The 144,179-nt window shown below is 42.7% G+C and overlaps 4 protein-coding genes and 1 long non-coding RNA gene across 8 annotated transcripts; 3 read left to right on the top strand and 2 right to left on the bottom strand.

Annotated features, from left to right (window-relative positions):
- Nucleotides 1–77,745: 77,745 nt before the first annotated feature.
- On the bottom strand, nt 77,746–88,413 carry LOC106567765 (nuclear FMR1 interacting protein 2-like). 2 transcript variants are annotated; one of them, XM_014137473.3, is made up of 4 exons: nt 88,085–88,413; nt 84,955–86,625; nt 83,504–83,536; nt 77,746–83,337 (listed from the first exon to the last, which is right to left on the bottom strand). In XM_014137473.3, the coding sequence occupies exons 2-4, from the start codon at nt 86,459–86,461 to the stop codon at nt 83,285–83,287; spliced, it is 1,593 nt and encodes a 530-aa protein (XP_013992948.3). In that variant the 5' UTR covers nt 86,462–86,625; nt 88,085–88,413; the 3' UTR covers nt 77,746–83,284. The 2 variants fall into 2 exon arrangements, with proteins under 2 accessions (XP_013992948.3, XP_045548287.2); XM_045692331.2 differs by having other exon boundaries at nt 88,212–88,413.
- Nucleotides 88,414–94,423: 6,010 nt separating this feature from the next.
- Nucleotides 94,424–106,730, top strand: LOC145860080 (uncharacterized). The gene is made up of 3 exons (XR_014380181.1): nt 94,424–94,862; nt 95,068–95,203; nt 106,449–106,730. It is a non-coding gene; the product is annotated as an uncharacterized LOC145860080 (long non-coding RNA).
- Nucleotides 106,731–108,058: 1,328 nt separating this feature from the next.
- On the top strand, nt 108,059–127,158 carry LOC106567764 (dystrophin-related protein 2). The gene is made up of 21 exons (XM_045692330.2): nt 108,059–108,489; nt 110,724–110,832; nt 111,009–111,271; nt 111,585–111,731; nt 111,944–112,022; nt 112,164–112,224; nt 112,611–112,672; nt 112,767–112,841; nt 112,950–113,169; nt 114,398–114,483; nt 114,620–114,777; nt 115,968–116,134; nt 116,224–116,335; nt 116,432–116,568; nt 116,683–116,748; nt 119,160–119,207; nt 119,344–119,475; nt 119,682–119,916; nt 120,036–120,159; nt 120,271–120,369; nt 126,803–127,158. Exons 1-21 carry the CDS (start codon nt 108,235–108,237, stop codon nt 126,820–126,822), a joined length of 2,655 nt encoding a protein of 884 aa, XP_045548286.2. The 5' UTR covers nt 108,059–108,234; the 3' UTR covers nt 126,823–127,158.
- A 338-nt stretch (nt 127,159–127,496) lies between these two features.
- On the top strand, nt 127,497–128,861 carry rpl36a (ribosomal protein L36A). The gene is made up of 5 exons (XM_014138035.3): nt 127,497–127,631; nt 127,938–128,043; nt 128,283–128,350; nt 128,534–128,656; nt 128,786–128,861. The coding sequence occupies exons 1-5, from the start codon at nt 127,629–127,631 to the stop codon at nt 128,804–128,806; spliced, it is 321 nt and encodes a 106-aa protein (XP_013993510.3). The 5' UTR covers nt 127,497–127,628; the 3' UTR covers nt 128,807–128,861.
- A 2,743-nt stretch (nt 128,862–131,604) lies between these two features.
- On the bottom strand, nt 131,605–142,528 carry glra4b (glycine receptor, alpha 4b). Of its 3 annotated transcripts, none has more exons than XM_082959710.1 (8): nt 142,365–142,528; nt 135,027–135,094; nt 134,710–134,933; nt 134,431–134,513; nt 134,086–134,223; nt 133,782–133,996; nt 133,381–133,543; nt 131,605–132,407 (listed from the first exon to the last, which is right to left on the bottom strand). In XM_082959710.1, the coding sequence occupies exons 1-8, from the start codon at nt 142,471–142,473 to the stop codon at nt 132,154–132,156; spliced, it is 1,254 nt and encodes a 417-aa protein (XP_082815836.1). In that variant the 5' UTR covers nt 142,474–142,528; the 3' UTR covers nt 131,605–132,153. The 3 variants fall into 3 exon arrangements, with proteins under 3 accessions (XP_082815836.1, XP_082815835.1, XP_082815837.1); XM_082959709.1 differs by having other exon boundaries at nt 131,605–132,423; nt 133,385–133,543; XM_082959711.1 differs by having other exon boundaries at nt 131,605–132,402; nt 133,385–133,543.
- Nucleotides 142,529–144,179: the final 1,651 nt, after the last annotated feature.

Below are 144,179 nucleotides of genomic sequence, written 5' to 3'. Positions count from 1 at the left end.
GGGCTCTGGCTGGGCCACTCAAGGACATTCAGAGACTTGTCACGAAGCCACTCCTGCGTTGTCTTGACTGTGTGCTTAGGGTTGTTGTCCTGTTGGAAGGTGAAACTTCACCCCAGTTTGAGGTCCTGAGTGCTCTGGAGCAGGTTTCCATCAAGGACCTCTGTATTTTGCTCCCTTCAACTTTCCCTCGATCTTGACTAGCCTCCCAGTCCCTGCCACTGAAAAACATCCACACAGCATGATGCTGCCACCACCAGGCTTCACCGTAGAGATGGTGCCAGGTTTCCTCAACAAATGATGCTTGGCATTCAGGCCAAAGAGTTCAATCTTGGTTTCATCAGACCAGAGAATCTTGTATCTCATGGTCTGAGATTCCTTTAGGTGCCTTTTGGCAAACTCCAAGTGGGCTGTCAAGTGTCTTTTACTGAGGAGTGGCTTCTGTCTGGCCACTCTACCATAAAGGCCTGATTGGTGGAGTGCTGCAGAAATGGTTGTCCTTCTGGTAGGTTCTCCCATCTCCACAGAGGAACTCTAGACCATTGTCAGAGTGACCATCGGGTTCTTGGTGACCTCCCTGACCAAGGCCCTTCTTCCCCGATTGCTCAGTTTCTCTGGGCGGTCAGCTCTAGGAAGAGTCTTGGTGGTTCCAAACTTCTTCCATTTAAGAATGATGGAGGCCACTGTGTTCTTGGGGACCTTCAATGCTGCAGAAATGTTTTGGCACCCGTCCCCAGATCTGTGCCTCGACACAATCTCGTCTCAGAGCTCTATGGACAGTTCCTTCGACCCCATGGCTTGGTTTTTGCTCTGATATGCACTGTCAACTGGGGGACCTTACATAGACAGGTGTGTGCCTTTCCAAATAATTTCTAATCAATTGAATTTACCACAGGTGAACTTCAATGAAGTTGTAGAAACATCTCAAGGATGATCAATGGAAACAGGATGCATCTGAGCTCAATTTCGAGTCTCATAGCAAAGGGTCTGAATACTTACGTAAATAAGGTATTACTGTTTTTATGTTTCATACATTTGCAAAAATATCTAAAAATCTGTTTTCACTTTGTCATTATGGGTGAGGAAAAATGTGTATTTAATCCATTTTAGAATAAGGCTGTTAAAACATGTGGAAAAAGTCAAGGGGTCTGAATAATTTCTGAATGCTGTTTTCACTGCATAACATATAGAAGTTGTCCCTTTCAGGTTTAGAAGAAGTGACTGCTAAATGATATCTTCCATGTATATAAGCTGGTTAGTATAGCTAGCATACAGAAATCGGTGGTGGTAGTCAAAGTAATTTACACCTGTAATGCAGATGATTGGTAACGATGAAATGAACATGTGTTGGGGTTGACATCCATACAAACAGTATTTTACCTCAAAGTAGTGTAAAATACACATATAAACAATATCCTAAATGTAGGATAATTTTGCTGATGGGCAATGAGGACTCTCGGGATCTTTCCCCCATGGCCCTTTCCTCCACGTGTTTCTATGGCAATTCCATTGTTTTAGTCGAGTTTGATTGACCTCTTTACCACATCTATCCCACCAAAACAGGCTGAAATGTGAAGCGGTCTTTTCAAACAGCTCTTACACTACAAGGGCATTTTCAGCCTTTTCACAATTGCACAGTATTATTCCAACCCCATAGTGTGGAAATATATCTAAAACAAAGGGAAATCATGTTTTTGACTGCACTGTGCCTTTAACCAATGAGTGAGCCATCTGCTGGTTTCTTTTGGATGGTCTTAACGTCTGTGGATCAGATTACACGGTTGGTTCTTATTCTTATAGTAACATGAATAAAACTAGTGGACAGTCTTCTATGACTACACGCATAGTGAGACTATTGTCCTTCCACGTAACACCCACTGTTTTCAGAGTGGTCTCTTGAAAACACATATACACTGAACTCTAACCCCTTAAACGCACAGTCCCTCTAGTTGTGATCTGCAGGTCAGACAGACTGGACACCTACCCATGTACGGTGGCTTATCTAACTCTGTAGGTCTGGGTCTGAGGTAGCTTCTCTCTCTGTGTGATGGTGTCTAGTTTTATTAATCACACTAACCACATTTTATTAGAGGTGCTGCCAGGTTCACTGCCTGCTTATTAAAATATTCAAAGGTGTTTAATTCCATTTTTGCACTCTGCCATTCAGGCCAAGGGAAAGCATTATTGTCTTAGCCAGTAATTATATCACCCCACCACACCCAACACAGAGATCTCTTCTGAAGATCAAGCCAGGGCTCTGAACAGAAGCCTTACTTGAGACAAGGTGAAAACAGCCCATTTGGTGAAAGCACAATATTGATGGATAGTGTGTAGTGGAGCTTACTCAGCATATATTTCATATCTTGTATATTGCAGCTTTATGGTTCTCAAAGGCAACTCGCTCATAAGGTCAGAGCGCTTAATGACTCCAAACACTAAACACATCTTGGATAATTTGGTGCTTAGTTAATTTTATGCAATGCAACATCACTTCTATTAGTCTCACTGACACTCAATATGTTTATGGGCCATATTCTACTTTGAGTTTACCCAGAGATGCAGTAAAATGGGAAGCCTGTTTAGAGTACGGTACCGATGTAGGATCTTAATTTGAGCCAGTTTGCTACAGCAGGAAAATTATCCTGTAGCAACAGGAAATGTGGATTATAATTAATGGACATTTTTGTAGGGGTTGATACATTTTTCATAAGGGAAAATCAAGTCTCAAATATGTGGGAAAAAAAGTGGAAATTACAAACATCAGAATCCTTTTTAAACCTCAAAGGCTATCAAACTGTGAAACAGCCATCACTAGCACAGAGAGGCTGCTTCCTACATACAGACTTGAAATCATTGGCCACTTTAATAAATGAAACACTAGTCACTTTAATAATGCCACTTTAATAATGTTTACATATCTTGCATTACTCATCTCATATATGTATACTGTATTCTATACTATCTATTGCATCTTAGCCTATGCCACTCTGTCATTGCTCATCCATATATTTATATTTATATATTCTTATTCCATTCCTTTACTTAGATTTGTGTGTATTGGGTATTTGTTGTGGAATTGTTAGATATTACTTGTTAGATATTGCTGCACTCTCGGAACTAGAAGCACAAGTATTTCGCTACACTCACAGTAACATCTGCTAACCATGTGTATGTGACCAATACAATTTGATTTGATTTGAAATACACTACAAGTTTTAAATGTCTTACATTGCAGAACAGTTCTCCTGCAACAGGGTGATCAAATTAAGATCTTACATCTGTACAATAAAATGATGAGCAAAGAAAATGTATTCAGTGCATTTCCTGATGCTTACAGAGACTGACAGTTGTTTTGCAGCCTCGCAGCGGAGACGAGTCACTCAGTAGCCATCCCACACACACACTGTAATGAAGGTAAACTTTTTAATACGATTGTCAAAACATAATCACTTTTGTTTTACCTGAGATGGAGAATTGCAAATGCGTGCCATCAGCAGAACTGCTTCCTTTTGTTCTCCTTCCATTTGAGACTGTGTCTCATCTTCATGTTTCAAATTGCTCCAGAGGATTAGAGAAATGAGGGTTAGGCCTATTATGAATGTGATGAAGTCAGTACTGCCTTCTCTCTCTCCCTCCCTCCTTCCCTTAGTGTTGCAGCTGTCTAAACAGACTCTTTGTAGTGGTCCTAAATTGTAGAAATACTCTGGAAAGGACATTGCCTTCACTGGACAGTGGTAAGCCCCCTCTGGCCAGTCCATAGAGAAATGTCCATAACACTGACCTGGGGAAAGGTAATGACCTGCTATAGTTTACCTACACACAGGTACTCTGGCCTTATCTGCTGCATTTAGTCTGACAATTCATTTCACTGTGAAGGATAGAAATGTTGGAAAGGGGGTTGTATTGACAAAAGCTATTGTGAAAAAAGTTAATCAATCTTGAGCACCAGTGAAGAATTCTGCTTTATATGAAATACCACAATCAATTTGCTGTGTTTATGTCGTTTAGTAAAGTCTTGTGATACCAGCCGTTGTACACTGAACAAAAATATAAATGCAACATGTAAAGTGTTGGTCCCATGTTTCATGAACTGAAATAAAAGATCCCAGAAATGTTCCATATGCACAAAAAGCTTATTTCTCTCAAATGTTGTGCACAAATTTGTTTACATCCCTGTTAGTGAACATTTCTTCATTACCAAGATAACCCATCCACCTGACAGGTGTGGCATACCAAGAAGATGATTAAACAGCATGATCATTACACAGGTGCTGGGGACAATAAAAGTGTGCAGTGTGTTGTAACGGCATCCTCACACAACACAATGCCAAAGATGTCTCAAGTTTTGAGGGAGTGTGCAATTGGCCTGCTGACTGCAGGAATGACCACCAGAGCTTCTTCACCTGCGGGATCGGGGTATTTCTGTCTGTAATAAAGACCTTTTGTAGGGAAAAACTCATTCTGATTAGCTGGACCTGACCAGTGGGTCGGCCTGGATCCCAAGTGGGTGGGCCTATGCCATCCCAGGCACACCCATGGCTGCGCCCCTGCCCAGTCAAGTGAAATGCATAGATTAGGGCATAATTAATGTATTTAAATTGACTGATTTCCTTATATGAACTGTAAATCTTTGAAATTGTTCCATCTTGCGTTTATATTTTTGTTCAGTATAGTTCCTGATGATATAATATTTATTTGAACTCTATCCCTCATTCCAGAGCTTCCTTTATCCATGACTCGCCCTTTTTATTATGAGGCAGAACATTGGTATCTTATTTTGGAGAACTTTTCATAGAGTTCAGTTCTGTTCTCACTGTGTTCACTCTTTACTGCATCCACTCGGTACTAATGTGTTGTAACAGCATCCTTACAGTACCTTTAGAGTAGTAGACAATATCTCAGGGATATGTCACACTGACAATTTATTTTTCCAGAATTATACTCACTTTTCATATACATGGAGAAAAAAATACATTGCAATCATATATTGATAGAATTGCTTGTATGCTGTCATGTCTTTTTTATTACAGTGTTATCTTTCAGGGTCTGCCCTGCCAAAAATAGCTTACCATTATCAACTATAGATGTCAGTCAGGTACACTTGTGGTGTTGCAGACAACTTAATCATTCATTTGGACAAGATGATGGGCTCAATGTATGACTCTGTCTAAGATCAAGGTTATTCACTACCCTTTGGAGTCTGCCTTAGAACTTTTGCCTTTCTGTCTAAATCATGCACTGGTCTTTCTAACTTAACTTCTGATAACTTTACGTTGCATTTACAATTTTCATTCCAAATAAAACAGCTGGAACTTCCAAAAGAAGTATACCTATTATTTGTGGAGGCCAATTATGAAGAGGAAAAAAAACAATCCATCCCATACTGTTTTTCTAAACAGACAGTAGTGGACTCATCTGCATACAGCAGTTTGACAGTGCCTCATAGGAAGAGGCTCCCTGTGACTTCTCCATGCATTGAGCCACCACTACTAGGCCTAATGTGACAGCTCTTTACAACACATACTGCGTTGCACAGACACACACTGGGTTGCAGAGACTATTACTACTACATTGCTGCTTGGATAATAAGCGGAGCAAGGAATGCTCACGTTCTGGCCAGAATGGGTGCGGAATGAAGTAGCGACAACTCAAGAGGAGGGTAGCCTGGTGGCTGGACATTCATCTGAATCTGTCGGAGAATCAGGAGATAGCTAGCTCCCGATCTGCATGGCTATCATGCATATTCATGATTTGCAGTGCTGCCTGGCTCTCTAAGCAACTCTGCTACTCTTAGTTAGTTTGCCTGGGCCCTCAGCCACAGTGAGGAGTGGAGGACACTGCACAGACCTTGGGGCTCCTCAGCCCTCATTAACAGCAATTAAGAGCCAGTCTGAGACACCGGCTATGCTTAATTGCCAATTACAGATATGTTAGATATGGGTGAAAGTGACAGAGCTATGTTTAGAACACATCAGGGTAAATTGGCAAACCGTGTTTATGCCTTTTAAATGAGACAGAAATGAAAGGTTGGAAAGCATTGAGGTGGTGCTCATATTACGCCTGAGTATCATTCTGCTTTGTATTCACAGCAATTCTTCTGACCATAGAAAGAGAAATGCTTACTGTATGTGCACGTACTAACGGTTACCTTTTCCAAATCATTGCAAAAGATAAGGAAAGCTATTCTCATTTTCTTTTTTTACAATAAAACTTAATGGAGTCAATCAGTCCCTGTGATGTGTGCAGTGGAGAAATGTGTGTCTGTATGGATTTTAGTTGAGGCACTCAGGTGGCTGTCCCCTTCCCCCTCTTGCTCCCTCCTGATGTGCCAACCCTGTGGTGTGGTAATTGACGTGACATATTGATGGGCACTCTCCCGCGGCCAGGGAAACGCGCGCCTGCACACCCTTCCAGTTCGCTAATAATTGCTGATTAAAAACTAGTTAAGAGCCCATGAAGACTCAAATGTGCGTTAACCAAATGACCTTCCGGGACCGGAACTGAAAAACAGTGTGCTTTCCTCCACCAAAGTAAACTGACTGCTTCATCTGTGAATATGGCTGCGAAGCTGTTATTGAAGAAGTGCAGATAAGGAGGAAACAGTAGGGTGGGCTGTGATTGCATATTACTTTTTTTATTTGTCTCCAGAATGTGTTTTGCCAATATCCTTTTTGTCATTCACAGATTCAAATGTGCTTTATCTTTATTGAGTTCTTATCAAGCTGTTTATGAGCTTATATATTAAGGGAAGGTTGTGCACTGCCATACTTACACATTAAAGTGCCTGGCAATGTCTACACCAAGCCTCCATTTGTGGCTGATCTGCTATACGGATCATGCTTGACCTCAATTTAATGAAACAAGTAGGTCATAAAACTATTTAATTCTAAAAACAAGTGTCTTTGCATTAGGTAAAGTCAGTGAAATTGCAATGACCTTAACCAATCAAATGTCTGGTTACATATGAATTATGTATCAAATATTGTTTTGGAAGCATAGAATCAAATCAAATCAAATGTTATTTGTCACATGCACAAAATACAACACCTTACAGTGAAATGCTTACTTTACCAACAATGCTTACAGACACCATTCAAACTGTTTTAGAAAATTCAGAGTGTTTTCTATCCGAATGTGTTAATAATATGCATATCCTAGCTTCTGAGTTGGTGTAGGAGGCAGTTAAAAATGGGCACATATTTTTTTCAAAATGTCTCAATACTGCCCCCGAGCCCCAACAGGTTAAGAAGTTAAGAAGAAAAACGTGTTAAGTAAAAAATAAAAGAAAAAAAAGTAACAAATAATTAAACAGCAGCAATAAAATAACAATAGCAATAGTGAGGCTATATACAGGGGGTACCAGTACAGAGTCAATGTGCAGGGGAACCGGTGTGTCGAGGTAATTGAGGTAATATGCACATGTAGGTAGAGTTAAAGTGACTATGTATAGATAATAAACAGAGAGTAGCAGCAGTGTAAAAGAGCGGTCTGGGTAGCCCTTTGATTAGCTGTTCAGGAGTCTTATGGCTTGGGGGTAGAAGCTGTTAAGAAGCCTTTTGGACCTAGACTTGGCGCTCCAGGTACCGCTTGCGTTGCGTTAGCAGAGAAAACAGTCTATGACTAGGGTGGCTGGAGTCTCTGACAATTTTTAGGGCCTTCCTCTGACACCGCCTGGTATAGAGGTCCTGGATGGTGGGAAGCTTAGCCCCAGTGATGTACTGGGCAGTACTCATTACCCTCTCTAGTTCCTTGCAGTCAAAGGCCGAGCAGTTGCCATACCAGACAGTGATGCAACCAGTCAGGATGCTCTCGATGGTGCAGCTGTAGAACTTTTTGAGGATCTGAGGACCCATGCCAAATCTTTTCAGTTTCCTGAGGGGGAATAGGCTTTGTCGTGCCCTCTTCGTGATTGTCTTAGTGTGTTTGGACCATGATAGTTTGTTGGTAATGTGGACACCAAAAAACAGCCCTGTCAATGAGAATGGGGGCGTGCTCGGTCCTCCTTTTCCTGTAGTCCACAATCATCTCCTTTGTCTTGATCACGTTGAGGGAGAGGTTGTTGTCCTGGCACCACACGGCCAGGTGTCTGACCTGCCTATAGACCTTCCTGTACTCCCTGTCCACTCATGTAGTCATGAGTGGACAGGGAGTACAGGAGGGGACTGAGCACGCACCCCTGAGGGGCCCCCATGTTGAGGATCAGCGTGGCGGATGTGTTACCTACCCTTACCACCTGGGGGCGGCCCGTCAGGAAGTCCAGGATCCAGTTGCAGATGGAGGTGTTTAGTCCCAGGGTCCTTAGCATGGTGATGAGCTTTGAGGGCACTATGGTGAACACTGAGCTGTAGTCATTGAATAGCATTCTCACATAGGTGTTCCTTTTGTCCAGGTGGGAAAGGGCAGTGTTGAGTGCAATACAGATTGCATCATCTGTGGATCTGTGGAAGCTTAGAATCATGAATGCATTTATCAATGAAAAAATATATATAATTGCAGCATTTTCCTGAACTGTCAACTAACTCTAAATGATACCAGTACTAGTCATCCAATTTCCACATGTCCCCAAATTATGTATGACATCTCTTAAAGGCCCAGTGCAGTCAAAAACGTGATTTTGCTGTGTTTTATACACTGCTCAAAAAAAATAAAGGGAACACTTAAAAGACACAATGTAACTCCAAGTCAATCACACTTCTGTGAAATCAAACTGTCCACTTAGGAAGCAACACTGATTGACAATAAATTTCACATGCTGTTGTGCAAATGGAATAGACAACAGGTGGAAATTATAGGCAATTAGCAAGACACCCCCAATAAAGGAGTGGTTCTGCAGGTGGGGACCACAGACCACTTGTCAGTTCCTATGCTTCCTGGCTGATGTTTTGGTCACTTTTGAATGCTGGCGGTGCTTTCACTCTAGTGGTAGCATGAGACGGAGTCTACAACCCACACAAGTGGCTCAGGTAGTGCAGCTCATCCAGGATGGCACATCAATGCGAGCTGTGGCAAGAAGGTTTGCTGTGTCTGTCAGCGTAGTGTCCAGAGCATGGAGGCGCTACCAGGAGACAGGCCAGTACATCGGGAGACGTGGAGGAGGTCGTAGGAGGGCAACAACCCAGCAGCAGGACCGCTACCTCCACCTTTGTGCAAGGAGGAGCAGGAGGAGCACTCCCAGAGCCGTGCAAAATGACCTCCAGCAGGCCACAAATGTGCATGTGTCTGCTCAAACGGTCAGAAACAGACTCCATGGGGTGATATGAGGGCCCGACGTCCACAGGTGGGGGTTGTGCTTACAGCCCAACACTGTGCAGGACATTTGGCATTTGCCAGAGAACACCAAAATTGTCAAATTCGCCACTGGTGCCCTGTGCTCTTCACAGATGAAAGCAGGTTCACACTGAGCACGTGACAGACGTGACAGAGTCTGGAGACGCCGTGGAGAACGTTCTGCTGCCTGCAACATCCTCCAGCATGACCGGTTTGGCGGTGGGTCAGTCATGGTGTGGGGTGGCATTTCTTTGGGGGGCCGCACAGCCCTCCATGTGCTCGCCAGAGGTAGCCTGACTGCCATTAGGTACCGAGATGAGATCCTCAGACCCCTTGTGAGACCATATGCTGGTGCGGTTGGCCCTGGGTTCCTCCTAATGCAAGACAATGCTAGACCTCATGTGGCTGGAGTGTGTCAGCAGTTCCTGCAAGAGGAAGGCATTGATGCTATGGACTGGCCCGCCCGTTCCCCAGACCTGAATCCAATTGAGCACATCTGGGACATCATGTCTCGCTCCATCCACCAACGCCACGTTGCACCACAGACTGTCCAGGAGTTGGCGGATGCTTTAGTCCAGGTCTGGGAGGAGATCCCTCAGGAGACCATCCGCCACCTCATCAGGAGCATGCCCAGGCGTTGTAGGGAGGTCATACAGGCACGTGGAGGCCACACACACTACTGAGCCTCATTTTGACTTGTTTTAAGGACATTACATCAACGTTGGATCAGCCTGTAGTGTGGTTTTCCACTTTAATTTTGTGTGTGACTCCAAATCCAGACCTCCATGGGTTGATAAATTGGATTTCCATTGATTATTTTTGTGTGATTTTGTTGTCAACACATTCAACTATGTAAAGAAAAAAGTATTTAATAAGATTATTTCTTTCATTCAGATCTAGATTGTGTTGTTTAAGTGTTCCCTTTATTTTTTTGAGCAGTATATATACACTGAGTGTACAAAACAGTAGGAACACCTGCTCTTTTCATGACATAGAGACTGACCAGGTGAATCCAGGTGAAAGCTATGATCCCTTATTGATGTCACTTGTTAAATCCACTTCAATCAGTGTAGATGAAGGGGAGGAGACCGGTTAAAGAATGATTTTTAAGCCTTAAGACAATTGAGACATGAATTGTGTATGTGTGCCCTTCAGAGGGTGAATGGGCAAGACAAAATATTTATGTGCCTTTGAATGGGGTATGGTAGTAGGTGCCAGGCGCACCGGTTTGAGTGTGTTAAGAACTGCAACGCTGCTGGGGTTTTCACGCTCAACAGTTTTCTGTGTGTATCAAGAATGCCAAAGGACATCCAGCCAACTTGACACAACTGTGGGAAGCATTGGAGTCAACATGGGCCAGCATCCCTATGGAATGCTTTCGACACCTTCTGAAGTCCATGCCCAGACACATTTATGCTGTTCTGAGGGCAAAAAGGGGTGCAACTCAATATTAGGAAGGTGTTCCTAATGTTTTGTACACTCAGTGTATTTCCACACTATAAGGTTAGAATAATACTGTGAATTTGTTATGATAATGCTCTTTTAGTGTAAGAGCTGTTTGAAAAGACCGCCTGAAATTTCTGCCTGTGTGATGGAGTGGTGAACGAGTTAATAGACCAATAAGAAAGAGTTCCAAACCGTTCTGCCAATAACAGCTAGTTTTCAGTTTTCCCCACTCAGACCATTCCCAGACAGTCCCAGAAAAATTATTGCTTGAGAAATTGCTCTTTGCTAAGCTATTTTTATTTATTTTGGTCATTTTAATTGAAAACAATCACAGTAAGGTACTTCATTGCTACCCAGAAATCATTTGATATTGAGATGCCGGTACCTGGAGGCCCTCTAGACTTGAAGTGATTATAGTAGCAGTAATTAGAAATGGTCCCATGGGCTTTCTGTAGCCTACCACTCCAAAATATGTACAGTATATAGAATCCAGGTAAGGGCCACAGAGCAACTAACACAGAAAATACTGCCATTGTGTTTCTTCTTTCTTGTATTATCTACTACTAAGAAGGTTCATAAAGCTCACGGAACAACAGCTTTGCCCTAGATCAAAAAGCATGCAGCTGTCTGCTCATCATTCATTAATGTTATCACCCTGAAAGATTGGACTCCCTGAAATCAATAACTTCCTTAGAGCAAACTGTATTGAGTAACACGCTTAAGAAGCTGAGAAATACATCAGTTATTGTAGGATGACAGTACGGGAATACTGAAGACACAGCAGAGGTTTCACACTTACCCACAACAACTGGTGGTGCTGTCAATCAAGAGATACATGCAGAGTTTAAAAATACAGTGATAATGTAATTTCAAAGGTCACCTCCCTTATATCAATATTACTGTCAATATGTAGAAAATAGAACACTAGGGCTAGGGTTAGCTCTACTGTCGTAAGTACAATGTATTACCAGTGTAAGGTTGGGGTTAGGGTTAGCCTACTGGTAATACATTGTACTTACAGCAATAGAGCTACCCGTATTCCTAAACCTACACTGGTAATACATTGTACTTACAGCAGTAGAGCTAACCGTATTCCTAACCCTACACTGGTAATACATTGTACTTACAGCAGTAGAGCTAACAGTATCCCTAACCCTACACTGGTAATACATTGTACTTACAGCAGTAGAGCTAACCGTATTCCTAACCCTACACTGGTAATACATTGTACTTACAGCAGTAGAGCTAACCGTATTCCTAACCCTACACTGGTAATACATTGTACTTACAGCAGTAGAGCTAACCGTATTCCTAACCCTACACTGGTAATACATTGTACTTACAGCAGTAGAGCTAACCGTATTCCTAACCCTACACTGGTAATACATTGTACTTACAGCAGTAGAGCTAACAGTATCCCAAACCCTACACTGGTAATACATTGTACTTACAGCAGTAGAGCTAACCGTATTCCTAACCCTACACTGGTAATACATTGTACTTACAGCAGTAGAGCTAACAGTATCCCTAACCCTACACTGGTAATACATTGTACTTACAGCAGTAGAGCTAACCGTATTCCTAACCCTACACTGGTAATACATTGTACTTACAGCAGTAGAGCTACCCGTATTCCTAACCCTACACTGGTAGTACATTGTACTTACAGCAGTAGAGCTAACCGTATTCCTAACCCTACACTGGTAATACATTGTACTTACAGCAGTAGAGCTAACCGTATTCCTAACCCTAACCTTGTACTTGTAAGACATTGTACTTATGGCAGTAGAGCTAACTAACGGTAACCATAAACTTAGGGCTGGATTCAATCCATATCGCCAAAGTATCGCAGAAGATCCGTGTAAAAATGTTAAGATAATTTCTGATTGAACCGACATTTGCATAATTTACCGTGAAAGCAGTCTCCGCGACCGCGGGAACATTGCCTTTAATTGTCAATCGTGCTTTAAAGTGGATATTCAGGGTTACTGATTGAATAGAGCCCTTAACACTCACCCTATCCTTGGCCACAACCATATACATAGATGCACGCACAAACTTACACAAAGGGCTTTAGCTGTAGCAATATTTCCTCCATCCAACCTTCATGCACAGCTGTATAAAATGCATTGAAAAAAATATGCATAGGCAGTGGGATTTCAGAAGAAATAAGGGCCTACTGAAAATGACCATTCAATCATTCATAGCTCATTTCAACATTTCATCGAAGGAAGCAGAAATTGACCAGGGACTGCTTCACTTCAAAGACAGTGCTGACTTGAACCAGTACTTTCATTCAAAATACAAGCCCACATTCATGCCTGTAAAGGAACAACTCTCGATAACAACAATACTTGTCTTCCCTCATCTTTCAGTTACCGCAAAGAAAACACAATCACCCCTTTAGATATCTTAAGAAATATATTCCCTAGAGTAAGCATGTAGAGGACCACCAGGCAACTCATAAAAAAAATCTTAATTTTTTTCAATTTCAAAAACACAGAATCCATAAAACTCTGCACAATGGCAAAAAAAGCAATTTGCTAACAAATGTTTTGACAATGGCTTTCCTTTTTTTACCCGAGCATTCAGAGATGTACGCACAATTTAATACCCACAAACAATCACCATTGTGAATGGATCCACAGATATTCTGTATTTTTTCTCATTATTGTTCCTGTGCTATGGAAAAGTAGTCAATGGCCCATATCACACAAAATACATTATCTCATCCTGCCATCCTCTCCCTCAGTGCACAAAGCTTAATTCATTCCATCTAGGACCAAAACAATATTCACCAGCTTGGTCAGAGGTTATTATGAAAGTCTGTAGCTAATTGTTTTTAAGACAAACTCACCGGCATACTAAACACACTAAAGTGTGATTAGAGAGAGATGCAGAAGTCTGCATAAGCCATCTAAAGTGTGATTTATGGTCCAAGTGTGATTTTGGTCCACCGAACCATGATAACCATGATATTTACAACAAGGTGAATTTGCACATCACAGCGAAGACTTGCTTTGTACATTTTCCAGATGAGCGACATCTCTCTTTTAGGTGATACCATAATCATTATTTATTACTATAAATACAATCCTGAAAAGAACAGGAAGAGTGAATCCAGTAAATTGTGAATTGTCAACATCAGTGAATCTAGTAAATTGTGAATTGTCAACATGAGTGAATCTAGTAAATTGTGAATTGTCAACATGAGTGAATCCAGCTGTGAGTAGCTGTTGAGATAATCTATGTGTGACATAGGCGGGAGGCAGTTGAGTGTGCTGGGCACTTGGGGCTCTATGCTACAAGCAGCCAGAGGTGGGTCACCTGAGGCACAGCCCACAGGCACAGGAAGTTTACCCCACCATTCTCCCAGAGAGCAAGGACAATTTAGTATTCCACACATGGATCAGGGAGTGCAGTGTCACTGTTAATGAAATGCCTTTTGGACTAATCCAGCATTGCATCCTGAATATATTCCATCATATCTCTCCCTCATATCCACTCTCCTCTCCGTGCACTCTCCCCCTCAGGTTATTAATCATGATGGCATGTGATGCTGAAACAGTGGGATATTCAGAAATGTGACTTGCTCTCAGCATGACATGTCTGTTTTTCTCTGTCTGGTGTGTTCTAGGGCTCAAATCCTCTCTCTGGTGGATGGGCCATCACTGTATCCCCTGTGACGTGTTCCACAACACACTGTCGTCAATTTTGAGAACAGCCTCCTTTTTTTGTGTGTGGAATAAAGTTGGAATAGAATAGAAAAATAAATGTATGACAGCAATAATTGACATCGATTTTCGGATTATTTCAATCCAATTTTGTATTTGTCACACACCATGTGCATTTAGTGCCAACCTAATAACATTAATCAGCTAGTAAAAGGAATCCAATGAGTCACTGAGTTCAGACGAGCTGAAGGAAGTACTGGTTTACATTTGATAACACTAACATGATCCCACCCTGTGCACCAGGACCCAGCTGTGATCTGCAGGAGAAGGTTAAAAGTACTTTCTGTTGAATTTGATCCTCTTAAAGATGGCATTAAATATTGATCAGGCTCAGGAATGGTCAATAAGCTGCTATTCAGATATGTCGCTGTGAGCCTGGGAGCCAAAGTCTAGTACCTCCTGAGTCACGACTCACAGCCAAGGGGGAGGACGAGTACAGGCACAGACAGGAGCACCGCCTGCACCCCTTTAGCTACATACACATCCTATTCCAGGAGGGAGCATGGAATTCAAATAAATATAGATTGTGTAACTAAATCAGATCACAAGACACATGTTGAGCAAGTTATCACACACAAAGCTGTTGTACAAAAATAAACAAAATATAAGGGGTTCACCAACATCGTTCTCCGAGAAACATAGAGAGGTTAACAGCTTTGTATTTTACTGGGGGTGGAATCCTACCTTGAGATACAGTGTGTGGATGACATTTTACGAGCTAGGATTCAGACGTGCCTGTTGAATTCAGTTTTCATCTTTCTGCATTTAGGGCTTCTCTCCCTGGTTGAGAAGTTTCTGTTGTTTTCATATCTTGATGGCCAAGGGCAAAAGGTTGAGACACACATCATTCATCATTTCCACAGCAACTGTCCCTGTATTGGACAGCTATGCAATCAGTGGCCCATCAGACCTGCAGTCTGGCTGTAGCCCCTTTGTCTAACTCTGCTTGCCGTCATAGTCAGATAAGATTATCACTGACAACCTCAACTCTGACTGAGCAGCTCCAGTCTGTATGACAAGAAGGAAAAAGGGAGGGGCTTCCTACTTTTATTTCTTTCTCATTCTTTATTTTATTTATACCCCAATCTCCAGAAGGATCCTCTCCTGTCTTGTCAAACTGACGCTCCTATTGTCAAACCCTGCAGAAGGAATTGCCTTTCAGAATCCAATTTGTCAAGGTCAAAGCATGGCACTCCAAGGGAATGCCTTGGCATCTGCATTGAGGTCAGTGGCAACTTTATCAAACCACACATCAGGAGGATTTAAATCTGCACATCAATGCTATGAATGGAGGAGATACATAAAGATGATAAACACTTCAAGAGACATCATCGTCCAACGCCCTGAAATGCAAATGTTTCATGAGATTATTTGTCACGTCAGAAAATTTAAAATCACAAAATACATTTGATAATTTGTTAGTATGGACATTGATTAACTATAAGACTCACATACAATAAAGGAGACCGTGTCAACATTTCAATAAAAAGTCACAAAGAGCTACAGTGAATGAGTATTCCATGACAATGCATACCCATGCAATTTTTGTGCAACTGTGCTTTGGTGAGGGTTATCAGTTTCCATTGTTGAAATTTATTCTCACTATCATATTGCGTCTCTATTCGTTTTCGTTCCATTTTAGTGAGCGACACAGTCGGTAAGTGGGACTCTGGGCTGAGGCTTGGTCATCACCATTTCCTACCACCTACCACTGTCAGAAATGAATCCTGCATGATTTATTTAAAGCAGAAATTAATAAGGTCAGATTCATCATAGTCTTCTTTCTCTTATAGTTTTAATATTTAATGTTAGTCTGAGGACAAAAATAAGCTTTCTCTCCTCCATTCCTGCTTTCTGTGACATCTGTGATATCCCATTACTCATGAGCTTCTTACCATGGAACTCATATATCTACAGTACATACTGTAGGCCTAGAAGGTGCTGTGGATTCATGTACTTAAAGCAGAAAGGGCCTGGATCTGACTGTGAGGATTGACACTGCTTTCAAGGTTATTTTATCTTCAGAGAGAAAGAGCCCTTCAAGGACATAGGAAATGTAGAAAACATAACCATACCCTCTGTAGTTTATATCAAGGCTCTACCTTTCTGCAGACCTTTTGACAAATGTTGTAGAAACAAGTTAAAACATTTTAAATCCTGATATCTTAGACCTCAAGATGTTTTCATGAAGTCCCGACTAAAGACAATCATGTTTTAATGATATTCTTATGAACTAGTCGTTAAATGATAAATTGTGGGTAGCCTCGTTGAAGTCAATGGAGTGGACATTTGAATTGCTTCAGCCAATTACTGACAGATGCTCCTGCAGTGCTGTGTTTGGTGTAGGAGGCCCTGTCTCTCATACAGACACACAGCACACTTAGCTCTCCTCCACATTTGTAATAAGCTCTTAGCTGGCTTTAACGGGAGGTACACAGCAAATTTGAAATAAGAATTTTAACACACACTTTTTTTAGAATAACTTTTTTAGAAATTATATGTGACCCACTGTCACGTCCTGGCCAGTATAAAGGTTAATTAGTATTGTAGTTTGGTCAGGACGTGGCAGAGGGTATTCGTTTTATGTGGTTCGGGGTGGTGTGTTTGTTGAAGGGGCATTTGATTTAGTATTCCGGGGTTTTTGGGCACTGTTTGGCTTCCATGTATTCTATGTTCAGTCTAGTATGTCTGGTTCTATGTTGGGTTAATTGGGGTTGGGGCTCTCAGTTGAAGGCAGGTGTTGTCTATCTGCCTTTGATTGAGAGTCCCATATATTAGGGTGTGTTTGTGTTAGGTGTGGGTGATTGTTCCGTGTATAGTGTAAGTATGCCTAACAGGACTGTCAGGTTATCGTGAGTTTTGTTATCTTGTATACCCATTTTGCGTTTATTAAATGTTCAAAATGAACTACATCAACTCTGCTGCGTATTGGTCATCTTTTTCCGACGATGATTTCGTTATATCGTCCTCCGACGAAGAAATCCCTGACACCCACCTACTCATTCAAGGGTTTTTCTTTATTTTTACTATTTTCTACATTGTAGATATAATAGTGAAGACATCAAAACTATGAAATAACACATATGGAATCATGTAGTAACCAAAAAAGTTTTAAACAATCTAAATATATTTTATATTTGCGATTCTTCAAATAGCCACCCTTTACCTTGATGACAGCTTTGCACACTCTTTGTTTAACACTTTTTGGGTTACTACATGATTCCATATGTGTTATTTCATAGTTTGATGTCTTCACTATTATTCTACAATGTAGAAAATACTAAAAATAAAGAAAATCCCTTAAAAGAGTAGGTGTTCTAAATCTTTGGACCGGTAGTGTAGTTGTTGCAATCATCAATTTTCAGTCACACAAAGTGACTGCTTAAGTGATTGTGTTTGAATTAAAAGTAAACCCTTTATGACCTCACATCATACAATTCAAATCAGACCTGGAAGTCACAATATGCTGACTTGTAAAGTAATGTGTAATTCCTATAGGAAAACAGCCATAGGGAGGACAATCTGCATTCAGAATGATCACTATGGTGAAGACCTTGTCAAGCAAGTACTTAAACCATCTAAACTGGAACAACCATCTCAGTAACAGGTGCAATAAGTACAACCACTTACAGATTGGATTAGTTTAGAAAAATGTAAGTTATTTATCTTATATCAATTAATCAATCAATCTGCATGCAGAAACAGTAACCAGGTTTCCATCCAACCATTTAATGTGAATGAATTACCTGACTCAAAAAATTCACAACCAGACTGATGGAAACAAGAAATCTTGGTTCAATTTAATAAATGTCAACATACAATTTGTTAGTTCGACATGGTGGGGATCTTTTTGTGTCCGTAAAATGAATTATGTGTCAAATTAATTATGCGAGAAATGGCAGTGGAAGCGGCTTTATACACAAGTATTTATATAATAACTATCATATGGGTGGTGGGTGGCCTAGCGGTTAAGCGTGTTGGGCCAGTAACCGAAAGGTGGAAAAATCTGCTGTTCTGCCCTTGAGCAAGGCAGTTAACCCCCAACAACAACTGCTCCCCGGGTGCCGATGTCGAATACAGCAGCTCCCTGCACCGCTCTGATTCAGAGGGGTTGGGTTTAATGTGGAAGACATTTCGGTTGAATGCATTCAGTTGTGCAACCGACTAGGTATCCCCTTTTCCATAAACCTGGAGTCACATGATATGATATGTTGTACTACCACTACGACGTGGAAAAACATTAATAAATTATGATGAACTTGGTGTTGGTTAAGTGATGGATGGTTGTGGTGAGCTTGATGCAAATTTCCAATAAATATTGACAGTATTATTTGAACGCGGGTGACATGATGATTGATGCTTGGCTGCGAATTATCAAATAAAAATGATATTGCTCTTATCCAAATCTCATCACGTAACCTACCCTGTCTACTTTATCAGCAAACTGCTCCAAAACCAGATTGGTCAAGTTCGTGATTTATCGCAACAGTTTTTTGATAAAACCATCCGTAGTGGTGAAAATGCAATGGAAACCCATTTAACTTGTATTCCACTGGTGTTAACCCCACTAGAATCAACACTCAGATATAACACTCACAACACTTTTTACCTCAACACCGAGATTTTAACACCCGCAAATGTATGTTTGCCCTGTCTAACCCACAGCCACAGGTATCCGTCTACAAATAAAGTAATTACACATGATATCTCTTTGTCCAGAAACATTCCTTATTTTTGTCCAGTTACAACAGACATTAGAAACACTGTATTAGTGTAATATAGTATCATATCTCAAGATCCATGTTCATAGTGCTATGATATGGGGGAAGGTTAGTGTTAGGACATAGACAAACACACTATCCAGGTGACACTTCCACACTCAATTTGTCACGTCCTGACCAGTAAAGGGGGTTATTTGTTATTGTAGTTTGGTCAGGGCGTGGCAGGGGGTGTTTGTTTTATGTGTTTCGGGGGTTTTGGTTAATGTTCTATGTTAGTATATTTCTATGTTCTTTCTAGGTCTTCTATTTCTATTTCTATGTTTAGTTTATTGGGTTGACCTTCAATTGCAGGCAGCTGTTCCTCGTTGCCTCTAATTGAAGGTCCTATTTAGTAGGGGTGTTTTTTCCATGGGTTTTGTGGGTAGTTGTTCCATGTATAGCTGTGTAGCCTTACAGGACTGTTTTCGTCGTTGTTTGTTATTTTTGTTCTAAGTGTTCACGTTTATCCAAATAAAAAGGAAGATGAGCACGATACCCGCTGCGCCTTGGTCCACTTTTTACGATGCTCCCGACAGAACTACCCACCAAAAGAGGACCAAGCAGCGGAGGAAGGAGCAGCAGAGGAGCTATGTAGAGTCGTGGACATGGGAGGAAATATTGGCTGGAGAGGGACCATGGAAGAAGGCTGGAGAAAACTGGGAATGTTATGTGGGAACACGGCTGGCAAGGAAGCCTGAGAGGCAGCCGGCACACGGGGAGTTGGAGCAAGTCAGGCAATAGGCCTGAATCCTCGTGCTTATTACGGGGAGCGACAGATCGAGAAAGCACCGAGCTATGCGGAAATGCGCACTGTATTGCCCAGAAGCGTTCAAAGGCCGGTGCAATTGGTGAAAGCTCCTCAGTATGGCCAAGCTATTGTGAGCACTCAGCCAGGAAGGGTTGTGCAGGCCGTATGCTCCAGACCTCCAGTGCATCACCAGGGTCCAGTTTACCCTGTTCCTGCTCCTCGCACTATCCCTGTGGTGCGTGTCACTAGTCCGGCGCCTCCTAAGCCAGTTCCCCGGACCAGGCCTCCAGTGCGTCAGCCCAGTCCAGTACGTCCTGTTCCTGCTCCTCGCACTAGCCCTGTGGTGTGTCACTAGTCCAGTGCCTCCTAAGCCAGTTCCCCGGACCAGGCCTCCAGTGCGTCAGCCCAGTCCAGTACGTCCTGTTCCTGCTCCTCGCACTAGCCCTGTGGTGCGTGTCCCTAGTCTGGCGCCTCCAAAGCCAGCCCCACGCACCAGGCCTTTAGTGCGCCTGCCCAGTCCAGTACATCCTGTTCCTGCTCCTCGCACTAGCCCTGTGGTGCGTGTCCCTAGTCTGGCGCCTCCAAAGCCAGCCCCACGCACCAGGGCTTTAGTGCGCCTGCCCAGTCCGGCGCAGCCAGAGTCGCCCGCCAGTCCGGCGCAGCCAGAGTCGCCCGCCAGTCCGGCGCAGCCAGAGTCGCCCGCTGCGAGGGTTCCCAGTCCGGGGTCGGCGGCGAGGGACCTCGCTCTAGAGGTGCCACCAAAGTGGGGTGAGCCAGTGGTGGAGCGGGCTCTGCGTCCCGCTCCTGAGCCACCTCCGTAGGGGGGGGGATTGGGAAGGGGGGGGTGTTGCACAAGAACCGTCGGTGATGGTGGCCACCCTCCCTTCCCTCCCTTTATTTGGGGTTAATTATTTTTATTTTTTTAAGGTGCATACGGAGTCTGCACCTTTGGGGGGGGGGGGGGGTACTGTCACGTCCTGACCAGTAAAGGGGGTCACAACACTCAAAACACTATTTACCTCAACACCGAGATTTTAACACCCGCAAATGTATGTTTGCCCTGTCTAACCCACAGCCACAGGTATCCGTCTACAAATAAAGTAATTACACATGATATCTCTTTGTCCAGAAACATTCCTTATTTTTGTCCAGTTACAACAGACATTAGAAACACTGTATTAGTGTAATATAGTATCATATCTCAAGATCCATGTTCATAGTGCTATGATATGGGGGAAGGTTAGTGTTAGGACATAGACAAACACACTATCCAGGTGACACTTCCACACTCAATTTGTCACGTCCTGACCAGTAAAGGGGGTTATTTGTTATTGTAGTTTGGTCAGGGCGTGGCAGGGGGGTGTTTGTTTTATGTGTTTCGGGGGTTTTGGTTAATGTTCTATGTTAGTATATTTCTATGTTCTTTCTAGGTCTTCTGTTTCTATGTTTAGTTTATTGGGTTGACCTTCAATTGGAGTCAGCTGTTCCTCGTTGCCTCTAATTGAAGGTCCTATTTAGTAGGAGTGTTTTTTCCATGGGTTTTGTGGGTAGTTGTTCCGTGTATAGCTGTGTAGCCTTAAAGGACTGTTTTCGTCGTTGTTTGTTATTTTTGTTCTAAGTGTTCACGTTTATCCAAATAAAAAGGAAGATGAGCACGATACCCGCTGCGCCTTGGTCCACTTTTTACGATGCTCCTGACACAATTCCCCCAGGGGGCAGCAGCAGCAAACTTGTCCAGTTACTGATCCTGATTGAAAAGCACATCAGGTGCTGCCAATTAAGGTGATTGTCAGTCAGAGTCCCAGCTTGCAAGCAACGAGGCTGTGGGTTTTGTTTGATGGCCATGAGGCCTTTTGTTTTTTAGTCTTAGGTTTGGGCATGCCTTTTGAATTTTTCCTTTTTGTACATACTGTATTTATGTTTCATCACCATTTCAACCAACAACAATCTGCTTGGACTGGCTGACCAAGAAGTCAAGAGAGACAGAGCTGGCCCTGGACCTAAGGTAAGGTTGCTTTCTCCCTGGGCACATGTGCGTCCAACAAGGTTCTCACATAAATGTACACATGAATTCAGATTACAGACCAGTTAACTAGGCCTAAGACCACTAGACGTAGCGAGTGAAACAATATTAGCACCCTAGTTAGTCGGTTTTGTAACAATAGTGGCCCCATACTTGTGTTGAGGCAAGGCAAGCTAATTCTGACCAGCGCAGCTTGGACTCCTGTCGTGACAATCAGGACAGGAAGAGGTGCTGTTCGGGGATGATGAGAGTAGGTGCTACCCTGCCAGAGGTCATTATCATAGCAGGGGTGCCTGGAGGAGTTACATGTACGTTACATACAGACAGGAGCTGGGAAACAGAGTTCCTTCACCCTCTCCTGTACTACAGGGACGTAGGGGGACTGGGCCTATGTCCTTGTTTATTCTCAGCCAGGCTGGTGGCAGCAGGTGCGTCCCTAACTTGTGGTTATGGCATCAATTGAAATGACAGATAATTACTTTTGTGACAATGTGCCAATTAGATTAGGCCCAGGCAAACAACATAACGGCAATTTGCTATGCTCTGGTGAGCAATAACACACCGATCATAATTAAGAGCTATGACCAAAATAGCATGCTACTGTGAATTGCAAATACTATTACAAACCAAAACGGGGGAAAAAATGTGGATGAAAAAACAGGAGAATTATATTTCTGACCTGTTGAATAACATTAATCAACTTGAATTAACTTATTTAGCCTTGTTTCCAGCCACAATGATTGGTGAAGGTAGGCCTCAAGGCAGCAACTGTCTGCTAAGTTTCCAAAAAGATAAACAGGCAGCATGAAGTGGATGTTGTGTCTACGATGTCAATGCCTCTTTGAATCTATGTCTATCTGTGTTTTGCATAAATTGCATCAGTCCAACTTTTAATTGTTTCATACCACTACCAAGAACACAGCTGGACATGCAAATTCATCACAAATGAGACTATATAAACAGGGACATATGTTTCCAGTATTCAGTCTTCATTTACAACCCACTTATGACTGCCTACCAGGGGAGTCTTCAGCATAATTCATTGTTATTATTATGTAATTGGTTTGCAAAAGGCTTAATCGTCCTTCAGGAATTAACAGGGGGGCGGGGTGCTGGGGCTTCGGTGGTGGTAAAGGATTTGAATAACTAAAACTTGCGGAAAGGCACTCTTTTCCGTTCGCTTTGACTGAAACTTGGCAGCACCATGGCGCATCTCTTGGGGTGGCTCCCAGAGCGAAGCGCCTAGCTAACGAGAACTCAGTCATGGCAGCCAGCTCCATGTTGTTTATCTGAAACAGACGCCGCCTCTTCCCCTACGTCCTCACGCCTGAATGACCGGCATGAAGAACGCCAGGGGCCTACGTCAAAGCACGAGGGCACCTTTACTCATAAACGTCTCCTTTGAAATAGGCTTGGGGGGAGGGGGGGCCTACCTGTTTCAAACGGTGTGAGACGGCACAGTTACACAGAGGAATATGCACCAGGGAACTTTACCCGGCTTCCTGTCAATAGAACTTGGAGTGAGGCGCCATGAATAATATATCTTCTGGCATTTGCCGTCGGGGGCCTTAAGAGGGATGAAGGGACCGCGATGCCAGTCATCCGGCACGCAGCGTGACAATTGTTCTCTCTCAGTTGTCATGGGGATTCTTATTTATTTATTCGTTCTCCAGTTTTATCGGGATATGGTGATGGACCAGATGGGGGGGTTGTTTTGTGGCGGATGCATGCCTCTCTTTTAAATGTAGTCATTTGCTCTGCTGCGCTCCGAATGATTGTCATGCACTCCCAGATTTACCTCTTACAGGCCTGTTATTCCCAAATTCAGATTTACACCTGGCTTTTCCAGTTCTGAGTCTCTCCCAGATCCAGAGCTGTCACTCTAGTTACACACAAGCAGGGACGCACACATGCACACCCTCGCGTGCACAAACACACATGCACACACACTTATAGATATCTCAAATATAGAAATGGGGTGATTCCAAATGAAACTAGAACAAAACAATATGATCAATAGAAGGGTCCTTTGGAGGAAAGAGTGTTGACATATGTATGTTAAAGCATAATTGAGAAATAATGAATTGAAGTTGAAACATTATGGAGTCCTAAAGGAGGCCTGGGTACAGCTAAAATGTCAAATGTTCCATCTGTAGGTTCTACAAAGCTAAAAGTTGTCATACGAAGCTTTACCGCTTACTCTGTAATATAAGTAGGATTTTGATTTCAATAACAATTGTCTTATATTAATTTATGAATATTGATAAATACAGTGGGCTCAAAGTGTTGGGACTGTGACCATTTTGTTGTTATTTGGCTCTGTACTCCAGCACTTTGGATTTGAGATGATACAATGACTGAGGTTAAAGTGCAGACTGTCAGCTTTAAGTTGAGGGTATTTTCATCCATATCGGGTGAACCGTTTAGAAATTACAGCACTTTGTGTACATACTGTAGTCCCCCCATTTTAGGGGACAAAATTCACTTACAGTGCATTCAGAAAGTATTCAGATTCCTTGACTTTTCCACATTTTGTTACGTTACAGCCTTATTCTAAAAATGATTAAATATTATGTTTCCTCAATCTACACACAATACTCCATAATGACAAAGCAGAACCTTTTTTATAAATAAAAAAAATATCTTATTTAGATAAGTATTCAGATCCTTTGCTATGAGACTCAAAATTAAGCTCAGGTGCATCCTATTTCTATTGATCATCTTTAAGATGTTTCTACAACTTGGAGTCCATCTTTGGTAAAATCAATGATTTGGAAAGGCACACCTGTCTATAAAAGGTCCCACAGTTGACAGTGCATGTCAGAGCAAAAACCAAGCCATGAGGTCGAAGGAATTGTCCATAGAGCTCCGAGACAGGATTGTGTCGCGGCACAGATCTAGGGAAGGGTACCAAAAACATTCTGCTGCATTGAAGGTCCCCAAGAACACAGTGGCATCCACCATTGTTAAATGTAAGAAGTTTGGAACCACCAAGACTCTTCCTATCTCTGGCCGCCGAGCCAAACTGAGCAATCGGGGGAGAAGGGCCTTGGTCAGGGAGGTGACCAAGTACCCGATGGTCACTCTGACAGAGCTCCAGAGTTTCTTTGTGGAGATGAGAGAACCTTCCAGAAGGACAACCATCTCTGCAGCACTCCACCGGTCAGGCCTTTATGGTAGTGGCCAGACGGAAGCCATTCCTCAGTAAAAGGCATATGACAGCCTGCTTGGAGTTTGCCAAAAGGCACCTAAAGGACTCTCAGACCATGAGAAACAAAATTCTCTGGTCTGATGAAACCAAGATTGAACTCTTTGACCTGAATGCCAAACGTCATGTCTGGAGGAAACCTGGCACCATCCCTAAAGTGAAGCATAGTGATGGTAGCATCATGCTGTAGGGATGTTTTTCAGTGGCAGGGATTGGGATCTAGTCAGGATCGAAGGAAAGATGAATGGAACAAAGTACAGAGAGATCCTTGAAAACCTGTTCCAGTGTGCTCAGGAACTCAGACTGGGGCGAAGGTTCACCTTCCAACAGGACAACAAACTTAAGCACATAGCTAAGACAACACAGGAGTGGCTTCAGCTTGTAGCGACATACCCAAGAAGAGGCTGAGGCTGTAATCCGTACCAAAGGTGCTTCAACAAAGTACTGAGTAAAGGGTCTGAATACTTATGTAAATGTGATATTGGGGGAATAATGGGGGGTTTATTTATGAATTAGCAAACATTTCGAGGACCTGTTTTTGCTTTGCCATTATGGGGTATTGTGTGATTGATTGGGGGGGGGGGGGGTGTAACATGTGGAAAAATCAAGGGGCCTGAATACTTTCCGGATGCACTGTATATGTTTATTAATGTAGTAAAAAGTGAACTATTTTATTGTAAATGAGAACATGTTTCTAAACACTTCTACATGAATGTGGATGCTACTGAAGGGGTTAAACCAAGGCCTCATACGTTTTAAAGGGTTAATAAATTGTTATGATAAACTGTAAGGTCTCCTCTTCTTGGAGGCCTCTGTGTGTGTATTAACACCTGTTTTGAGTGTTGTGCCTTTCAGACATTATCAGAAGGTGGAAACCGCCTACGTTCATACACCAGGCTATCTGAGGTTCTGAGAATACGACTGGTTTTCTGAGAACACAAGGCTGCCGCAGGCCTGATGAAAACAGCCACCTGTCAGAAGATGCTTGGACTCATTCACCTTGTTATGACCCTATACTTGTGATGAAAGGTCAAGTTTCGGTCAAACCCACTCTGAGCTTTTAATTGCTGACAAGATGGTTGCTGCTGTCAGGGGGAGGTTAGATTTATTAGAATTTTGTTGCCAGGGAAACTCACAAGGAGGACTGGGGAGGCTATATGAGTTACAGGATGTCTTAGACATTTTGCAGAACATGGGGAGAGCTATCATATACTGTTATACTGTACTCTGTACCAACTTCTGCCTACAATTGTATTACTAAAGGATAATTTGAATACTTAAACAGAGTCTGTGTTTCCTTTCCATTACTAATGTATGTTTGATAATTATAATAGACCTGATCATCTGAAGAAATTGACCAACACTACCATGATACAGATAATCCTAAAATCCTGAGTGAGAAAGTTAGAGGCATAAATATCATACCCCCCCAAAAAATGCTAACCTCCCCTTTTTTGGTAATGGTGAGAGGTTAACATGTCTTGGGGGTATGATAATTTGTGCGTCTAACTTTCTCACTTATCATTATTCATGATTTATTCAGGACTATCCGTAATCGTGGTAGCATCCACATTAATGTAGAAATATTCTATTATTTTTTACAATAAAAGTGACTCCAAAATGACACATTACATTATGTACCATTCATTTCTGTTGGGCACAATTTATCTGAAAGACAACCAAAACAAACAGGAAAAGAATCCAACAAGTTTGTAGAGTTAAAAGCTTGATGCAATCATTGCGTTCGCTGAATATGGGACCAAATACTAAACATTTCACTACTTTAATACACGTGAATTTTTCCCAATACCTCTGGTCCACAAAAATGGGGGGATTATGTATAAAAAGTTCTGTTATTTCTAAACGGTTCACCTGTTATGGATGAAAATACCCTGAAATTAAAGTTGACTCTGTACTTGTATCACTTCAAAGTGCTGGAGAACAGAGCCCAAACAAACAAACGTGTCACACTCCCCAATACGTTTGGCGCTTACTGTATAAACATGAATATTGAAACCATACCATTTTTGATTTGGCAATTTTTTTTGGTATATGCCTTCAGAAAGTCTTCAAACCCCTTGACTTATTCCACATTTTGTTGTGTTACAGCCTGATTTCAAAATGGATGAAATAAATACAAAATCTGACCCATCTACACACGTTTTAGAAATGTTTGAAATTTTTTGTAAATGAAATAGAGATGTATATGTAATTTGTATAGGTATTCACACCCCAAGTCAATACATGTTAGAATCAGCGTTGACAGCAATTACAGCTGTAACTCTTTCTGGGGCTTTGAACACCTGGATTGTACAATATTTGCCCATTATTCTTTAAACAATTCAAGCTCTGTCAAGTTGGTTGTTGATCATTGTAGACAGCCATTTTCAAGATTTGCCATAGATTTTCAAGCCGATTTAAGTCAAAACATTAACTAGGCCACTCACACCACCTTACCTGCCACCCTAGTCCCACTTCAATTTGCTTACTGCCCCAATAGATCAACAGACGATGCAATCGCCACCACATTGCCCTGTCCCATCTAGACGAGGCATACCTACGTCAGAATGCTGTTCATTGACTATAACTCAGCATTCAACACCATAGAACCCTCCAAGCTCATCAAGCTCGAGGCCCTGGGTCTGAACCCCGCCCTATACAACTGGGTCCTGGAGTTCCTGAAGGGTCGCCCCCAGGTGGTGAAGGTAGGAAACAACACCTCTTCGCTGATCCTCAACACTGGGGCCCCATAAGGGTGCGTGCTCAGCCCCCTCCTGTACTCCCTGTTCACCCATGACTGCGTGGCCAAGCACACCTTCAACTCAATCATCAAGTTTTCAGACGACACAACAGTAGTGGACTTGATTACCAACAACGACGAGACAGCCTACAGGGAGGACGTGAGGGCACTCTGAGTGTGGTGTCAGGAAAACAACCTCTCACTCAACGTCAACAAAACAAAGGAGATGATTGTGGACTTCAGGAAACAGCAGAGGGAGCACCCCCCTATCAACATCGATGGGACCGCAGTGGAGAAGGTGGAAAGCTTCAAGTGCCTTGGCGTACACATCACTGACAAACTGAAATGGTCCACCCACACAGACAGTGTGGTGAAGGCCCAACAGCGCCTCTTCAACCTCAGGAGACGAAAGAAATTTGACGTAACACCTAAAACCCTCACAAACTTTTACAAATGCACAATTGAGAGCATCCTGTTGGGCTGTATCAACGCCTGGTACGGCAACTGCACCGCCCACAACCGCAAAGCTCTCCAGAGGGTGGCACTGTCTGCCCAACGCATTACCGGGGGCAAACTTCCCGCCTTCCTGGACACCTACAGCACCCGATGCCATAGGAAGGCCATAAAGATCATCAAGGACAGCAACCACCCGAGCCACTGACTGTTCACCCTGCTAACATCCAGAAGGTGAGGTCAGTACAGGTGCATCAAAGCTGGGACCGAGAGACAGAAACTGTTTTTCAATCTCAAGGCCATCAAACTGCTAAACAGCCATCACTAGCACATCAGAGGCAGCTGCCTATAGACATACAGTTGAAGTCGGACGTTTACATACATTTAGGTTGGAGTCATTAAAACTCGTTTTCAACCACTCCAGAAATTTCTTGTTAACAAACTATAGTTTTGGCAAGTCAGTTAGGACATGTACTTTGTGCATGACACAAGTCATTTTTTCAACAATTGTTTACAGGCAGATTATTTCACAATTCCAGTGGGTCAGAAGTTTACATACACTAAGTTGACTGTGCCTTTAAAAAGCTGTGCTCCTTGCCAGTGGACAATGTGTGTTGTATTCTGAAAGGTCAAGGTGAGTTTTGCTGGGTGGATGAAGCCACATCCCAAACGATTTGAGTGGATTTTTTCTTTTTAAGGCCAAAATGACACACATGATCCAACTTCCATTAAATATTTCTCAATTATGCTTTAAGACACAAATGTCAAATATACTGTATGTCAACAATCCCCCAATGTGCACATGTGGGAATGCTATTCTATATCTCATATATGAGAGAATTCTCTCAAAAGCAGACTATTACTCTATCATATACAGTAGTATGGACAGAAATTGTGAAGGCAATTTCAGAAAGCTTCTGTCTCATCGTTTACCTCACTCTGGACCCTTTACTGAGATGACTGACAGAGGTGTATCTCTATGTTTTCAACCTTCAGTCCGATTTCACGGCAGCCTAGTTTCTTTCTTACACTATACTTAACTACAGATTCAAAAATAAAGAGCAAAAAGGGAAGCCAAAATCAAAGACCTTCCAAACATCCGCATCGTTTCAGTAGGAAGTACACATGCACCAAGCATCTGCCCTTCTATTTGCTACAGATGACAACTACTCAGTGAACTGTGTTGCACGCACTATAGACAGAGGCCTTTCTGTCCAAGCGCAGATGGAACCGAGCGATAACAGCTTCACCCAGTGGCAGCAGAGGAACACTCCCCCCTCCTTTCAGAGAAACTCTCATGGCTTCAGGCTATTATTCAACAATGACATTTCCCGGCTAATCAATATCTCATCATTGGCAGTCAACACAGCCTGATCCCAGTCCCTGGAAATAGCTGGGGTTCTAAGCGTACAGATACCAGTTTTTGTGTGCGTGTGTGTGTGTGTGCATTTGTCAGTTGTCACATCTCACAGCCACTATTTCATTAAGAATACTTAAGCAACATCAATTAATTGATAAATGTGTGACAGACATTATTAGATTAGATTTCCTAGACATCTAATCTTCTCATACATGACAATGAGGTGAGAGAATGTTCTCATCCTTTTTTTCCTCTCTTTATGCAAATCATCAAAGAAACACATAAACACCACAAAACAAAACACACATCAGGCTCAATGGTGAAATGTCAGTCATAGTTCATAAGCTAATAAGCTTTGAGGCCCCATGAGATTCCATTTCTTTTCTTGTGGAAGACAAAGCAGTTGAGGAGGCGGATGATGGAGTGAGGTGCGATGATAGGGGGTTTTATGGTAAATATGAGCAGGATATAAGTCAACAGATAAAATAAGTCACTCAAAGCCATTTCCTCTCCATTTCACACACTGCGATATAGTTACATTTAGAGCTGTCCGTCAAAGTGACTGGCAGCCAGTTCCTCTTCAGCGATAACATTTAAAAACCTGACTGTGCTTTCAATATAGAATAATATCATTTTCTATTTCATTGTTGTTTTTGGGGACACCTTTTAATGACAAACTGAAATGTTATTACATTTAGGGCTCAATTCAATCAAACCTACATTGCAATATTTACACAGTAACTATTTTGCCAATGGACAAATTAACCCAGACTGGTCTTTAGTACGGTATAAAAACTACTACCAGGGAGACCCCTCTCACAGGTATGTTTCACTTCTCAGAATGAAAGTGTGTGGGCACGGGATGTACTGTATATTGTAAATAAAGACTGCGTCAACATTTTTATGGCGGGTTTGAAGGAATCCCAGCCTTAGGAGTTATAACCTGAATCTGAATGCTTTCATCACTGAACGTCAGAGAAGTCCATAATATAAGATCTATAGTAAACACTTCCCATAGATGTACAGACAGTGGGAAGTATTTGACTGGGCCTTATGAAGGAATGAGGAAAACCTTACTGCTGGTTGGCTAGTATGTCTCTCCAGGGCCTGGCTCATCAATACAGTCTGACTGTAGGCTTGCCTCCTGCCCCACGGAGGTGGAGTGATGTCTGGGTAATGGGCCTCCCATCACTGGGTTCGCCATCTTCCCATTGATCTTGGTTGGAGGGCGGCTGTGTGGGCTGGCAGTGGGGGCGGATGGATGGGCGGTAATCAAATGGGAGCCAGTGTTGCTGCATCACCTGCACAACGAATGGGCCCTCTTGACGTGACAGCTCTGTTGATGGGGCACGCTCAGCACTCAACGTGGCTTCTGATATTAATTGGTGTGTTTGGCACAACCCCAGCTGCTGCTTGGCACATCCTCCTCAGATGGCCTGCCAGACGCCATCCTAAACTTTTCTAGTTTTATGCATTTATTACGCTCAGTCCACTTGAGTGGAATAGTCGAAGGCATTCTGATCAATTCAATTCCAGTCCATGCTCCATTGGAATCATTTCTACCTACACTACAGATCCTTGCCAGGAATCTAACCAGAAAAAAATTAATTACATGCCTGGAAAGACTTTTAAAGGAAATATTAGGGAAAGCTTGGACTGGAGCCAGCAGGATGAAATGCAGCTGAGCTTTTGCGCTCTGTGCAGCATCAACCGCACACACACTGACAACACCCAGCACACTTTTAGAAGTCAATATTCATTCAAACACAGCATGCAGGTATTGTAATAACACAGTGTATGGATCTGGCATGCGGTCCACAAAGCTTACGCTTTTGCTCTGAAGAGCAAGGCATGATGAGAGCCTCTCACTTTCTTCATATTAGGTTGGCTTTCACCACTGCTACATCAATGGCAGGTAGACTATTGCATTGAGGACTTATTTGCAATACTGATCATGATGGATCACAATTGACGTTGAATACAACCCAGTCTGTATGTTTAAAGGTGTATTTATAGGAACGAGAACCAGGGCGCTTTTCACTTCATTTTGAGCTTAACTCTCAATGAGATCTTCTGTTGAACCAGGTTATCATTGTCCACATTCACTCTGGAATTCATGTCACACATATGGGACTGTTTTTTACTATCTATCATTTTCATTTGTGTGTTTATAACTCATCTCCACACCAAAGCCAGGCCTTTAACCATCAGGATTGCTTTCCAGATGATTGTGCGTGAACAGTCACAGGTTCTATTATCATTCAGGCATTTCTCCAGGTACAGCAGGGTGAGATTGGCGCGTCAAGCTCCACTGTCTTTTTTAACAGCAAAAATAAGGTTAATAATAAGAGACAGAGGCAAGGTCATTGCCTTCAAATGATGCTTAGCCTGATCTCAAATATCTCTTTTGTCAGCTACAGGGACTGGACAAATTGTGGCGGTGGGAAATCTCAAGCTTTCATGAGCTCCTTTCATTTAACCCCTTGGCTTTGTAAGCCCTGACTAGCTGGGTTTCTTTTGAATTGAGACCTGGGTGTAGAGACCACAAATGAATAGGATCTATCTACCATCTGGTGCTGGGACATGGAAAGTAACAGCAGGTAGAGAGGCCATGCATGCACTCTGCCAATCCTAATGACAACTACAGGTTTTATACAGGACTTCAGTTATAACAGACTGGTAGATTCTCATGATATTTGAACTGGAAATATTGTAAGGATATTTTTTGGGGTTATTTGAAAACGATTTTTGTTAGAAGGTAACGTGTCAGCTTTAATTGTATTACTTACAGTACAGCATGTTGTGAGGATCTCTTTCTCTCGTCTATTTTTAATGTGGCTATTCTAAAACAGTATCACACAACCCCCCCTTATGAATACTGAATACACACAGCCAGAATAGTATGCAAAACAATATAAAAAGCTCTCATTTTTCTCAGCCATATGTTGACACAATACTATCATTATTTTACTTACTGTGCTATTTTTCTTGCTGCACTTTTGGGACAAATGAAATAATGGCACAGGGGCAGTGTGTGAATGGCTGTATTTAACGGCTGTTATCAACCTCCTCCATTCACAGTAGCCCATCCATTACACTGAGACCTGGACTAGAGCTGACGCCCGCTGGGCCTCTCGTTATATGACACAGAGAGGGGGGGTAGAAAGAGACAGATCACAGCACTAAAAACACACTTTCTGTATTTGTATTGTCCAAATCCAGCAGGATCAGATCAATCAGTGGGCTGGAACAAGCCCTCACTGCCTCCAACATGCAATAAGAGAGAGCCGTGTCACAGACAAGGACACTCTCTGAGACAAAGCCTCAGTCCCATCCTTCCTGCCCCCATGTCAAGGGTAATCTTGTTCCCTGTTTGTCATATTGGCCACCACAATGAGAGGCGTCATGACTTTTGCCTGGGCTGACAAAAGCAGACAGTGACTGTGAACAGAGAGGACCCATGTGGGACCACAGATACTGTCAACATAAAGCTAAAGTGAGGGATTTGAGAGAATGGGGAGGACGAGAGGGACGGACGACAACAACAACACTATATCTTCAATTCAAAGCAGAGAGATCTGGAGGCCATCTTTTCAAACCCCCTGTACCTGTGAATTCTTTCAAAGATACAATGAATAACAAATACTTGCTCAACTCTGCAAAAGTCGCATTTTGCCAACATGCAGTCTTATTTCATAGAACATCTGTTTTCTCCTTTGATTTGAACAGTTCACTGACTGCCTGTGCAAACATGCACAGCGTATCTGTGGTGCTATCTTAGTTGATCTGTTTTTTTATTCTCATCACAAGCTTGTTTCTGAGGTGAAGGATTCAGCACCATGTACAGTACAAGTCAAAAGTTTGGACACACCTACTCATTCAAAGGTTCTTTATTCTTACTAATTTCTACATTGTAGAATAATAGTGAAGACATAAAAACTATGAAATAACACATATTTGATATGAGATTCTTCAAAGTAGCCACCCGTTGCCTTGATAACAGCTTTGCACACTCTTGGCATTCTCTCAACAAGCTTCATAAATTAGTCACCAGGAATGCATTTCAATTAACAGGTGTGCCTTGTTAAAAGTTAATTTATGGAAAGTCTTTCCTTAATGCGTTTGAGCCAATCAGTTGTGTTGTGACAAAGTAGGGGTGGTACAAAGAAGATGGCCCTATTTGGTAAAAGACCAAGTCCATATTATGGCAAGAACAGCTCAAAAAAGCAAAGAGAAACGATGGTCCATCATTACTTTAAGACATGAAGGTCAGTCAATCCAGAAAATGTCAACAGTTTTGAAAGTTTCTTCAAGTGCAGTCGCAAAAACCATCAAGCGCTATGACAAAACTGTCTCTCATGAGGACAGCCACAGGAAACGAGGTACCTCTGCTGCAGAGGATAAGTTCACCTCAGTTAATTGCACCTCAGATTGCAGCCCAAATAAATGCTTCACAGAGTTCAAGTAACAGACACATTTCAATTAATTTGTTCTCATGTACTTATTAGCATTTACAAGGAAAATTCACAGAGAATAACAACAAACACTGTGCAAGAAAACAGCATTGTCTGTTCATATGATTCATAAATCGAACAGGATGGGATGACACATGCTAAAATACTGCCAATGTTTAGCCAGGTGAATGGATGAGAACTAAACCACAGCACAGGGAAGTGACCCAAGAAACAAGACTCATTCGGAGTCCACTAGAGGTCATGTCTCAAGTGGAGAATATTCTCAAGGGCTGGTGGAGTATTAAGTTGTTTATAAAAATGTAACTAGGCAAGTCAGTTAAGAACAAATTCTTATTTACAATGACAACCCACTGATCCTAGGCTAACTGACTTGTTCAGGGGCAGAACAACAGATTTTTACCTTGTCAGCTCAGGGATTTGATCTAGCAACCTTTCGGTTATTGGCCCAACACTCTAACCACTAAGCTACCTGCCGCCCCCAGTAATCAAAATCAAATGAAACTTTTAAGACAAGTGTAGACCTTACCGTGAAACGCTTACTTACAAGCCCTTAACTAACAGTGCAGTTCAAGAAGAATTTAGAAAATATTTACCAAATGAACTAAAGTAAAAAATTATAAAAAGTAACACAATAAAATGTAAAAAATGAGGATATGTACAGGGGTTACCGGTTCCGAGTCAGTGTGCGGTGGTACAGGTTAGTTGAGGTAATTTGTACATGTAGGTAGGGGTGAAGTGACTATGCATAGTTAATAAACAATAAATAATAAAACACATAGCCATTTTCTAAGCAAGGAGAGGTGTCACAAAAACCAAAAATACAGCTAAAATTAATCACTAACCTTTGATGATCTTCATCAGATGGCACTCATAGGACTTCATGTTACACAATACATGTATGTTTTGCTCGATAAAGTTCATATTTATATAAAAAAAAAACATTTTACATTGGCGTGTAATGTTCAGAAATATTTTGCCTCCCAAAACTTCTGGTGAATGAGCACATCAATTTACAGAAATACTCATCATAAACGTTGATAAAATATTCAACAGTTATTCAAAGAATTATAGATACACTTCTCCTTAATGCAACCGCTGTATCAGATTTCAAAAAAGCTTTACGGCGAAAGAAAATATTATTTGCAATAATCTGAGTACAGCGCTCAGATATCAAAACAAGCCTTACAGATACCCGCCATTTTGGAGTCAACAGAAATGACAAAAATTACATTATAAATATTCACTTACCTTTGATGATCTTCATCAGAATGCACTCCCAGGAATCCCAGTTCCACAATAAATGTTTGTTTTGCTCGATAAAGTCCATCATTTATGTCCAAATACCTCCTTTTTGTTTGCGCGTTTAGTCCACTACTCCAAATGCAGGAAGCGCGCGCAAAATGTCACGACAAAAAGTCAACAAAAAGTTATATTTACGTTCGTAGAAACATGTCAAACGATGTATAGCATCAATCTTTAGGATGTTTTTATCATAAATCTTCAGTAATATTCCAACCGGACAATTCCAATGTCTTCAAAAATGAAAAGGAACACAGCTAAGTCTCACGTAAGCGCGCCACTGAACTCATGTCATTCTCTCAGTCATCTGACTCCAGGACCTCTTATTCTCTCCCCAGTCACAGTAGAAGCATGAAACATCGTTCTAAAGACTGTTGACATCTAGTGGAAGCCTTAGGAAGTGCAAAATGAACCCTAAGTCACTGTATACTGTATAGGCAATCACTTGAAAAACTACAAACCTCAGATTTCCACACTTCCTGGTTGGATTTTTCTCAGGTTTTTGCCTGCCATATGAGTTTTGTTATACTCACAGACATCATTCAAACAGTTCTAGAAACTTCAGAGTGTTTTCTATCCAAATCTACTAATAATATGCATATCCTACCTTCTGAGCCTGAGTAGCAGGCAGTTTACTACGGGCACGCCTTTCATCCGGACGTCAAAATACTGCCCCCTACCCTAGAGAAGTTAAGACATGAAGGTCAGTCAATCTGTAGCAGTATCATTGTAGCAGCAGTGTAGGTGTGAGCGGGAGCAGTAATGGTTAGCCATTTATGGCCAGGGGATAGAAGCTGTTTAGGAGACTTTTGGTCTGAGCCTTGATTCCCCGGTACTGTCTGCCTGACAGGAGCATGTACAACAGTCCATGTATTGGGTGGCTGGGGTCTTAGGCCTGAAAAATTGACATTCTCAGACACCGCCTGGCATGAGGTGGAAGAGGCACTGCCGCGCCTTCTTCACGACTGTGCTGGTGTGAAAGGACCATGATAAATCCTCAGTGATGTGGACATCAAAGAACTTGAAGCACTTGACAACCAGTCATATCAAAGTTGTATTAGAGAACATGTTTGAACTGAAAAGCTTCTAAGGTTAAATTTAGACAGGCAACCGAATTTAGATATTTTTGTTCACTTCTGACCAATCAGATCAGCTCTGAAAACGATCTGATGTGATTGGTAAAAAAATACCAATTAGTGGGGAAGAAAATACCAGAATTGGGCTGTCTGTGTAAACGCAGCCTCAGAAGCATGTTGAAGGGGCTCCTCCTTTCCCTTTACTTATGAATGGTCACGGGCCCACAGCACCATCTACAGGGGATCATTATGTTAGCCAGTGGTAGTACCACTGCACTGAAAGTCAAAGAAGATTAGGGGGCTCAATCTTTTTTTAACACCTATAATGTTACATAAACATTTTCCATTAATAATGTCACCTCCCAGTGCTTTGAATTTGTTCTCATGTACTTATTAGCATTTACAAGGAAAATTCACAGAGAATAACAACAAACACTGTGCAAGAAAACAGCATTGTCTGTTCATATGATTCATAAATCGAACAGGATGGGATGACACATGCTAAAATACTGACAATGTTTAGCCAGGTGAATAGATGACAACTAAACCACAGCACAGGGAAGTGACCCAAGAAGCAAGACTTATTCGGAGTCCACTAGAGGTCATGTCTCAAGTGGAGAATATTCTCAAGGGCTGGTGGAGTATTAAGTAGTTAAAAAAAATATTTAACCTTTATTTAACTAGGCAAGTCAGTTAAGAACAAATTATTATTTACAATGACAGCCTAGGAACAGTGGGTTAACTGCCTTGTTCAGGTGCAAAACAACAGATTTTTACCTTGTCAGCTCGGGGATTCGATCTAGCAGCTTTTCGGTTATTTGCCCAACGCTCTAACCACTAAGCTACCTGCCGCCCCCAGTAATCAAAATCAAATCAAACTTTACTTGTCACATGCGCCGAATAAAACAAGTGTAGACCTTACCGTGAAATGCTTACTTACAAGCCCTTAACCAACAGTGCAGTTCAAGAAGAGTTAAGAAAATATTTACCAAATGAACTAAAGTAAAAAATAATAAAAAGTAACACAATAAAATGTAAAAAACAAGGATATATACAGTGGGGGAAAAAAGTATTTGATCCCCTGCTGATTTTGTACATTTGCCCACTGATAAAGAAAGGATCAGTCTATAATTTTAATGGTAGGTTTATTTGAACAGTGAGAGTCAGAATAACAAAAATATCCAGAAAAACGCACGTGAAAAATGTTATTAATTGATTTGCATTTTAATGAGGGAAATAAGTATTTGACCCCCTCTCAATCAGAAAGATTTCTGGCTCCCAGGTGTCTTTTATGCAGGTAACGAGCTGAGATTAGGAGCACACTCTTAAAGGGAGTGCTCCTAATTTCAGTTTGTTACCTGTAAAAAAAGACACCTGTCCACAGAAGCAATCAATCAATCAGATTCCAAACTCTCCACCATGGCCAAGACCAAAGAGCTCTCCAAGGATGTCAGGGACAAGATTGTAGACCTACACAAGGCTGGAATGGGCTACAAGACCATCGCCAAGCAGCTTGGTGAGAAAGTGACAGCATTTGGTGCGATTATTCGCAAATGGAAGAAACACAAAAGAACTGTCAATATCCCTCGGCCTGGGGCTCCATGCAAGATCTCACCTCGTGGGGTGGCAATGATCATGAGAACGGTGAGGAATCAGCCCAGAACTACACGGGAGGATCTTGTCAATGATCTCAAGGCAGCTGGGACCATAGTCACCAAGAAAACAATTGGTAACACACTACGCCGTGAAGGACTGAAATCCTGCAGCGCCCGCAAGGTCCCCCTGCTCAAGAATACATATACATGCCCGTCTAAAGTTTGCAATGAACATCTGAATGATTCAGAGGACAACTGGTGAAAGTGTTGTGGTCAGATGAGACCAAAATGGAGCTCTTTGGCATCAACTCAACTCGCCGTCTTTGGAGGAGGAGGAATGCTGCCTATGACCCCAAGAACACCATCTCCACCGTCAAACATGGAGGTGGAAACATTATGCTTTGGGGGTGTTTTTCTGCTAAGGGAACCGGACAACTTCACCGCATCATTTAACGGGGCCATGTACTGTCAAATCTTGGGTGAGAACCTCCTTCCCTCAGCCAGGGCATTGAAAATGGGTCGTGGATGGGTATTCCAGCATGACAAAGACCCAAAACACACGGCCAAGGCAACAAAGGAGTGGCTCAAGAAGAAGCACATTAAAGTCCTGGAGTGGCCTAGCCAGTCTCCAGACCTTAATCCCATAGAAAATCTGTGGAGGGAGCTGAAGGTTCGAGTTGCCAAACGTCAGCCTCGAAACCTTAATGACTTGGAGAAGATCCGCAAAGAGGAGTGGGACAAAATCCCTCCTGAGATGTGTGCAAACCTGGTGGCCAACTACAAGAAACGTCTGACCTCTGTGATTGCCAACAAGGGTTTTGCCACCAAGTACTAAGTCATGTTTTGCAGGGGGGTCAAATACTTATTTCCCTCATTAAAATGCAATCAGTTTATTACATTTTTGACATGCATTTTTCTGGATTCTTTTGTTGTTATTCTGTCTCTCACTGTTCATATAAACCTACCATTAAAATTATAGACTAATCATTTCTTTGTAAGTGGGCAAATGTACAAAATCAGCAGGGGATCAAATACTTTTTCCCCCCACTGTACAGGGGTTACCGGTTCCGAGTCAGTGTGCGGGGGTACAGGTTAGTTGAGGTAATTTGTACATGTAGGTAGGGGTGAAGTGACTATGCATAGATAATAAACAGTGAGTAGCTGCAATGTACAAAACAAATGGAGGGGGGTGTCAATGTAAATAGTCCAGTGGCCATTTGATGAATTGTTCAGCAGTCTTATGGCTTGGGGGAAGAAGCTGTTAAGGAGCCTTTTGGTCCTAGACTTGAGCGCTCCGGTACCGCTTGCTGTGTGGTAGCAGAGAAAACAGTCTACGACTTGGGTGACTGGAGTCTCTGACAGTTTTTGGGGCTTTCCTCTGACACCGCCTATTATATAGGTCCTGGATGGCAGGAAGCTTGGCCCCAGTGTTGTACTGGGCAGTACGCACTACCCTCTGTAGCGCCTTACGGTCAGATGCCAAGCAGTTGCCATACCAGGCGGTGATGCAACCGGTCAGGATGCTCTTGATGGTGCAGCTATAGAACTTTTTGAGGATCTGGGGACCCATGCAAAATCTTTTCAGTCTCCTGAGGGGGAAAAGGTTTTGTCGTGCCCTCTTCACGACTGTCTTGGTGTGTTTGGACCATGATAGTTCGTGGTGATGTGGACACCAAGGAACTTGAAACTCTCGACCTGCTCCACTACAGCCCCGTCGATGTTAATGGGCCTGTTAGACCTGCCTTTTCCTGTAGTCCACGATCATCTCATCTGTTCATACTCATGTAAATAACATTCCAGCATCCCATAGCAAGTGTTATTTAGAGTATTCATGGCATACACTTTGTTCCTGTTGGTCTCTAGTGAAAAGCGCACATAGCTTCAGCTCCTCCTCAGTGGAAGTACGTGTGTGTTAAAAACTGGCCCTGATAGGTCCATTCCAACACAGCTACAGTGTCACGTCCTGACCAGTAAAGGGGTTATTTGTTATTATAGTTTGGTCAGGACTTGGCAGGGGGTATTTTTTTTATATGGTTCGGGGTGTGTGTGTATGTAGAGGGGTGTTTGGTTTATGTATTCCGGCGTTTTTGTCATTGTTCTATGTTAGTGTATTTCTATGTTCTGTCTAGTCATTTCTATTTCTATGTTTAGGTAATTGGGGTTGGGGCCTTCAATTGGAGGCAGCTGTCTATCGTTGCCTCTGATTGAAGGTCCTATAAATAGGAATGTGTTTGTCCTGGGATTTGTGTGAGATTGTTTTTTTTTTTGTTGTTTTTTTTTTGCATAGCTGTGTGTTGCCTGCAAGACTTTGTCGTCCGTTTATCGGTTTCCTGTTTTGTTTATTAAGTGTTCACATTAAAAGTTAAATATGAGCACTCAACCCGCTGCGCCTTGGTCCATCCATTATGATGACCGTTACATACAGAAGACATACGCTACCGGTCAAAAGTTTTAGAACACCTACTCATTCAAGGGTTTTTCTTTATTTTTACTATTTTGTACATTGTAGAATAATAGTGAAGACAAACTATGAAATAACATATGAAATCCTGTAGTAACCAATTTTTTTGACACAAATCAAAATATATTTTATATTTGAGATTCTTCAAATAGCCACCCTTTGCCTTTATGAGGGCTTTGCACACTCTTGGCATTCTCTCAACCAGCTTCATGAGGTAGTCACCTGGAATGCATTTCAATTAACAGGTGTGCCTTCTTAAAAGTTCATTTGTTGAATTTCTTTCCTTCTTAATGCGTTTGAGGCAATCAGTTGTGTTGTGACAAAGTAGGGGGGTATACAGAAGATATCCCTAGTTGGTCAGTCAACATGGAACATTTCAATAACTTTTAAAGTTTCTTCAAGTGCAGTTGCAAAAACCATCAAGCGCTATGATAAAACTGGCTCTCATGAGAACCACCACAGGAATGGATGACCCAGAGTTACCTCTGATGCAGAGGATAAGTTCATTAGAGTTACCAGCCTCAAATTGCAGCCCAAATAAATGCTTCAAAGAGTTCAACAGACACATTTCAATGTCAACTGTTTAGAGGAGACTGCGTGAATCAGAGACTTGCTTGGGCCAAGAAACACGAGCAATTGACATTAGACTGGTGCAAATCTGTCCTTTGGTCTGATGAGTCCAAATTGAGATTTTTGGTTCCAACCGCCGTGTCTTTGTGAGACACGGTGCGGGTGAACGGATGATCTCCTCATGTGTATTTCCCACCGTAAAGCATGGAGGAGGAGGTGTTATGGTGTGGGGGTGCTTTGCTGGTGACACTGTCTGTGATTTATTTAGAATTCAAGGCACACTTAACCAGCATGGCTACCACAGCATTCTGCAGCGATATACCATCCCATCTGGTTTGGGCTTAGTGGGATAATCATTTGTTTTTCAACAGGACAATGACCCAATACACCTCCAGGCTGTATAAGGGCTATTTGATCGAGAAGTAGATTGATGGAGTGCTGCATCAGATAACCTGCCCTCCACAATCCCCCGACCTCAACCAAATTAAGATGGCATATGTGCTTGGCATATGTGGGAACTCCTTCAAGACTGTTGGAAAAGCATTCCAGGTGAAGCTGGTTGAGAGAATGCCAATAGTGTGCAAAGCTGTCATCAGGGCAAAAGGTGGCTATTTGAATAATCTTAAATATAAAATATTTAGATTTGTTTAACAGTTTTTTGGTTACTACATGATTCCATATGTGTTATTTCATAGTTTTGATGTCTTCAGTATTATTTTACAATGTAGAAAATAGTAAAAATAAAGAAAAACCCTTGAATGAGTAGGTGTTCTAAAACGTTTGACCGGTAATGTACACTGAGTCACAAACCAACTCTACTTTAAGGAGACTGGTCAGGTAAGACACATAGTCCACATTCTAGAAGGAGCCAGATATACTGATGATGCTGAGATAGGGGTACAAAAAAATACCCAATGTGTTAATGAAAATGGATTAAATCAACACGTTCTGTGGAAAGCAACAATTTGTTCAAGATGCTAGTTGCAGCTTTCCTTTCCCTGGTACATTGCAAGAGCTCATGGCAATCCCAAGGGACTGGATCACCAATAATAGGGTCACACACAGAACACACACCACAACCCATACTGTTCTTCAGCCATGTACAGTGCATATCATAAGTATTCACTCACCTTGGATTCTTCCCACGTTGTTGCATTACAAAGTGGGATTGAAATTAATAATACAGAAAATACCTCAATGTCAAAATGAAAATTCTATAAATATTTACAAATTAATACAAAATAAAGAACTAAAACGTCTTGTTTATATAAACATCCACCCCCTTTGTTATGGCAAGCCTAAATACGTTCAGGAGTAAAGATGTGCTTAACAAATCATATAAGATGCATGGACTCACTCTGTGTGCAATAATAGTATTTAACATGATTTAATGATTGCACCATATCTGTATCACATACATACAATGCGTAAAATCAGTCGAGTATTGTTTTTCAGGCACAGATTCAACCACAAAGACCAGTGGGCTTTCCCAATGCCTCAAAGAACGGCACCGATTGGTAGATGAGCATGCCATTCATAGTTCGGGGTGTGAATTGAAATGAAGGTGTGGCGGAGGTGTGTTTACAGATATGCAATATCCTGACCTCATAATTCCACTACGTTTATGCGCGAGGAAACCATTAATAAGGTCTGGCGAACCTGCCGGTTCCAAATGGAAAAAGCTTCTATTTTTTTTCCCGATATAAGTAGTAGCATTTTCCATGCACTGTAATTTATAAATTGATGAGCTATTTATAAGAGCTAGGTGAATGAGTAATATATTTGGAGAATGGGATTGTCAATACACATAGTAATTGTTTTAGATTATTTTTCCTTATGATCCCTTGAGACGAATGTGAAACCAGCCATATGGAAGCAAACTGAAAATCATATCAACATGACATGAATTGTGTCCACTTTTCCACAGTGAAATAGTCTATAAATAGCTGTGTCGTTATTCCGAATTTTAAATATGCGCGCTCATAATTTGCGTGCATGAAATTTGGACACCCAAGCAATAGGCTTGTGTAGGACTGAACCTGCCGAGGTGTTGTATGCGCTTTATAATCTTAATTATATGCCTGGACTTTTCTCCAGGTTTATTTTACAATTTGTATCATGTTAAATATTAGCCACTATCGGGAGCCACCATCAGTAATGCCCACATATATTTATAACTGTCACTTTAGTGTTCGTTTTTTAAATTTCTGTAAATTCCGCAACATTCCATTCCGTTTACCTTTCTTTCCTCTGTCACGTCTGTAAAACTTGTTCCTGAGGGTCGCTAGCAATACGTCTTCCCTGTTAAAATAAAGGTTAAATCATTTAATTAATCATATTAGGCTAACTTTGTGCGATGATTTGGGACATCTAGTTTATTGGAATCATTATGGAACTCAGACCACGCGTAGCAGGTTAAAAATGGAGCTTGGCGCACGGTTTACCACTACTGGACCGTTGTCATACAGTTCCATGATTAGTGAGAATTAGGGTAGATGTATATGACTATTGTTCAAACCCTGTTGTACACTTTTTTTCCACCTTCCAATATTTCATGATTGAACTTCAATATTACAACTTTCAGGATGAATCAAACCATTGTATTTGATTCATCAATAGGCCTATATTTCGTGCATAAAGGCTCTCCAAACGTACAAAAAAAATATTCATACATACAGTACTTTCCTAACTCAAATTTGCCTAAATAATCTACAAGGTCAGAGTATTTTTAAATCTACCAGCTGGTGCTCAGACAGAGACGAATATGCATAGATAGCTTTCTTTCATTGATCCCTGTATTCAGAAACCGTTCACTGTATTCTATTGAGTCTGTACACAAAATTCGAATTAAAAGGTACAACGTATTTAAAGGGATAGCTTAAGATAAATGTACTGAAAACCCTATTGAATGAAAACTCCACGTTGAAAATATGTTCAGCAAGAGCAAGGGAACCATGTCTGCAAAGGTAAATTGGTTCCTGCTTTAAATGACGTGCACCTTAAAGGCTTCATTAAGCCTTCATAAACACTACATAAATGTCACAAAAAATATATAACTGTATGTCCTGCTCTATAAAGGGTTCATAAATGTGGCATAACTGTCTCTGTGTGACAACCACCAATATCAAATGTGACATAACCAACTATGTCAAATATGACACCTGTGCTTTATAAAGGGTGGCATAATCACCGTTTAATAAAGGCTTTATAAATCATATTAAATAAAGGCTTCGCAAAGCATTTATAATCTTGCCATGCGTAAAAATGTATGCACACATGACTAAGTCGTTTTTGATAAAAACATCTGCAAAATGTTATATTATACTACGGTGCATAGCCAATACTGGACCTGACCTCAACTTTCCCCAACATGTTGTAGGATGACACACATTCTAAAGTGCAGTCATGCACAGCAAAACATGTTGGTTAGAGCCTTTTAAAAATCCGTTTTCATTTTTCATCTAAATGTTTTCTCAGTTTTGCTTTTCAAGGTTTCGGAATTCTCCCCCAAAAATCTGTTTTCCCCCCAGTTTTTCACACTTTCTTAATTGAAAACCAACAAAATCATATTTTCTTTGTTCACAACCATGCTTAAATCACATCATTCTGGAAAAATCTAAGAAACTTTGATTTGAGTGTAGTTGCCCTTTAATTCAGTGCATGCCCTGCACTGTTGTTTGGTTTGCAGTGTTTCTGTAGCGCAGTAAGTGCACATGTGATGAGTTGGCAAATCAAATGCCCACTTGTGGTGCGACTGGACAGCGAAAAACAAGTTAACCTTTATTTATTGTAATTTCAATTCATTTGTATTAGTTCAAGTGTTGCATTCGATTACATAGCTACCTCAATCGTTATTTCAAATAATTTTGTGATGTCACAGCAATTGCTAGCTAACAAAATTTAACTAGCTAGCAGGCTCAGCTAAATACAAATCCTCCTAGATATAGCCATGTCTCAGTCACGTCATGGGATTTGTAAATGAAAGAGGAATATAATACAAATCAAATGGAGTTTCCTATCTACCCATTTAGAGTATTTCTGGTGCACCACAGAAATGCCCTTATCCAGATGGTGTGACAAAGGCATTTCGTAACAGACCTGATAACTTTCTTTGTTGTTAATTTGAAGGTTGGAACCAACACGCAGTACCTCCAGCAGGCAGAGAAGCAAGAACCTGTCATGTTTGTCGTATGATGAAGGAGACCAAGGTGCAGCGTGTGTATCATTCCACATTTTATTATAACTGTGAAACTATGCAAGACATACAAATAAACTAATAAACAAAACAACAAACCGTGACGAAGAGGACTGGGGGACTGTCGCTGAAGACTCCGGACTGGGGGACCGTCGCTGGAGGCTCGGGACTGGGGGACGTCGCTGGAGGTTCCGGACTGTAGGACGTCTCAAGAGGTTCCGGACTGTAGGCCGTCTCAGGAGGTTCCGGACTGTAAAACGTCGCCGGAAGCGCCGGACTGGGAACTGTCGCCGGAAGCTCCGGACTGGGAACTGTCGCCGGAAGCTCCGGACTGGGAACTGTCGCCAGAAGCTCCGGACTGGGAACTGTCGCCGAAAGCTTTGGACTGGGAACTGTCGCCGGAAGCTCTGGACTGGGAATGCGCACTGGAGGCCTGATGAGTGGGGCTGGCATAGGTTGCGCCAGACTGGTAACACGCACCTCAGGGCGAGTGCGGAGAGCAGGAACAGGACACACCGGACTGGAGAGACTCACTGGAGGCCTAGTGCGTGGAGCCGGGACAGATGGCACCAGACTGGTGACACGCACTTCAGGGAGAGTGCGAGGAGCAGGCACAGGACGTACTGGGCTGTGGAGGCACACTGGAGATCTGGAGCGTAGAGCTGGCACAACCCGTCCAGGCTGAATGCTCACTTTAGCCCGGCACGTGCGGGGCGCTGGCACATGACGCACTCGGCTGTGGAGACGCACTGGAGATGCGCATCACTGCATAACACTGTGCCTGTCTGGTCACACGCTCCCTAAAGCGAGTGCGTGGAGGAGACACAGGACGTACCAGACTGGGGAGGCACACTGAAGGCCAGATGCGTGAAACTGGTGCATATGACACCGGACTGGTGTCACGCTCCTCAGCACGCCCGCTCTGCAGCGTTCTCAATGCCAACACCTCTCTCCGGAATCTTGCGTCAAGTTCCTCACTCGTCTCCCTGACTGGCTCCGGTTCATCCCTCGGCTCTCCACAGTAAGCACGAGGAGTTGGCTCAGGTCCCAAACCTGACTCCACCAAACTCCCCGTGTGCCCCCCCAAAAAAAGTTTTGGGAGCTGCCACTCGGGCTTCCGTCGTTGCCGTGCTAGTTCCTCGTATTGTCGCCGTTCCTCTCTCGCTGTCTCCGCCTGCTTCCATGGCAGGGTCTTGTCCCCTGCCATTACCTCCTCCCAGGTCCAGGATGTCCTCCATTCTCTTCTCTCCCGGGCCCAGGATCCCTGCTCCTCCTGGGCACGCTGCTTGGTCCTTTGGTGGTGGGAGATTCTGTCACGTTTGTCGTACGATGAAGGAGACCAAGGCGCAGAGTGTGTATCGTTCCACATTTTATTATAACTGTGAAACTAAGACATACTAATAAACAAAACAACAAACCGTGACGAAGAGGTGCAACATACACTAACACAAAATAATCTCCCACAAAACCTAGTGGGAAAAACAACAACTTAAATATATATGATGCCCAATTAGAGACAACGATGACCAGCAGCCTCTAATTGGAGATCACCCCCCCCCCCAAAAAACATAGAAATACAGAAACTAGAACCACACAACATAGAAAATTTGTATTAACTTATGTAAAAATAAAAGGAAATTTATTTTTTCAACATGTCTTTTAATGTTTATTTGTTTTAGCTGTTAGTCATCATTAATTAAGTGTTAACGCATTTTTGTTAATCATTAAGCATTTTTGTCATCATTAAGCCTTTATTGCCTTCTGAAAGTATTCAGACCGCTTGACTTTTTCCACATTTTGGTAGGTTACAGCCTTATTCTAAAATTGATTAAATTGTTTCCCCCCCTACACACAATCTACACACAATACCCCATAATGTCAGGGCAAAAACAGGATTTTTGAAATTTGCTAATTTCTTAAGAATAAACTGAAATATTACATTTACATAAGTATTCAGACCCTTTACTCAGTACTTTGTTGAAGCACCTTTGGCAGCTATTACAGCCTCAAGTCTTCTTGGGTATAACGCTACAAGCTTGGCACACCTGTATTTGGGGAGTTTCTCCCATTCTTCTCTGCAGATCCTCTCAAGCTCTGTCTGGTTGGATTACTGCACAGCTATTTTCAGGTCTCTCCAGAGAGGTTCGATTGGGTTCAAGTCCGGGCTCTGGCTGGGCCACTCAAGGACATTCAGAGACTTGTCCCGAAGCCACTAATGTGTTGTCTTGGCTGTGTGTGTAGGGTCGTTGTCCTGTTGGAAGGTGAACTTTCACCCCAGTCGGAGGTTCTGAGCGCTCTAGAGCAGGTTTTCATAAAGGATCTCTGCACTTTGCTCCATTCATCTTTGCCTCGATCCTAGTCTTCCAGTCCCTTCTGCTGAAAAACATCCCCACAGCATGATGCTGCCACCACCACGCTTCACCGTAGGGATGGTGCCAAGAGTTCAATCTTGGTTTCATCAGACCAGGGAATCTTGTTTCTCATGGTCTGAGAGTCTTTTGGTGCCTTTTGGCAAACTCCAAGCGGGCTGTCATGTGCCTTTTACTGAGGAGTGGCTTCCATCTGGCCACTCTACCATAAAAGGCCTGATTGGTGGAGTGCTGTAGAGATGGATGTCCTTCTGGAAGGTTCTCCCATCTCCACAGAGGAACTCTAGACCATTGGGTTCTTGGTGACCTCCCTGACCAAGTCCCTACACCCCCGTTTGCTCAGTTTGGCCAGGCAGCATGCTCTAGGAAGAGTCTTGGTCGTTCCAAACTTCCATTTAAGAATTATGGAGGCCACTGTGTTCTTGGGGACCTTCAATGCTGCAGAAATGTTTTCGTACCCTTCCCCAGATCTGTGCCTCGACACAATCCGGTCTTGGAAATCTACGAACAATTCCTTCGACCTCATAGCTTGGTTTTTGCGTTGACATGCACTGTCAACTGTGGGACCATATATAGGCAGGTGTGTGCCTTCCAAATCATGTCCAATCAATTGAATTTACCACATGTGGACTCCACTCAAGTTGTAGAAACATCTCAAGGATGATCAATGGAAACAGGATGCACTGGAGCTCAATTTAGAGTCTCATAGCAAAGGGTCTGAATACTTATGTAAATAAGGTATCTGTTTTTAATATTTCATATTTTGGCAAACATTTCTAAAAACCTGTTTTTGATTTGTCATTGTGGGGTATTGTGTGTAGATTGAGGATTTGTATTTATTTAATCCATTTTAGAATAAGGCTGTAAAGTAACAAAATATGGCAAATTGTAGGCGTCTGAATATTTTCCAAAGGCACTTTATGCGTTATGAATGACCAAAGTTGTCTGACTTCATAGTAATTATAGCGTCATATGATACAAGGCATTTCTGTATGTGTTATACATGACCAAAGGGGTCTGACTTTAAAGTACAGTGTCATGCGATATAGAGTCTTTACGGATGTGTTATGAATGACTTACGGTGTCTCACTTCAAAGTATTACAGGACACTTCACAAAGTGTTAATAAATAGGTTATTAACGTTCTGCTGATTTATGAAGGTTCTCTCATGATCCACAGGTTACTGTAGGGTGTGAGTGGTGTCTAAATTCTCTGATGATCCACAGGTTACTGTAGGGTGTGAGTGGTGTCTAAACTCTCTCATGATCCACAGGTTACTGTAGGGTGTGAGTGGTGTCTAAACTCTCTCATGATCCACAGGTTACTGTAGGGTGTGAGTGGTGTCTAAACTCTCTCATGATCCACAGGTTACTGTAGGGTGTGAGTGGTGTCTAAACTCTCTCATGATCCACAGGTTACTGTAGGGTGTGAGTGGTGTCTAAACTCTCTCATGATCCACAGGTTACTGTAGGGTGTGAGTGGTGTCTAAACTCTCTCATGATCCACAGGTTACTGTAGGGTGTGAGTGGTGTCTAAACTCTCATGATCCACAGGTTACTGTAGGGTGTGAGTGGTGTCTAAATTCTCTCATGATCCACAGGTTACTGTAGGGTGTGAGTGGTGTCTAAATGGGTTGATGGACCTACAAAACTGTGTGTGTGTGTGTCAGAGCCAAGATGATTAGGAGTAGTCCAACCTGAGACTACCCCACCAGTTATTCCTCTTCTGTTCCCTTGCTGGAAACCAGGGCTTGATTACAACCTGTTACAATGGTGCCAACATTTTGTGGCTGATCTTTCAGCAGGGGAGTGGGTGAATGTGTCAAAGACCTGACTGGGCGGTATTGCTTGTTAAAGTGTTGTGTGCATGTTTGTGTACTGAGGAACATGTAACTTGGTTCCAGAAGAAAGCCACTTTAAAGTGTCCTTATGTTGGGGGCTTTCATCAAGTGTTGTAGCGTTGTCCCCAGGCTATTGTGCACACAGCACATATAAGCCTGAGATATCGACCATTCAAAGTTGGCCTTAGTGGGAGTGACCATAGAATTCTATGGGACTGACCTTACTGAGTAAAATATTTGTCATCAGGCTATGTCCTTTACTAGCAAAAACCTTCCCCCTGGTCGTCACTAGTTAACACAGCCACAAAGTCATAATTATGGCTAAACCCTTTTCATTTCCATAACTTATTTTAACCCTAACTAATGAAGGCCAAGTTTGATGAAGGCCAATTGGTCCACCAGACGCACGGAAGTGTCTGGGAACCAGATGAGGTGTAATGTGACAAACATGACTTCACTTTAGAGCTTGTGCCATCCTTCAGCACAGGTCACCCTTTATAAAGCACGTTTATATCATATTTGACAGAGTGGTTTATACAACATTTGACATTGGTGATTGTCACACAGTTATGCCACATTAATGAACCCTTTATAAAGCATGACATATGGTTATGCTTTAACACATTGATGTAGTGCTTATGAAGGCATTATGAAGGCTTTATAGGCTGAACGTCATTTCAAGCAGGGGTGGTAAGGGTCGTCAATACCAACTACTGAGAAGTGAGTAAGAAAGGTGTAAATTCCCTAAGTTGAAATCGGACCGTTTTACCCAAAAAGACTCACAGCTGTAATCGCTGCCAAAGGTGTTTCTAACATGTACTGTATTGACTCGGGTGAATACTTATCTAATCAAGATATGTGTTTTCCTTTTCTGTAATATATATTTTTTTAATGAATTTTTCTTCCACTTTTACATTCGAGTTTTGTGTAGATCGTTGACAAAAAAATGACAAATCCATTTTAATAGCACTTTGTAACACAATCAAATTTGACGAAATCCAAGGAGGGTGAATACTTATGATATGCACTATACCAGGGATTTATGTTAGCAAACAGTTGGCTACCAGAAGCCAAGCTAATCCCCTGGTGGAGATAACGCCCAGGGAAATAGAGGAAGGAAGCCCAGTTTATTTTGGGAGAAGGTCTGCTTTAAGCCGACAGCCTTTCTAATATCTGCTGACAGACTAGGCCTACACAGATTCAAGGCCATGGCACAGGATGACAGTCCATTACAGGAGCACACGTCCCTGGGGGGATTTCACCAGGCCATGATGGAAGAATTATTACTATCAGCAGAGTAATAGCCTCAGGAATGGATCAGTGTCATAAACACTGACTGATGCACCGCCATAAGCTCACATGGGAGGTGAGGCACCGGAGGGCTCAGAGCAGGGCCCAACAGCAGTCTGAACCACTAACCAGGAAGGGGAGGAGAGCAAGAGAGTCACATTGAACATGTTAGGTTGTGGATGACCTTTGACCTGCAGGACAGCAGACAGGTAATTATCATGCCATTAAATAACTTATAAGCAGTGACAAGCTCAGAGGCAGGTGTAGACCTAGCTGGTAGAGGCCAAGCCAAAATATTCAACACAGGTGACCAGCCCTCATGAGAGGCCTAGTTGGAGAAGCAGAAGAGGATATAATGTGATATCTATGATGGGGAAAACTCCACTGTTGAGCCAGCCAAAGAAACATCAACATTATCATCATTTTTCATCAACCATTCACTCAAATACATATCCAATGACTTCCCACATGAGTTGTTGTATAACCCACTGCATGGCCATTTCAATCCTTCCCATTTTTCTCCACACATCCTCCCAGTGGGGTTTGAAAATGAGCGTCAATTATAATTTCTCCCCGTTTTTTCATGAGCAGCCAGATGTACAGTAAAGTACTGACAAGAGGAATGCACTGAAAAGGTTTTGGACTGGCAGCGGCTGTTCATGAGAAAGGCGGCTTACAGCCGCAGCAAGTCAAAATGAGCCAGACCCTTGAATGACATCCGCCATAATTGTTGTCCCCCAAGTGGGCTGGGTACGTTTCAGCACTGTGTGAACTTTACAGTCAAGAAGTCTGTTGGAGTCTCTTGAACTTCTGAGACTACATCTTGAGAGGCCTCATCTGTACCGCCAATGTCTCCTTCGAGCCTCACCCCAGCTCTCAACACTGCACCTCTCCTGTGACCCTTCAAGGAGGGTACCCCCAAGATGGCACTGACAGAGAGGGCTGCCTCGCTTCTAGTCCTTAGGAAACGTTGCAGTATTATTTTTTTTAATGTATTATTTCTTACATTGTTAGCCCAGAAAATCTTAAGTGTTATTACATACAGCCGGGAAGAACTATTGGATATCAGAACAACATCAACTTACCAGCACTACAACCAGGAATATGACCTTCCCGAAGCGGATCCTTTGTCCGAACCACCCAGGGCATTTGAACTGATTCCAGAGGCTGACCCAAAACAACGCCGCCGGAGAAGAGGACGACGGAGCGGTCTTCTGGTCAGATTTCGGAGGCGTGCACACCACCCACTGCTTCAGACTATATTACTCGCTAATGTCCAGTCTCTAGATAACAAGGTAGATTAAATTAGGGCAATGGTTGCTTTCCAGAGAGACATCAGGGATTGTAACATACTTTGTTTCACGGAAACATGGCTCTCTCGGGATATGCTGTCGGAGTTGGTACAACCACCTTGATTCTTTGTGCGTCATGCAGACATGAATAAACATCTCTCAGGGCAAAAGGAGGGCGGGGGTGTATGTTTCATGATTAACAACTCATGGTGTAATTGTAACATCATACAGAAACTCAAGTCCTTTTGTTCACCTGACCTAGAATTCCTCACAATCAAATGCCAACCTTATTATCTCCCAAGAGAATTCTCCTCGGTTATTGTCACAGCCGTGTATATCCCCCCTCAAACGGCCCTCAAGGAACTTCACTGGACTATGCAAACTGGAAACCATATATCCTGAGGCTGCGTTGTATTGTAGGTGGGGATTTTAACAACACAAATTTGAGAACAAGGCTACCTAAATTCTATCAGCATATTGACTGTAATATTGACTGTAACTGGATCACTGTTGCTCTAACTTCCCCGATGCATACAAGGCCCTCCCCCGCCATCCTTTCGGCAAATCTAACCACAACTCCATTTTGCTCCTCCCTTCCTATAGGCAGAAACTCAAACAGGATGTACCCGTGCTAAGGACTATTCAACGCTGGTCTGACAAATCGGGAATCCATGCTTCAAGATTGTTTTTATCACGCGGATTGGAACATGTTCCGGGTAGCCTCAGAATAATATCGACGTATACGCTGATTTGGTGAGTGAGTTTAAAAGGAAGTGAATAGGAGATCTACCTTATGTGACTATTAAAACCTACCCTAACCAGAAACTGTGGATAGATGGCAGAATTCACGCAAAACTGAAAGCGCGAACCACCGCATTTAACCATGGAAAGGTGACTGGGAATATGGCAGAATACAAACAGTGTAGTTATTCCCTCCGCAAGGCAATCAAAAAAGTGAAATATCAGTATAGAGACAAAGTGGAGTAGCAATTCAATGGCTCAGACACGAGACGTGTGTGGCAGGGTCTACAGACAATCACGGACTACAAAAGGAAAACCAGCCACATCACGGACACCGACGTCTTGCTTCCAGACAAACTAAACACCTTCTTTGCCCGCTTTGAGGATAATACAGTGCCACCGACGCGGCCCGCTACCAAGGACTGTGGACTCTCCTTCTCCGGGGCCAACAGGCGTAAGACATTTAAACGTGTAACCCTCGTAAGGCTGCCGGCCAGACAGCATCCGTAGCCGCGTCTTCAGAGCATGCGCTAACCAGCTGGCTGGTGTGTTTACGAACATATTCAATCTCTCCCTATCCCAGTCTGCTGTCCCCACATGCTTCAAGATGGCCACCATTGTTCCTGTACCCAAGAAGGCAAAGGTAACTGAACTAAATGACTAACCACCCCGTAGTACTCACTTTTGTCATCATAAAGTGCTTTGAGAGACAAGTCAAGGATCATATCACCTCCACCTTACCTGTCACCCTAGACACACTTCAATTTGCTTTACCGTCCCAATAGGTCCACAGACAACACAATCGCCATCACACTGGCCTATCCCATCTGGACAATACCTATGTAAGAATGCTGTTCATTTACTATAGCTCAGCATTCAACACCATAGTATTCTCCAAGCTCATCATTAAGCTTGAGGCCCTAGGTCTCAACCCCGCCCTGTGCAATTGGGTTGTGGACTTCCTGACGGGCCGCCCCCCAGGTAGAGGTGGAAAACAACACCTCCACTTCGCTGATCCTCAACACTGGGGCCCCACAAGGGTGCGTGCTCAGCCCCCTCCTGAACTCCCTGTTCACCCATGACCGCGTGGCTATGCACGCCTCCAACTCAATCATCAAGTTTGCAGACGACAACAATAGTAGGCTTGATTACCAACAACGACGAGACAACCTACAGGGAGGACGTGAGGGCACTCGGAGTGTGGTGTCAGGAAAACAACCTCTCTCTCAACTTCAACAAAACAAAGGAGATGATCGTGGACTTCAGGAAACAGCAGAGGGAGCACCCCCCTATCCACATCGACGGGACAGCAGTGGAGAAGGTGGAAAGTTTTATGTTCCTCTGCGTACACATCACAGACAAACTGAAATGGTCCACCCACACAGACAGTGTGGTGAAGAGGCCCAACAGTGCCTCTTCAACCTCAGGAGGCTGAAGAAATTTGTCACCTAAAATCCTCACAAACTTTTACAGATGCACAATTGAGAGCATCCTGTCAGGCTGTATCACTGACTGGTACGGCAACTGCACCGCCCACAAATGCAAGGCTCTCCAGAGGGTGGTGCGGTCTGCACAATGCATCATCGGGGGCAAACTAACTAAATTTGATTCGATTCGATTTTTTTTTCTTTGATTCATCTTCTCTCTCACTTTCCTTCTCATCTGTTGGCCCCCTTTACCCCGCCAACTTCAGAAAAGTAAAAAGGGTAAGAGAGAGTGAGAGAAGAGTGAGAGAGCTGAAGGGAAATGATAGCAACACTTTGAATGACAGACATAGAAAGAGACCCAGACACAGGCAGGCAGTGTGGGACCTAAAGTAGTTGACTTTCCTTTCATCTTCGTCCTCTCCCCTACACATCCTGTCTACCCTGCAGCTGCCACACTTTCTCTCAGACCTGAGGATGCTTAAGGAACAACAACAAAACAGAGTTAGGCTTTTCTGATGCTTATCTGCCTTCAAGCCATTCCAGACTTGAGGGGATGCACAAAAAAGCTTTGGAATTAAAGAACATGCCTAGCTGATTCAGAACAAGATAACAACATGCTAGTTGTTTGCAGTTAAGTGAAAAAGCACCATTACATAGTTCCCAAAAATCCAGGAAAAAGGAATATCATATCCATGATTCACAAAATTCATAATCCATCAAACACAACTATCTAACCAACTAATACTCCCACTAATTCTACTGCAGTTCCATTCAAATAAAATGTTATAGTTCCGACAGTGCAGCAATATCTAACAAGTAATCTAACAGTTCCACAACAACTACCTAATACACACAAATCTAAGTAAAGGGATGGAATAAGAGTATGTACATATAAATATATGGATGAGCAATGACAGAAGGGCATAGGCAAGATGCAATAGATTGTATAAAATACAGTATATACATATGAGATGAGTAATGCAAGATATGTAAACATTATTAAAGTGGCATTATTAAAGTGACTAGTGATCCATTTATTACAGTGGCCAATGATTTCAAGTCTGTATGTAGGAAGCAGTCTCTCTGTGTTAGCTGTTTAACAGTCTGACGGCCTTGAGATAAAAGCTGTTTTTAAGGAATCTCGGTCCCAGCTTTGATGCTCCTGTACTGACCTCGCCTTCTGGAGGGTAGCGGGGTGAACAGGCAGTGGCTCGGGTGGTTGTTGTCCTTGATGATCTTTTTTGCCTTCCTGTGACATCGGGTGCTCTAAGTGTCCTGGAGGGCAGGTAGTTTGTCCCCGGTGATGCGTTGTGCAGACCGCACCACCCTCTGTAGAGCCCTGTGGTTGTGGGCGGTGCAGTTGTTGTATCAGGCGGTGATACAGCCCGACAGGATGCTCTCAATTGTGAGAGTTTTAGGTGACAAACCAAATATCTTCAGCCTCCTGAGGTTGAAGGGGCACTGTTGCGCTTTCTTCACCACACTGTTTGTGTGGGTGGACCATTTCAGTTGTCCATGATGTGTATGCCGAGGAACTTAAAATAAATGTTCTATGTGGTTCCCTCTTGAACAAACTCCTCTTTTGTTTAGAGCTGGAAAAGACACCTGAGTGTCAGAAACCTAAGTGAAAACAGGCCTCAGAGGTAGACTCAGCAATGACATCATCATTTAAAAAAAATATATATTTTACCTTTATTTAACTAGACAAACCTGTTTGGGATAGGGGGCAGTATTTTCACGGCCGGATAAAAAACGTACCCGATTTAATCTGGTTACTACTCCTGCCCAGAAACTAGAATATGCATATAATTAGTAGATTTGGATAGAAAACACTCAAAAGTTTCTAAAACTGTTTGAATGGTGTCTGTGAGTATAACAGAACTCATATGGCAGGCCAAAACCTGAGAAGATTCCATACAGGAAGTGCCCTGTCTGACAATTTGTTCTCCTTCTGTGGCATCTCTATCACAAATACAGCATCTCTGCTGTAACGTGACATTTTCTAAGGCTTCCATTGGCTCTCAGAAGGCGCCAGAAAGTGGAATGACGTCTCTGCAGTCTCTGGGCGAAAAACAGCAGGGGTTTTTGGAAGTGGTCAGGCAGGAAACAATGACACTGGAGATGCGCGTCCACGAGACGACTCCATGTTTTTCTTTCAGTCTTTGAACGAATACAACATCGCCCGGTTGGAATATTATCGCTATTTTACGAGAAAAATAGCATAAAAATTGATTTTAAACAGCGTTTGACATGCTTCGGTAATGGAATATTTCGATTTTTTTTGTCACGAAATGCGCTCGCGCGTCACCCTTCGGATAGTGACCTCAACGCACGAACAAAACGGAGCTATTTCATTGTAACTATGGATTATTTCGAACCAAAACAACATTTGTTGTTGAAGTAGAAGTCCTGGGAGTGCATTCTGACGAAGAACAGCAAAGGTAATCAGATTTTTCTTATAGTAATTCTGAGTTTAGTGAGCACCAAACTTGGTGGGTGTCAAATTAGCTAGCCTGTGATGGCCGAGCTATCTACTCAGAATATTGTAAAATGTGCTTTCGCCGAAAAGCTATTTTAAAATCTGACACCGCGATTGCATAAAGGAGTTCTGTATCTATAATTCTTAAAATAATTGTTATGTTTTATGTGAACGTTTATGATGAGTAATTTAGTAAATTCACCAGAAGTTTGCGGTGGGTATGCTAGTTCTGAACATCACATGCTAATGTAAAAAGCTGTTTTTTGATATAAATATGAACTTGATTGAACAAAACATGCATGTATTGTATAACATAATGTCCTAGGAGTGTCATCTGATGAAGATCATCAAAGGTTAGTGCTGCATTTAGCTGTGGTTTTGGTTTTTGTGACATATATGCTTGCTTTGAAAATGGCTGTGTGATTATTTTTGGCAGGGTACTCTCCTGACATAATCTAATGTTTTGCTTTCGCTGTAAAGCCTTTTTGAAATCGGACAATGTGGTTAGATTAACGAGAGTCTTTAAAATGGTGTAAAATAGTAATATGTTTGAGAAATTGAAGTTACAGCATTTTTAAGGTATTTGTATTTCGTGCCACGCTCTACCAGCGGAACGTCTGTCCCTAACAGGTTTTAAGAACAAATTCTTATTTTCAATGACAGCCTAGGAACAGTGGGTTAACTTCCTTGTTCAGGGGCAGAATGACAGATTTGTACCTTGTCAGCTTGGGGAGTCGATCTTGCGATTACTACTCCAACGCTCTAACCACTAGGCTACGCTGCCGCCCCATACACAACATCAGAGGTGGCACCACAGCTCAGAATGGTGGAGACATTTTTTTTCTACTGATGTTAAAACTTCTTATGGCTTGAATCCCGTTAGCGGGATCGATATGACAACAGCCAGTGAAAGTGCAGGGCGCCAAATTCAAAACAACAAAAATCTCATAATTAAAATTCCTCAAATACAAGTATTATACACCATTTTAAAGCTTTACTTCTTGTTAATCCAGCCACAGTGTCTGATTTCAAAAAGGCTTTACGGCGAAAGCAAACCATATGATTATGTTTGGTCATCGCCTATACACAAAAAAACAGCAATTTTTCAGCCAAAGAGAGCAGTCACAAAATGCAGAAATAGAGATAAAATGAATCACTAACCTTTTTTTATTTCATTTTTTTATTTCACCTTTATTTAAACCAGGTAGGCAAGTTGAGAACAAGTTGTCATTTACAATTGCGACCTGGCCAAGATAAAGCAAAGCAGTTTGACAACATACAACAACACAGAGTTACACATGGAGTAAAACAAATATACAGTCAATAATACAGTAGAAAAATAAGTCTATGTACAATGTGAGCAAATGAGGTGAGATAAGGGAGGTAAAGGCAAAAAAGTCCATGGTGGCAAAGTAAATACAATATAGCAAGTAAAACACTGGAATGGTAGATTTGTAGTAGAAGAAAGTGCAAAGTAGAAATAGAGATAATGGGGTGCAAAGGAGCTAAATAAAATAAATTAAATAAATAAATACAGTAGGGGAAGAGGTAGTTGTTTGGGCTAAATTATAGATGGGCTATGTACAGGTGCAGTGATCTGTGAGCTGCTCTGACAGCTGGTGCTTAAAGATAGTGAGGGAGATAAGTGTTTCCAGTTTCAGAGATTTTTGTAGTTCGTTCCTGTCATTGGCAGCAGAGAAATGGAAAGAGAGACGGCCAAAGGAGGAATTGAGATGACCTGGAGCCAGTGGGTTTGGCGACGATTATGAAGCGAAGGCCAGCCAACGAGAGCGTACAGGTCGCAGTGGTGGGTAGTATATGGGGCTTTGGACAAAACGGATGGCACTGTGATAGATTGCATCCAGTTTGTTGAGTAGGGTATTGGAGGCTATTTTGTAAATGACATCGCCAAAGTCGAGGATCGGTAGGATGGTCAGTTTTACGAGGGTATGTTTGGCAGCATGAGTGAAGGATGCTTTGTTGCGAAATAGGAAGCCAATTCTTGATTTAACTTTGGATTGGAGATGTTTGATGTGAGTCTGGAAGGAGAGTTTACAGTCTAACCAGACACCTAGGTATTTGTAGTTGTCCACATATTCTAAGTCAGAACCGTCCAGAGTAGTGATGCAGGACAGGCAGGCAGGTGCAGGCAGCGATCGGTTGAAGAGCATGCATTTAGTTTTACTTGTATTTAGGAGCAGTTGGAGGCCACGGAAGGAGAGTTGTATGACATTGAAGCTCGTCTGGAGGGTTGTTAACACAGTGTCCAAAGAAGGGCCAGAAGTATACAGAATGGTGTCGTCTGCGTAGAGGTGGATCAGAGACTCACCAGCAGCAAGAGCGACATCATTGATGTATACAGAGAAAAGAGTTGGCCCAAGAATTGAACCCTGTGGCACCCCTAGAGAGACTGCCAGAGGTCCGGACAACAGGCCCTCCGATTTGACACACTGAACTCTATCAGAGAAGTAGTTGGCGAACCAGGCGATGCAATCATTAGAGAAACCAAGGCTATTGAGTCTACCGATGAGGATGTGGTGATTGACAGAGTCGAAAGCTTTGGCCAGGTCAATGAAAACGGCAGCACAGTATTGTTTCTTATCGATGGCGGTTACGATATCGTTTAGGACCTTGAGCGTGGCTGAGGTGCACCCATGACCAGCTCTGAAACCAGATTGCATAGCGGAGAAGGTGCGGTGGGATTCGAAATGGTCGGTAATCTGTTTGTTGACTTGGCTTTCGAAGACCTTAGAAAGGCAGGGTAGTATGGATATAGGTCTATAGCAATTTGGGTCAAGAGTGTCCCCTCCTTTGAAGAGGGGGATGACAGCAGCTGCTTTCCAATCTATGGGAATCTCAGACGACACGAACGAGAGGTTGAACAGGCTAGTATTAGGGGTTGCAATAATTTCGGCAGATAATTTTAAAAAGAAAGGGTCCAGATTGTCTAGCCCGGTTGATTTGTAGGGGTCCAGATTTTGCAGCTCTTTCAGAACATTAGCTGAATGGATTTGGGAGAAGGAGAAATGTGGAAGGCTTGGGCGAGTAGCTGTGGGGGGTGCAGTGCTGTTGACTGCAGTAGGGGTAGCCAGGTGGAAAGCATGGCCAGCCGTAGAAAAATGCTTATTGAAATTCTCAATTATAGTGGGTTTATCGGTGGTGACAGAGTTTCCTATCCTCAGTGCAGTGGGCAGTTGGGAGGAGGTGTTCTTATTCTCCATGGACTTTACAATGTCCCAGAACTTTTTTGAATTTGTGTTGCAGGAAGCAAATTTCTGCTTGAAAAAGCTAGCCTTAGCTTTTCTAACTGCCTGTGTATATTGGTTTCTAACTTCCCTGAAAAGTTGCATATCACGGGGGCTGTTTGATGCTAATGCAGAACGCCATAGGATGTTTTTGTGTTGGTTAAGGGCAGTCAGGTCTGGGGAGAACCAAGGTCTATATCTGTTCCTGGTTCTAAATTTCTTGAATGGGGCGTGCTTATTTAAGATGGTGAGGAAGGCATTTAAAAAAAATAACCAGGCATCCTCTACTGACGGGATGAGGTCAATATCCTTCCAGGATACCAGGGCCAGGTCGATTAGAAAGGCTTGCTCGCTGAAATGTTTCAGGGAGCGTTTGACAGTGATGAGTGGAGGTCGTTTGACCGTAGACCCATTACGGATGCAGGCAATGAGGCAGTGATCGCTGAGATCTTGGTTGAAAACAGCAGAGGTGTATTTAGAGGGCAAATTGGTTAGGATGATATCTATGAGGGTGCCAGTGTTTACGGCTTTGGGGTGGTACCTGGTGGGTTCATTAATAATTTGTGTGAGATTGAGGGCGTCAAGCTTGGATTGTAGGATGGCTGGGGTGTTAAGCATGTCCCAGTTTAGGTCACCTAGTAGCACGAGCTCTGAAGATAGATGGGGGGCAATCAGTTCACATATGGTGTCCAGAGCACAGCTGGGGGCCGAGGGTGGTCTATAGCAGGCGGCAACGGTGAGAGACTTGTTTTTAGAGAGATGGATTTTTAAAAGTAGAAGTTCAAATTGTTTGGGTACAGACCTGGATAGTAGGACAGAACTCTGCAGGCTATCTCTGCAGTAGATTGCAACACCGCCCCCTTTGGCCGTTCTATCTTGTCTGAAAACGTAGTTAGGGATGAAGATTTCAGAGTTTTTGGTGGACTTCCTAAGCCAGGATTCAGACACGGCTAGGACATCCGGGTTGGCAGAGTGTGCTAAAGCAGTGAATAAAACAAACTTAGGGAGGAGGCTTCTAATGTTAACATGCATGAAACCAAGGCTATTACGGTTACAGAAGTCATCAAAAGAGAGCGCCTGGGGAGTAGGAGTGGAGCTAGGCACACGTTAGCCTGGATTCACCTCTACATCACCAGAGGAACAGAGAAGTATGAGGATAAAGGTACGGCTAAAAGCTATAAGAATTGGTCGTCTGTGACGTCCGGAATAGAGAGAAAAAGGAGCAGGTTTCTGGGGGCGATAAAATAGCTTCATGGTATAATGTACAGACAAAGGTATGGTAGGATGTGAGTACAGTGGAGGTAAACCTAGGCATTTAGTGATGATGAGAGAGATATTGTCTCTAGAAACATCATTGAAACCAGAAGATGTCATAGCATGTGTGGGTGGAGGAACTGAGAGGTTGGATAAGGTATAATGAGCAGGGCTAGAGGCTCTACAGTGAAATAAGCCAATAAACACTAACCAGAACAGCAATGGACAAGGCATATTGACATTAAGGAGAGGCATGCTTAGCCTAGTGATCAATGGGTCCAGTGAAAGTTAGATAGCTAGCCGAGCCATAGGTAGAAAGCTGGTAGAAGATGGAGGAGGTCTGTTTTTAGCCACCTCGTGCGATTCCGTTTGTAGATTAGTTGGGTCCCGTGTGGTAGGGGGGACCAGCCCAATTGGCAAAATAGTTAGTTATAGTGGCCCAAGAAAATTGTCCGAATAGACCTATTCAGATCGCAGCCGATAAGACGGCTAACGATTAGCGGGCCGCAGATGGGCATTCGGGTTACGTCACGACGAGGGGCCAGTTGGATAACTCCCTCGGGCAGATAACGTCGGTGGTCCAGTCGTGAAGGCTCGATGGGGCTCCGCATCGGCAGTAAAACGGGTCCGGATAGGTGATTGTAGCCCAGGAGAGGCTGATGGAACTCTTCAGCTGGCTAGCCCCGGAATAGCCCAGGAGTGGCTGATGAAACTCTTCAGCTGGCTAGCTCCGGAATAATTTATGTTAACTCTGGGACCAACGTTGCCAATAGTCACTCAGGTAGCAGCTAGCTAGCTGCAAGATCCAGGTGTAAATGTCCAGAGCCTGCGGTAGAAATCCGGGGATGTGGAGAGAGAATAGATCCGGTAAGCTCTGGTCTGAGTCGCGCTGTACAAAAATTGGCGATAGCTTTTCGAGCTAATGGATAGCTGAGGACCGCTAACCGTGGCTAGCTGAACTCCAATGTTAGCCAGTGAACTGGCTAACCTCTGGCTAGCTTCTGTTATGGATTTCAGATTTGAGGTAAATAATACTTTTATTTTTTAAATTGGTGAGGCGGGTTGCAGGAGAGTGTTTTGAGGTTGAGTTTTTAGAAAAAAAATATGTAAAAAGATATGCGAAGAAAATATGTAAATATATATATACACGGGACACGACAAGAGGAAGACAAAGGACGTCTGAACTGCTACGTCATCTTGGGATAAGTGTAACCTTTGATGATCTTCATCAGATTACACTCATATGACTTCATGTTACACAATACATATATGTTTTGTTCGATAAAGTTCATATTTATATAAAAAAATCTCAGTTTACATTGGTGCGTTACGTTCAGTAATGTTTTGCTTCCAAAACATCTGTGATTTTGCAGAGAGCCACATCAATTTACAGAAATACACATCATAAATGTTGATGAAAATACAAGTGTTATGCATAGGATTATAGATACACTTCTCCTTAATGCAACCGCTGTGTCAGATTTCAAAAAAGCTTTACCGAAAAAGCACACCATGCAATAATCTGAGTACGGCGCTCAGACACAAAAACATGCCATACAATGTATCCGCCATGTTGGAGTCAACAATAGTCAGAAATAGCATTATAAATATTCACTTACCTTTGATGATCTTCATCAGAATGCACTCCCAGGAATCCCAGTTCAACAATAAATGTTTGTTTTGTTCGATAAAGTCCATCCTTTAGGTACAAATGCCTCCTTTCTGTTCGCGCCTTCAGTTCACAAATCCAAATTCACAACGCGCAGGTCAGACGAAAACTAAAAAAATCCCATTACAGTTCGTAGAAACATGTCAAACGATGTATAGAATCAATCTTTAGGATGTTTTTATCATAAATCTGCAATAGGAGAAATCCTTTGTCTTCAGATATGCAATGGAACTGAGCTACCTCTCACGTGAGCACGCATGGATGAGGCTCATGCCCTGCTGGCAGTCCTCTCACTCAATGAGCTCTTATTCATCCTCACTTCACAGTAGAAGCCTCACACAAGGTTCTAAAGACTGTTGACATCTAGTGGAAGCCTTAGGAAGTGCAAAATGACCCCACAGACACTGTAGTTTGTATAGGCAATCACTTGAAAAACTACAAACCACTTCCTGTTTGGATTTTTTTCTCAAGTTTTTGCCTGCCATATGAGTTCTGTTATACTCACAGACATCATCCAAACAGTTTTATAAACTTCAGAGTGTTTTCTATCCAAATCTACTAATAATATGCATATCTTACTTTCTGGACGTGAGTAGCAGGCAGTTTACTCTGGGTACGTCAGTCATCCAAGCTACTCAACACTGCCACCATCCATAAGAAGTTTAACCAGGTAAAACTCCATAACCTAGTTTTAGCAGGGACCTTAAGGGTTGCCCTTTTTGAGTTGAGCCTGCTCTAAAGTTGCCCTGAAAAAAAAACTGTAAGGAATTCCAGCAGGTGTAGTCTAAAACTGATATTTCTGATTCATCCCCATTGTTAAAGTGAAAGACTGACAATGTATGGCATCTCTGTGGTTGTCCCATTAAGTAGTGGATTTAAAAAAAACTGAAAACAACCAAACTGCAAAGAATTCCAGTAGGGGAGTCGCAAAATAAGTAGATTTTTTAATGCTACACTGGAAGTGTAACTTTTGGTCAGGGCAAGCAGAGGGCGAGCCACTTTATCCTACACTGTAAAACTTTCCCCTGTAAATTTAAAACATTATACTGGCAGTAGAGTTACCAGCTTAATACAGTAATTTGCTTTACAGATGCTTTAATATATTTTATTTTAGAGTACTATTTTCCTTACTGTAGAACATATTACAGCATCCCTGCTGTAAATTTCAGCAGGAATGCTCTAATACAACCCTGCTGCCAGTATAATACTGTACATTTACAGTGACATTCTCCCTTAAATCAAAATGTAAGAAAAATAATAAATGTGTACATAAAATACATTTATTCAAATTGGTAACAAAAAATTTACAGAATTTACTGTAGAAGTAACAACAGGTAACACATACAGTAGCTAGCTATGAGAAGTGTCCAAAGGCCAGATTGGAATGTGTCGTGTGTGGATCTTCGAAGCAGAGTGCATATCAAGGGTGTTATCTCTGGGGTGCCGCTAGATGTAAATGCAAAGGATATACATGAAAAATTGGATCAAGTGGTTGGTGCACAACGACTGACCCGTATGGTAGATGGAGTGCGGAAGCCCACTCCATCCATTGTTGTTTTTTTTATGAAAAGTCTCCCTTCTCACGTGTATTTGGGTTATGAAATTCCCTGTGAGAGCCTTCGTGCCCAAACCCATGCAGGGTGATATACATGTAAATGATTTGGTCATGTGTCAAGTGTATGTAGACGAGAGGAGTATTATATGCCAGCTGAGCCTAAATGCTGCAATTGTGTCCTGTTAGGGTGAAGGAGATGGAGGTTGCAAGAATAAGGGCTGTTCAGAATGTATCCTATCCGGAGGCATTGAGAACAGTGAAATAAAGGCATACAGTTGAAAAAGTAATGGTAGTAGGAGTAGACACAAGATGATTTTCCTTGTTACCTTCTTAACATGTTCCTTGTTACCTTCTTAACATCTACCTTCTTAACATGCAACATGTTAAGAAGGTAGACTCTGTAGCGTTTATTACTTTGATTATCAACTTCACAGCGCAAACAAAGGAAATCTGAGAAAATAGGCATCGTGAGTGCGGCTGAGCGTTTTTGGGAAACTTTTCTGCAGAGGCATTACAAGGAATCCTGTCGATGAATGCTCCATCCTCAGAGGCATCTAAGCCTGTGTAGGGATGTGATTTGAATGTGACTGAAGGAGAGGGATGGTTGTTTGATTGATTCTTGTATTATCTCGGGCACCCCCCTACCCGCAATGGAATATATTATTTTTGTTTTGTTTCAATACCCCGTACAGTAGGTGGCGGCAATACACCAATAGGTGTAGTCTGCCATAAAACTTTACAGTGGAACTGAAACGATTTATGAAGAGTCATTTCAATAACCTAATACGATCACAAAGCATGTCTCAACCCCTAAAATTGCAAAAATGTGCATATGTAAATAAAAACTTTGTAAACGTTCTCACTGACCCACAGTGCACGGCCATCTTGAAAACGTCAAGTCGGTGACGTCATCTGCATGGTCACCTCTCACTGACAGCTAGCAGTGATAGTGTGTTCATGTCTCGATGACAGTGTCTTTAGATAGCAGCTAGCTCAAAATGGACTGATAACGTATGCCACGATCAAAACAACTGGGAACTCTGAAATCTCTGACTTCAGTGCTTTCAAGACAACTGGAAACTCAGGAAAAATCATTTTGAAAGGTCATCCAACTCGGAATTCGAAGTTGGAAACTTTGGCATCTTTCTAGACTTTCCGACCTAAAGATCACTGACGTCATGATCTGAACTAGTTTTTTTATCTGAGTTCTCAGTTGAAAAGCACTTGAAACACCATTAGTTCTTTTCAATAACTGATCTTGCCCTGGAATGCACCAGGAGCGTGAATAGAAGGCTCTCACATGCGCATTGTGCAGGGAGAGACAACATACCTAGAATGAGAAGAGCTTGGGAGGCTGTCTTTCGTATATATACTCTATAGGGAACAATTTGGTGGTGGAATAAATTAAATTGCATGGATAAATTAACATGTAATTGCCATTTTGTTATTCATTACACCATTTCCTACAGTAGGTAGCATCAAATATATTAAGGATAATAAACAACACGTAAAATAGACTGCATGAGGAGGTCTAATGTTTCCATCATAAAAAGCATTTTCAAATCCGTAGTAATTGCGATCATATTGCATGGATCATACAGGCAGGTATAGGCATTCAGTTCCTCTTCCCCAAGTGCCCTCAGGGTGAATTGCCTATAAGCAGTCAATCTGTAAAGACTGAAACATGCATACTGATTATTAAGTGTGCCCTTATTGTAAGAAATACATGAGGTCCTTAAAAAATAGAATGCTTATGATTGTAACAGTAATCAGAAGTATGGTAATAAGAAAATATATAATTATAGATTGTGTGCGATTTTGGAATGGATTCAAGGGAGCCTACAAATAATAGATAGGCATTGAAAGTGGATTGCGTTACGATCTGTAAAATATCAACAAACGCACCTGTCATTACAGTTGCCAGCTAAAAGTGGTTGTAAACAACTAGCTAATTATCTTGGCAACTTGTGGGGTCGCACAATTCACCAGACTTCACTCACTTATTTTGCTAGCTAGCTTTCCTAGCAAACAAATGCATTGTCTCTGATTAGGTTTTGTTTACATTCATTGACATTGATGACATCTCCACTTTCACCCAATCAATACACATCAATGCGATCAAACAGCGTAGTGACACAGGATAATCTGTAAATAGCTAGCTAGCTAGTTCCTTACTAGCTAACTAGCTCTTCTAAAATGCAAACAATGCCTAGTAACGTTTCACGGGGTCCGACATGCCAAACAACCTGCTATCTGCCAACCACGGGTATGCCTGGAATGTTCCGATGCCGGGCATCCTTGCAGTGTTGCCAACTTAGCGACTTTGTCGCTATATTTAGCGAGTATTCAGACCCCTCTAGCGACACATTTTCAAAAAATCGACTAGCGACAAATCTAGCGACTTTTTCTGGTGTTATTGGAGACTTTTGGAGAGACTGATGTGAAAGCACGTATCGTTCTTATTCTTCTCAACGAGCAGCGGGTGCTGCCGTGGGCCCCACCCCGTACCAAAGCACTCCCAGTCCTCGTGCAGCAGTCCCTCCCAGCTGCAGTCAGAGCAGGAGATGTTCACCCCTCCGAGTCCAGACAGCAAATGAAGCCGCCGCTGGCTGATCCCGCCCTGGATTACATTCAGGGCAGGATGTAAATGTAAAATGTTCTTTGTCTAAAATAAATCACTGCACAAAAATAAATCACTGCCTTTGACTCACACAGCCTCAGTCACTTACTCACCTTGTCCACTGTGTGTGTGCCTCTCTGTGACAAGCTAAACATCTAGCTGGTGTTGGGTTTTATTTCACTTATTAGATGTGATGCATTACCATTTACAGTAGATGTAGGCCTAAGTATGAATGGACTGTAATGCACTAAGAGGTTTATATTGTATTAACATAGATTGAGCAACATATAATAGACATGACTAACTGGAGGGTTGCTGGCTAGTAGGAGTGTAGGCTGAGTAGACTCTAGACACACACACACAATGCCTGGTTGTGGGGCTGCTCAAGGACAGGTGTACGGGAGGGGCTGGTAGAATGGAAGATGGCTGTAGCACAAAATCAGAAACTGTCCTAACTGTAGCATAAAAACAGGCACTGTCCTTGGGTGTCTGACTCTCGGGTACACACATGAAGATAAGCTAGAAGACAACTATGCTTGGCAACAAAGATGCGTCTAGAGGCTGGGACCAGCCTGCACGCCAACGATAGGATGAGTAAGTTTAAACCACGCTCATCCTCCCTCTGACAGGCCAGCAGTGAGCGGGAACTATCTCTGTCAGAGTAATTAATGAAGAACTTATGATGTCATTTTCAGTTCTCTGTTTGCCCTGCGAGGTGTTACAGTGAACCCGTATATACGAAGATTGCATTTACCATTTATTCTGCTTGACTAATTCTATTAATAAACAGCTGAAAATATATTCAGTAGCCAAGTGTTACATTTTGTTCTGATACCAGAATTGAATTGACACAGCCCTAACAATGGCTAGCTCATCACGGTCCCGTGTGGCTCAGTTGGTAGAGCATGGTGTTTGCAACGTTAGGGTTGTGGGTTCAATTCCCACAGGGGACCAGTATGTTAAAAAAAATGTATGCATTCACAACTGTAAGTTGCTCTGGATAAGAGTGTCTGCTAAATGACTAAAATGTAAAATGTAATGTCTCAGTCTAAACTGTACACTCAGAAAGGAGTGGGAATCAAACTCTGAATTCAAAGGCTGGTTGAAGCTGTTTATTGGAGATGATTCACGGGCATACTGCCTGTATTTTAAGGCTGATTTCTACGCCAAACTTAGTGATGTAAAAAAACACATGACAACTCAAAAACATACTCAGAAGGCAAAGCCTTATAACAGTTCCATCCAAAACGAAGCTGTCATTTATGGTTAAAAAAATTGACTCTGCAAAAAAGGCTGAGGCCACCATGGCATTAGCTATCGCTGAACACTGTTCCATGCTGGCATGTGATCACATTGGAGAAGCATGTAGAGCTGCTTTCTCAGACTCCACTGCTGCTACCCACTTCAAAATGCACAGGGTAAAGTGCACAGAAATGATTAATAGTGTTCTAGCACCATACTTTCTGAAAAAGTTGGTCGCAGATGTGGGTGACCAGCGTTTCAGCCTCCTCCTCGATGAGTCCACGGATGTAAGTGTTTCTAAGTACCTGGAGGTTGTGATAAGGTACTTTAGTGACACCAAGCAGACAATTGTATCAACATTTCTGGGGCTTGTTGAGTTGGAGGGAGGAGATGCCAAATCTATAGCCCGTGCTGTTGTGGCTTTCCTCGAGAAGTGTTGTCTTAAAAAAGAAAAACTCCTGGGGATAGGGACTGACAATACCTCTGTTATGACGGGGATTAACAATGGGGTCCATAAAGTGCTGAAGGAGGAGCATGGCCTCAAATATCTGGTTCTTATTCGCTGTGTGTGCCACTCTCTGTAGCTTGATCATTTGTAGTTCTAAACATATTTAGGGTGTTTTATACTCACATTTTGTCTCTCCCACGACGTTATTCCTTTCTCCTACAGCGTCCATCACAATTACATTTACATGGCCAATTATGCAAATAAGGTGATGATGTCATTTAGCGACTTTTAGGACAGCCAATAGCTACTTTCCTTACTGAGGAGTTGGCAGCACTGCATCCTTGTGGTTGGTGGAGTGGCGGGGGTTTTGGCAGGAGGGTGCAGCACCGCAAATGTAAGACCATGCTTAGCCATTGTTCTCTCTCTTTATGTCTGGTCTTAACAAGAGATGGGTCACCGTTGTTTGATACTGTTTTCCTTGGTTTATTTGGCGTGGGCTATGGTCAAACAGTAGCATGTGTTAAATTTGGTTAATAAACCGGGAATTCGTAAACGCAATCCTCTTGTCTGGACATTTTGTTCATTTATGATCTAGCCACGTCATTACAATACAATGTAGTTGTCCTGTGACTGTGGGCATCACAGTACAGTTGTGCCACAAGCACACCACTCGCAATTGTTCAGCATGTGGTGTAATCTGTCTACAACTACATTATCTTGCTCAAAATGAGTTGAAGGTACTACTAGTGAACAACAACAAACAGGCTCAAAGGCATATGCCAGGGGATGAACAGGAACAGTTTTGATGAGTCTTCTTCTTTGGTTTAATGGCGTTCGCAACAATTATTTGTACATTCCGCCACCTACTGTACAGGTGGATAATAAGGATCCAAAAAGGAAAAAATGCGGAGTAAATAATTTTTTTTAATCCATACAAACTATCTGTAACAAAATGTTAATTAAACTAAAATTGCCTGCTTTTCTGTTTTAATCAGGTTCCTACACAGGCTCAGAAGGATCCTGTGATGGCGGAACATTTCCTGGCGACAGTAGTCCTTGCAGTGCTTCTGCTGTTAAGTCATAAGGCCCAAAAACATATCGGCTGCAGATATAATGATGTCCAGCTTCTTGGACACTTGTGCAGTACAATTAATAACTGTAGCTGTAAATGCTACAAAATCCACCTTCTTTACAATAAGAGTATCCAAATCACTTGATTGACGTATAAGATATGCAACTGGTTGTGGTACATCCACCGCCACATCTTCTTCAGAACTGTGGCCTATTTCCCCTTCAACGCTCTTCACCGCCTCCACATAGAAGATTTGCTGTACAGCCCTGATCATTGATAACTCAACCTCTTTCACCCTAACAGGGCACTCAGGAAATTCAGAAATATGATCCCCCACCACAGTTGCAACATTTTACATTGACTCTTAAATAACATATTCCTTCTGTCTGCAAACACTTGAGACATGGCCAAACTTTTTACACTTCTTGCATTCCATCATGTTTTGCATGAACGATCTTACGCCATATCTTATCTATCCCAACTTTACATAGGGTGGTAAATACTCATCAAACACCAATAATACAGATAAAAGATGCTCCTTTTTCCCATTCTCCAGACGGGTCAAGTGACGTGCATTAACTACTCCTGGAATTTTTTGCCTAAGATATTGATTATCAATGTCCAACGGGATGCCAGAGATATCACCTTTTACCGGTGCCCTGCTCTGAAAATCAAAGCTGTTCACTTCATGCGTAGATTATTCCGCAAGCCACAATGTACACTCCTTTTGCTCTTTAGATACAGACGATATCAACACCATACCAGTCTTGGATACCTTGACTGCATCCACTTTTCCCAACGCCGCCTTCACCATCCTCGTGACTTCAAAAGGGTTTCCCAAACAAACATCCTTATCCAAAAAACATACTCCAACAAACAACGATTCATCAGACTCATTTTCCACAACAATTTTAGCCCATTTTGTTCCATTGTTGAACTTCCCTGTTGTCCACTCGTCTTTCTTGCTAACTGTACTCGACGTGCTTTCAGCTTCAAATGACACTCCTGCTTCCGCCATCTCCCCTTCCGTGCACCTTCCCCAACTTCTCTCTCCCTGCGTATCACTTGGATGGGTCGGTCTTTCACAATTTTTTTATTTACCCCAGTGTATTAATGTGCGGGGCTGAGATGCAATCTCACGCTACGAAAGATGGTGGAAGTGGATGAACAGTTCGACTCAAGTAGAGCGTCGAGCAAAGTTGGTGAAGACCAATGTTCTGAATGGACATTAGTCTTCACTATAAACAGTAGTATCGAAAACTGTAAGAAAAAGGAAATTGTCTAAGATTGTAATGGAGGATACTTGTATGAATGATAATGAATCACTTATTGTTGGGATGCGTTTGAGTAAGGACGCATATGTGGGAGACCCCTGAGGTGTGGAAATGGTGAAGTATGCGCTGGGAAAAGTGGAGTCTGTCAGAGTGACCAGGAGTGGTCTTATTTTGATTTAATTGTATTTCTGCAGAACAGAGGAAGATTGCAGTGAGCCTCTTCTACACACCGTTATTCAATATACTCTGTCCGTCTGCACATACTTGAAAAATGGCCAAATCCTTTACAATTCTTACACTGCAATGGTTTGGGAACAAAAGCTCTTACAGCGTATCTTACATAACCAAGCTTCACATGCGTAGGTATTTGCTCTTTATCAAAAAAAAACAACAGGACTGACAGACTTTCTTATTTTTCTCCATTCACCCAGCGGGTCAGATGCTGGGCACCAATCACACCAGGAATTCTCTTCAGGGATTCAACCTGAACATCCGTCGTCACACCTGAGATTACTCCTTTGACTGGTGCTCTACTCCAAAGATCAAAACTTCTGTTGTCCGGATTCTTTGGTTATGTAAGATACGCTGTAAGAGCTTTCGTTCCCAAACCATTGCAGTGTAAGAATTGTAAAGGATTTGGCAAGTATGTGCAGACGGACAGAGTATATTGAAGAACGGTGTGTAGAAGGACGATGGTGTTGCAATTGTGGTGGGGATCATGATCCTGAGTTCCTGGAGTGCCCCGTAAGGGTGAAGGAGATTGAGGTGGCAAAAGATTGAGTGGTCAATCGAATCTCCTATGTGGAGGCGATTAAAAAATTGAGAGAAAAAAAGTGATGCTAGTGAAGATATGGTAGTGGACGCACCACAGCCTGTAGTAAATGTTTGCTGCCAGGCAAAATATACCCTGTGTGTTAAAAAGGTGGATTTTGTGGCATTCATTGCCACAGTTATAAACGATACGGCACAAGTTTCAAAGAAACTGGACATTATTGTGGCTGCAGCAGGAAGGTTTTTGGGACTTCAGGATTTTACATCTGAAGACTTGCAAGGGGTACTGGCACCAGAAGACCCGCCCTCCCAGGTTCCCCTTGAGCCTGTGTAGGGATTACATCTGTTTTATTTTTAAAAGAAAAGTTGTTTGATTTAGTTTAGTTTATTTAGAATTTCTTGGGGTAGTTTGGTAGTTGTTTTGGTATTTAGTTAAATTTGGGGGAATCCTGTTTCCATCCTGCACAGTAGGTGGTGGAATGCACATTAAATTGGGCAATCGCAAATATACCAAAGAAGAATGTCACGCTACCAATGGGATGACAATGTTCTATTTCCCACGAGGCTTGGTGGTTATCCCAGGGAGTGTTGTAAAGATTTTTTTGAAATGAGAGAGGAACTGTTGTCATTCGCAATGGATGTAAAAAACAGACTTGACTTTCTGTGTAATGAAAAGAAAATGTGCCTCCTTGCATATGTAACAGACACAGTATTTGGGGAAACTGAATGCGAGCATGCAGGGGAAATACAAAAAAATTTATTTGACTGTAATCCTGGCTCAGTTGACATGCCGTTATGTGAAATCGAACAGCTGATCGAGTGGTCATGTGACCGAATGCTGCAGACAACGCATTTCCGGGTCACTATGGAGGAGTTTTGGTTCCTGACTTTACTTGGCTCATCGCGCTGTAGCGACTCCTTGTGGCGGGCCGGGCGCCAGTAGGCTGACTTCAGTTGTCAGTTGAACAGTGTTTCATCAGACACATTGCTACAGCTAGCTTCTGGGTTAAGCAAGCGTGTGTTAAGAAGCGCGGTTTGGCGGGTCATATTTCACTCGACCTTCGCCACTCCCAGGCCCATTGGGGAGTTGCAACGATGAGGGGGTAAAAACTACAACAACTAGGTGAGTTGAGAATACAATTAGAAATACTGTTTGAATGTTTTGCAATTGACTGCCATAGCTATCTGACCCAATTAAAAAGTAAACATTGGCTGTTAATTACATGTATTTTATTTCACATGGTTGAGTTCGCGAGAATTTTCAGATATCAAAATGGGGTCGTAGGCCAAACATTTTTGGGAGCCCCTGTACTAAATGGAGTGTCTCGGATTTAAGTAAATGCTCTGAGATCTGGTTGTTAACATTGTAACCACTAGTGTGCTGACAAAGGATGCTAGCTAGCTAACTAACAAGTTACCTAGCTAGAGACAGTACCTGAGTTCAAAGGTTAGGTAACTAGCTAGCTGGCATGTTAATCCAAAAAAACTAGCTAAACAAATTGCATGAAAATTCTGTTATGTTGATGTTAGCTAGCTAGCTGGCAGCAAACGTTTAGCCAGCGAACGTGATCTACTTAGCTAGTTAACTATATCATGCCAAAGATTGTTATCTTGTGAACATTGTTTCTTTCACGCAGTCTTCTGTCTTCTTTAAAGATGAACTGAAATGCTAAACCAAAGCATGATATCATGTTCTCATATGTATTTAATAATATATCGTGAAATTAAACTTAAAACAAAAAGCTAAATATGAGACTTTTGTCAAACACCTCATAAGTACTTTGCGGCTGAACAACGGTTCAGCCGCAAAGTGGTAGGCCACACAAACTCACAGAACGGGACCGCCAAGTGCTGAAGCACGTAAACATCGTCTGTCCTAGGTTGCAACATTACCTACCGAGATCCAAACTGCCTCTGGAAGCAATGTCAGCAAAAGAACTGTTCATGAAATGGGTTTCCATGGCCAAGCAGCCACACACAAGCCTTAGCTCACCATACTCAATGCCAAGCGTCAACTGGAGTGGTGTAAAGCTCACCGACATTGGACTCTGGAGCGGTGAAAACGTGTTCTCTGAAGTGATGAATCACGCTTCACCATCTGGCAGTCCGAAGGACAAATCTGGCTTTGCCGGATGCCAGGAGAAGGCTATCTGCCCGAATACATAGTGCCAACTGTAAAGTTTGGTGGAGGAAGAATAATGTTCTGGGGCTGTTCAAAGGTGGGCCAAGTCCTGGGACAGAGCACCAATACATCACACCCAAAAGTGAGAAAATAACTATTCCCTTAAACGCAGATTTAACTCCCACAAAAGACCAGAACAAAGTTTTGAAAATAAGGTTGCATGGTGATACATAAAGGTTCAATATTATAAGCATTTGTAAGTGCATTTATAAATTGTTAATAACTGGAGGTAAATATTGGCTCACTACTTGGCAAACACTGACCAGTTATTGCACTATTTTGACCAATGAAATAACAATTTATTAATGGTTATACATTTACAAATAATTAAATAATCGTTAACAATTATAACCCTTTTATAAACCCCTTACAAATGGAACCTTATTGTGAACTGTGACAGTATTGGGTAGTTGTAGTGGGGACTAACATTGGAACTTTCTAAAAAGAATACTTTAAAGATGTTTTTAGCTCACATACTATATACTGAACAAAAATATAAATGCAACATCAACATATAAATGCATCAAAATTGGAAAATGTATGGTTGCCACACGTTTTCCGGCAGCCCTACATAGCAGGGCAACTTCCTGCAGACAGAAATCAACAACAATATTCTGAGACCTTTTGTCACTAAGTACAAAAAGGAGATCAGTAAAGAGTACATGTATAACACAATGGGTTAAACAAGCAAGTTGTGTCGGTATAAACACCTCATGACAGAGGAAGCAAAAAAATGAAAAACAGCTGAGACAGGTTCATTGGCAGTGAACAGGGAAGGATGGGAGAGGGAGAGCAAGGCGCAGCCAGAACTGCACAGGATATTATTAGAACCAAAGGTTTTCCCAAATCAAACTTCAGCACTAATATAAAATAACACGGCTATTACTGGAAAGTATTCATACAGTACATAGTTCATACACTATTGAAAAGAGATGTGTATACTGATTTATTCATACATTGCCTTATGCTTCTTAGATAAATATCAAGTCTACACTGAATTTTTGTTTTTAAAGCCATACTTGTTGGTTGGGGCTGTGAGCCTGGAAGAGGATTAATCAGATAAGAGATGTGTGAACCTTAACTAGCTACAAACATATGATACACATGCATAAATAAATAGTAGAACACCTAACTAAGGTTGACAGACGCATAGGAGAGGAAATGGATGAAACCAAGAGAGAAGAACAATATTGAACAAGTGGGTTGATGTTCTGGCTTCAGGAATGGAGGTTCAAATCCACTCTCTTCCTGTGCGTTACACTCCAGCTGGGCTTTGCAGATGGACGCCACTGAGCGAGGCAGATCAGTCAAAGTAGATCAGAAAACAATTTAGATCTGTTACTCAGCACCTGAGACCTGAGAGAAGCAGAAAGTCCAGACACACAGAAACAAAGACAGACACACAGCCATCAGCTTTACATAGCTTAATTCTAGCTAACAGCAAACCCAATCCCAAGAAGTACTGCTTGCCACAATATGAATAGCTATACTGCAGTGTTTCAGGACCACCAGGAGATGGGGGTGTTGTCAGGGTAACTGGGACAGCACTTTACCACTCATGATTATTTCCAGACATAGCAGAAAAACATGAATTTGTCTATCTAAAGTAGACTCAAATGTTTATGAATGGGTTACCTAATGTAGCCTCTGCTTTGGGTACTTGTTGTTCCTCATTTGCCCACAGTTTCCAGTGGTGTAAAGTACTTCAGTAAAAATACTTTAAAGTACTACTTAAGTTGTTTTTGGGGGGTCTCTGTGCTTTACTATTTATATTTTGGTTCCCTACATTCCTAAATAAAATAATGTACTTTTTACTCCATACATTTTCCCTAACACCCAAAAGTTACATTTTGAATGCTTAGCAGGACAGAAAAATGGTCCAATTCACACACTTATCAAGAGAGCATCCATGGTCATCTCTGCTGCTTCTGATCTGGCGGACCCACTAAACACAAATGCTTCGTTTGTAAATTATGTCTGACGGTTGGAATGGGCACATGCCTATCCGTAATTTGAAAAAACAAGAAAATGGTGCGGTCTGGTTTGCTTAATATAAGGAATTATTTATACTTTAACTTTTGATAAAGTATATTTTAGCAATTACATTTACTTTGATATTTAAGTATATTTAAAACCAAATACTTTTAGACTTTTATTCAATTAGTATTTTACTGGGTGCCTTTCACTAGAGCCATTTTCTATTAAGTTATCTTTACTTTTAATCAAGTATGACAATTGGGTACTTTTTCCACCACTGAGGGTTTCCGTGTTTTGTTCTCTACCTGTAGCATAGAAGGAACTGTGTTTAGAATTACAAACGCAACCTTTTTTGGTTTCCAGACCAATGTATACCCCTTTTCCATCTGGTTTCAACATTTGTTCATCCCAAAATACTGATATAAATGGAAGAATGGCGCCACAAATAAAACATGGTATTACTCAACTTTCAATGCTCACCAACATAGCCGTCTATAGCACATGGTCAGGTGCTGCAGCAACCTTCCATTTTCATAGCAATTCAGCGATGGAGTACCACAGTATGAGTCATAATACCCATAAAACCTAGCAGTCAAACAGGGAAATGGTTCCAATCATTTTCCCACCATTCATTTTTAGGAACTTAAAATGTGCTGTGTTTCATGTCGTTTTGATAACCGTGTAAATCTCTCTGGGACAAGGTGACTTATCAATATAGTCGTCTGTATTTATCCTCCCCCCCAAAAATGAAATGCTAACTAGCTGTGAATTTGGCTATTATTTAAAAAAAAAACACAAATGCCGTAATCTGGACGAGACTGCCGAATCGAGGCAAAGGTAAGAATCTCAGGATTAACTATGTGAGTTAAATGTAGTAATGAATAAATTGGCTACATTTCTTTAAATGGACAATTCTGTGAACTGTTTTGTGCAAGTTTTAAATCGACAATACCTGTTAGCAAAGGTGTCAGTTAGAGATGACGTGCAGGAGCTTGCAGGGATTTGTAGTCTTGCATGTCTACTTTGATGGTAATTTTAAAAGCATTTTAAAATCAGAGTAAATAGTGCCAAATATATTGGTAACTCACCTTGTCCGGGAGAGATTTATGGTTATTAAAACGTCACGCCAGGTAAGCCGATGAGAAACACAGCCCTTTATTTTAAGGGTTTCTAAAAAAAACCTTATGGTAAAAATGAATGGTGGAAAAACAATTGGAACCACCGCTAGGTTTTATGGGTATTATGACACCTCTACTGTGGGGCTCTATTGTCGATTCAGGCACAGGAGGTTGACGGCACCTTAATTGGTGAGGACAGGGTCATGGTAATGGCTGGAACGGAATAAATGGAATGGTATCGAACTCAAATACATGGTTTCCGGTCCAGACATTATTATGAGCCATCCTCCCCTCACCAGCCTCCTGTGGAATCAGGTGCACTTCAATTTTCCAAGTCTTGTCCCAGACCTACTGTGAAATCCTTTATTTCCATGCAATGAAATTTTAATTGAAAATGTTAGGGTAAGGGAGAACAAAACAACTGAAACCGGTAAGAATTTTTAAAGGAAATGTAACACTAATGGAAACTGAAATTGTGAACACTGAATTTCTTTAATTTATTACATTGGTTTGGAATTTAAGGGATATCATGCTTTAAAAATAAAAAAATACATTTAGGTACTCATAATGTGATGCATTTGTTAAACCATTTCAGATGTCACATTAACACTTAAATGTCAAATTATAAAACAAAATACACTTTCTGCTGTTGCCTCAAATTCTGAGGGGTCAATTTACTTGGAGCAGATTGATAACTCATCAACAGGCACAAGATATGACAGTGAGAACTGGTACAGAGATGGACTTGGCACCACACAGCTGTAATCTTCAGACACATATTCCGTATGACCGCAGTAGCACTGTGGAGCCCCAGAAATAAAACACTTCTTCCTTGTCGTTAAAATAGCGATGTGTGTGTCTACAAATATCTCAGGTGCCAAAGAGAGTAAACATGCGTGCGCACGCCCACTCCCCCCCCATATAAAAACATTTTAACAGCAGGCATGGACAGCAAAAAGTGGGAGACAGTGTTTTGTGCTCCATTTTCATCCTAAGTCCAGCATTTCCCATTACAGACAATCGATAACTGGAAGAAGCAGCACTTTTGGTATTTGTTATTTCTATTTATGTTTTTTGGAGGGGGGGGGGGGGGGGGCCCTAACAAATACAGACTCCCACAATGGCATTCAGCTGCTGTGGTCCCACCCAAACCTGACTGGCTGAGACAACAGGTGGCTTAGGCTTAAACCATCAAAGTCTTTCCAATCTAAGTGCATGGACCATACAGTAGCTGAATATCTGAGTTGTGTACTGTACCTTTGGCAAACTTGAAATAAGATGGTTGTCAAACAGTACATTACTCCCCTTTAACACGTGATGAACATCAGGGAGAAATTCTTATCAGGAACACTTTGTGTTCAGTGCTCACGTTGCCACCATTACTATGAGGAAATGCATTGAACATAAAATCATGTGTACTCTGATAAATAGCAAAACTAAGCAAGGAGTAGGCTTAACATTGTTTTCAGCCACAAGGATCTGAACATTGGGGCTTTATATAAAATTGAGAATTTAGCTTCAATATACAGTAACGAAAATGGTCTTTAGAAAAGTAGGTCTGTGTTATGATCAAATGAGACACCTTAGCCTAATTCTCCCCATTTTCCTTTAAAGCAAAGTAGTTTCGCTCTGGTTGTGCAACTACAAATAAATTAAGTGACAATTCAAAAATAAAACAGCTTATTAAACACGTGTTAGATCAATTGAAAAGTAAAAGTCAACGTTGCTCTACTTCAGACCATAACAACGGACTGACTAGAATATACCAGCAAGCAGTTTATTCAAAACGCAAGCCCACTGAACAATTATTTGCAGGTCATATGATTGAGAGCTGTGAAATTAATTCAAAACAGCTAAAATGCACATTGCTTTCAGCTTCTTCCATGTCAGTGAAAGGAAGCAACAAATGAAGCTGTAAGAAATGTTCAACAGCATTGCAAAATGTTTTAGAAAGAAATATTGGACAAAGAAAATGGCACATCATTTTAGTAACAATTTTCAATACACACAAAAAAAAAAAAAAACTTACAATTACTGTAAAAGCATACTTTTCACTCAGGCACCTGAACATGAGGTCTTGAAAAAAAAAAAAAAAATGGGACACTTGCATATAATTGGAAGAACTCACTTTCACACGCACACCAAACAGCTAGGCAAAGTGGCCGAACCAATCATTCGGAACGCAGAGGCCTGTGTGAGTATCCTTGAGGTGCTTGCACCTCCTAAGGGGGTTGAAAATACAGACACTCATCACTTTCATGCTTTTCTTTCATCACACAAAGCACACCAACTCACTCACTTGCCCAGCAGAGTGCTCATAAAACAATCTCCATTAAGAACCAGTTTTTGGTTTACAGGCTACAACACTATCGTTAAGTAATATAGCTATATGTTTTCTGAAATGCACATAAAAAAACAAAAATACCCATTTTGCTTAAGTGTTTGAAGACTTTTGCAATATTTCCCTGGAGATCACTGATCCCTCTTAAAAAAGGTCCAATGCAGCCATTACCTAAATATCAAATCATTTCTGGGAACAATTAGATACCTTAGTGTGATTCTTTTTGACTGTTTTAATTGGAGAAAAAAAAAGTATAAAAAAAAAAAATACAATAGCTTCTTAGCAAAGAACAATTTCTCAACAAAAGCATTGCTAGGACTGTCTGGGAGTGGCCTGAATGGGGAGGGGGAAAACTGAAAACTTGCCTAGATGTTACTAGCAGAGAGGTTTGGAACTCTTTCTTATTGGTCTATTAACTAATTTACCGCGTAGTGATGTCACCAGGCAGGCCAAAACTCTATCCCACCAACACAGGCTGAAATTTCTGGTCATTATCACAATATTATTACAACCTCAGTGTGGAAATATATAAAACACGGGAAATTACATTTGACTGCACAGGGCCTTTAAGAATCAAATTCAACATAAGGGGACATGTCTGAATCAAAACAATGAACAGATGAAGTACTTTGGACTGTTAGCACACTTCTACACACCCATGCAAGAGACTGCTCCCCCTGTTTTACAAAGAAGCATAGGGCTTCTTGTTCTTCCACTCAGGATCAAAAGTTTAAAAAAATGTTTTAACAAATTTAAAAAAAAGGAGGTTAGAGTTATGAAAAAGACAACTTGTTTTGGCTTTTTTACCTCATGCTATGATCTGGTGTTTCCTATTCCAATATTTAGGGAACCCAGTGAAGTTACATCAACTGTGCATAAACAATCAAAGCACAAAAACTCAACAGTTTTAGCCGCTAATGCCCACCATTGCAAACTGGGTTGTCCATCGCACAAAAATAATTACCGCTGCCAATCAAGTCAATAAGTGATATTTTTGCTATTGTGCAGCATTAGCAAAATAAGATACCGTGCTCTTGATTGAAGCTGAGCTAATCTGATAACACTTCAACACACAGCATACAATGGAAGCAAAACAAAAGGTCTTAATTACCACGTCCCAGAGGTCTATCCTCTGCTTAGAATTCCACAGTGAAGTAACTTAAGTGTGTGTGAGACACAGTTTTGTACACAACAGGGGTGTGTTTGACTTTCTTGTAGTTCCCTCTGTCTGGAAGAATAAGCCAAGAGGTCACCAGGAACCCCAAGAGAGGGCTGGACTAGGAATCTCTGGCATAGATTCCTGCCTTTGCATATAACCTGGACTGGGATTCAGCAGTGGGTACACTCAGAAATGCTTCAGCCCATGAATGATGAGGTGAAAAAAACATTTAAATAAATCAAGGACAGTAAGATGTCACACTGTCCTATAACAGGTGGAAACCGGTGGAAATCAGTGTGCTTATTAAAGTGAAATTTCCTGAACAGAGAACTTAAAGGTTCGAAGCCTACATAACATCTATGACAGCTGATTGCAAGCCATGTCAGTGTTTTCTGCAAGCTAAATGTTTTGGTATTTTAATCACAGCTCTGTAGTTCATTATTAAATATCACTCCAATTCATATTTGAGCACAATACGAGGATCTTGTTCTGAACCATTTGGCAGAAAACAAAATTATCCAACTTTGTCATGGCTTTACCAATACTACCTGAGTGACATTTTGTATTTCGGTATTTATTCATTTGTCTTACAAAGAACAACAGTCCAAAGCCATTCTTAAAAGAAGTTAGTATTTCATGTCATTTTATATATATATATATATAGTATGTGTATCTGTAGTAATTAAAATATATTTAAAAAAAAAAAAAGTGTTACATAAAGTGCTATTAATCCACACAATAAACAAATCACTTATGCTAGAGAAAATAAACTAAGACACTTCCTCCCTTAGCTCAAAAAAAAGAAGAGAAAGATGGTAGTTCCAATGACATTGTGGCTGTCCACTCATTGTATTACCAAATGTGGCCTGCCTTGCCATGTATAGGCCTCGACACAACCACTTTGATCAAAGACACTGACTGGATGATACTCTATTATGAAACGTCATCACCACATCTCTACAAACAGTATAACAAAGAGTGGCTGGTCTGCGACATGAAATAATTAGTATTGCGATGGTTGTCATCTTTTCTTGGTTATATTAAACTGCGACTTCTCACGTCTCATCCACACCAATACTTTGTGCAAGAAATACATTGTCATAACTAGAGAGAGATTAAAAGACCAAATGCTGAAAAAGCACAAAGTATCCTAGGCTGAATAAGTTGGCTAGCAAATAAAAAGCAAATTGTTTGAGCAAGAAAATAAGGAAATGAGCCATTTCTCCATGTAGTATCAGCAGATATAACCTAGGTAGGTCTAATGAATTACTGACATCTTGAGCCTCTTACGGATCAAATACACCAAAACAATTTTTTTTAAAGAAATCACATACATAGCCCTTGTGCCACAATAAGTCACTTCTCATCTTTCAGAAAACTCCCACAATAAGGTGAATAGCTCAAGAGAAGCTACAAATTAAGGAATAGCCTACATCCATCTTCATTTGAAATTAATTAAATATGTGGACTGACAACTGCAAGGGCTTAAGAAGAGTCAAAATAATAAACAAAAGCAAAACTCAGATGAAGACAATTACATAATTAAACTTTTTTCAACTGATTAGCATGCCTACCAAAAAGTGAGAACCGAACCACAAGATTATGACCCGTCTTTAGAGAAGTGTCCAATTAGAATGAAACTATCTGTGCTCTGGAAGTTTGTTCCTACTGTAGATCACATCTGAAATCGCTAAACCATACCAAACAAAATAGGTATCAAGAGACACCCAGCAGTCAGTTCTTTGCTGGGCATAGTTATTTCACTAAAGTAATTAAGACAAATGCTTTCCCTCAAATATATTTATCATTTAACCTGCAGCCTAACAGTCTTCTCGTAATCTTTCAATTTCAAGGCATTCTTATCTGAGCTTATAGTTCATTTTATTTCAAAATGAATTCAAATTTGCACATATACTGATGTGTATGTATAAATCATAGCACAGATCTACATATATTGGAATAATTTGAATGCATGAGGACATAAAATGATTGAGGCATCTTACTGTCAGACCGATACTCGCCATATAGTTCAATGGGCAACAGGATAAAGGCTTGGGAGGTGCAGTTTGGGCCTTCATCTTATTTCTCCTCAACACCCAGAGGAAGGCGCTATGAGACCAATGTCTAACACAGCAGAAAGTGTCACAAGTGTCCGTTCACATGGGAGACTGAGGCACCCAATATCTCTTTCAAGTGTTTGCGTCTTTGTGTAGTCAAGAGCATCAGCGGAAGCTTCTGCGCTCAACTTAATTCCAATACTTGGATTTGTATGTCCTCACATTACCCCTCCCCTTGTCTTCCTCTGCAGCGATGCCCCCCACCCCCCAGCAAAAAATGTGTCCCCATTATCCCATTCTATATTCCAATGAAAGTCTGTCACAGGACACTCATCCGTCAGTCCCAATATCACAGTTGTCTCGATTTTGTTTTTCCAAAGGGATTATAACCACCAAAAAAGATAACTGCAGCACCCAGGTAGGGAGAAGGTTAGTGTTGACAGACAATCACTACCTCACTGATCAGGTCCATCCTTGGTCTTGTCATAGAAGACAACTCTTTTTGGATCTGGAGGAAGGAAAGGACAGAAATGTTTCAGTGTGTAGGCCCTGTGGAACTTAGTTAGCAATTCATAATGTATGTTATTCAAACTTCAGCTGTATACCTTTTGAACATCAAATAGAAAACCCAATTTCACAACTTTGAAAACACTATACAGAAGAGAGACCTTTACCTTGTTTTTGCAAATTGAAAACGTATTCCATTTCTGTATAGAAAAAAAACAAAGATCAATTAATACCTCCAAGTGCATAATACATTTTATTATTAGACACACAATTATGTGATGCTAAAGGATTAAAAGCTTTTGGTGCAAGTGAAATAGTAGGTTAAAGCTACCAATGTGTAATAACCAGTGCTCGACTTGGGCCAGAGCTGTCTGGAGTGCTGTACCGGCACCTCCAATTTTTTGAGAACTGCGTACCGGCTCCTCTATGAAACAAAGTTGCCTATCGCTGGCCCGGATTCACACACAGCGTCAAAAAAAGGTTGATCAAAGCGGAATGAAGGTGGGACATGCATGGAATAGCAATGGAGAGTGGGCATTCATTTCCTGATTCCACTTTGTTCAGGTTTATTTGCCACTAGTCTGTGAATCCGGTGTATGTGTGCCAGTAGACAATGCGCAGATTGAGAATGCGCAGGATGCGCTGGTCCAAGTTGTCAAATAAGGGAAAGTCATGGAATTTTAATATTGCATTTTCCTAAATACAGTACATTATCAATCTATCAGCCATAATCAGAATTAGGCCTAACCTTCAGCGTGTCTCTGTGTGTGCTGTGCATCATTTGCATGTGTGCCAGTGGGCCGTTGCCCGAGGAGGTAGCCTATAAAATAATGATAGACTAACTATATAGCCAATTCAAAACATAACTAGTCATACTACAAGCTCTCTCGCTACTTAACCATTTAGCTATAAGCATTAATGTTGTAATGCCTTTCCACCAGCACTATTGCGAAATAAATCTGACACCATTATTGGAAAGCTGGGATTCCTCTATTAAAACAGTAGGCTAGCCATGCAATTCCGACGGTAAAAATATTCCAATAGCCTAATCGACAAACAACTTCTATGCTGTGCATAGATATTTTAACCTTATAAGGTTATAGATAAACATGTCTTAGTTAGCTAACTTGCTTTGAAGTAGCCTAACTTATCAATGTTATTTCTGATTCACTGAATGAGGGAATAACTGAATAAATACAAAAGTATTTGGTTGTAATATTCTATATCAAGGGTGGCCAACCATCCTATAGGAGAGCTACTGGGTGTGCAGGCTTTTGTTCAAGCCCCGCTCTAAAACACCACATTGTAGCCTAAACATCAGCTGCTCATATAGAAAACAGACCAGCAGCCTTCGTGTCAATACCACATTTGCGAAGAGTTTTTCATGTAGGAGACACCACTAATTATTGGTCATAGAAATTTTGTTAGAAGTCATGAAATTCCATCAGTCAAAATGTGTATGAACCCTTAGCAGTGAATAATCAGATCTAGCTATAGCATAATGTACATTTGTGAACATGGTCTAATGGGCCTGCACCTCTTTCATCCCAAGTCAAGCACTGGTACTACCATGTGTTATGCGTTTATAGAAATGACACAGCAGAGCAAGAGGACTTACCTTTAGTGTGATAAGTAACAGCAGCTTTCAGATCAAACAACCCCCAGCTACCTCTGTCCAGGCTCTTAGAGTGGGCCTGCTCTTTAGACGGACCCAACACCAGGTTGGTCAGGGGGGCCTGTGCAGGCTCATCACTAATGTCTTTACCAGAGGCCAACACAACTGCACCTAGACCCTTTGCCTCGCCCTTTGTCTCATCCGGTCCAGACAGCTGAGCCTTTGCCCCATCCTCACCCTTCATTGTAGCAGGGGGGCAAGCTGAGGCACTAGTCCTTTTCTCTGAGTCTTGAGCCAAAGTGAGACGCAAAGGCTCTGGGATTGATAGGCTAGCATCAAGGCCTGGCTCAGCTGCAACAGCAGGGCATGGCTCCCCTTGAAATGTGACCACCGTAGCCTTTCCCTCCATAGCAGCCACCGGCCCGCTTCCTCCTTCTGGCCCCACATTTGGCTCATTGATGAAGGACAGCCCCCACTGATTCTGGAAGATGTCCCCCAAGGCTTTCTGATTTGTCTGAGCAGCCGGGGTGTCCACTTGGCGAGCACTCGGGAGCACAGGTTGCATATTTAAAGGGTTTAGGGGGTAAATGAAAAGAGTACACTTTCTCAGATCTGCTGTAAGGTTGGTTGAAGAACTACAGTCATTGTCCAAAAAGGATGCTACATTCTCCCCGCATGGAAGAGAGGGGGCTGGTGGAATACTACTAGCAGCAGGAGTGAAGAAGGTACCGACAGAGGGATAACCATTTCCATCTCCAGAAACAGAACCATTAGTAACGCTAGCTGAGGTGATGGTTTTCATAGCAGACATGGGGACCTGTGATAATCTACCAGGCACCTGAGGAGGATGTACCTCTCCTCCAGCTTGGGCTGCTTTGTTGAGGTTCTCCTTAACTTTACTTGCATAACTGATCTTGGGCACTATTTTAGCACTACTGTTGTCCACAGGAAATACTGGAGGGGGCTTGAATAAAGTCCAAGAGTCCTCTTTTGAAGAGGTTGAGAGCTTGGCTTTGGGCCTATCCTCAAACTTTTTACCAAGGGCAACTGCAGCAGTTTTACTGTCTGAGTTTTTCCTCTGCAACTCATCTATAGCCACTTCTGGGGCCACCATCTGCCTGACTGCTGTCTGGGCATCTGCTTTATGAACAAGTCTCGAGTTCACCGCTTTCTCCATTGGTTCAAGTCCAGAAGCCTCTGGCTCCTGTGTAGCATTACCCTGCTGCATGGCTCGCTCCTTTTCGCTTGTCACATGCTCTGTGTTCTTGATGCTGTTACGTCTGGCCTTGCGTTTCTTAGGAGTAGTATATCCACTTTCTGAGCCACTGCCATCGTTGTCAGGGGGTGACTTGATGGAGTAACCATTGGTAATATGAGCAGAGTTTACCACCCCATTCAGAAGCAATGCAGACTCCTTGTCCAACAGCTTTCCCTCATAGTCATTAGCGAAATCCAAGTCCTTGTCACTGTCCATCTTCTTCTTGTGATCAACACCTTCTTTGCTGTCCATTTTTGAAAGAGTGGTATAAACCTTTCGTGTTGAGTTCTGTTTTACATTAGTGTTTATCAAATGTCTGTTACCATTGCTGTTGGTGGGTCGAGGGATACAAAAAAAATAATTTGCAGACAGTATCTTCTCCCCCTCCACGTCACTGGTGTTTATTTTCCCATTGCCTGTAAACGGAAACAAAAGAAAATTGCACTGCCAGTGATACAATAACATGTGAACACACACACACAAACATAAGTCCAAGGAAATTCCATAATTCCCTACCACCTCTCTATATCAAGAGGGACTAACAGCCCTAATCTGTTTACAAGACCTATGCAACCTCGAAGCTCCTTTTGCAGGAAACATGGTGAGGCCTTTATAAGACATGCTGTATCATGGCAATTTAGACTGAATAGGTCAGCTGGTAGCAAGCAACCATGCCAGTGCCCAGATCAGATTCCCTTGAACATAATAGTCCCATAGCCTACTTGTTAACAGATACCATACTTAAATCACTTCAGAAAAACGTGTGCTGTATGTAGAAATAGCCATTACCTACACTCCTATAACTTTTGGTAACCGGAAGGTGGTTGTCAGTGTGACTGAGCCTGACTTTAGCGAATTCAACAGTACTTACCACACTAGCGTCTAAAGACAAAGCTTTCAACTAAATTAATGATTTGCCATCTTGCTCCTAAGAGATATGTATACAATATGAGTTAACAAATAACATCTTATGTAATGTTATAGAATAACAAATTGTGTTAAGCGTTTTATTTTCCTTATCTGAACTGAAGAGAGGGTTCAAAGTATGCACAATTTTGTTTGCATGCATACCATCAAGTCTAAACTAGTCTAAAGAAACTGGTGACGCTACAATTACATTTCAAATCATGTAGCTAAAAACATCAGTAAGCAATTGTTTCAGAATTGTTTATTAAAAATCTAAATCCTATGCATCAATCAGCTAACTGAAAAGACAATTCTAACTGTTAACACTCCTCAGGTCATCTACCCAGGCTAACATGTTTGCGTGGCTTCATGGCTAGTTAGTTAGACGCAACAGGCCCGACCAAGCCGCAGCTGCGTAAGTGTAAAATGTCTGGCACTAGCTCCAGTAGTTATTTAATCACTGGAAAGTCTCAAAATTAAGTTAGGTAACTAGTCATCTTGCTTTTGTAGCCCTGACTGCAGCCAAGTGGTAATTTGTAAACAAAATAACATTGAAACTTATTTTATATACTCTCTCGTTATTAGGATTAGCCAGCTAGCTCGTTAGCTTCCCCGCTTGCATTTTCTAACATGGCCGACAGGAAATGGCAATTCAGAACATTCCAGTGGAGCCGGCTTGTTTTTGTTAACAAAATATTTCACGGAATTCATACCAAATTAGCCCTTACTTTGTGGGATAAACTCAACGTATTCACGTCACAAAATAATTGAACTACAAAATGACTAATTAGTCAAACAGGGGAATTGTCAGAGTACCATAAATGTAGAAATGGGTGGTAAAACCGGCGCACAAGGTCAATCCCCTCTGTCAAACCACCAGCGACAGCTGTCACGCGACGTTTAACTATCCCTAAACTAGCCATACTCAACTCTAGTCACAGCTAGCTAATAAGTTAAATTGATATTTACCAGCTCGCTACCATCCTGCTATGACTGTCCTGCGAGCTAGCACGCTACATTGACGTCGGTAATAATGTGGCTATCTAGCTAGTTAAGTAATTTGTATTAGCTGGCTAACTTTTCCGGATGGCCCAACCTGTTTTCTTCGTCTGCGTTTCCTGGTACTGGAAGTAGATCTGATCATTTTTTAGAGATGATTTGTATTGAATATGATTTCTTTCTTCTCCATAGTGGTGATATCGTCTATCTTGTGCCCGATCTTTGGGCTGTTCCTCCATTGAAGTGTTATAGAATATCCGAGTCCTTCTACCAGTGTGCGCCGTAGCTCACTGGGCAAGTGAAAGCAGAAACAGGGACCATCTCAATTGTATCGCCTCGCGTCCTTTCTCCTCGTCTCCTTCTCAAAACCCATTGGAGGAGAAGACCAGAGGGGCGGTACCTCTGGCTTTCTCATACAATGGGTTTTGAGAAGGAGAGAGGACGCGAGAAGAATTCAAATTAAGATCTTCCCACGGTCTACTGTCCAATCAACGCGACTGACAAACGGAAGCTATTCCAGGCCTCTGTAAACGTCAGCAGTATGTCTAAAAAGTATCAAAGTCTACTATTTTTGGTGGTTCCCCACCATCATTGCAAACAAAGGTAGTGTAAATACATACATATACAGGTTGAACAAAATAAAAGTTTATGCGAGATTATATAGAATTCAAACAAATGTGAAATGCCACAAGTGGTCTTCACGACCTTTGAGATCTGCTGAGACCATAGAGATAGATAGAGGACTCATCTTTGTATCTGGGCTATTATGGCATCTATGACAGCATGGGCAGCGCCATTGAGGCTATATTCATTATGATTTACCCGCCAGCCACCTGCAGTGCTGGTGTACTCAACCAAAACCTGCATGTCATTCATTTATTTATTGTGGCCACTAGATGGTGGTGATATAGCTAAAATCCATTTACAAACCAAAGGCATTCAAATTCGAAGAAGACAATGCTCTGACAATTGGCTGATAGCTCCCTACAACTGAAATATCCAAGATGTCCGATTCATGGACTGTCTATCTATCCGAGTTGCATCCGGATTATACAGACCAATTTCACATGCACACTAGCACTCAGTGAAAGCAGGGAGCAGTGCAAGCAGCAATGACATCACACTGGCGTACCGGACACCCCAGCAGTCTCCGCAAATTAATTGTTTTGAAGGCTACGACGGTGCCGGTGCATTGAGTGGAGTTTACTCAGGTGTTCAAAAGCGCATTTCAGACCGAGAGCCTAATGCTTCTTAGGTAGTTCTTTATGAGTTTTAGCTTAGAAAACGATCTCTCCACAGAAGCGACAGTTATAGGGATGGTAAAAACAGTTTGATTGCCGTAGCAACATCAGGGAAACTGGACAAAAGGGAGTTGTGCATATATATATATATATATATATATATATATATATATATTATATATATATATATAACAATAGGCAATGTTTGAATTTCCAACTTTAATTACTGAACAAGTAATGTATTTATTGCCACCAGCTAGAAGTCTCAAACTGATAGCATTGGAACACCGTGTATAGCTTCTTGAAATGTTAGGCTTAACATGAGAAAATGACAACCAAATACACCTACCAATAAACATTTATCCATTAGCCAAAGCAAAGCTATACATGCCCTGGCTTCACAGAGAGCCTATAATTGATTCAATAGGTATGCAGCCGCATAGACATGTCGCAATTTCAGCACCATGCACAGCGATCGGTGGTTTATTCTTTGTGAGTGGCAGTCTGGCTGACAAATTCTATTACATTTTTTTAAAGAGCGGGAGGGGTGAACTTCAACCTTGCGGGGTCCAGAAAAACGTAATCCACAATAATGACGACAGAAATGTTTTATCTGACTTTTCTATGTGGCCGTCTATGGAAATTGTCTTTCAGGGCCCGGATGTCAGTTAAACCGAGGTACAGAAGCAAAACTATAGGAGCAGTTGAAACCGTGTTTCTAGACCAGAACCCTGGCCCCTTGCTCCTGACCAGAGGAGAAAGACTTCCCCCTCTCATTGAAATTCAAGACCGACCCGGTACTAAAGGCATTGTTAGCAAAAAACAGGATCCCCCATTATAGTGAATGGAGGCAATCTTTATGTAAATATTTTTTTCTTCAAAGACAATCATGGTACCAATAATTGCTTCTAATACAGCAGATGTACAGTGCTTTCAGAAAGTATTCAGACCCCTAACCTTTTTCCATATTTTGTTACATTACAGCCTTGTTCTAAAATGTATTAAATTCATTTTTTCCCTCATCAATCTACACACAATACCCCATAATGACAAAGTGGAAACAGGTTTAGAACTTTTTGCAAATGTATACAAAATAATAAAACCGAAATACCTTATTTACATAAGTATTGAGACCCATTGCTTTGAGACTCGAAATTGAGCTCAGGTGCATCCTGTTTCCATTGATCATCCTTGAGATGAGTCTACAACTTGATTGGAGTCCACCTGTGGTTAATTCAATTAATTGCACATGATTTGGAAAGGCACACCTGTCTAAATAATGTCCCACAGTTGACAGTGCATGTAAGAGCAAAAACCAAGCCATGAGGTCGAAGGAAATGTCCGTAGCGCTCATAGACAGGATTGTGTCAAGGCACAGATCTGGGCAAGGGTATCAAAACATTTCTGCATCATTCTTCAATGGAAGAAGTTTGGAACCACCAAGACTTTCTAGAGCTGGCCGCCTGGGCAAACTGAACAATCGGGGGAGAAGCGTCTTGGTCAGGATGGTGACCAAGAACCCGATAACTCTGACAGAGCTCCAAAGTTCCTCTGTGGAGATGGGAGAACCTTCCAGAAGGACAACTATCTCTACATCCCTCCACCAATCAGGCCTTTATGGTAGAGTGGCCAGACGGAAGCCACTCCTCAGTAAAAGGCACATGACAGCCCGCTTGGAGTTTGCCAAAAGGCACCTAAAGGACAAATCAGACCATGAGAAACAAGATTCTCTGGTCTGATGAAACCAAGATTGAACCCTTTGGCCTGAATTCTAAGCGTCACGTCTAGAGTAAACCTGGGACCATCCCTACGGTGAAGCATGGTGATCATAGCATCAGGCTGTGGCTGGGTTTTTTGGCAGCAGTGACTGGAAGACTAGTCAGGATCGAGGGGAAGATGAACTAAGCAAAGTACAAAGAGAGATCCTTGATGAAAACCTGCTCCATTGTGCTCAGGACCTCAGACTTGGGCAAAGGGACAAGACTCTGAATGTCCTTCAGTGGCCCGGACTTGAACCCGATTGAACATCTCTGGAGAGACTTGAAAATAGCTGTGCAACGATGCTCCTCATCCAACCTGACAGAGCTTGAGAGGATCTACAGAGAAGAATGGGAGAAACTCCCCAAATACGCGCCAAGCCTGTAGTCTCATACCTGTAATGATGGGGCGGTGAGTCGGAAGCAGGTGCAGGTGAAACGCTTTAATAAAACAAGACCACGACACTAACATAAGGCAGTATGCCGATACACAATAACAATACCAACTGGTGAGTGAACCTGGGAGAGTGACATAAAGGGGAGGAAATTAAGGTAATGGAGTCTAGGTGTGAATCAAGGAATCCCAGGACCGGTGGTTAGTACTCTGGCGACGTCGTACGCCAGAGGGGAGGAGAAGGAGCAGACGTGACAGTACCCCCTTCCCTCTGATGTGCGGCTCCAGCCGCAGGACGACCCGAGGACGAGGAGCGGGTCGTTCCAGGCGGCGAATGGTGGAAATCAGGGAGGATGTTTGGGTCCAGAATGTCCTCCACCGGAACCCAACACCGCTCCTCTGGGCCATACTCCTCCCAGTCCACCAGATACTGGAGCCGACCCCCACGACGTTGGGAGTCCAGTAGGGATCTGACAGCATACGCCGGGCTCCCCTTGATGTCCAGGGGTGGAGGTGTGTCGTGGGGGACAGCATCAGCTAGGGGACCAGAAACCACCGGCCTGAGAAGGGAGACATATAAAGGGGAGGAAATGAAGGTAATGGAGTCCAGGTGTGAATCATAATGAGTCACAGGTGCAATTAATGATGAGTGCCAGGTGTGCGTAATGATGTATCCCAGGACCGGTGGTTAGTACTCTGGCGACGTTGTACGCTGGAGGGGAGGAGCAGGAGCAGGAGCAGGAGCAGACGCAGACGCAGACACAGACGTGACAATACCCAAGAAGACTCAAGACTATAATCACTGCTTAAGGTGCTTCAACAAAGTACTGAGTAAAGGGTCTGAATACTTATGTAAATGTTGATATTTCAGTTTTTTTCTTTTATAAATTTGCAAAAATGTCTAAAACATTTTTTGCTTTGTCATTGTGGGGTATTGTGTGTAAATTGATAAGGGGAAAACCAATTTTATACATTTTAGAATAAGGCTGTAATGTAACAAAATGTGGAAAAAGTCAAGGGGCCTGAATACTTTTTGAATGCACTGTATGTCCTTGAACCGATTATTTTAAAATCACCCACAGAAGAAATTAAGGATAATTTAGTTGCTAATGGCAGCCTGCAGTAGCCTGGTAGGCCTTCAACTTGAGTTACTCAATGAGAGAGGGAGCACTGAGCTAACCTGCAACGTCACTTCCTATAATAGCTCAAATTGCGCATGTTATGTCTGACTTCATTTGGCTTCAATGCGCTATTGAGTCTTCACATAGGTATGAATGGTGTCACGTGATCGATAGCTTTGTCCATTCATATATACAGTCATTGCTCCCAACCCAGAGGAATCCCCACCCAGTTGACTACTTTAAAATGGTAGAAGCCCTCAATGGCAATGTCGAAATTAAAACGAGTTATACCCAGTGATGTATATAAACCCTGAATTGCTGATGCTATGTATTGGCCAGTGGGAGGCTTTGAAGGAGCATTCCTCCAAAGGAATGAATGGAATTCTACAGTATTTCAGTAAAATGTTTCAAAGACAAAATTACATGTATTTAAGTATTTTATTGTTTTAGTCAGTACAGTAACATTAGAACTTTAATTATTTTACATTTTTTGTTGATCACATATAATTTAAAAGTATGCATTAAGGTGTCTGTAATAGAATAAACATGGCAAAAACAAATGTATACATTAATAAAATATTTTAGACTGGTGGGGGAGTGCTAAGATGGAGGTGCGGGATTTCAAAACAGTACCCATTGTCAGTCATTTGGTGTATATACATCATTGGTTATATCCATCTAGAGTCCTCTATCTATCACAATGGCTGACACACATTGTGGGGTACTAGCTGCACAGCAGAATGGTTTTTACAATTTGTAATTCTGTAATGTGCTTCATTCTAGCTGGTATTCAACTCACACAGGATATAATTTAATCGACATACTAAACTGTCTGTGTGAAAAGCATACCAATTAGATAATATTGTTGAACAAATTTAGAATTTTCAAATATGTGTTGTTGTAGCCATTTATTGAGTGGTGTGTGGTGGACAGCAGTGGTGGGCAAATAACCCAATTGTCATCGCTGAGTAAAAGTATTGATACCTTATTAGAAGGTTACTCAAGTGAAAGTCACCCAGTAAAATAGTACTTGAGTAGAAGTTTTTTAAGTATTTGGTTTTAAATATACTTAAGTATCAAAAGTAAAAGTAAAAGTATAAATAATTTCATATTCCTTATATTAAGCAAAGCAGATGGCACCATTGTCTTGTTTTTAAAATGTACGGATAGCCAGGGGCACACACCAACACACACATTATTTACAAAAGATGCATGTGTGTTTAGTGAGTCCCCCAGAACATAGGCAGTAGGGATGACCATGTGTTATCTTGATTAATGTGTGAATTTCACAATTTTCCTGTTCTGCTAAGCATTCAACATGTACTTTGGGTTGTCAGGGAAAATGTATGGATTAAAAAGTATAATATTTTCGTTAGGAATGTAGTGATGTAAAATTAAAAGTTGTAAAAAATAGAAATAGTAAAGTAAAGTACAGATACCCCAAAAAACAACTTAAGTAGTACTTTAAAGTAGTTTACACCACTGGTGGACAGCTCTTCCCCTGTTAGAGCTACTGTAAATTGCTATCCAGGCACCAGGTGGTGCCATTTCTTAGTTTATAGATTTGATCCCATAGATTTCATAAACTTTAAATGCTGGTAGTCAATGAATGTTTGACCACTGAGAGCGACTCTGAATTTGGCTTTTAGAAGCACATACTGATATTAATCCTTGTATAGACATATGTCCTAAGGGTACTACCATGCCATAATAAGAAATGACCTTGAACTGTGAATAGCTTTCATTATAGCATGAAGATAACCCCACTATTTCCCATTTACTTATTGATTACCATAAGGCACCACTAGACATCTCATCACAGAAGATATGTAATATTGGACATCACAAGAGAATCCTTCCCCATAGAGAACCTAGACACTGCCAGTTCCAGTGATTCAGCCACCCCCTCCCCTCCCCTCCTCACCCTTCCCTTCCCCCTCAGCCTACTCTATGAGGCGCTGGAGGTCCCTGTGCATGTGTTGTCCTCTGGAAGTCTACTTGAGTGCAGTGAAGATGAGGATGAGTTAATGTGGCATTATCCTCATCGGCTCCGTTGCTGCTGGCTGCTCGCTTTCATTTGCTTTTCAATTTCTCTCCTCCTTTTGGCGCTGTGGGTGATGCAGCAGGACGGGTGTGGCAGTGAGCAGATTGTGGACGTCCTCTCTCTCAGGAGCCACAGAGACTTTTGGTGGTCCTCGGAACATTGTCCAGTCTGTGGAACGATTGAGCACAATGGTAAGATTCAGATGTGAATCACTTTTGTCTGTGTGTGTTGATATCTGGAGTCATTCATTTCTATGTAGTTGATAATAGTTTGTAAGTTGTGTATTTTCCTTCATACCAATCAAGAGTTGTATAACACAATTTGCCCAGAAGTGCAATTAACTAATGTGAAGTCGTAAGCAGTCTGAGATTGTTATGCTGTCATTGTATGTTAAAGACTCACAGACTGCATGAGGAGATCCATGTGAAACAGCAGCACATTATGCGATGTCCTCCAGACCACAGTCACTCCAATGGAATGGAATCAGGGCTCTGTAACAGGATGACCACCAACCTGACCAGGGACATTGACCGTAAGTAGAAATACAACAGTCAAGCATGTGTACTACTCTGAAACTGTAATCTTTTAATAATGTGTCTTTGGTTTTCAGTCACTCAGGCAACATAGAGGGATGTGAAGGCACTTGCCTTATTTACTAAAGTGTCTGTACTAAAGTGTATGTGCCAGACTCTTAAGGCAGCCCTCATCCTCCACATACAACACCCGTTCTGTCAGTCACATTCTGTTAAAGGTCCCCAAAGCACACACATCCCTGGGTCGCTCCTCTTTTCAGTTCGCTGCAGCTAGCGACTGGAACGAGCTGCAACAAACACTCAAACTGGACAGTTTTATCTCAATCTCTTCATTAAAAGACTCAATCATGGACACTCTTACTGACAGTTGTTGCTGCTTTGTGTGATGTATTGTTGTCTCAACCTTCTTGTCCTTTGTGCTGTTGTCTGTGCCCAATCATGTTTGTACCATGTTTTGTGCTGCTACAATGTTGTGTTGCTACAATGCTGTGTTGCTGCCTCATGTGTTGCTGCCTTGTTACAGTATGTTGTTGTCTTAGGTCTCTCTTTATGTAGTGTTGCGTTGTCTCTCTTGTTGTGTGTTTTGTCCTATATTTATATTGTATTTATTTTTTATTTTGAATCCCATGCCCCCGTCCCCGCATGAGGCCTTTTGCGTTTTGGTAGGCCGTCATTGTAAATACGAATTTGTTCTTAACTGACTTGCCTAGTTAAATAAAGGTTAAATAAAATAAACGGCAGTAACCATACTATTACCATACTAATATAGTGCTGCTGGAACTCTGAGGTCTGCTTAAAATGGGTTCAAATCAGTGCTTTGTTTATGCTGATACCAAATTGCCACAGCTTGAATGCTATTGTGGGGAAAAGCCATGTCTTTGCACAATAGACAAATATTGATATTTACGTATGACGTTGATTTACTTTGAATGTTTGCTTTGTTCGTTTATCCCGTATGTGTGTCTGTGTTAGTTTGCAGAGACAGAGGTGTTGACTTGTTTTCCTCTCTGGCTGAAAACACCAGATTAATTAGATTTTCTGCTCAGCTAAGCGTATTAACCATTTTATTTCTCTGCATTGTACAGTTCATTATTTCAGAGACTTGTCTTCAAAAAGAGTGCTCATGAAATAATTTGAAAGCCTGAGGAGTGAATTAATTTAACTATTTAAAGGATTTTCTCTGTGGTAGGATGAGAATGTCTAAACCTTTAACACAGATTTCCAAGGCTTGCTGGGTTGAAAATAATAGTTACTTTTACTGTTATACAGTGCCTTGCAAAAGTATTCACCCCCTTAGCGTTTTTCCTATTTTGTTGCATTACAACCTGTAATTTAAATAGATTTTTATTTGGATTTCATGTAATGGACATACACAAAATAGTCCAAATTGGTGAAGTGAAATGAAAAAAATAACTTGTTTCAAAAAAATGTGAAAAAATAAACAACGGAAAAGTGGTGCGTGCATACAGTGAAGGAAAAAAGTATTTGATCCCCTGCTGATTTTGTACGTTTTCCCACTGACAAAGAAATGATCAGTCTATAATTTTAATGGTAGGTTTATTTGAACAGTGAGAGACAGAATAACAACAAAAAAATCCAGAAAAACGCATGTCAAAAATCTTATAAAATGATTAGCATTTTAATGAGAGTAATAAGTATTTGACCCCTCTGCAAAACATGACTTAGTTCTTGGTGGCAAAACCCTTGTTGGCGATCACAGAGGTCAGACGTTTCTTGTAGTTGGCCCCCAGGTTTGCACACATCTCAGGAGGGATTTTGTCCCACTCCTCTTTGCAGATCTTCTCCAAGTCATTAAGGTTTCGAGGCTGACGTTTGGCAACTCGAACCTTCAGCTCCCTCCACAGATTTTCTATGGGATTGAGGTCTGGAGACTGGCTAGGCCACTCCAGGACCTTAATGTGCTTCTTCTTGAGCCACTCCTTTGTTGCCTTGGCCGTATGTTTTGGGTCATTGTCATGCTGGAATACCCATCCACGACCCATTTTCAATGCCCTGGCTGAGGGAAGGAGGTTCTCACCCAAGATTTGACGGTACATGGCCCCGTCCATCGTCCCTTTGATGCGATGAAGTTGTCCTGTCCCTTAGCAGAAAAACACCGCCAAAGCATAATGTTTCCACCTCTATGTTTGACGGTGAGGATGGTGTTCTTGGGGACATAGGCAGCATTCCTCCTCCTCCAAACACGGCGAGTTGAGTTGATGCCAAAAAGCTCCATTTTGGTCTCATCTGACCACAACACTTTCACCCAGTTGTCCTCTGAATCATTCAGATGTTCATTGGCAAACTTCAGACGGGCATGTATATGTGCTTTCTTGAGCAAGGGGACCTTGCGGGCGCTCCAGGATTTCAGTCCTTCACGGCGTAGTGTGTTACCAATTGTTTTCTTGGTGACTATGGTCCCAGCTGCCTTGAGATCATTGACAAGATCCTCCCGTGTAGTTCTGGGCTGATTCCTCACCGTTCTCATGATCATTGCAACTCCACAAGGTGAAATCTTGCATGGAGCCCCAGGCCGAGGGAGATTGACAGTTCTTTTGTGTTTCTTCCATTTGCGAATAATTGCACCAACTGTTGTCACCTTCTCACCAAGCTGCTTGGCGATGGTCTTGTAGCCCATTCCAGCCTTGTGTAGGTCTACAATCTTGTCCCTGACATCCTTGGAGAGCTCTTTGGTCTTGGCCATGGTGGAGAGTTTGGAATCTGATTGATTGCTTGGAATCTTGATTGCTTGGAATCTGATTGATTGATACCCTGATCTGTACTTCTCCACAACTTTGTCCCTGACCTGTTTGGAGAGCTCCTTGGTCTTTATAGTGCTGCTTGGTTGGTGGTGCCCCTTGCTTAGTGGTTTTGCAGACTCTGGGGGCTTTCAGAACAGGTGTATATATACTGAGATAATGTGACACTTAGATTGCACACAGGTAGACTTTATTTAACTAATTATGTGACTTCTGAATGTAATTGGTTGCACCAGATCTTATTTAGGGGCTTCGTAGCAAGGGGAGTGACTACATACAGTGAGGGAAAAAAGTATTTGATCCCCTGCTGATTTTGTACGTTTGCCTACTGACAAAGAAATTATCAGTCTATAATTTTAATGGTAGGTTTATTTGAACAGTGAGAGTCAGAATAACAGCAAAAAAAATCCAGAAAAACACATGTCAAAAATGTTATAAATTGATTTGCATTTTAACCTGTTTAGGATAGGGGGCAGTATTTTCACGGCCGGATAAAAAACGTACCCGATTTAATCTGGTTATTACTCCTGCCCAGAAACTAGAATATGCATATAATTATTTGATTTGGATAGAAAACACCCTAAAGTTTCTAAAACTGTTTGAATGGTGTCTGTGAGTATAACAGAACTCATATGGCAGGCCAAAACCTGAGAAGATTCTATATGGGAAGTGCCCTGTCTGACCATTTCTTGGCCTTCTGTAGCCTCTTTATCGAAAATAGAGGATCTCTGCTGTAACGTGACATTTTCTAAGGCTCCCATAGGCTCTCAGAAGGCACCAGAACGTTGAATGATAACTCTGCAGTCCCTGGGCAAAAAACAGTAGGGGTTTTGGAAAGTGGTCGTTCTGAGAACAATGACACTGGCGCGCGTGTGCATGTGAAGACCCCATTTTCTATTTTCAGTGTTTGAACGAAAACAACGTCTCCCGGTTGGAATATTATCGCTATTTTACGAGAAAAATCGCATAAAATTAGATTTTAAACAGCGTTTGACATGCTTCGAAGTACGGTAATGGAATATTTTGAATTTTTTTTCTCACGATACGCGCCGGCGCGTCACCCTTTGGATAGTGTCTTGAACGCAAGAACAAAACGCAGCTATTTGGATATAACTATGGATTATTTGGAACCAAAACAACATTGGGTGTTGAAGTAGAAGTCCTGGGAGTGCATTCTGACGAAGAACAGCAAAGGTAATCCAATTTTTCTTATAGTAAATCTGAGTTTGGTGAGTGCCAAACTTGGTGGGTGTCAAAATAGCTAGCCATGATGGCCGGGCTATCTACTCAGAATATTGCAAAATGTGCTTTCACCGAAAAGCTATTTTAAAATTGGACACCGCGATTGCATAAAGGAGTTCTGTATCTATAATTCTTAAAATAATTGTTATGTTTTTTGTGAACGTTTATCGTGAGTAATTTAGTAAATTCACCGGAAGTTTTCGGTGGGTATGCTAGTTCTGAACAAAACATGCTAATGTAAAAAGCTGTTTTTTGCTATAAATATGAACTTGATTGAACAAAACATGCATGTATTGTATAACATAATGTACTAGGAGTGTCATCTGATGAAGATCATCAAAGGTTAGTGCTGCATTTAGCTGTGGTTTTGGTTTTTGGGACATTATATGCTAGCTTGAAAAATGGGTGTGTGATTATTTCTGGCTGGGTACTCTCCTGACATAATCTAATGTTTTGCTTTCATTGTAAAGCCTTTTTGAAATCGGGCAATGTGGTTAGATAAAGGAGAGTTTTTTAGAAATACAAAACTACAAACTAAACATAGAAATACAAAAATGGACAAACACCCCCTGTCACGTCCTGACCTACTCTACCATAGAAAATAACAACTTACTATGGTCAGGACGTGACAGTACCCCCCCCCCCCAAAGGTGCGGACTTCGACCACACCTACAAAACCAACAACAAACCCCCCCCAAACAACAAACCCCCCCCCCCAAAAAAAAAACACAAAGGGAGGGTAGGCTGGGTGACTAATGTCTATGGCGGCGGCTCCCGCTGATCCACCCCCTTCTGTATGTCTGGAGGAACCAGACCATGGATCATCGCCGGAGGCTTCGGACCGCCAACCGCCGCTGAAGACTCCGGGCTAAAGGCCGCCGCTGAAGACTCCGGGCTGCGGACCGCCGCTGGAGGCTCCGGGCTGCGGACAAGCACAGCCTAGTTCGTCGGCTGAGGAGCGTCGCTGGAGGCTCCGGGCTTGGGAGCGTCGCTGGAGGCTCCGGGCTGGGGAGCGTCGCTGGAGGCCCCGGGCTGGGGAGCGTTGCTGGAGGCTCCGGGCTGGGGAGCGTCGCTGGAGGCCCCTGGCTGGGGAGCGTCGCTGGAGGCTCTGGACTGGGGAGTGTCGCTGGAGGCCTGATGCGTGGGACTGGCATAGGAGGCGCCAGACTAGTAACACGCACCTCAGTGCGAGTGCGGGGAGCAGGAACAGGACACCTCGGACTGGGCAGGCGCACTGGAGGCTTGATGCGTGGAGCTGGCATAGGAGGCGCCAGACTAGTAACACGCACCTCAGGGCGAGTGCGAGGAGGAGGCACAGGACGTACTGGGCTCCGGAGGCGTACCGGAGGTCTGGAGCTTAGAGCTGGCACACCGCGTCCTGGCTGGATGGTTATTTGAGCCAAGCAAGGGCGGAGCGCCGGCACAGGACGAACTAGGCTGTGCTGGTGAACGGGGGGTACCGTGCGTAGAGCAGGCGCAGGATAACCTGGGCCGTAGAGACGCACTGGAGACGTTTGCTAAACGTTATATAGTAAATGTGGTGGTGTGTGTGTCTATTTGTCAATAACAGCTTGTGCGTGATGTCTAATATTAAGGAAGTCTCGAGGTATTGCTCACCTGAGGTAGAGTACCTCATGATAAGCTGTAGACCACACTACCTACCAAGGGAGTTTGCATCTATATTTTCCATAGCTGTCTATGAGACCAGGCTGTTGAGCCTGCTGGGAGGTAGAAAAAAGACTAGTTGACCACCACCACTGTAAAAACCCTTTCAATCAGAGAAGATCAGATCTCACTCAGGGAATTTGATGTATTGAGTTGTGTGCTCATCAACAAATAATGATGAGTACTTCTTTACAGCAGCGGATATGCATATATGCATAAATGCAGTCACTTTTTTCTGTCATGTAATTCCTTAGGCCACAGTTGTAAGTGTCAACATGTTTTTTCAGTTCATTCTTTTTTAAGGGCACTTCACTAATTCTAAAGCTCTGGTCCTAAGCCAGAAATTGAATCTAAAAGGCTTATATCAGATCACGTATCATAGAGCAGACAGTGTGAGACAAACTTGCTTCTTGTCAGGCAACAGAGTTGAATTCCCGCGCCAGCACTGGCGTAGCACACACCCCCGAGCCCAGGGGGTCGGGCCCCTCAGATAGCATAGCATATGAAAGAAATGTTTAGAATTATAGGAAAATAGCTTTAAAACTGCAACATTTTCTCTCAACCTCATGGCAAAATGTGTAGAAAAGCAGGAAATTAGCTCAGAGATTCTTGAAAGTCGGGACAACCCTTGTCCATCGGAAACTTTCTTTTTATAGTAAAAAAATTAAGGATTTTGTTGCATAATTATTTTGCTTAAAAATGACATTTAGTGGAATTTTATAAGGGAAAAGATGTGTTTGGTGATTTTTCAAAATACTTTCAATATTATTAATTTCCATGTCGGCTCTATGCTTGGAAATTCCCTTGTTTGGAGCAAAGGATCACAATTATAAACTCTCCCAAAAAGTAAAAAAAATCTAAAAACTGCCAATAATGGATATTAACAAAAAAATGTAGTTTCTTGCAGTGACTTTAAATAGTTATTCTTCGCAAAACTGTGATTCCTAAAAAATATTGTCCGGAGATTTGGATAACTCCATCAGGTTTGTCTATAATCCTAAATGAATCAGGAATGAGCAGGGTCAGCTATACCATGACCCCTTATTCATGTCTTCATTACATATAGTGCAATAAGACACTCATGGTCTATAAAGTTCTCTATTTTTTATCAATTTAAACATACAATATTCGAACCACCATTGTCACAATCATAACAGCATGATCATTACACAGTTGCACCTCGTCCTTGGGATAATACAAGGCCACTCTAAATATGCAGTTTTGTCTCACAACACCATGTCACAGATGTCTCAAGTTTTGAGGGAGTGTGCAGTTGGCATGCTGACTGCAGGAATATCCACCAGAGCTGTTGCCAGAGAATTTAATGTTAATGTCTCTACCATAAGCCTCCTCCAACGTCATTTTAGAGAATTTGGCCGTATGCCCAACCGGCTTCACAACTGCAGACCACATGTAACCACGCCGGTCCAGGACTTCCAAATCCGGCTTCATCACCTGCGGGATCGTCTGAGACCAACCACCTGGACAGCTGATGAAACTGTGGGTTTGCACAACCGAAGAATTTCTGCAGAAACTATCAGAAAGCGTCTCAGAAAACTCATCTGCATGCTCATCATCCTCACCAGGGTATTGACCTGACTGTAGTTCGGAGTCGTAACCGACTTCAGTGGGCATATGCTCTCCTTCGATGGCCACTGGTTTCAGTTGTACCGGGCAGATGGCGTCGTGTGGGTGAGTGGTTTGCTGATGTCAACGTTGTGAACAGAGTGCCCCATGGTGGCGGTGGGGTTATGGTATGGGCAGGGATAATCTACAGACAACAAACACAATTGCATTTTACAGATGGCAATTTGAATAAACAGAGATGCCATAACGAGATCCTGAGGCCCATTGTCGTGGCATTCATCCGCCGCCATCACCTCATGTTTCAGCATGATAATGCACGGCCCCATGTCGCAAGGATCTGTACACAATTCCTGGAAGCTGAAAATGTCCCAGTTCTGGTGAGTGAGTATTCACCATACATGTCACCCATTGAGTACCTTTGGGATGCTCTGGATCGATGTGTACAACAGCATGTTCCAGTTTCCGCCAATATCCAGCAACTTTGCACAGCCATTGAAGAGGAGTGGGACAACATTCCACAGGCCACAATCAACAACCTGATCAACTCTATGCGAAGGAGATGTGTCTTGCTGCATGAGGCAAATGGTGGTCACACCAAATACTGACTGGTTTTCTGATCCAAGCCCCTACAGTTGAAGTCGGAAGTCTACATACACCTTAGACAAATACATTTAAACTCAGTTTTTCACAATTCCTGACATTTAATCAGAGTAAAAATTCCCTGTCTTATGTCAGTTAGGATCGCCACTTTATTTTAAGAATGTGAAATGTCAGAATAATAGTAGACAGAATTATTTATTTCAGCTTTTATTTCTTTCATCACATTCCCAGTTGGTCAGAAGTTTACATACACTCAATTAGTATGTGGTAGCATTTCCTTTAAATTGTTTAACTTGGGTCAAACGTTTCGGGTAGCCTTCCACAAGCTTCCCACAATAAGTTGGGTGAATTTTGGCAAATTCCTCCTGACAGAGCTGGTGTAACTGAGTCAGGTTTGTAGACCTCTTTGCTCGCACACGCTTTTTCAGTTCTGCCCACAAATTTTCTCTAAGGTTGAGGTCAGGGCTTTGTGATGGCCACTCCAATACCTTGACTTTATTGTCCTTAAGCCATTTTGCCACAACTTTGGAAGTATGCTTGGGGTCACTGTCCATTTGGAAGACCCATTTGCGATCAAGCTTTAACGTCCTGACTGATGTCTTGAGATGTTGCTTCAATATATCCACATAATTTTACTTCCTCATGATGCCATCTATTTTGTGAAGTGCACCAGTCCCTCCTGCAGCAAAGCACCCCCACAACATGATGCTGCCACCTCCGTCCTTCACGGTTGGGATGGTGTTCTTCGCCTTGCAAGCCTCCCCCTTTTTCCTCCAAACATAACGATGGTGAATATGGCCAAACAGTTCTATTTTTGTTTCATCAGACTAAAGGACATTTCTCCAAAAAGTACGATCTTTGTTCCCATGTGCAGTTGCAAACCGTAGTCTGGCTTTTTTATGGCGGTTTTGGAGCAGTTGCTTCTTCCTTGCTGAGCGGCCTTTCAGGTCATGTTGATATAGGACTCGTTTTACTGTGGATATAGATACTTTTGTACCTGTTTCCTCCAGCATATTTACAAGGTCCTTTGCTGTTGTTCTGGGATTGATTTGCACTTTTTGCACCAAAGTACGTTCATCTCTAGGAGACAGAACGTGTCTCCTTCCTGAGCGGTATGACGGCTGCGTGGTCCCATGGTGTTTATACTTGCGTACTATTGTTTGTACTGATAAACGTGGTACCTTCAGATGTTTGGAAATTGCTCCCAAGGACAAACCAGACTTGTGGAGGTCTACAATTTTTTTTCTGAGGTCTTGGCTGATTTCTTTTGATTTTCCCATGATGTCAAGCAAAGAGGCACTGAGTTTGAAGGTAAGCCTTGAAATACATCCACAGGTACATCTCCAATTGACTCAAATGATGTCAATTAGCCTATCAGAAGCTTCTAAAGCCATGACATCATTTTCTGGAATTTTTCAAGCTGTTTAAAGGCACAGTCAACTTAGTGTATGTAAACTTCTGACCCACTGGAATTATGATACAGTGAATTATAAGTGAAATAATCTGTCTGTAAACAATTGTTGGAAAAATGACTTGTGTCATGCACGAAGTAGATGTCCTAACCGACTTGCCAAAACTATAGTTTGTTAACAAGAAATTTGTGGAGTGGTTGAAAAACGAGTTTTAATGACTCCAACCTAAGTGTATGTAAACTTCCGACTTCAACTGTACCTTTTTTTAAGGTGTCTGTGACCAACAGAGGCATATCTGTATTCTCAGTCATGTGAAATCCATAGATTAAGGCCTAATTTATTTATTTCAACTGACTGATTTCCTTATGAACTGTAACTTTCAAATCTTGTTTTGAGTTTGCAAGAAAGGCATTTTACTGCACTTGTGACATTGAAACTTGAAACTTGATGCTGTGTTTATATTTTTGTTCAGTGTATATATTAAAATGTTGTTAATATTATTAAGATACATTTTAGTGTTTTTTTTTTAGATTGTCCCGTCTTTCAAAAATCTCTGAATGTCACACCCTGATTTATTTCACCTGTCCTTGTGATTGTGTCCACCCCCTACAGGTGTCACTTATTCTCCCCGGTGTATTTATCCCTGTGTTTCCTGTCTCTCTGTGCCAGTTTGCCTTGTCTGTTAGTCAAGTCAACCAGTGTATTTTTCCTGTACTCCTTTTGCTATTCTCCTTTTGTTAGTCTTCCTGGTTTTGACCACTGCCTGACTCTGTACTACCTTCCCACCTGCCTGATCATCCTGCCTGTCCTGACCTTGATTCTGCCTGCCCTTCGGTACCTTTTGGACTCTGAACTGGTTTTGACCCTTTTGCCTGTCCACAACCATTCTTGCCTTCCCCTATTGGATTAATAAATATTGTAAGACTCCAACCATCTGCCTTCTGTGTCTGCATCTTGGTCTCGCCTTGTGTCAAGGTACTGAGCTCTAAAACAGGAACATTTTCTCTCAGCCTCGTGGCAAAATGTGTAAAACCGTATGAGATTCGCTATAAATACTGCACATTTTTCTTTCTGCCCAATGGAAGAAAAAATGTATCCTCAAGTAAGGGGGGGGCTTACTCTAACCTTTCGGGGGCACACGAAACTGCACTGCACTACTCCGCCCCAGCTAATACCAAAGTTATTTTGGAAACATCACTCTAATGCAAACATAGGCAAGGTTCTCACTTCTCACAAAAATTATATTTTTACGATAGTGAGAGGGCCCTAAATGATAAGGAAACCATTTCTGTTTAGTCCTGTTTTACTAAGATATTGTGGCATACAATAACTGTATTATGTGTGATATTGGGCTCTTTTGCCAAATGACTCAGCCCTGCAAGTTATGTCTGTCACAAGCATTTTATGTTTTTCCTGGCAATGATGTAGGTGTAGTATCTTAATTTGATCACTCTTTTGTTGCTGAGAATCTTCCTGCACCCTAGGAAATGCAAATTAGTTTTGTGATTTGCATAAATTCACTGAAAGCCCACTCTAACACACATATTAACAGTATTGCACTTTTCATGTAGTTGACGTTTGGCCAGCTAATAGCCTAACCATCGATCAAGCAACATTATGGACTAACCGTTCAAATCCTGTTGCTGCAGGATTATTTTGCTGTGACAATATAGGTCAAATTAAGGTCCTACATATGTAGTGCTAGAGAGCATGATTCCCAGTATGCAGTAATGCCAAGTCTCATAGATTTGGCACAAGACACAGAATGGTTGCCTTATTTGCAGTGACACATTTTACTGTAGTGTGTACAGTGGCTCAGTCAGGATCACAACCATGCTTAAAGATGAGAACAGATACAGTATATAGTTTGCAGGAATAAATCACTTAAAGATTTAGTCCGATTCTTGTCTACGTTTGCTGTTTATTTGTTTGTATTGTAATGGCCATCTGTCATGTGTACCTGCTTGTGTCTCATCTAGCTCGGGGACGCCTCTCCATGCCACAGTGTCAGTGTGAGCCACAGCCACACCCTGGGGTTCCGAGGGACCAGGAGTGGGCCAGAGACGGCAGAGGACCAGCCAGCCAGCAGGGAGGGCAGTGTGAAGACTGTGAGATGTGTCTGTGGTGTAGGGGAGTCCAACACAGTCCTCATAACACCAGGTAGGACTGTGCAGAGGCAGGATTTGTGTATAATGCATTATTCCTAATGCTTGGAGAGAAGAAGTGTATAGCACTGGGCAGAAAGTATGTATTTCTGTTGACTGGCCATGTCTGAAATGTTAGCGTTAGCCTTGGATCTGCAGAAACCACACATACTTAGTATGAACTTTGTATGTAATATATGTATTAATGTATGTAATGTAATATGCATGAATGTGTTTTCATAATATTATGTATAAGTTGAGTCTTAATATGAGCATGAGTCCACGAAGAGCATGTTTATTTGTGCAGTGTGTGTGTACAGTATGTGTGTGTGTGTTATGCCTGTCCATGTGTGTATGTCCTGTGTACGCTGATGGGAGGACTGATGTTTCTGGGTTAATTATTACACAAGGTAAACCAGTCAAGCGAAAGGAGAGAGATGCAACCCTGCATTTCCCCGGGCATTAGCTTTCAGCTTCCATACAGAACAACCCATTTTTATTTTTACTGTGATGCCAGTAGAAGTCAAACACAACCCTGGTAGTTTGAAGCATGCATTTGTGTGATGGTAAGATCACATAATCATTTTTAAATTGCTTGTTGTTTATTTTGCTTAACAAGCGGTTTGAGATTCTGTCTGTAATGAAAAGTGCTATTAAAGTTCAATAAATTATTATCATTATTAGAATAGATATTTATTCCACAATATCCTTAACTGTGGTGTGTTTTCTTTAACAAATATGTTGTGATGTGCCCTCCTAGATGTATTTATATCATGCGACTTATCATCTGCCATCTGTTAATTTAGCCCCTGACTTTCTGGACCTGTGTCTGTGGCTCTGTTTTGTCAATTCCATTATTTCCTGTTTGGTTACCGTTTACAGTTTTGGTAAATTGCTACTTGTGTGCTGTGTTGTTTTTGTCACTGCTGAGGAAAGTGGAACTTATTGAACCAGGGAGAATTCTATGGAGAGCGGGGTAAATTAGTGCTAACCCAGAGCTTATCTCCCAGGCTTTAATTAGCACATAAACCATGAAGGGACCCCCACTGACTCTCACAGCACTTAATAGACAGGCTGGATGTAGCATTTTAATTGCTGGTGTTGACATTGAACTGACAGAAAGTAGACGTTGCTCTGAATCATAGATAACGCAGAGGGGAACATGCCCTGCAAGAATGTTACTTGTCAGTACCATGTTGGATTGTGCGTTTGAGGGTTCCCTCGTTCAGACTGCTGGGCTCAGAAGTGGCCTCTAGCAGGACATTGATTGACTCTTGAAATTTAGGTCAGCTCAGGGGTCACTGTTGAACTCTAGGGCAATCTCAATTGCATACTCCTCACGTCCTCTCCCCTCGCCTCCTTCTCAAAACCCATTGGAGAAGTTCACCTCTGGCTATCTCATCCAATAGGTTTTGAGAAGGAGGCGAGGAGAGGGGATGCGAGGTTTATGCAATTGAGATTCTCGCACTGTGCTGATAGGCCTAGATGGAGAGCATGGTCTTGCTCGGTTTTCTGAGGAAGTCATTACAGTACATTTCAAATACATCCATTAATGTGTTTGAAATTCTTAACCACCCACGCATAAAGATTACCCACTTTCAAACTTTTCACATATTTTGGAATGATTTGTGAGAAAAATGCTGTATTTACTCAACATTTAACAATGCATGTACGATTAGTGTTTGTCTGTGTTTCAAAATGTATTTCCAATGCACACAGTGTAGGACTGGAGACTCTCGCAGACATTAACGAGAGGCTACAGCGTTCGCTACAGGGCATCATTGATTGGCTATCTGTGAAGGATGAGGAGCTATCTGACAGTTTGCCTTTACATGGCGATATAACAATCTACAAGCATCAGAGTGAGGTACATCAGGTAGGCCAAAACAATCTATAAGATATACACTACTGTTCATAAGTTTGGGCTCACTTAGAAATGTCCTTGTTTTTGAAAGAAAAACACATTTTTTGTCCATTAAAAGAACATACATTTGATCAGAAATACAGTGTAGACATTGTTAATGTTGTAAATGACTATTGTAGCTGGAAACGGCAGATTTCTTTTTAATGGAATATCTACATAGGCGTACAGAGGCCCATTATCAGCAACCATCACTCCTGTGTTCCAATGGCACGTTGTGTTAGCTAATCCAAGTTAATCATTTGAAAAGGATAATTGATCATTAGAAAACCATTTTGCAATTATGTTAGCACAGCTGAAAACTGTTGTTCTGATTAAAGAAACAATAAAACTGTCTTTCTATAGACTAGTTGAGTATCTGGAGCATCAGCATTTGTGGGTTTGATTAAAGGCTCAAAATGGCCAGAACAAAGAACTTTCTTCTGAAACTCGTCAGTCTATTCTTGTTCCGAGAAATGAAGGCTATTCCATGTGAGAAATTGCCAAGAAACTGAAGATCTCGTACAACGCTGTGTACTACTCCCTTCACAGAACAGCGCAAACTGGCTCTAACCAGAATAGAAAGAGGAGTGGGAGGCCCCGGTGCACAACTGAGCAAGAGGACAAGCACATTAGAGTCTAGTTTGAGAAACAGATGCCTCACAAGTCCTCAACTGGCAGCTTCTTTAAATAGTACCCGCAAAACACCAGTCTCAACGTCAACAGTGAAGAGGCGACTCTGGGATACTGGCCTTCTAGGCAGAGTTGCAAAGAAAAAGCCATATCTCAGACTGGCCAATAAAAATAAAAGATTAAGATGGGCAAAAGAACACAGACACTGGACAGAGATATGGCTTTTTCTTTGCAACTCTGCCTAGAAGGCTAGCATCCCAGAGTCGACTATTCACTTTTGACATTGAGACTGGTGTTTTGTGGGTACTATTTAATGAAGCTGCCAGTTGAGGACTTGTGAGGCATCTGTTTCTCAAACTAGACTCTAATGTGCTTGTCCTCCTGCTCAGTTGTGCACCGGGGCCTCCCACTCCTCTTTCTATTCTGGTTAGAGCCAGTTTGCGCTGTTCTGTGAAGTGAGTAGTACACAGCGTTGTACGAGATAGTCAGTTTCTTGGCAATTTTTCGCATGGAATAGCCTTCATTTCTCAGAACAAGAATAGACTGACGAGTTTCAGAAGGAAGTTCTTTGTTTCTGGCCATTTTGAGCCTGTAATCGAGCCCACAAATGCTGATGCTCCAGATACTCAACTAGTCGAAGGAAGGCCAGTTTTATTGCTTCTTCAATCAGAACAACAGTTTTCAGCTATGCTAACATAATTGCAAAAGGGTTTTCTAAGGATCAATTAGCCTTTTCAAATGATAAACTTGGATTAGTTAACACAACGTGCCATTGGAACACAGGAGTGATTGTTGCTGATAATGGGCCTCTGAACGCCTATGTAGATATTACATTACAAATCAGCCGTTTCCAGATACAATAGTCATTTACAACATTAACAGTGTTTACACTGTATTTCTGATCAATTTGATGTTATTTTAATAGTGCTTTTCTTTCAAAAACAAGGGCATTTCTAAGTGACCCCAAGCTTTTGAACGGTGGTGAACATTTTATTTGTTTGACTTTTATTGTCCATTTTTTTGCAGGATATGTACACAATATACATGTGCCGTATATAAATAAAATATAATAATGGCCTTGTACAGTTATTTCACATTAAGCCATTGTTTATGGGGCGGTTGGCAAGAATGGTTTTGATGGTCTTTATATGCCCATACAAAATCATCTCTACAGTCTTTGACGTCTGTCTGTTGTACTGAATCACAAATGCCCAACGCATGCAATGTATGAAATGTAGTCCAAGTGAAATTCTAAATAGAGAGAGAGTACTTCAACCCACATTATGATGTAGTCTGAATGTATTGTCATTGGAAATCAACACAGATTCAGTCTGGAGCCTAAGCTTGTGAATATTTCTTCTCTTGTTTGCTCCTGGCTATATTTGCAAGTCCACAGAGGTCTGTTATCTAATTCAGTTACAAGGATGAAAAAAACAAGATATCCAGTGTCGTATGCATACTCCAGTTTTCTGGTTTTATTAACGTTAAATCTTGTTATGCTGCTATGTGCAGCACTTAACCCAGAGCAGATAGAATGATGATGGAACGGATGTCTGTTCTGTTGATCTCTTTTTTAGGTTTTCGTTGAGGAGTTAAAGTCTCGGGGACCCTTTATTTACTCGGTGTTGGAGTCCGCTCAGGCCTTTCTGTCACAATGTGCCAATGTGGATCCAGATGACAGCAAAGGTGGGGAAGTCAACAAGATATGGCAAACCCAATTATCAGACCAATAAGTTAAGAAGTTAGTTATGTGTTCCTGGTTAGGAAGAAAATGCTTATCTCATAATAAGCTGAATCCTGATTTGTCATTGTCTCTCCAGTGAGATCTGCCCTTTCTGTTCCTCTGCATCTCCTGTCTGTAGACGTGAGTACTCGGCAGCAGAGTGTCGGTCGCTGGGTGTGGAGGCAGGCCGCAGTGGCCAGAGACCTGTGGGAGAGTGTGATGACACGCAGTGTTCAGCGTCACAAACACATGCAGTGTACTCTGGAGCGCCTCACAGAGCTACAGCGGGCTGTGGAGGAGCTGTGCCTGGACATGGAGCAGGCTGAGGGGGTGCAGGAGGCCTGGGGGCCCATTGGAAACCTCCTCATTGACTCACTGCAGGACCACATCGATGCCACCAAGGTATGCAGGAATCAACAACATACAACCATTTTGTTTTCCACTACTAAGGTCCATTTTTATTTTCCATTATATAATGACTACTTAGACTAACATTGAAAGTGAGCTGATATGCTCCAAATGCTTAATGAGTGCGCATGGGCATAGAATAACTAAATTAGCAGCTATTCTCTGCACATTATATAGTTTGATTTATTCTAGATTGCTTTACCAGCAGATACAGCATATTTGGTCAAAGACCCTACATACCAGGATGTTGTGTTATGATTGGCAAATGGTTGCCATGTTAGTGACTGGCATGGCCTCTATGTTGTAGTTGTTCCAGGAGGAGCTGACTCAGGGTCAGGAAGGCATGAAGCATGTCAACCAGCTAGTCCACCAGCTGACCATCTCCAGTGTCCCCCTGTCAGAGGACAACACCCACGGTCTGCAGCAACTCAACGCCAGGTGGAAACTGCTGGAGGTACAAAAAAGGGAGAGGCTAAAATCCTATATGAGATTTTATAATCCTGATCTGCCCCTGCAACAATGTTCTCCAGCAGTCTCATTTTTCCCATCACTTTTCTAAAGCCTCTTGTTGTCAGATCCCATGTAGTATGTTACTCTGTCCCTGGGAATATGCTGTAGCAGGCTTAGAGATGTGTGTGCTGTAGTGTGTGTGTTTCCCTGTTGCAGGAGTCCACTGAGAAGAGACTGAGGCAACTGCAGGATGCCCACAGAGACTTTGGGCCCAGGTCCCAGCATTTCCTCTCTGGTAAGCTGTTTCTCTCTTTCTCTGCTGGAGAACCCCCTCAGAACACTGGTTACATTTGCCATGTTGTGTGCCCTTGCTCTTCTGGTTACATTTTCCATGCTACATTGTTGTGCTTGCTTGATTTACATTGTTTCATTTTAGGTTCAGTGCAGATTCCATGGGAACGTGCCATATCGCCCAACAAAGTGCCATACTACATTAAGTAAGCATAAATAAAAACACAAAACCAGTGTGAAAAAACAGCAGCCTTCCAGCACAAATACAAGTCTAGCACCATACAGTGGTTCTTCCTTTAAAAGTTTAGAGCTTATGCAGCGACCGTTTGTGGTAGATGGTGGCAGATTGTGGTAAATTGTGTCATTCTGGCAACAATGGCTGACACTTAAATAACGTGCCTTATAATTATGCAGCACTCCGCAAGCTGTGCTGCAGTAAGGCCGCAACTTTTAAAGGAAGAACCACTGTAGCATGTCACAACAGTTTCCCTCTTTTTGTGACCCGTGTCCCAGTTTGTTTACTGTGACCTCCATATTTACTGTGACCCCTGTCCCTCTACGTCTCTCTACATGTTACTCTCTCTTGCTACAGCCATCAAACCCAGACCACTTGTTGGGATCATCCACAGATGAAAGAGCTCTACCAGGCACTTGGTAAGACTGAAGAAAAGGATCGCCATATGATTGCAAGGATGCTTCCTATTATGGTGTTGATCTAAAGATGCCATTATTTACCATCTTTCCCCAGCTGATCTGAACAATATCAGATTCTCTGCCTACCGAACAGCCTTGAAGCTGCGACGTGTACAACAGGCCTTGAGATGTGAGTGTGTTACTGTGTCCAGTGGCCTGTCATATTAATAGCCCCACTCAATCACCGCAGCAGTAGTGTCACAGCTAGCGCCCTTCTCCCTTTCCCCTCTACCCAAAGTGGACAAGCTGAGCCTTGGCTGTGTGGCAGAGGTTTTCCAGGGCCTGGGGTCGGGGTATGATGACCCCGTGGCGGACGCTGTTGAGGTTATAGATGTCCTGGAATTCATCCATGCTCTGACCAGCCTGTACGAGCAGCTGGAGGAGAAACATGGCGTCTTGCTCGACATCCCACTCTGTGTGGACATGTGTCTCAACTGGCTGCTCAACGTATACGACAGGTCTGCCTAATGGAACATCTTCTTCATTTTCTACAGTTTATTCCCCTTTTTGTCTATCCTTTAGCCTTTCTATTTCCAATCTCTATCTATTCCATAACATGTCACTCTCTCCACTCTTTACCTTAAATATTTTCCCTCCATCTCTCTCTGCATCTTTCTCTCTTCCTCTAAGAGACATCCTAGGTCAGCCCCACATCAGGGGTTGCTCTCTCTATCTCTTAGATAATTTAGCTACAGTACATCACTCTTAGCAGGGCTCCTTGGATTAGCCATTCAGTTTAGTGAACAATATTCCCCAGGGCAACATCACCAACCAAGTATCAAATAAATATCCAATGTTGCGTGACAGCGCTCAGTTTGCGTGTGTGTGTTTTATACTGCGGCCTTTACGCTCTTTGGATAGCGTGCATTTGTCCCTGGGAGATTGTATGTGAAGACTGTGTGGACGTGTTTAACTTCTTGTGGGGATCAGAAGTCCCCACAAGAGTAGTAAACAAACAAACATTTGACCATTTGGGGACATTTTGTTAGTCCCCACAAGGTCAAATGCTATTTCTAGTGGGTTTAGGGTTAAGGTTAGAATTAGTGTTAGGGTTAGAATTATGTTTAGGGTTAGGAGCTAGGGTTGGTTTTAGGATTAGGGTTAGGAGCTAGGTTTAGGTTTAGGATTAAGGTTGGGTTCTTGGGTTAGGGTTAGGGTTAAGGTAAGAGTAGGGTTAGGGTTAGGGAAAATAGGATTTTGAATGGGACTGAATTGTGTGTCCCCACAAGGTTAGCTGAACGTGTGTGAGTGTGTGTGTGTGTGTGTGTGTGTGTGTGTGTGTGTGTGTGTGTGTGTGTGTGTGTGTGTGTGTGTGTGTGTGTGTGTGTGTGTGTGTGTGTGTGTGTGTGTGTGTGTGTGTGTGTGTGTGTGTGTGTGTGTGTGTGGCGCTATAAATGCATTCATATGCACTTCAGCTGAGCAGCTGAAGGCCAAAACAGTGAGTATAGCGCTCTGGGGCTAACACCTGGATATCTTATGAATGTGCGTGGGTAATGAACCATGTGCATTTGTGTGTGAGAAGGAGAGAGATAGTGAGGGTGTATTACTGCATTATCTCATGCTTAGATGGCAGTTGACTCTGTTGAGTAAGAATGTATACCACTGTGAAAAAACATCCACCTCACCCCATAATGTGTGGCAGTCAAACACTGAGACGTCCTCTTTTTCTCTCTCTGCTCCCTCTAGTGGCCGTAATGGGCAGGTGAGAATCCTATCCTTCAAGACAGGACTGGTGTGTCTATGCAATGCTGACATTCAGGAGAAATGCAAATGTAAGATGTGCTTTGTTACTGTATATGATGTATTTCCAAACAACCGTAACTCACATAATCACTACAAGCAAGTTCAAGAGTACAGAGAAGTGCAGGTTGTGTCCTATATGTCCTGTCTGAGGAGAGGGTATGTCAGATCTGTTCTGGCAGGTGTCTGGGCCTGGTGGATGTGCTGACCAGCAGCACCTCAATTCCCTGCTTCAGGAGATAATCCAGATCCCATGGCAGCTAGGAGAGGTGGCTGCCTTTGGAGGGAGCAATGTGGAGCCAAGCGTGGCCAGCTGCTTTCGCATGGTGAGCTAGGATTTACATTGGTCAAACTAGCTGCTACTGTTAAGTATAGCTAAGGTTTTCCCCATCTAATTCCCTGTTATTGTGTGAGATTACAATAAGTAAAATCCAATCTGTGTTAAAAACTGCTACTTGTCATTAGATTATCTCCAATCTTGATATGTGATGTTGTTGATTATCGAAGTGGATTTTGAACATTCTTTAATCTATAACAAATAATGTGAGCAGCAGACTAAGGTCACAGAGGATTTGAGGCTGTTAATAAGTCTTTGAGTAGTTCTGAGACCATGGTGGAGAGATGCATATGCCTGATTAAACACTGTGAGCCCTATTCAACTAACCATCTATGATGACAGTTATGCTAACTCAAACTGTATAATGTTAAAAGCTAATGTCAAACATTCATGATAAATACTGAGACATCCATGCCTTGTTTCTGATAGACTCTTTTAGATCAGCCAGTCATATTTCTGCTGCCTCTGTTTCATCTTGACATATCTGAGTGAGATTAGTAAACAGTCAACTATGTCAAAGGGGTCATGGCATTTTAATAGGCTGTGTTGACTTATCTGAAAGGGCTAATTACCACAGGCTCTGTCGCTCTGACCTTTTGCTGTCTGTCAGCTTGTTTGTGTGGGCTTTACGGAGGTACATATGTGTACATTGGTGTATTTGTGTATATTGTGTATATTTGTATGTCCACATGCATGTCTGTTTGTGTAGTAAATATGTGATTTGTCCTCTGGTATGTCCCCATGATAGATACTCAGCAGTCCTTTACTCCAGTGGCATCGGGATGCTACTATAGTAGACAGGCTTTATCAGGCTCCACAGCTGGATTAGAGCACACCACTGGAACCCAAATGGGAATGACAACTTAATTATGCAATTTCTCTCATCTAGGCCCTCAAGAAATTTTACATGGAGTGCCTTTCAAACCCTTTTAATGAGAATTTAGTCCAGTAATGAACATTAGTGACTCATGAGGCTTTTCTTTAACATTTCTTATCATCAATGTCATGAATTATTTCTGGCAATGAATGACTGTGAAGCTCCAGTAATTTCCTACAGCTCTACTTAGTCAGTCTCTGAAGGGGACCAGCTGCCCTCAGGGTGCCAGAGAGCACAGGCCCTGCCTTCGGGATCTCTGGTGGTCTCATGGTCCTCTTCTCCTCCCCACCGTGTGGCTGTAGGCTCCTGGGAAGACCTCCATCCAGCTGTCCCACTTCCTGGAGTGGATGAGCCTGGAGCCCCAGTCCGTTGTGTGGCTGCCCGTGCTGCAGCGAGTGGTCCAGGCAGAGAACGCCCAACACCAGGCCAAGTGCTCCATCTGCAAACAGTGTCCCATCAAAGGCTTCAGGTTAACCACAGGGCCTCGACAGGGAAACACCATTTCAACCATCTAGAGAATGTCAATAATATTTTGGCTTTTAACTCATTTTCCCCCAGATACAGAAGCCTCAAGCAGTTCAATGTGGACATTTGTCAGAGCTGCTTCCTGTCCGGGCGTACTACCAAGGGCAAGGCTTTAATTTACCCTATCATGGAGTACTACACCCCAGTAAGACTAATTTTATTAGGCCATACTACACCCAAGCATGGCTACAAGAATATTCCCATGGAATTGAAATGTACATTATTTTCTGATCTCTGACAGACCACTTCAGGGGAGAGGATGCGTGATTTTGCCAAAACATTGAAGAACAAGTTCAGATCAAAGCAGTACTTCAGCAAGCATCCCCAGAGGGGCTACCTGCCTGTACAGTCTGTCTTGAGGTCAGGGAGTGAGGAGACGTGAGTCCACAGAATTAGTTCTAAAGCCTGGGAGGTCTTATGTGATGGCACATCCGGAGACTGTCAGCACAGATTGACTCCTGACTTTGATTGACATCTCTGTGCTTCCTTTAGGCCCAGCTCATCCCCGAGGCTTCCCCACTCGGACACACACTCCAGGATTGAGCACTATGCCTGCAGGTATGAGTCAAGAAATCCTAATATAGCATCAGCCACCTGCTCCTGCCCATTAGCTGGGTGGACTTCACCCTGGGGGTGTTGGGTCAGGCTGAGTCAGAAAAGTGGGCCTGAAGCCTACCAGCACTAGGGCCAGGAGGAGAGCACGCCAAAGGTTAGCAGTGTCCACAGAACCTTATAATCCAGTTTCTCAGGCAATAACTCCTGCAGCCTATATTTGGAACAGCTGGGCTGAGATCAGCAGCCTGCTGAACACTACGTGTTCCCCGGCAGCACTGTGGTTACTTCAACAAAGCAAGTATTATGTCAGCCACACATTTGTCAGTTTCTTTACTTCAATGTCAGTGAAGAAATCTAAAAAAAAAACTCTCTAGTAACTTCTTAATTTTCATCTGTTCACTATCCATGCATGCAGTCTTTATCTGTCCCTACATTCGGCCCTCAGCAGCACTGCTCACAGTGTGCCTTTTCTCTGAAATAATCTTCTCCACACAGATGAACATCATGCCACTAATGAGTATGGTGGAGTGGCGTGACTCCCTTATTTCGGCTTAATCATATTAAAACATTTAGTCTGGCGTGTCCTCTTTCTCTGCAAGATCATGTTTATAAGAAATTAAAGCAAAAAGTGAAGAAAACACAGAAATGTAATTCTGCTAAGGAAAGTGTCTACAGAAAAGCACAGAAGCCTGATTTAGGAGCAACAGAAGGAGCAACAGTTGTTCCCCCTTGTAATGTTTAGACTGCTGCATTTGTACTTCTTGGAATTCCCTCCCATGATACATATTCAATTTACCTCACAGTGAACTACAGTTCCAGTCATAGGTTTGGAAACACCTACTCATTCAAGGGTTTTTCTTTATTTTTACTATTTTCTACATTGTAGAATAATAGTGAAGACATCAAAACTATGAAATATCACATATGGAATCATGTAGTAACCAAAAAAGTGTTAAACAAATCAAAATATATTTTATATATGAGATTCTTCAAAGTAGCCACCCTTTATCTTGATGACAGCTTTTCACACTCTTGGCATTATCTCAACCAGCTTCACCTGGAATGCTTTTCCAACAGTCTTGAAGGAGTTCCCAAACTCGTTGGCTGCTTTTCCTTCACTCTGCGGTCCAACTCATCCCAAACCATCTCATTTGTGTTGAGATCGGGTGATTGTGGAGGCCAGGTCATCTGATGCAGCACTCCACCACTCTCCTTGGTCAAATAGCCCTTACACAGCCTGGAGGTGTGTTTTGGGTCATTGTCCAGTGGAAAAACAAATGATTGTCCCACTAAACGCAATCAGATGGGATGGTGTATTGCTGCAGAATGCTGTGGTAGCCATGCTGGTTAAGTGTGCCTTGAATTCTAAATAAATCACTGACAGTGTAACCAGCAAAGCACCATCACACCTCCTCCCCCATGCTTTACGGAGGGAACCACACATGCGGAGATCGTCCGTTCACCTACTCCGCGTCTCACAAAGACATGGCGGTTGGAACCAAAAATCTCACATTTTGGCTCATCAGACCAAAGAATGGATTTCCACCGGTCTAATGTGCATTGCTCGTGTTTCTTGGACTAAGCAAGTCTCTTCTTATTATTGGTGTCCTTTAGTAGTGGTTTCTTTGCAGCAATTCGAGCATGAAGGCCTGATTCACGCAGTCTCCTCTGAACAGTTGATGTTGAGATTTGTCTGTTACTTGAAATCTGTGAAGCATTTATTTGTGCTGCAATCTGAGGTGCAGTTAACTCTAATGAACTTATCCTCTGCAGCAGAGGTAACTCTGGGTCTTCTTTCCTGTGGCGGTCCTCATGAGAGTCAGTTTCATCATATCGCTTGATGGTTTTTGCGACTGCACTTTAAGAAACTTACAAGGTTCTTGACATTTTCCGGATTGACTGACCTTCATGTCTTAAAGTAATGATGGACTGTCATTTCTCTTTGCCTATTTGAGCTTTTCTTGCCATTATATGAACTTGGTCTTTTACCAAATAGGGCTATCTTCTGTATAACACCCCTACCTGGTCACAACACAACTGATTGGCTCAAACGCATTAAGAAGGAAATCAATTCTACAAATGAACTTTTAAAAAGGCAAACCTGTTAATTGAAATGCATTCCAGGAGACTACCTCTTGAATCTGGTTGAGAGAATGCCAAGAGTGTGCAAAGCTGTCATCAAGGCAAAGGGTGGCTACTTTGAAGAATCTCAAATCTCAAATATATTTCGATTTTTTTAAAACATTTTTGGGGTTACTACATGATTCCATATGTGTTATTTCATAGTTTGGTTGTCTTCACTATTATTCTACAATGTAGAAAATAGTAAAAAATTAAGAAAAACCCTTGAATGAGTAGGTGTGTCCAAACTTTTGACTGGTACTGTATGTTTTTACTGTCTGCTTCTGTTCAAGACTCGCTGACATAGAGGACCAGAACTGCTCCTTCTTCAATGAGAGCCTGTAAGTTCATCATATAAAGCTCTTACTTAATGATACAAAATGAGACTGTTTCCAAGATTAACATTACATTATCTTTACTCAGGTTTTCTTACATGTCCGCATAGTTCATTCTGTCCTTCCCTCTGTTAATGGCCAGGGATGAGGATCAGTATCTTGACCGCCTGGAGCAGGACTCCCTGGCCTCCTGTCATCATTACCTGGGTTATACAGGCTGTGAGACCCAGGATGAGCTGCAGAGGACACTGGCCATGCTGGAGAATGAGAACAGGTGAGAGGTCACTAACGCTCATGTCCTTATCATTTCATGAGTGGTGAGGTCAGTCCAATCACGTCCAAATCAAAATATTTCTGCCATCAGGGTATCGAATCATATCCAATCATCATGTGTTTACCTCTGATCTGCCATAAGAGCATAGATGAAAACATAAAAACACAAATGAGTGCCTGGGGTCACAAAGGTGTAATTTCCCCCAGGGTGCTCCAGGGGGAGTACCGACGTCTGAAGTGGCAGCACGCTGAGGCCCAGGCATGTCCACACCTGAGGGAGGGCTCTGTGGACCAGGAGGACTACCAGGACCAGGCCTTGCTGGCTGAGGCCAAAGACCTGAGGCACCATAAGGGCAGGCTGGAAACCCGCATGCAGATCCTGGAGGACCACAACAAGGAGCTAGAGTCCCAGCTCCACCGGCTCAGGGAGATTCTACAACAGGTGAGTCTCAGCCAGAGGTTAGCAAATAGGGGGATGCCTCGAATGCACAGTCCTATCCACATGAAAGTGCATCCTTTTATTGTCTTGTGATATTAGAATATGTTTTGTGAGTCCAACAGAACAGAGAGGATTCAGAGGACAATGTATCGACTGGAACACCATCATCTGTGTACTCTCCTGTGTCACGAAGAGACCAGCTGGGGAGACAGCTAAACTCAGGAGCCTCCAACACAGAAACCCCAAGTAACATACTACGCTAGTTTGATATGAGGATTAACTATCAAAGACATGTTGCTATTAGGGGCTTGTCTAAAAGGGAGCCCTCATGCCTGTGTTTTCCCTATGTGTAATCAGGGCCGGCCTTGGAGCCAGAGCAGGGTGTTACAGCCTATCACCTTCAACAGGTCATAGAGCAACTGAAGAACGTCTTCCCCTTAGAGACCAGAGAGAACGGTAAGTTCAAAGGGGTGATAACCCACCGTACCTTCTCTGCTATGCAATCTGGTTTCAGAGCTGGTCATTGTTATATCTAGCCTAGCTGTAGAAGAACGCACATCTGCACAGTTTCACATTGTACATCACTCTGTCGTTTTAATGACATGTGCCACTCATTCTGACAACCCATTCGTCCGTAAAGCAGCACACTGTCGTAAACCATAACAACGTACAGTATGACGTACAGCACGTCGTACCATACATAACATTTCCCCCCCCTTTCCAAAACCAGGGACTGGTAGCATATATAAAATGTCCATAGGGCAAGAACCTAGAGTGATACCTGTAAGAAATAAACATTAACCCTTAAACGGAAGGACTCTCCAAACTAGCCAGTTCAATCCATTAACCTGGAGGTTGACTAAGACACCTACCGGAGCCTAAGAATGAAAAGAGGTTAAGTAGTCCCCCAGATGAGCAGGGCGAGTTCGTGCCCGCATAGGCCTTTCTTCAACCGCCACCGCTTGTGGCTCTGGCCCTTGGGGAGCCCACAGAGGCTGGGGCTCGGGTGGTAGTGGTGGGGGAGGTCCATCCGGTGGCGTCTCTGGCCTGCATGTCTGTTCTGTGTGCATTCGTATTCCTTGAGGGGCAGGGACTTTTCTGAGGCGGCTGGCGTGCCAGCGTGATCCATTGCTCAACATGAATGTGGCGGGTACCAGTTGTCGACTGACCTGCAGGGGGTCCGACCAGAATGAGGCCATTTTGTTGCACTGCTGAGGCCGTCGGGCTCGGACCCAGTCAGACACTTGGATTATCGACTTCTTCATCCTGTGTGCCTTGTCAAAACGCTGTTTCATTGCTCTTTGGTGCCTGGTCACTGCCTGCTTTTCTTGGGTGCACCTAGCGCCCGGTTCTGCAACTCTCTGTGTTCTGAGTCTGTCCAGTGGCAGTTCCATCTCACGACCTAGCATGAGGGATGCAGGGGAGACCTGTGTTGTTGTGTGTTTGCTTGCTCTGTAGTGCATTAGCGTTTGATTCAAAGCAGTTTGGAACGTGCACCCCTGGACCAGGTGCGCTCTGATGCCGTTCTTCAGCGTTTGGTTGAAGCGTTCCACCCCTCCGTTAGCTTGTGGGTTGTAGTAGGCCGTGCGGATGTGTTTGATTCCCTTGTTGCTGAGATATGAGGAGAACTCGGCAGAGATTAGCTGGGGCCCATTGTCCGTGGTAAGGGTGAGGGGTAGGCCCCACCTTGTGAACAGGCTGTCTAGGATGTCCACGATGGCCTGTGCTGTGACAGTTCCGACAGGAACCACTTCTGGCCACTTAGAGTGGAGGTCATACACCACCACCAGGAAGCGCTGATGGTGAGGGACTGCGTGTCCATGGATCTCGCCACAGGTGTCCAGTTGGATGTGCTCCCAGGGGCGGGACGGCCATGCGAGAGGCTGCAGGGGGGGTGGGGCGGACTGTCCTGTTTTCCCACTGAGGAGGCATGCAGCACAATCCCTGACCAGGGCTTCAATGTCGTGGTCGATGCCTGGCCACCACACAAGGTCTCAACATCGCTGTTTGACCTTCACTATGCCCAAGTGCCCCTCGTGCGCCATGGATAGAACACGCGCACGCAGACCACTTGGGACCACAGTGCAAAACCCTCGAGAGACACAGACTTCTTCCCAGCAAGAAAGTTCGTGCTTCACCCTGGCGAAAGTCGCCAGCTCTTCCGGCACGTGGGCTGGCCATCCAGTGCGTATGTAGGTGCGCAGGGTAGACAGTGTGGGATCCTGTTCCGATGCTTGCTTCAGCTCCTCCAGTGAGACGACTGACTGAAGAGGAGCGTAAAGCATTTGTACAAGCTCTGTTTCGTTGTCGTCTGGCAAGACAGTCGGAGTAGGAGCATCAAAGGAGCGTGAGCGGAGGTCTGCCACCACGTTATCCCTCCCCGGAGTGAACTTCAGCTGATAGTCGTACTGTCTGAGGCGGTCGGCCCATCTGTGCAGCCGAAGTGGCTTGTGGCCAGTTCCTGATGACGACAGTAGCGTTGTGAGGGACTGGTGGTCGGTTCGGAGCGTGAACAGACGGCCATATAGGTAGAGGTGCCACCTTTCGCACGCCCAGACACAGGCCAGTGCTTCTCGTTCGCCCACAGAGTACCGTTGTTCTGTGGGGCTCAGGGCCCTTGAGGCGTAGGCGACGGGCCTCTCAATGCCATTCTGCAGCTGTGAGAGGACAGCTCCTAGTGCTCCAGCTGAGGCATCACATGTGACAATGGTGGGGCAGACGGGGTCAAAGTGAGCCAAGACTGGGGCTGTGGTGAGCTGGCTCTTCAGTGAGCGGACCGTGTCTGAGTAGGCTGCCGTCCAGGCCCATGGCTCATCCTTCTTGAGGAGCTGGCGAAGGGGCGCTGTGGTCTGGGAGTAGTGGGGCAGAAACCGGAGGTAGTAAGCTGTCATGCCCAAGAATGAGGCCACCTGAGAGGCTGAGGTCGGTTCCGGGATCCTGTGGACGGCTTCAATGTTCGACATGAGTGGGGCATTGCCTTTGGCCGACAGGCGGAACCCCACAAACTCGACGGCTGGAGCTGCAAAGGTGCACTTTCCACCGTTAAGGGTCAGGTTGTTCTGCAGTAGAGCGCTGAATACTCTGTGGAGTCGATAATCATGGATGTGGAGGTCAGGGCCATGGACCACGATGTCATCCAGATAGACCGCCACCCCCAGGTATTCCAGCGAGGATGGTGCTCATCACCTTCTGGAAGCAGCTGGGGGCGGAGCTAAGTCCAAAAGGCATGCGTGTATATCTGAACACGCCAGCATGTGTGACAAAGGTCGTGAGATCTCTGCTAGCTGCATGGAGGGGTACCTGAAGATAACCCTGACGAAGGTCAAGCTTCGTGAAGATCGTGGAGCCATGGAATTGTGCGGTCAGCTCCTCAGCTGTAGGCAAGGGGTACTTATCTGGGACAACGGCCTTGTTCACAGCACGGAGATCCACGCAGGCCCAGATTCCACCTGACTTTTTGGTTGCAATGACTAAGTTTGAAATCCAGGGGGCAGCATTGACTGGCTCAATGATGCCTGCATCCAACTGTGCCTGGAGATCTTTTGTGACGTCATCACGCAGTGCAAAGGGAATGCGCCGCAGGGGCTGCATGACTGGGGTCACTTTCGGATTCACTAGGGGCCTGTGAGTAAAGGCTGTGAGGCAGCCCAGTCCATCAAACAGAGTTGGCCAGTTCTGTTGCCATGTGCAGGTAACCTGGTGGATAGCTGACCCACTGTCATCTCTCAGTGTGAATCCCAAGCCTGTGAAGAGGTCGAGGCCCAAGAGGTTGGCACCCCGCTTTGCAACATGAAATGTGAATGATGGCAGATGCTTGGTGCCGTAGTGTACTGGGACCTGGAGGGTGCCTACAATGTCTATCTTGGATCTACCGTACCCACACAGGGCAGTGGAGGGCTGTTGGAGTGGTAGGTGACTGAAAAACTTGTGGCAAGGTGGCAAGGTGGCAAGGTTGAGCAATGACACCGCAGCGCCAGTATCCAGCAGCAAAGGCAAACCCACCTCAACCAGCTACACAGTGCATGTCCTGAATGACACATGGTTGGTGGAGACAGTTCGGATTTCAGTGTGTTCATGTTGAGAGTGAGATGAAACTAAGGGCCTGTGCTGGGTGGAGCTAGTAACTGGGGCAGAACGACACACTTTCGCAAAGTGATTGTATTTTGAACAGTTCTTGCATATTTTCCCACGGGCTGGGCAGTTTGAAGCCCTTGAATTGTGAGAGCTAGCCCCACAGTTGCCACAGCTACTTCTGTTTGTTTGTCTGTGTGCCTGCTGCACGGGCATGCCGGTGTCTGTGTCCATGCAGCTATCAACGTGGGAGGCCATGCGCAGCGCGTGATCGTTGTAGTGCGCCTGCTCGGGCTGAAGCTGCTGTGTGAGGATGGCTGGGGGCCGAGTGTATGCTGCAGATCTGTCTGTTAGCATAGTAGAGCATTCCAACGCCGCATCAACCTGGAGTGCTATTTTAATAGCTCCATCTAGTTGTAAATTATCCGATTCCAAAAGCAGTTTCTCCCGTGTCTTTTCACATAACGTCCCCTCTATCAACTGATCCCTGATGATCTCGTCCTGAAGTGTCCCATAGTTACAAGAGCTAGCCAAATCCCTCAGATTAGCCACATAGCTTTGAATGGACTCACCCGGCCGTTGGTGTCTCTTCCGTAGCCGGTAGCGTCGGAGAAGCACTCGCTCTTTCCCGGCGAAGTGGTTCCGTAGGAGGCTGACTGCAGCAGTGAATGTAGGAGCCGATCCAAGCGCTCTGAAAATCCTCTGTCCCTCTGTACCGAGGCAGTGACGGAGCAGTGCTGTCCTCCGCTTGTCGGAGATTGTAGAAAAGTCCATAGCTTCGATATAAGTGTTAAAGCTTTCGAGCCAGTTATTCCACGGGACTGGAGGTTCGCCAGGCACGGGGAGGAATGGTGCTGGCGGTGGTAAACTGAATTCAGCCATCTTCGTCGCCAATGTTATATCTAGCCTAGCTGTAGAAGAACGCACATCTGCACAGTTTCATTGTACATCACTCTATCGTTTTAATGACATGTGCCACTCATTCTGACAACCCATTCGTCCGTAAAGCAGCACACTGTCGTAAACCATAACAACGTACAGCACGTCGTACCATACATAACAGTCATGGGTGCACCTCAGCCACGCTCAAGGTCCTAAACGATATCATAACCGCCATCGATAAGAGACATTACTGTGCCGCCGTATTCATCGACCTGGTCAAGGCTTTTGACTCTGTCAATCACTGTATTCCTATTGGCAGACTCAACAGCCTTGGTTTCTCAAATTATTGCCTCGCCTGGTTCACCAACTACTTCTCTGATAGAGTTCAGTGTGTCAAATCGGAGGGCCTGTTGTCCGGACCTCTTGCAGTCTCTATGGGGGTGCCACAGGGTTCAATTCTCGGGCTGACTCTCTTCTCTGTATACATCAATGATGTCGCTCTCGCTGCTGGTCATTCTCTGATCCACCTCTACGCAGACGACACCATTCTGTATACTTCTGGCCCTTCTTTGGACACTGTGTTAACTAACCTCCAGACGAGCTTCAATGCCATACAACTCTCCTTCCGTGGCCTCCAACTGCTCTTAAACGCTAGTAAAACTAAGTGCATGCTCTTCAACCGATCACTGCCCGCACCTGCCCGCCTGTCCAGCATCACTACTCTGGACGGTTCTGACTTAGAATATGTGGACAACTACAAATACCTAGGTGTCTGGCTAGACTGTAAACTCTCCTTCCAGACTCACATTAAGCATCTCCAATCCAAACTTAAATCTAGAATCAGCTTCCTATTTCGCAACAAAGCATCCTTCACTCATGCTGCCAAACATACCCTCGCAAAACTGACCATCGACTTCGGCGATGTCATCTATAAAATAGCCTCCAACACTCTACTCAACGAATTGGATGCAGTTTATCACAGTGCCATCCGTTTTGTCACCAAAGCCCCATATATTACCCACCACTGCGACCTGTATGCTCTCGTTGGCTGGCCATCGCTTCATACTCGTCGCCAAACCCACTGGCTCCAGGTCATCTACAAGTCTCTGCTAGGTAAAGACCCGCCTTATCTCAGCTCACTGGTCACCATAGCAGCACCCACCTGTAGCACACGCTTCAGCAGGTATATCTCACTGGTCACCCCCAAAGCCAATTCCTCCTTTGGCCGCCTTTCCTTCCAGTTCTCTGCTGCCAGTGACTGGGACGAACTGCAAAAATCAATGAAGCTGGAGATCTATATCTCCCTCACTAACTTTAAGCACCAGCTGTCAGAGCAGCTCACAGATCACTGCACCTGTACATAGCCCATCTGTAAACAGCCCACCCAACTACCTCATCCTCATACTGTATTTATTTATTTATCTTGCTCCTTTGCACCCCAGTATCTCTACTTGCACATGAATCTTCTGCACAACTACCATTCCAGTGCCTAATTGCTATATTGTAATTACTTCGCCACCATGGCCTATTTATTGCCATACCTCCCTTATCTTACCTCATTTGCACTCACTGTATATAGATTTTTCTTTTTCTACTGTATTATTGACTGCATGTTTGCTTATTCCATGTGTAACTCTGTGTTGTTTTATGTGTCGAACTGCTGTGCTTTATCTTGGTCAGGTCGCAGTTGTAAATGAGAACTTGTTCTCAACTAGCCTACCTGGTTAAATAAAGGTGAAATAAAAAAACGTTTAAAAAACAAAGGCTGCATTCTTCTGATAATGATCAATGGGATATCTCCACTGCATAATCCTTATGACATCAGAAAAATATGTCTGAAAAGTATGCCAGCCTTCTTTGACCATCTCTGGATATTCTCTAATGGTGTGTACTTAGTACATTTAAATGTCTGTTCTTTTTGTTTTTGGCCCCATAGGTGTTGCATCACCTTTTTGACTTGTTTGCCATTCCAGAGACCAGACTGTGAACCTAACAACACCTATCCTTAACGGATAGCCTTCAAGATTCCTCTCACTATGATCAAGCACATATCACTACTGAGATCCATGTGTGTTTTATCCACCTTAATACACATTGAAGTGAACAAACAGGCTGATAAGGAATACGTTTCACAAAATAAGTGTACATTATGGATGTCCAGTGGCCAAATGTACTACTGGATGGAAATATGATGTGTTGTTTTATGGTGTCAGGCCCATCTTTGTCTATGTGTAATATTTCATGATGTTGATATTTTTTACATTTTCAAGAATTAATAAATTCATAATTCAATGTTTCTCTCTAACCGTTTAATTATTTTGCACAAAAGTACATTTCCACATGCAGTTATTCAATATTCTGGCTCTCAGTAATAGTTCAAATTTATGAAAAAGTTATATTTCATTGTCACAACGTAGGCCCACAGAGGGAACAGCCATACAAATCACTTAGCAGTACTTTCCATACAAGGATATTATCTTCTGTTAAATGGACTTAATCGACATGACGGCACAATTTTCACGCCACTATACCGAAGTGACTTTTTCGTAGCAGGTTAGGAGAACTTACACAGCAGGTTAAGATAATTAACGTAGCGGGTTAGGAGACTGGGGTTAAGGTTAGGAAAATGGCTAGGGTTAGGTTTAGAGAAAACGCTCTCCAGCCGACCCACACATTTCCGGTTTACTACCGGTATACGTCATTTACATGTGGTCTCCTTACATTTTTCTTCATTTGAGCTCCTGCCCCAGGAGTGTGCAGTCATGGTATGTTTATTCTCCACGCATTTCTAATTCACATCTTTTTCTAATATGTATATTAGCTAATGTACAGACATACATACGAGCCAGTTGGTTGCGGCCCTAGCTAACGTATTCGCAGAGGTGTTAGCTAGCCAGCCACGTAGCTAACGTTAGCTAAGCGAACACTTCCAATGTGTAACGTTACTTCGCAATATCGCTAGCTAACGTTATTGAAATTGCTAGCAAGCAATGTGACACAGGCTTCAGTAGAGAGGAAGTCTTAACTATATCTTTGGTACAGTCATTTACTAGTGTTTATGTTGTATTTAGGTAAACGTACCGAAGACCCGCAGGACTTACTGCAAGAAATGTAAAAAACATCAAACTCACAAAGTTACCCAGTACAAGAAGGGCAAGGATTCTCTGTATGCACAGGGTAAGTTTGCTACGGAGTTTAACGTTCAAATCAAATTGTATTGGTCACATACACGTATTTAGCAGAAGTTATTGCGGTTGTAGCGAAATGCTTGTAAACTTAGGACTTTTAAACTTAGGAACTAGAAGCAGAGCTGCCATGTGTCGTTACTTCCCAGTCTCTGTCTGCTTGAACATTCACATGTATTTATGCGTGGTGTCTACCTCGGCATGCATTAATCAGGTAACAATCTATTTTAGGCAAAAGGAGATACGACCGAAAGCAATCTGGTTATGGTGGCCAGACAAAGCCTATTTTCAGGAAGAAGGTATGCAAGAATCACAATGGGGAAATATTTTACAAATGCACTGTTACCCTAGTCTTCCCTTCTAAAGATGGGACTTGTTTTCAAATTGCCTCTGTTTTAGTTACCATGTCTACCCTAGTCGGCACATGAATAATTTCCATATTTTTATGTTGCATGCTTGAACCCTTGTGATTTGTCCTGCAGGCTAAAACTACAAAGAAGATTGTGTTGAGGCTGGAGTGTGTGGAGCCCAACTGTCGGCAAAAGAGAATGGTACCCATCAAGCGATGCAAACACTTTGAACTGGGAGGAGACAAGAAGAGGAAGGTAATATTACTGGTTGGACACTAAGACATTTTAGCTTCTTATAGATGGTGATTTGAATCTATTTGTAGCAATCTGTGAAATGTATTTTTATTTTTTACCTAATCACTATCCTTTTTCTTACTCTTTCAGGGCCAGGTCATCCAGTTTTAAACAGTTTCTCTTTTCTTGGGCCGCTTTTATCAATAAAATCTATATTCTAACTGTACCTGAACTTGTACTGTATTTACTGTTGTCACTTGATAATAAACTTCTAGTATACATTGGAACCAGTCAGACAAGTGATCTTGAATTGTCTGACACATGCAGTTACACATGAAAATGCCCTCCTTTTGGCAAATCTGACCACGACTCCATTTTGTTGCTCCCAGCCTATAGACAGAAACTAAAACAGAAAATACCCGTGCTCAGGTCTGTTCAACGCTGGTCCGACCAATCTGATTCCACGCTTCAAGATTGCTTCGATCACGTGGACTGGGATATCTTCCGGATAGCGTCGAACAACATTGATGTATACGCTGATTCGGTGAGCGAGTTTATTAGCAAGTGCATCGGTGATGTTGTACCCACGGCGACTATTAAAACCTTCCCCAACCAGAAACCGTGGTTTGATGGCAGCATTCGCACGAACCACTGCTTTTAATCAGGGCAAGGCAACCGGAAACATGACTGAATACAAACAGTGTAGCTATTCCCTCCGCCAGGCAATCAAACAAGTTAAGCATCAGTATAGAGACAAAGTAGTCCCAATTCAACAGCTCAGACACGAGAAATATGTGGCAGGGTCTACAGTCAATCACGGACTACAGAAAGAAAACCAGCCCTGTCTCGGACCCCGACGGCTTGCTCAAAGACAAACTAAACTTCATTGCTCGCTTTGAGGACCATACAGTGCCACCAATACGGCCCGCTACCAAAACCTGCGGCCTCTCCTTCACTGCAGCCAACGTGAGTAAAACATTTAAACTTGTTAACCCTCGCAAAGCTGCCGGCCCAGACAGCATCCCTAGCCGCGTCTTCAGAGCATGCACAGACCAGCTGGCTGGTGTGTTTAAGGACATATTCAATCAATCCCTATCTCAGTCTGCTGTTCCCATATGCTTCAAGAGGGCCACCATTGTTCCTGTTCCCAAGAAAGCTAAGGTAACTGAGGTAAACGACTATCGCCCCGTAGCACTCACTTCTGTCATCATGAAGTGCTATGAGAGATTAATCAAAAAATCATATCACCTCCACCCTACCTGACACCCTAGACCCACTTCAATTTGCTTACTGCCCCAATAGGGCCACACGACGCAGTCACACTGCCCGAACCCATCTGGACAAGAGGTATACCTATGTAAGAATGCTGTTCATCGACTACAGCTCAGCATTTAACACCATAGTAGCCTCCAAACTCGTCATTAAGCTTGAGACCCTGGATCTCGACCCCGCCCTGTGCAACTGGGTCCTGGACTTTGACGGGACGCCCCCAGGTGGTGAGGGTAGGAAACATCTCCATCCAGCTGATCCTCAACACTGGGGCCCCACAAGGGTGCGTTCTCAGCCCTTTCCTGTACTCCCTGTTCACCCATGACTGCGTGGCCATGCATGCCTACAACTCAATCATCAAGTTTGCAGACGACACTACAGTGGTAGGCTTGATTACCGACAACGATGAGACAGCCTACAGGGAGGAGGTGAGGGCCCTTGGAGTGTGGTGTTAGGAAAACAACCTCACACTCAACGTCAACAAAACAAAGGAGATGATCGTGGACTTCAGGAAACAGCAGAGGGAGCACGCCCTCTATCCACATCGACGGGACCGCAGTGGAGAAGGTGGAAAGTTCCTCGGCGTACACATCACGGACAAACAAATGGTCCACCCACACACAGTGTGGTGAAGGCAAAACAGCGCCTCTTCAACCTCAGGAGGCTGAAGAAATTTGGCTTGTCACCAGAAACACTCAAACTTTTCCAGATGCACAATCGAGGGCATCCTATCAGGCTGTATCACCGCCTGGTATGGCAACTGCTCCGCCCACAACCGTAAGGCTCTCCAGAGGGTAGTGAGGTCTGCACAACGCATCACCGGGGGCAAACTACGTGCCCTCCAGGACACCTACACCACCCGATGTCACAGGAAGGCCAAAAATATCAAGGACAACAACCCCCAAGCCACTGCCTGTTCACCCCGCTATCATCCAGAAGGCGAGGTCAGTACAGGTGCATCAAAGCTGGGACCGAGAGACTGGAAAACAGCTTCTATCTCAAGGCCATCAGACAGCCATCACTAACATTGAGTGGCTGCTGCCAACATACTGACTAAAATCTCTAGCCACTTTTATAATAAAAAATTGGATGTAATAAATGTATCACTAGTCACTTAACAATGCCACTTTATATAATGGTTACATATCCTATGTTACTCATTTCATATGTATATACCATCTACTGCAGCTTGCCTCTGCCATCCATATATATATATATGTTTACATACCCTACGTTACTCATGTCATATGTATATACTGTACTCTATACCATCTACTGCATCTTGCCTATGCCGTTCATCCATATATGTACATATTCTTATTCCTTTACACTTTTGTGTAAAAGGTAGTTGTGAAATTTAGATATTACTGCATGGTCGGAACTAGAAGCGCGAACCATGTGACCAATAAAATGTGATTTCATTTTGATCTGTAGTGAAGTTTGGATGATGCCTTCCCCCCCCTAATTGACTATCAAATGTGAGCAGAATGTAGGTTCTAGTTGTTAAATACTCCTCAGAAAACAAACTAGATAATCCCCATGTATTATTCAGTGTTTCTAATGGATTAGCTGTGGATTTAATACTCCTAAAGCTGTATCCTGAACTTCCATTCCCCTCTTATGTATGTTTTCTTTCAGAATGGACACAAGTTTAGGAGCATCACTGAGACAGTGGTAACAGCAGTCATTCATTTGGCTTTTTGATTTGTTTTAATTGAGGATGACAAAGTCAATACTTGACACAGTATGATAATCAAGGACATTGCCTAACTAGACAATTCAATATGTCTAGCATTCACTTCTGTACCAATAATGTACAATCACAAAGTGTACCATATGTTGAAATCAATATATTTGTAGGGGTTTATGATTTGCCAATTCGGTAATGTGGCAATCCACAAGAGTACAAAATAAATACAATTCTGAAATACCAAAAAATATATATTTTTCCATGCAGTCCTGCTTCAGTATCTGGACTTGTGCCCTCCATGGGGGTGACATTAAAAGTATCCATAGTGCAAGAAGGCCTATTATGCCATTAGTGCGTTCCATTGGAATTGTAAAAAAAACTTAAGGATGAGACAAAGTTTGCTTATTTTCATAAAAAAATGAATGGACATGCAGTCAGTTCTTTATCCATTGGCACAGCTGATGGATTTCTAACATTGTCTCAAAGTGTTCTGTGGAAGACTAGATTCAACTCGGTATTGGTTTCTAGTGCTATAATCCATTCCTCAGATGTTGGTTTGTCACAGAGTAGCTCGGATGGCTTCATTCCGCAGCACTTTGTAGGTGAGCCAATAGAAAACATTGAAGCAGAGGAAACTCAGAGGGAACACAGCCCTGGATATAGTGTCAATCCTTTTTGCCCGATCTACAAACTGCCTGCGGATGTCATACAGTGGAGACCCAGGAGGTAAGGCCTGAAAGATTGGGGCATCCATCTCTGGTGGTGCATCTTCTGCTACTCCATAACTATGGAGGAAATAGGCCTGACTCTGCTCTGCCAGTTCCTGCTCCTAGGAAATAACAAAAGGAAAAGGGTCAAATATGTCTGTCACCCTCAACCTGCAACATTTTCTCCACATTTCTTGCCACATACAGTATTATAATTATTCAAGTGTGGCAAAGTAAAAAAGGACTTGGATTTTGTGATGAATACATTTCACATGAGAGATTAAACAGATAGCGATGACAACCGTATCACTGTGAGATCTACCATTTTGTTTTTCTAAGTGGACAAACAGTGGAATATCCCCATTAAACTAGACTCCAGTCAATGTGAGAAAAGTAGGAGTTTTTACCCTGGCACAGACACTGCACTGCTGAGGGCCAGACGAGGTCCCCTGGCAGGTGTTGTTGCCTGGCACGCTGTTACCTTTCACTTTGCTGCTCTCACCACTTCCACTTCCCTGCTGATAGAGCCAGAGCAACATGGAGGTTTAGCAGGCATACGGGAATACTGTGATTCAATCTAAACAACATGCAGTGACACATTACTGATGACATTCAAGTATGTTAACAGAGTCTGAGAAATACCAACTGAATGTGTAAAGGTCTCAAAATAAGATGAGACTTAGGTAAAACAGTAGGCTACCTGGTCCCTGGAACTGATCTAGATGGAGGTGTCAGGGAAAAGTATTGGAAATGTTCATAATATAGTGGAAGGCTAACTGTGGAGCTACAGACAAACTACTACCACAAGTCAGTTCAATAATTCCAGATAATTCTTTTTTTGATCACTCTTTTGGGTTACTTGTTTATTTTGAAGTCCAAAGTGAAATGGAAAGCCAAGCTGTTGAGTAGAGCAATTATAGCCAGAAGAAGGAAGAAAATGACTTGAATTTAGAACAGGTCTGTGGATCTCCCAGCATGATACGACAGCCAGGTGAACTGTGTTGCTGCTGCATAACAGGGCATAGAGGGAATAGCAGGTGACAGCAGCCTGAGGGAGTGGGCTGCACAGGGTCTTGTACTCACAGTTCTCTGCCGCTGTTGTTCTTTGATCTTTTTCCTCAGTCTGAAGAACTCTTTGTGCTGTCGTGAGACAAAGTTTACTGCGGCATACTCCAGCAGTGCAGCAAACACAAAAAGAAGACACACAGCCATCCAGATATCAATGGCCTTCACATAAGATACCTACAAACAGATGAATAAGTGTTAGAACTTCAACATGCAGGTAAACAACTGAAATAACCTGTGATGAATAGGTATAAAAGTATAAAACTGGTAACTGTATAAAAGTATTAAGTATAAAACTGGTAACTGGCATTTTCTGAATTAAATAATCTTTTGAAATCAATTTTGATTGAATGTATGTAGATTGTCCAGCTAGAACACCTGAGCAAAATAAAAGATCAAACATTTCCTCTCTTACCTTAGGCAAGGATGCCCTGGACCCAGAGCTTTGTGTTGTCATGGTGAGCACTGTGGTGATACCAAGGCCCACTCTAGCTGGGGCAGCATCCATGTTGATCCAGAAGGAGACCCAGGAGAGGATGACGGTTAGCAGGCTGGGGATGTACATCTGGATCAGGTAGTAACCCATCTGTCTCTCCAGGTGGAACTTTACCTCGATGCAGGCGAATTTACCTGCCAGTAGATGCCAGATGGTTAGAGATGAATACATTGTCATTAAGCAAAGTGTGGCAATAACATTCCATTGAGAGTCCAGAATCTACCTGTGTTGTAGTGTTTGGTGCAGTAGCCCAAGTCTTTCTCCTCTTTCAACACAAACTGAGGAAGCATTAGGTCATCAGCCACCTGCACAGGGCCAATGTCCAGCCACTGGAAACACAGGTCATTCATGGTGTAGCCAACTAGAGCACAGAGGAGAAGGGAGAACACGGGTTTCTTTTATTCATGATCTAGCCCGCTACAGAGGGAGAGGCAAGTTTATTTATAAAGTTGTCAACATCAAAAGCCTGTCTAGTCAAGTGTAGAGAATGGGGAAAAAGAGGCACCAGGAAGTGAAACTAGCCGAGTGCAAAGAATGGATAAAAAAAAAGAGGTAAAAGAAAACTCACAGCTTTCCAGCTGCATAGAGCATGTCTGAATGTCCATAGGGAAGTTCATCAGATCCATAGGGCAGGACAGGATCAGAGTTAACCTGACTCACAGAACCAGAAGCACATAGTGAGAGGGTAAATAGAAGACAGGCATGGGGAGCTATGTACACTAATATTACTTTTGGCTTCAAATTGAGTGTTGATAATTATTGTTAGTGATCACATGTTATAAATAACACAATTGTACTCTTATATATCATTATGAGGAGACACTACTGTTTTAGAGACACCGGTCACCTGATACTGTAGAGGACATTCCCATTTTGGAATATCCGCAGCAGTTTGTTGTCTGTGGTGACTTCGTGAAAGTTTGCCCCTTTTTCATTGGCAAAGAAAAGGTCAGGTTTCCAGATGGAGTCCAACATGGAAGGATCCAGGTCCAGAGAGTCATCAGGGTACTCCTTATAGGCTAGTCGTGGGTCATTCCATTGTTGCCGTAGAAATACATTGAGCCGATAGTCCTATGGTCGTTATAGTAGAAAAGAGACAGTGTATTAAAGTGAGCGAACAGCCGCTGTTTGGAGGAAAGGTGGATGAGGATAAAAAGCCCTCACCATAGTGGTTTCTGTGATGGACCCAAAGCTGTTGATGAACAGGTTGATGGTGACATTCACAGGAGGACCTGAAAAATAGTCCATGAGAAACACAGCTACTCATATATACTGGATTATAATTTCCATGTGTTTCACTATACTATTTTCTGAAAGAGACCATTTTTTCATTGCTTAGCCTGTACTGTAAAATGCATTACTCATACAATACATGTTCGTTCATCATTCATACATATTTATTCATATTTCAAGGAAAAGATCTGTGGCAGAGCATCTGTGGCAAATAAAAACGGATCTGAAAACATTGTCAGGTCTATTTAATGACGGGATAATATTGTATTCCAGCACACAATGGAATAAGAACTATTTTACTGTATATACTGAACAAAAATATAAACGCAACATGTAAAGTGTTGGCCCCATGTTTCATGAGCTGAAATAAAAGATCCCAGACATTTTCCATAAGCACAAATTTTGTGCACAAATTTGATTACATCCCTGTTAGTGAACATTTCTCATTTGCCAAGATAACCAATCCACATAACAGGTGTGGCATATCAAGAACCTGGGGACAATAAAAGGCCACCTGTGGCGGACTGCACTAGCATCGAATAGTCCCCGCGATATGCAACTTTTCAGGGAAGTCAGGAACCAATACACGCAGTCAGTCAGGAAAGCAAAGGCTAGCTTTTTCAAACAGAAATTTGCATCCTGTAGCTCTAACTCCAAAAAGTTTTAGGACACTGTAAAGTCCATGGAGAATAAGAGCACCTCCTCCCAGCTGCCCACTGCACTGAGGCTAGGTAACACTGTCACCACCGATAAATCCACGATAATCGAGAATTTCAATAAGCGTTTCTCTACGGCTGGCCATGCTTTCCTCCTGGCTATCCCAACCCCGGCCAACAACTCTGCACCCCCCGCAGTTACTTGCCCAAGCCTCCCCAGCTTCTCCTTCACCCAAATCCAGATAGCAGATGTTCTGAAAGAGCTGCAAAACCTGGACCCGTACAAATCAGCTGGGCTAGACAATCTGGACCCTCTCTTTCTAAAATTATCCTCCACCATTGTTGCAACCCCTATTACCAATCTGTTCAACCTCTCTTTCTTATCGTCCGAGATCCCTAAAGATTGGAAAGCTGCCGCGGTCACCCCCCTCTTCAAAGGGGGTGACACTCTAGACCCAAACTGTTATAGACCTATATCCATCCTGCCCTGCCTTTATTAACTTGGCTTTCGAAGACTAGAAACAGATCACTGACCATTTCGAATCCCACCGTACCTTCTCCGCTGTGCAATCCAGTTTTCGAGCTGGTCACAGGTGCACCTCAACCACGCTCAAGGTACTAAACGAAATCATAACAGCCATCGATAAAAGACAGTACTGTGCAGCTGTCTTCATCGACCTGGCCAAGGCTTTCGACTCTGTCAATCACCGTATTCTTATCGGCAGACTCAACAGCCTTGGTTTCTCAAATGACTGCCTCGCCTGGTTCACCAACTACTTCTCAGACAGAGTTCAGTGTGTCAAATTGGAGGGCCTGTTGTCTGGACCTCTGGCATTCTCTATGGGGGTACCACAGGGCTCAATTCTTGGACCGACTCTTTTCTCTGTATGTATATGTATATACATATATATATCCGATGTCGCTCTTGCTGCGGGTGATTCCCTGATCCACCTCTACGCAGACGACACCATTCTGTATACAGTGGGGGGGAAAAGTATTTGATCCCCTGCTGATTTTGTACGTTTGCCCACTTACAAAGAAATGATCAGTCTATAATTTTAATGGTAGGTTTATTTGAACAGTGAGAGACAGAAAAACAAAACAAAAATCCAGAAAAATGCATGTCAAAAATGTAATAAAATGATTTGCATTTTAATGAGGGAAATAAGTATTTGACCCCTCTGCAAAACATGACTTAGTACTTGGTGGCAAAACCCTTGTTGGCAATCACAGAGGTCAGACGTTTCTTGTAGTTGGCCACCAGGTTTGTACACATCTCAGGAGGGATTTTGTCCCACTCCTCTTTGCAGATCTTCTCCAAGTCATTAAGGTTTCGAGGCTGACGTTTGGCAACTCGAACCTTCAGCTCCCTCCACAGATTTTCTATGGGATTAATGTCTGGAGACTGGCTAGGCCACTCGAGGACCTAAATGTGCTTCTTCTTGAGCCACTCCTTTGTTGCCTTGGCCGTGTGTTTTGGGTCATTGTCATGCTGGAATACCCATCCATGACCCATTTTCAATGCCCTGGCTGAGGGAAGGAGGTTCTCACCCAAGATTTGACGGTACATGGCCCCATCCATCATCCCTTTGATGCGGTGAAGTTGTCCTGTCCCCTTAGCAGAAAAACACCCCCAAAGCATAATGTTTCCACCTCCATGTTTGACGGTGGAGATGGTGTTCTTGGGGTCATAGGCAGCATTCCTCCTCCTCCAAACACGGCAAGTTGAGTTGATGCCAAAGAGCTCCATTTTGGTCTCATCTGACCACAACACTTTCACCAGTTGTCCTCTGAATCATTCAGATGTTCATTGGCAAACTTCAGACGGGCATGTATATGTATTCTTGAGCAGGGGGACCTGGCGGGCGCTGCAGGATTTCAGTCCTTCACGGCGTAGTGTGTTACCAATAGTTTTCTTGGTGACTATGGTCCCAGCTGCCTTGAGATCATTGACAAGATCCTCCCGTGTAGTTCTGGGCTGATTCCTCACCGTTCTAATGATCATTGCAACCCCACGAGGTGAGATCTTGCATGGAGCCCCAGGCCGAGGGATATTGACAGTTCTTTTATGTTTCTTCCATTTGCGAATAATCACACCAAATGTTGTCACCTTCTCGCCAAGCTGCTTGGTGATGGTCCTGTAGCCCATTCCAGCCTTGTGTAGGTCTACAATCTTGTCCCTGACATCCTTGGAGAGCTCTTTGGTCTTGGCCATGGTGGAGAGTTTGGAATCTGATTGATTGATTGCTTCTGTGGACAGGTGTCTTTTTTACAGGTAACAAGCTGCGGTTAGGAGCACTCCCTTTAAGAGTGTGCTCCTAATCTCAGCTCGTTACCTGTATAAAAGACACCTGGGAGCCAGAAATCTTTCTGATTGAGAGGGGGTCAAATACTTATTTCCCTCATTAAAATGCAAATCAATTTATAACATTTTTGACATGCGTTTTTCTGGATTTCTTTTGTTGTTATTCTGTCTCTCACTGTTCAAATAAACCTACCATTAAAATGATAGACTGATCCTTTCTTTATCAGTGGGCAAACGTACAAAATCAGCAGGGGATCAAATACTTTTTTCCCCCACTGTACATCTGGCCCTTCTTTGGACACTGTAACCTCCAAACAAGCGTCAATGCCATAGAACTCTCCTTCCGTGGCCTCCAACTGCTCTTAAACGCTAGTAAAACCAAATGCATGCTTTTCAAACGTTTGCTGCCCGCACCCGCCCGCCCGACTAGCATCACTACTCTGGACAGTTCTGACTTAGAATATGTGGACAACTACAAATACCTAGGTGTCTGGCTAGACTGTAAACTCTCCTTCCAGACTCATATTAAACATCTCCAATCCAAACTTAAATCTAGAATCGGCTTCCTATTTCGCAACAAAGCCTCCTTCACTCACGCCGCCAAACATACCCACCTAAAACTGACTATCCTACCGATCCTCGACTTTGGCGATGTCATTTACAAAATAGCTTCCAATACTCTACTCAGCAAACTGGATGCAGTCTATCACAGTGCCATCCGTTTTGTCACCAAAGCCCCTTATACCACCCACCACTGCGACCTGTATGCTCTAGTCGGCTGGCCCTCGCTACATATTCGTCACCAGACCCACTGGCTCCAGGTCATCTATAAGTCTATGCTAGGTAAAGCAACACCTCATTTGGCTGCCTTTACTTCCAGTTCTCTGCTGCCAATGACTGGAACGAATTGCAAAAATCGCTGAAGCTGGAGACTTATATTTCCTTCACATCAGCTATCTGAGCAGCTAACCGATTGCTGCAGCTGTACATAGCCCATCTGTAAATAGCCCACCCAATCTACCTACCTCATCCCCATATTGTTTTTATTTACTTTTCTGCTCTTTTTCACACCAGTATTTCTACTTGCACATCACCATCTGCTCATCTATCACTCCAGTGTTCATTTGCTAAATTGTAATTACTTCGCTACTATGGCCTATTTATTGCCTTACCTCCTCACGCCATTTGCACACACTGTATATAGACTTTCTTTTTTTTCTATTGTGTTATTGACTGTACGCTTGTTTATTCCATGCGTAACTCTGTGTTGTTGTTTGTCGCACTGCTTTGCTTTATCTTGGCCAGGTCGCAGTTGTAAATGAGAACTTGTTCTCAACTAGCTTACCTGGTTGCCTACGGAGCTGTGAGGGGAACGGCACCTCCGTACCTTCAGGCTCTGATCAGGCCCTACTCCCAAACAAGGGCACTGCGTTCATCCACCTCTGGCCTGCTGGCCCCCCTACCGCTGCAGAAGCACAGTTCCCGCTCAGCCCAGTCAAAACTGTTCGCTGCTCTGGCACCCCAATGGTGGAACAAGCTCCCTCACGACGCCAGGACAGCGGAGTCAATCACCACCTTCCATAGACACCTGAAACCCCACCTCTTTAAGGAATACCTGGGATAGGATATAGTAATCCTTCTAACCCCCCCCCCCCCAAAAAAAATATATAGATGTACTATTGTAAAGTGGTTGTTCCACTGGATATCATAAGGTGAATGCACCAATTTGTAAGTCGCTCTGGATAAGAGCGTCTGCTAAATGACGTAAATGTAAAAATGTAAAAAATAAACAACAACCCAATGCCACAGATCTCAAGTTTTAAGGGATCGTGCAATTGGTATGCTGACTGTAGGAATGTCCACCAGAGTTGTTGCCAGAGAATTGAATGTTCATGTCTCTACCATAAGCCGCCTCCAATGTCATTTTAGAGAATTTGTCAGTATGACCAACTGGCCTCACAACCGCAGACCACGTGTAACCACGCCAGCCCAGGACCTCTACATCCATCTTGTTCACCTGCGGGATCGTCTGAGACCAGCCACTCAGACAGCTGATGAAACTGAGGAGTATTTCTGTCGTTAATAAAGCCCTTTTGTGGGGAAAACCTCATTCTGATTGGCTGGGCCTGGCTCCCCCAGTGGGTGGGCCTGGCTCCCAATTGAATGGGCCTATGCCCTCCCAGGCCCACCTATGGCTGTCCCCCTGCCCAGTCATGTGAAATCCATCGATTAGGGGCTAATCACTTTATTTCAATTGACTGATTTCCTTATATGAATTGTAACTCAATGAAATTGTTGCGTTTATATTTTTGTTCAGTATAATAATAATAATAATACATATGTATAAAGCTTTTCATTACAGAGTTATTTTTGATACTGTATATATACAATAAAAACAACATACATTTAGAATCAAGGCAGGTAAAATAGCAATAGTGGGCTGGGTGCTAAATACATTTTAGATTGGGACTAGGACTATCAAAAATTCAGTCTGTAGAAGTGGGTTTTAAGGCCCGTTTTAAAAGTTCAGAGTGATGGTGCAGCTCTCAGATGGCCAGGGAGAGCATTCAATAGGCGAGGGGCAAGGGACCAGAAGTGTCGGTCCGCCATAGTTCAGAGATGTGTCTTGAGGACATGAAGCAGTAGGATTGACTTGTAGCAGAGAGTGCAAGGTGGCTCGCTGATTGAGATGAGGTCGCTGGGCTTTAAATACAAGCATGACCATTTTGAGTCAATCCTGTAGTTGACTGGTAGTCAGTGGAGTTGGACCAGGGTCGGGGTGATATGGTCTGACTTCTTGGTCCTGGTCAGGACCCTGGCAGCACTGTTCTGGATTAGTTGGAGCCTCTGTAGGGATTTAGCTGGGAGGCCCCAAACAGCGCATTGTCGTAGTCATTCTGAGAGAAGATGAAGGCGTGGATGAATTTCTATGCATCTGGCTGGGAGAGTGATGGTATGACCTATTGGAAGAGGTAGGAGGAGAACCAGTTCAGAGCTGTTCCAGAGACAGCAGTGTGCTCGCTGAGATGCCACAGGAGGATGATGTGGTGTACAGAGTCAAAAGCAGCACTGAGATCTAAGAGGAGGAGGATGCTAGGAGATCCAGAATCAGCAGCCATCAGCAGGTCATTGGTAACTTTAATCAGAGCTGTTTCGGTGCCGTGCAAGGGCCAGAAGTCAGATTGGAAAACCTTTTACAACTGATTAGATGACAGATGCGATTGAAGCTGGTTCGCAACCACTTTCTCCAGTACTTTTGATAGGAAGGGGAGGTTGGAGATGGGCCTGTAGTTGGAAAGGATGTGCTGGTCAAAGTTGGGTTTCTTCAGTAAGGGGGTGACTGCAGCTGTTTTGAAGATTGATGGTACTGTACCTCTCCGGTCAGCAGGGACTTGTTGATCAGGGTGGTGAGAAACATAAGCAGGCTTGATGAGCAGGTTTTGAGTAGGGATGTAGGGAGCAAGTGGTGGCCTTTCATTTTAGAGATGATTGACTGCACAGCGGTGGATGTGTTTACACAGTTTATAATGTGGCAAGCTGTCTTGTATTAGATTGAGTAATCACAAACAGACAGGATAAAATGGTTGTCGTTTCCAGTATGCTCCCATTAGTATATTGCATCTCTCAACTACTGACATCATAAATATTTCATAATCTCATTTCCTAAGAGGGTATAATTTATTGATTCTACTTAAATTAGTGTATTTATAGACAATCGGCAGGGAGTTACTTTGCATTGCATTCACTGGCATATTTCAGTGATGTGCAGCAAATATAAAATATATATGATGAGATTTGACCCTTGAGAAATAAAGAGGAACTATGTCAGAGGGAATCTGCTGGCTTCGCTGGCTGTGGAGAAACAGACTGAACTAGGGGCTCTATTCATTCAGATCCCGAGATAACATTTTAAGGTCATTTCCGATTGAGCTAACATATGCAGCATATACTGTAAATGCAGTCTCCGCTAAAGCGGGAATATTGCCTTTACATTTCAATCACACTGTAAGGCTGAACTTCTGCGACGCGGATTTAATAGAGCCCAAGGTCTGTGGGTTAACATACACGCAAAATGACACTTTTCTAACCAAAAACAAATGCTCTGAGTAGTTCCGGCTTCAAGTATCAAAATAAATAATAATTATAATATGAAAGTGGAAATCTTTCAGATTTATATCCAATTGTATCTTAAATATATTCTTTAAAGCTACTGTACTACAGCCACCTGTTTAGGCTTTACTGCACTGTATCATAATGTGTATAACTGTATATGTATTGTTGTATCATCTACAATGTATTGCATTATACCTTTGAAGTTGGGTCTAATGCGGGCGTCATACCCAGATGTCCTTCCCATGAGTTTATCCAGAAAGTCAGATGGGGAAGGGGCCTTCCCTACCCTGCTAGGTAGCTTCATCTCCTTACAGGACCCAGGCCTGCCAGAGGGGAGGAAGAGGAGCAAACTGTGAGAGGAATGTCAGGAGTGGTATTATCTGGAACTGATGGGCAACTACTGTTTCAGATGGTCATAATAAAGGGATGTGATAGAAAGGATTTGATTCATAAAGGTGAAGAGTTACATACTCTGCTCACCAAGTGATTTTCTGCAAAACATGTTTCTTTGAAAATATAAGGCGGGAATAAGAATGGTAGGGATGATATGCTTTTTGTAATTACTATTTCTTTGTAATCAGCCACAAGCAGTAAAGTAGTGACTATTTTTTGTAATAAAATTTGAATATTCATGTATTACAATGAAGAGATGGTACTTGTGTTGGTGTGATCATTTATATTGATTTTAGTAAACACACAGGTCAGGTAGCTTTCTCCTTTATGTAGACTGCGTATATCTAATCCCTGGACAAAATCGTCTCTCCACTGTGTCTTTCCCAACAGTCCAAATCACCTTGCTCCCTCTATCAGCGCTTTTCTTTCACAGATGATCCTACTTTGTTAAGTGTCGGACTTCTACGGTCTAGTCCCAATGCATTAGACTAACAGCAGAATTGTATAAAATTGTTAAGCTAAATGTAGAGTTGTTGTATGAATAAATATTTAATACAGGGTAAAAGTCTGCAGAATTTGGAGGAATAACTACGTCATACACCTTTTAGTATACAGTCCAAATAAATATCCTACAGTTATTGGTCATTATTTTTACAAAATGTAATGTAGAACATGATTAGCTCATCAAAATCAATTAAATATGTATTATACATGTATTATTTTTAGGCACATTTAAAAAACATTATCTTGAACATATGAACCTTTCAAGGTGAAAAAAATGATTTTATTTCTCTGTGATTTTCATATAATTGGGAAAACATTGCACATTCCCCATGGAACAACAACTTCTCTCACTTCAAAAGTAGCAGATCTCCATTTCTTCAGTTTACACATAAATGCACATTGAAACATCTTCATTTTTCTTAGTCTCCTTTAAGTTTTACTCAAACAACCACAGGCATAGGCTATAATAAAACAATAAGTACTTACTAAGCCAAAAGGCAAGAAAATTATGTATCTTACCTGCATTGTAGAAAGCAGACCGAGGAGACCCATACCATCCATAGGACTAGTGAAAGCATTCTCTGCTTACAGCTCTATGTATAAAATAAAATACAAATGGATGAAGTAATGTTTAGAGGCATATAACTCAGTGAAGAGTCTGTGAACCTAGGCTGAGAAACATGATGTTGCTCCTCTACCCAGACAAATCCTTATTGAGCCCTCTGAGCCTCCGGCTCTCTGCAGGTGTAACATCCAAGATGATGCTGGTCTATAATTCAAGGTCTGGGGAAGTTTTGCCATGTGATTTTTTTGTGTTGAAGACCCACAAGCTTTATGTCTTTTTCATAGCCAAATGCATGCTCCAGGAATAACAGCAGGAATATTTAAAGAGACAGCAGCATTTGAGACCTCTTTTTTTTTAAGTCTATGCATCTTTAAAGTTCCAAATATTTAGAGACTTTATCTTATGATGGCTTTAGACTGTAACCTCCCTGGGCGAGGTGGGACGCTTGCGTCCCACCCTAGTCAACAGCTATAACTTCAATTTCTCAAACATATGACTATTTTACACCATTTTAAAGACAAGACTCTCGTTAATCTAACCACATTGTC

This window comes from Salmo salar, chromosome 13 (genome assembly GCF_965601325.2).
Source record: "Salmo salar chromosome 13, fSalSal1, whole genome shotgun sequence".
In the NCBI taxonomy this organism is placed as follows: domain Eukaryota; kingdom Metazoa; phylum Chordata; class Actinopteri; order Salmoniformes; family Salmonidae; genus Salmo; species Salmo salar.
Note: the sequence above shows the minus strand (reverse complement) of the source record. Positions and strands in the feature narration are given on the sequence as shown.

Excerpts from the sequence above, each read along its gene's own strand:
- LOC106567765 (XM_045692331.2), bottom strand. The coding sequence starts at position 88,353 with ATGGAGGAACAGCCCAAAGATCGGGCACAAGATAGACGATATCACCAC. Across the intron at positions 83,537-84,954 it reads TGTTACTTATCACACTAAAG|AAATGGAATACGTTTTCAAT; the intron begins GTAAGTCCTCTT and ends TTTTCTATACAG. Across the intron at positions 83,338-83,503 it reads TTTCAATTTGCAAAAACAAG|ATCCAAAAAGAGTTGTCTTC; the intron begins GTAAAGGTCTCT and ends TCCTTCCTCCAG.
- LOC106567764 (XM_045692330.2), top strand. The coding sequence starts at position 108,235 with ATGATTTGTGAGAAAAATGCTGTATTTACTCAACATTTAACAATGCAT. Across the intron at positions 114,778-115,967 it reads TGGCCAGCTGCTTTCGCATG|GCTCCTGGGAAGACCTCCAT; the intron begins GTGAGCTAGGAT and ends GTGTGGCTGTAG. Across the intron at positions 120,160-120,270 it reads CTCCAACACAGAAACCCCAA|GGCCGGCCTTGGAGCCAGAG; the intron begins GTAACATACTAC and ends ATGTGTAATCAG.
- rpl36a (XM_014138035.3), top strand. Across the intron at positions 128,044-128,282 it reads GGATTCTCTGTATGCACAGG|GCAAAAGGAGATACGACCGA; the intron begins GTAAGTTTGCTA and ends AATCTATTTTAG. Across the intron at positions 128,351-128,533 it reads AGCCTATTTTCAGGAAGAAG|GCTAAAACTACAAAGAAGAT; the intron begins GTATGCAAGAAT and ends TTTGTCCTGCAG.
- glra4b (XM_082959709.1), bottom strand. The coding sequence starts at position 142,473 with ATGAAGCTACCTAGCAGGGTAGGGAAGGCCCCTTCCCCATCTGACTTT. Across the intron at positions 134,934-135,026 it reads CCATCACAGAAACCACTATG|GACTATCGGCTCAATGTATT; the intron begins GTGAGGGCTTTT and ends TAACGACCATAG. Across the intron at positions 133,544-133,781 it reads CCAGGGCATCCTTGCCTAAG|GTATCTTATGTGAAGGCCAT; the intron begins GTAAGAGAGGAA and ends ATCTGTTTGTAG.